Source organism: Schistocerca piceifrons, chromosome 1, assembly GCF_021461385.2.
Source record: "Schistocerca piceifrons isolate TAMUIC-IGC-003096 chromosome 1, iqSchPice1.1, whole genome shotgun sequence".
Lineage (NCBI taxonomy): Eukaryota > Metazoa > Arthropoda > Insecta > Orthoptera > Acrididae > Schistocerca > Schistocerca piceifrons.
In genome coordinates, this window is record NC_060138.1 from 1,077,634,525 (window position 1) to 1,077,778,703 (window position 144,179).

Below are 144,179 nucleotides of genomic sequence, written 5' to 3' on the forward strand. Positions count from 1 at the left end.
CGAGATCTTTATATATCGTCCCACAAAATTACTGTACGCATTGCTGGTACCCCACGGCTATCATGTCAAGTATGTATCGGTTGATTCACAAGGGCCATACTCGAGCTGTACAGTGTATCATCGGATCTATGCGTCTGGCGCCAGAGAGGATAGACAAGTTGTCCGTTCGGCTGTGTAGGAGCGCACAGGCTCGTCGTGTCCCTTGACTCAAGAAATGAGCTTGTTTGTGGCAACAGACAGCGAGACACAGTATAAAGGGCGTCAGTCATCAAGGTGACCGTTACTGCGGCTCCCCTGGATGCGGCAGCAGATAGGGTGGTGCTGATTGTGGTTTATCCAACGTAAAAGTGGACGCAGCAGTGGTACAAAGTCGTGTTTCCAGATGCGTCCCAGTGTCGAGTATAGAAAGATGTTGGATGTCCACGGAAAATTGGTTCAAATGGCTCTGAGCACTATGGGACTCAACTGCTGTGGTCATAAGTCCCCTAGAACTTAGAACTACTTAAACCTAACTAACCTAAGGACATCACACACATCCATGCCCGAGGCAGGATTCGAACCTGCGACCGTAGCGGTCGTGCAGTTCCAGACTGTAGCGCCTTTAACCGCTCGGCCACTCCGGCCGGCTGATGTCCACGGAGAACGAATATTACAACATTGCATTCTTCATTGCCAGAGAGGCTCAAATGGGGTGGGCAACACGATTACTTCGAGTTTCATAGCTGGAAGTCACCATCAACAGGTTGTTGATGTTTGTTTTTCAACAATACAAAAAGATGTTTGTTTCCCGAACTATTCTGGCTTACGTTGATACAGCAACGTGCACGACTGGCTACCTGTCCAGTAGGCTTTCCATTCTCTACCATGGGAAACATCTGGTCATGGGTTTAAGAGAGGCTGGCACGCAACCGCTTACCATCCACGACTACCGAACTCTGGCACAGAGTTGAAGCACCACGAAAATACGTACCCCTGTCTGCCGTCTAAGATCATTTCGACTCTGTCCTTGTATTTGAGTCGTTGTCGCTGGCAGAGATAGCAGCGCTGTGTATAAAATTTCCCACCCCATGTGCACCTTTATAATCCTGAAATTTAATAATGTATTTTCATTCTATATTCTTTGCACAAAATAAAGAAACGCTCGTTATTGCTATCCTTCCGGCTCTGGCAATTTTAGTGGCTAGTAGTGTATCATGAACGAAATTTTCTGGCGTACAATTTTAATCTGCCAGGAAATTATATATCAGCGGACATTCCGCTGTAGAGTGAAAATTTAATTCTGGAAGGTGTATCATTATTCGGCTATAATCTGGTCAAATCATTTAAGCTTTTTTAATTATTTTTTTATTTTTCTTGACAGGCTCTGTTTTACATTTGGTTACGTAGGCTCTGAGCTACTGGTGTTCACACGAGTCTCAGAGAGCTAACTGTCTTTTCTACCAAGTGTGTAACTACATGCTCTCTTCTGTGCCCTTTCTACGATATAATTATGTGAGATGCTCTGTTACTCTATGGATATGCCTGAGGTTTGTGCTAGGAGACAGGAACGAGATGCCTGTAGAAATTGTGGTGCATTGTATTGTCGTTCAGACCACCGTCATCCATGATGGGGATGAATGAGCAGACAAGCGGGATCGCCTTTGGCAGATGCTAAAAAGGAAGATTTGCCCTTGAATCGGAGCTCACCTCTTGAAAACTTCACACAGCACTTGTTTACTTGACAGGGAATTATGGTATTAATAAGGGCAAGAACCTCCCCAGGGTTCACCGTCTTAACAAAGAACTGTGCTTGCAGTTGGGGAAGTCTGCGTGCTTCGACAAAACTGGGGGCTATGTCGTTGGTAGCGTAACTGCTGGTAGGGCCACCCTTGCTACGAAGTGTTTCCTGCAATTACCTGCCCTTTCCTTTGCTTTTCCACAAGATCCGATGGGTAAACAAACTAACTCAGTCGCTCCTGCTGTCTTAGTTACTCCTTTCCTGTCTTCTTCATCAAAGGGTGGGGAGAACTCTGAGGCATGGTGAAGCCAGTCTTGCAGTAGAAGAAAACCCTGATGACAAAGCCTGGTCCTCCACGTTGGTGCTGTGCGATGGACCAGCTCCCCATCCGTAGACGCCCAGCTAAAACATCCACTAACATGCCTCAATTTTCGGATCATTTTAATGGAATTCGACAAAGGAAACGAAAATAGATTTCGAATTTTGATATCTAGAATGTACAGGGCATTCTTAATAGCCGGCCGGAGTGACCGAGCGGTTCTAGGCGCCATAGTCTGGAACCGCGCGACCGCTACGGTCGCAGGTTCGAATCCTGCCTCGGGCATGGGTGTGTGTGATGTCCTTAGGTTAGTTAGGTTTAAGTAGTTCTAAGTTCTAGGCGACTTATGACCTAAGATGTTGAGTCCCATAGTGCTCAGAGCCATTTGAACCACAGCCTCGTTAGCAGATTATACGAGATATCAATTGATGCTGTAGACGTTCAGAAAGAAAAGAATATGTTGAAGGATACAGTTTCAAACTATGATACAATCCATAGAAAGGTAGGTACGAAAGTTCCTAATTAGCTACCTTTCTCAGAGAGGAAGTGGTGATGGGGCTCACTCGAGCATGGAGAATAGAAGTCCCATCTCTGATAAGATCACGCAGGCCTTCTGTAAAACTAAGCTGAATGTTGGGCTTATGAGTAGATACAAACTTTTCACTGTACAGTTCCGTACTACTGAAAATTTTGACTTATTGTCGAAGTCAGGAATACATAAAATAAAATGCAGCGACTGTGATGAAATATATGTTGACCACACAGGAGGAATTTCAGAGAGCGGTTCCGTGGACTCACAGCGCTACAGCAGTAAACATTCCAAGTTTAAAGAACACATAAGGTAAGCCAAACATGGTGAGATCAGTACAGAAGAAAATTTGGAAGTACTACACTTCATAGACAAAGAAGGAACTATGGATACTGTGATTTAGAAATATATATTCACGCAGATAAGCATCACTCGACCATCATTAATGAACGAATTATATCGAAGAACAATTCCTTTTTTGAGACTTTTCGTGATATATTGCAATTAGCCACTGTAAGGTTTTGGGGTTTTTAGTGTTAGATGGGCACGCCACTGTATATCACATTACACGAATTCGACTACGGCATTTAATTATCTGGGTTTGTGTGGGTTTATGGCCTCTAAATGCGATTAGGCTTTGTCCGGTTTGAGTTCCCTGTTTTTCGCTCTATACTTGACCATACAACCAGCATAATTAGAGTTGCTGTTGACGTATCGCTACAGGCTGTTAAGATGCACAGTTTCCTTTGCAACGGCTTGCGCTTGATAATCTTTGGTTTGCTTCTGATCATTGGTGGGCTTGTTACTGGTACGAAATTAGCTCTTGTGTATGAAATTTCATTGCAATATTTACATAACTGTGAGTGGGTTATGTGGCTTTTCGGCAGGTAGTTACCGAAACCGGCTAAGCTTGACTTTTTGGCTGCACTTGCTGGCGTAACAAGCTTAATAAGTTGTACTGTTTCCATTTGAAGACTCCGTTGGCCTTTGCCATTATGGTTCGCACGTTGACGGCAGATTACTCTTGGTGGGCACTTACGCTGTTATTGTTTATTATTTTTAATTAATTATCCTTAGGATTTCAGTGTTTCCCACATGGTTATGTGTCCTCACCAACGTAAATTTTGCATAACTGTAATGTACCAAGACTGATTTAAAGAAAGTTATGTGTTTTATCCATTCAACTTACTCTGTATGATAAGTGTTACACGTCCATCATTATTCGAACTTTATGTACGAGGGTCTCGGATTCCCTACAGTCACTTTAGCATAAGGTTGATCTAGGTTCCTTATACACTATGTGATCAAAAGTATCCGGAAACCCCCAAAAACATGCATTTTTCATATTAGGTGCATTGTGATGCCACTCACTGTCAGGTATTCCATAACAGCGACCTCAGTAGTCACTAGACATCGTGAGAGAGCAGAATGGGGCGCTCCGCTGAATTCACGGACTTCGAACGTGGTCATGTGCTTGGGTGTCACTTGTCTCCTACGTATGTAACCGAGATTTCCACACTCCTAAACATCTCTAGGTCCAGTTTCCGATGTGATAGTGAATAGGATACGTGAAGGGACACGTACAGCACAAAAGCGTATGGGCCGTCCTAATCTGTTGACTGACAGATACCGCCTACAGTTGAAGAGGGTCGTAATGTTTAATAGGCAGGCATCTATACAGACCATCACACAGGAATTCTAAACTGCATCAGGATCCACTGCAAGTACTATGACAGTTACGCGGGAGTTGAGAAAACTTGGATTTCATTGTCGAGCAGCTAATCATAAGCCACACATCACGCCGGTAAATGCCAAACGACGCCACGCTTGGTGTAAGGAGTACAAACATTGGACGATTCAGCAGTAGAAAAACGTTGTGTGGAGTGACGATTAACGGTATACAATGCCCGGTGAACGTCATCTGCCAGCGTATGTACTGCCGACAGTAAAATTCGGAGACGATGTTGTTATCGTGTGGTCGTGTGGAGTTGGCTTGCACCCCTTGTTCTTTTGCGTGACATTATCTGAGCACAGGCCTACGTTGATGTTTTAAGCACCTTCTTGCTTCCTGCTGTTGAAGAGCAATTCGGGGATGGCGACTGCATCTTTTAACACGGTCGAGCACCTGTTCATAATGCACGGCCTGTGGCGGAGTGGTTTGTCATCCCTGTAATGGACTGGCATGCACAGAGTCCTGCCCTGCGTCCTATAGGACTCCTTTGGTATGTTTTGGAACGCCGACTTGGTGCCAGGCCTCACCGACTGACATCTATACCTCTCCTCAGTGCAGCACTCCGTGATGAATGGGCTGCCATTCCCCAAGAAACCTTCCAGCACCTGATTGAGCGTATGCCTGCGAGATTGGAAGCTGTCATCAAGGCTAAGGGTGGGCCAACACCATATTGAATTCCAGCATTAACGATGGATGGCGCTACGAACTTGTAAGTCATTTTCAGTGAGGTGTCCGGACACTTTTGATCAGACAGTATAGATGCCACTGCCTATTTTTGTCTATAAGGGGTACTAGGGCTGCAGTGTTTTCCCACCGACTTGTGTTGATCGTCGGTGATGTCGCTTATACTTCTTAGTAGTGCGAGCAACTTGTTTTCCTGGGTTTCATTACCTATTCGAGAGGTGATCGCATGTATAGTTCCTGTTGTAGAGGCACTTTAATAATTATCACGTAGAATTCTCTGTTTCAGTAGCTTACGACAGCCTGGGTTATGTAACTGTGGTTAGTTTTGGGCATTGGGTTTACAGATAACACTTTTTCTGCCAATTAGCTTTTCGTCTTGGGCTATTACTCCTACAATATTGTGTTGCTTTCCCTGTAGAGATGATTAATGTGTTTCATCTTATGGCATCTGCGTGTTTCCCGAATCGTATAAGTGATGTACGTCGTCACATATAGTCTCCTGGTATCTTGCACTGAATCAAGTCACAGCCGAAAGTGGTGGACTACTATTTTCGAACGTTTCTGGGTAGGTAGTAGTACTGTTTGTCTGTCACGAAGTTTCGTGTAGCGCGTAGTTCCTCGTACAGAAGGTGGCACTTTTCTTTCCGCGTGCACTTTTGTGTTATTAATTTGAAAAGCAAACCACAACGCTTGGACGCAGCTAATACGATAAAAAAGAGAACCATGGGAACTTGACTCCTGCAGTAATGGGTGTTAACAATGTGGTGTCTCCGTTAACGCATTGTCTATAAGAGGCATTGTGCCTTGGGCGGCGAGTTAGCGAAAGGCACATGTAAAGAAAGAAAAAAAGTCTGTTCTTAGGTGCTGAACGCTACGGCGTGGGTGTGCTGAAAAAGAAATGGAGGTCGCAGTCCGCTATTCAACGTTTTTTCGAGAGGAGACGGCGGGTTAGTAGTTTAGGACATGAGGCTTTGACACAGGCCATCTTCCCAGTGATTCTCGGAACGGTGAAAGCTGGAGAATGAACGACTGAAGGACTTTTGAAGCAGTCCGTACGGGAGAATTAAATAATATAAAAAATAAACTATTAACTAGGGCCAAGTGAACTTATTGCTCAATGGTAGGCATGGTTTTTCAAAGGTGACTGAGCAACGAGAGTACACGAGACGTGTGCTATTCATCCCTGTATCAGCTTTCTGGTAGCAGACATCAGTGTGTCAGGGGACCTCATCCCCATGGAACTCTTGTTGCAGACAGTTTTCTGCAGATATCTGTAGTGGCAGACTTACGTTAGATGTTGACAGATGGAGCAGACTGGGCCGACACATTCATCTGGTAAACATGCTCTAGTCGTCCACGCGCACATTTTGATGATAATTTCTAGTGACATCAGCTGGTAAGAGCAGAAAAAGAGTTAAGTACTTGCTACTGTTACATAAAATTCATTCTGGCTTTTCATGACTATGCGGACAGGTACTGTAGCGTGTAATCTCATTTTCTCTTCCTGCATGACTATGCAACTACTGATTTCATTTCCCGGCTATGTCGAGCTGTATTAGCATGTCATTTTCCCTGTAAAATCACTTTTGCCAACCGTACCATCGCGTATTATAACTTAGTGTCATGTCTCACTTTGATGTTTTGTTGTGTGCTTTATTAGACATCTTGTAAAGTCCTTCATCGCTTGTCCACATTATGACATTGTAATAAATGCTGGAATTTTCCTGGGCCAAGCTTTGCATTTGCAATTAGTAAATCTCCTTAGTAAAGTTAACCAACAGTAAGTTACGGGAATAACGGTACCTGGAATTCAAGGCTAGGGCCATCCTTTTCCATTAACTGCGTTAATTAGATCATTTGTGTTTCGGGGAGTGATCTACCGCTCACCAGGCTTGCTGGTGTAGATCAAGTAGAGGACAAAGATCATATTTGTAAAGACAATCGTAATCAGATAGACAGCCGAGAATTATGATGCTACCGTTCCCAAAAATAATTTACTGATTACGTTCTACTCATATACAAGGGAACTTCAAAAAGCAGCTTACACATTGTTACTGCAGGCCAAGAAACACTTATAGAATGTTACAATACACTTCCAGTTGACACACATACATGACACTACCTCTTAAACATAGTCATCGATTCTCTGAAAACAACGACAGAAAAGTTCAATTCCTTAATGATATAAATACGCTCCTTGGTCACGGAGCCGTTCGAGAACCGCTGTATGATAGTACTCGTCAGAAAATCTTTCCCTCCGGATATGCTTCCAGCTTGCCGGAAAGATGGATATCCCATGGTCCAAGATCTGCAATTCCGTATCGGCATTATCCAGGCCTGTGTAGCCTTGTTCAAAGTGTTGTCACCATTTCGCTACGGATGGACACGGTATTGCATCTGGTTCACATACTGCCAAAATTTCTCGTCGAAACAGTGTGCCATTAAGACTTTTTGCCCACAATAATCGCACTGTCACACATACTTCCCACCTGGATACGTGTCCAATTGCTGCACCATGTCACTCCGATACTGTGATGAACTTGATTGCTGTGGGACAAAGTTTCATTACTTCATTAACTACTCTCAAACCCAACCACCACCACAGCTTCCATAAACATACAGCCATTAACAGGGAACACTCGCCATCACCGAATCCTGCCTCGGGCATGGATGTGTGTCATGTCCTTAGGTTAGTTAGGCTTAAGTAGTTCTAAGTTCTAGGGCCCCCCCATGAACCATGGACCTTGCCGTTGGTGGGGAGGCTTGCGTGCCTCAGCGATACAGATAGCCGTGGTGCAACCACAACGGAGGGGTATCTGTTGAGAGGCCAGACAAACGTGAGGTTCCTGAAGAGGGGCAGCAGCCTTTTCAGTAGTTGCAAGGGCAACAGTCTGGATAATTGACTGATCTGGCCTTGTAACAATAACCAAAACGGCCTTGCTGTGCTGGTACTGCGAACGGCTGAAATCAAGGGGAAACTACGGCCGTAATTTTTCCCGAGGGCATGCAGCTTTAATGTATAATTACATGATGATGGCGTCCTCTTGGGTAAAATATTCCGGACGTAAAATAGTCCCCCATTCGGATCTCCGGGCGGGGACTACTCAAGAGGATGTCGTTATCAGGAGAAAGAAAACTGGTGTTCTACGGATCGGAGCGTGGAATGTCAGATCCCTTAATCGGGCAGGTAGGTTAGAAAATTTAAAAAGGGAAATGGATAGGATGAAGTTAGATATAGTGGGAATTAGTGGAGTTCGGTGGCAGGAGGAACAAGACATCTGGTCAGGTGACTACAGGGTTATAAACACAAAATCAAATAGGGGTAATGCAGGAGTAGGTTTAATAATGAATAGGAAAATAGGAATGCGGGTAAGCTACTACAAACAGCATAGGGAACGCATTATTGTGGCCAAGATAGATACAAAGCCCACACCTACTACAGTAGTACAAGTTTATATGCCAACTACCTCTGCAGATGACGAAGAAATTGAAGAAATGTACGATGAAATAAAAGAAATTATTCAGATTGTGATGGGAGACGAAAATTTAAAACTCATGGTGTAGGGAAGCAGCCTACTCACGCTGTAGTAAATTCACATCAGTTTCCATTGTGTGCCAGCCAGTCTGCTGTAACTCTGTAACTAGCTCTGACGTCATAAATGTTGCGCAATACCTTAAAAATCAAGCAAATGACCTAAAACTTTTCTAGCATGTCAGGAATAGTACTAAATTAATGTGTGTTAAATATCAGTTCGATAACTTCAGCCATTTTCGAAATTTGGACGTTTTTCTGGAAAAATCATTGGCGCAACAGAAAAGAGCTAGAGACTTCAAAATTTATATTTAGATTCATCTTTCATAATGATTTAATAAAAACAGTACTTTGGATTTCACATATTAACATTTTAGTGGAAATTCATGATTTAGTGGTTTTCGTCTCAAAACTGAAGGAAGCAAGATAGATTAAGTAGGCTAGTAAATAAGGCTAGGATGTTTAGATTTAAATAGGTTGGAGGTCCGTTATGATTATGAAGATGTGTAAAGTTTCTTTTGAATACCTATAAAATTATAGCGATAGCGGATCTCAAAAGGGCCAGTTCAGAGCTCATCTACTGCGTGCAGTGTAATTTAATTAATTCTCTCGCCCAATATATTTAACTTAGCCACGTCAAAATTTTATTATCAATACTTACCTGCGTGTTGAATACACGTTTAAATTAAGAGCTTCTTCGGCCATCAGCAAAAGAAGCTATAAATTATTATGTAACTTGAAGTGATGCGTTACTAGCCCAGCGGCTAGTCGGGACAGCCGATTTGATCAGGCGTTCCATTAGCCGTCCACACCGCGGCTTTATATATAAGAACGCTGCGCAAGGAAGCAAGGCCCCAGTTCTCTCCAGACGCTGAATGACATGCCATCTGTGTCGGGAGCCGCGTCGCATCAGTGTCACTGCTACAAACAGCCTCGGGTGCCGTATTAAGTTACTAGAGATACGCGGAACCATAAAAACATTTCATGTGAAGTGTTAATTCTGGGATGATTTTCATTATCTAGTTTCAGTTTGCGTATTGTCGTATTTTCACGTGCCGTCGCGGAACAGACATTCTACCAAATATTTAGCGTGGCGTTTGATGAAGTATTTTCATCAAATTATGGCGAGCATTCTTTTTAACATTTAATTCGGACATTTATAGTTGCATCAGCGCATTAGACTCTGAACTGCTCTGTTAGTTAGGTTGTAGGGATACTTGTGTTTTTTATCAGTGAATTTCAGAATATACTCAACTATTTTGGAAAACCGTTTTTGATTAGAAATCCCGGACAATCTCCTAATTCCTCAGAGCTATAAGCTGCAGCTATAATAACATTCTCAGATAAAATGGAGTTACTAAGCCAGTGTTGAGAACGGCGAAAGACAGCATTAACAACACTCTAAAAGCCAGAAACTGATCCAACATGCAAGTGTTTATGCAGCAAATTATTTTTACAAACTCATCCGCCGCCCCACATATGGTTCATCGGCCGGGAAATCAACTTAGTGAAAGTGATTTTTAACTATTCGGATTCGCGAGTGAAATGCGACACGCAGCTAAGTATAGAACAGTGAATGTGTTACGTGTGCATGTGGACGACGCAATTGGATTAACAACACATCTGGATTGACGGAGCTGGCACTGAGTCTAGCGGTGATGCCGGCATCGCGAGAAGCCAGTCTCGCCGCACCGCAGTCGTCCGCTGGAGCAGCCGGCGCAGAGCCTGCAATTGCGGGCCACGCAAACACACAACAGCCGTCGGAGAGCCGTCTGCAATTCAACGTGCCACGTCGCATCAGGAATCCTGGTACGCCGCGCCGGCAACGCCATACGTCGTGCAGAAGGAACTAAGTTAAGTGAAAAGCTGTTAAAAATTTTACTAACCTGCACTAAAAGACTGTCGGCGATGGAACCGCCAAAAGAAACTGAAGTTAAACTTATATCAGAACCCATGTCTGTTGAAGGAACTGTAAATCCAGACAACGGTTCAAGTGTAAATATGCATGAAAGTAGTAATGTTAAAGTGAAAAATGAAGTATTGTCTCCTGACAGTAGTGTGGGAAGGGGCAATGATTCAATAATAGAGACCCCTGTAGTAAAGCGGAAAGTAGAAATTGTAAATTTATGGGATGATAGTTTCTCTGATGAATTAAAAATGAAACAGTCATCAGAGTTGGTAGAGTTTAAGAAGGAGCAGTTGGATATGACTAATCAATCAGAAGTTTCATGTAGTTTTGATGATTCTGGTATTGGAGCTAGTTTTTCGTCACCTGGGTGTGATAAAAAGCCAGCTCGTGAGCAGCCCAAAGATGCTGGGGCTGTTGATTTAAATGTTATATTACAAGCAATAGCTGCCAGCAATGCTGAATTAAAGTCTGAAATTGTGGCCAGCCAAACAAATTTTAATAAACGATTGGAGGTAATGGACGATACCTTCAAGGCTGGTTGCAATAAGTTGAAAGAGGATCTAGACAGTTTGAATTATAAAATTGATTACAATCATGAAGATATTAAGAAAAAGGTTGCTCAACAGTTTTCTGAAATGTATAAAACAGTTAAATCCGAAGTTGCTGAGGTTCACAAAGACTTCCAAATGGAAGATGCGAAGCTGGAGCACAAGTTAACAGAAAAGATCGAGGCGGAATCTGAACTGTGCTCAGATAGATTTAAAGATGTTAATATAAAAGTAAACATATGTCAAGCAGAAGTAGAAGCAATCAAAACTGACACTACTCATATTGTGCAAAGAGTAGATAAGGTTGAAATGAAAGTAGAAAATATAAGTACTAACATTGCTAACATTGAGAGTAAAGTAGCTTCAGTAACTTCTGGTAATGGTAATATACAACAAGTTGTAGCGGCAAACGCCGCTTTTATCGGGTGTCGGCAGTTCTTGCGGTTGGATCCAGATAAAAATATCCACCCGCTAGATTTATGGAACGATTTTGAAGATGTGATTCCACCAACTTGGTCTGAACGAGAGAAAATCTCGTTTATTAGAAGCCATTTAGCAGGTGACGCCATGCGTTGGTCAGCTGATGTTATGTTAAAGTGTAAAACATTAGCGGAATTTAAAACAGCTTTCATTAATGGGTATTGGTCTAGCAATAAGCAAAATGAAGTGTTGAGAGAATTTTGGAGTGGAAAACGCTTCAATGCAGGCAAGGAATCAATTAAAGAGTTTGCTAGGTCATGGATTTCACGGTTGTCACATTTGGCGGAAAAGCTGAAACCTGAAATGATAATACTAGGTCTTGAAGCCAAACTGCCATGGTATCGGCAAACGAGAATTATATCTGCCCCTAGAGACAATCTGGATCGTTTCATTGAGTATTTGGAACGTGTAGAACGTGTTGCTGCCAATGAGGAGCAAGCACGTAATAACCGAAATGCCAATAATAATAATAATAGTAGTAAATTTAGGAACGAGCAAAATGGCAATGTAAACATCAGAACAGTAGGTGTTCGCCATCCTAAGAGAGGTAGGAATTGGGGAAATAATTATCAGAACCAACAATGGCATCCAAGGGATAATAATTTTGTTCCAAACAGAAATATGCATGTAAACAACAGTACGGAAAGTAAGGCTATGCCAGCTAACTATAATGAAACTAAAGGAAACAGTAGTATGCCGAGGCAGGAAAACTAGTTCCCGTCTATGAGGACACTGGCGCTCACCAGGCGGTTACTTTTCCTATGCCAGTAGTTAAAGGAATTGGTAAGACAGATCAGAATACTCAAACTGAACATGTGGATGAAGAGTCGGTAGCACCTAAGAATACAGCAGAAATATTAGATCACTCACAGTATTTGATAGATACCGTGTTAGAGACGCTTTCTAAGTGGGAAGAGAAAGAGAAGGCGCAGCAGTGTAACGATAGGGACGAGCTACAAAATACTGAATTGATAGGTGAAGAAGCAGAAGAAATTCATGCTTATATTTACGATGAGGATGATGTGCTCTTATCTAAAGTGCCTGTGCAGGATGTTGATAATGTACTAATAGATTTAGGACAGGAGATAAGTGGGAATGTAGAGGGTAGGCGGTTAAGGGTCGATGTACCCAGTAGCTGTGACCAGTTGTCACTTGAGAAGGAAACCGACGATAATGGTAAAAGTGGTTTAGCTGTAACTAATGTTATGCCCGGTCTGGAGGCGCAGAATCGCTCAGACTATAGTAATTTGGGTCATGTTCAGCAAACTAAATGTAATGAAGTCGTGCGGTGTTTCAATTTAAAATTAATAGACCGACTGGAAAAGGCAGCTGAAAATGTAATTCAGGAAACCCCTACACACTGTGACCTAAATGTAATGAAGACAGATGTCGATCACTTTAGTTGGAGACAAATCCAAAAGGAACTACTAGATGAATTTGAGGAACCACCTGTACAACCTAGAATAAGCCACCCTATAATAATAGTGAATATGTTGGGTATCAATGTACGTTGTCTCTTAGACAGTGGAAGTGAGGTGAGTGCAATATCTCAGTCCTTCTTTGATGCATTGCCTGGTAAAGACAAGCTTACTGTAATGAGGGTAGCAGGACTAAGAATAATTGGTGCTACTGGCAAGGATTCAAAAACGGTAAACGAAGAAGCTTTACTGCCTTTTAACATTAATGGTAATTTAATTGATCATCCATGTTTAATTGTAAACAATCTCAGTATTGAGGTTTTAATTGGCATAGATTTCTTGTCAAAATATCAGAGTGTTGTTGACTTTGAAAAAAGCCAGTTAAGAATGGTCTTGCCAATAACCGGAGTAATTATAGTACCTTTTAGTGACAAACGTGTAGTAACTGATGATGAAACTTGGGAGCTGCCTATACGAGTTCTGAAAAATAGGAGGTATTGGGACGAAGGTGTTAATCTTAGTACAAGTAAGCTGAACACAGAAGAAGAAGAAGCAATTATTTTGGACAAAATAGATGCTAAATTGCAGGAAATCTATAAGATTTCAGACAATCAAAAGGAAGAACTGAGACAGGTTCTAAAAAGGCATCATAAAGTATTTTAAGATCGACCTGGCAGATTCATAGGTAGCCAATGAATGCTGTAGGGAGGAGGTTGTTCTGTAACCTCTACACAGTGTGGCAGCTGTGCAGTCCCAGCTGTGTGAGATCTTCTTTCCCTTTCAGGTCTCACTCACTCTTCCTCTTTCCTGTCCTCAAAAGTTTCGACCTCTTCTTTCCAGACATGAAAATTTTCTGTCATGGCTATCAAGCCATGAGTTATGTAACCGATTAGTGAAGAAAAATACCTAATGTGACAAACCTAACAGTGACGTAAACAATAGAGACATATGACGTAATTAAAATACAAATGTATTTGAGTAACAATTATGTATTGAACCCTGGTAAAATAGTAAGTACAAAATGTTGTTTTATTGGAAATGGTCCCACAATAATATTTTAAAAGATGTACAAATTCGTGTTCAAGCAGGATCTGAAGTGGTAGTGAAACCTAGTGTATTCATTAGAGTTAACTAATTAATAGTAAGAAAGAGTGCTTAGTGTCATGAAAAATATGCAGATAAGTTGCAAGATTAAACTCACCTGGTGTAGCAAGGAAAGGCAGTGTAATAGAATTGAGCAGTGTTTGTGGTTGAGACGTGAAGGACACGTCCCTGAAGTATTTATAAGGTTGGAGCTGGCCATTATTTTAGTGTAGTGTGTGACAGGATACACCTACACGTATTGAGTTTATGAGTTGGAGGCGTGAATGCGACCATAGGTACCCTTATGTTAGATGAGACAGAGCAGCTCATGGTGTCCTATAGGTCTAAGGAATTTAGCATTACGCTCGTCCATAATTACTTGATGCACTTTAGTGGTAGGTCTGAGAGAGACTACCTGTGGTTTCAGCGTCCAATCGAGTGGAATTGGATTGCCACGTGAGCAAACTAATCAGCTGCAATACACTATGAATATGAAATAAATGTGCTATCCTATGCTTTAAATATTAATAGAGTGAGTGTTAAATAAGTACATACACTAGGAAAATAAATAAATAACATACTGACAGACGTGAAACATTATTTTAGCTCAGCATAAATACACTTCAAAGTAAGTAAGTACCTAAGTGCAGATGTTGAACTGACAACAGCAGAGGACCAATAAGTGGATTTAGTAGTCAACTAAACGTAGTGTGTTTTGAACACTCACAACTGTACTGTTACCAAAAGTTACTCACATGTACAAAGAAGCTGAGAAAACAACCACTAATCATACTCATACTATCTCTAAGAATAAGGTAATCTAAGATGAGTCAGTTAAGTAAATAAAATGCAGATTTGTCAGGAATGACCCGAGCATTGGTTCAGTGTTCTGGCCCAGAAATAATAAATTGATGTTAAATAGGATTCATGATTGTATGCCTTGAGCATAAATTTTCTCCAGTACGTGACTAACGGCGTTTTGAGCCATTTGTTTACCGATTTTATGACAGTTAGGTAACCGTGAGAGTAAAATTAAAAAGGTTCTGTTAACTTTGTTCCAGCAACATATCAAAGGATAAAATGTATATATCCCCATTTCATTGTAACCCACCCATAGATGTTAAGTGAACAGTGTCTGAGGCACTCTTTTTGTTTGTTCTACAGGACAAACCAGATAATGGCAGCCTGGTAGCTGCATGAAAGCGTGGAGTGACTTCGACACAACTCACAGTGACCCCTCCCCTTTCCCCCAGGTAATTTAGAGAGAACGTGAAGGACGCACACCATAGCAACTTCCCCTCCTCTACCCTTGTGAATGGAAGTGTAGGACGCCAGCCAAAGCGGCAACAACCACGTGTGTAAAAATTATTTGTGAACTTTTTTTTCAGGTTTAGAAAAGACTGCTAAGAGATAATCATCTGTTTATGTATCATGTTATTTTCTTTGAATATGTGTATGTAAAAATGTATTTAATGTATTTAATGGATCTAAGATTTTCATAATTTTTCAATTTGTATGTGTTTGTTTGTCTAAGGCAATATGTATGCCAAAATATTTCATGACTTTGTTTTAAAAATTTGAGTAATGACATTGTTTAAAAGGCAGTGAACATGCCTACAATTTAAATAATTAATGTAGGTAATCAGTTTTCTTTAATGTTTCTACATGTTTATATTTCAATTTGAATTTTCATAGGAAATTAAGCAAGTACTCTTGCTTCCCTTTTTGTAATTAAATTTTTTTTCATTCATTAACATTCGTAAACAAAAAATTTAAGTAGAGGGTGATGTAGGGAAGCAGCCTACTCACGCTGTAGTAAATTCACATCAGTTTCCATTGTGTGCCAGCCAGTCTGCTGTAACTCTGTAACTAGCTCTGACGTCATAAATGTTGCGCAATACCTTAAAAATCAAGCAAATGACCTAAAACTTTTCTAGCATGTCAGGAATAATACTAAATTAATGTGTGTTAAATATCAGTTCGATAACTTCAGCCATTTTCGAAATTTGGACGTTTTTCTGGAAAAATCATTGGCGCAACAGAAAAGAGCTAGAGACTTCAAAATTTATATTTAGATTCATCTTTCATAATGATTTAATAAAAACAGTACTTTGGATTTCACATATTAAGATTTTAGTGGAAATTCATGATTTAGTGGTTTTCGTCTCAAAACTGAAGGAAGCAAGATAGACTAAGTAGGCTAGTAAATAAGGCTAGGATGTTTAGATTTAAATAGGTTGGAGGTCCGTTATGATTATGAAGATGTGTAAAGTTTCTTTTGAATACCTATAAAATTATAGCGATAGCGGATCTCAAAAGGGCCAGTTCAGAGCTCATCTACTGCGTGCAGTGTAATTTAATTAATTCTCTCGCCCAATATATTTAACTTAGCCACGTCAAAATTTTATTATCAATACTTACCTGCGTGTTGAATACACGTTTAAATTAAGAGCTTCTTCGGCCATCAGCAAAAGAAGCTATAAATTATTATGTAACTTGAAGTGATGCGTTACTAGCCCAGCGGCTAGTCGGGACAGCCGATTTGATCAGGCGTTCCATTAGCCGTCCACACCGCGGCTTTATATATAAGAACGCTGCGCAAGGAAGCAAGGCCCCAGTTCTCTCCAGACGCTGAATGACATGCCATCTGTGTCGGGAGCCGCGTCGCATCAGTGTCACTGCTACAAACAGCCTCGGGTGCCGTATTAAGTTACTAGAGATACGCGGAACCATAAAAACATTTCATGTGAAGTGTTAATTCTGGGATGATTTTCATTATCTAGTTTCAGTTTGCGTATTGTCGTATTTTCACGTGCCGTCGCGGAACAGACATTCTACCAAATATTTAGCGTGGCGTTTGATGAAGTATTTTCATCAAATTATGGCGAGCATTCTTTTTAACATTTAATTCGGACATTTATAGTTGCATCAGCGCATTAGACTCTGAACTGCTCTGTTAGTTAGGTTGTAGGGATACTTGTGTTTTTTATCAGTGAATTTCAGAATATACTCAACTATTTTGGAAAACCGTTTTTGATTAGAAATCCCGGACAATCTCCTAATTCCTCAGAGCTATAAGCTGCAGCTATAATAACATTCTCAGATAAAATGGAGTTACTAAGCCAGTGTTGAGAACGGCGAAAGACAGCATTAACAACATTCTAAAAGCCAGAAACTGATCCAACATGCAAGTGTTTATGCAGCAAATCATTTTTACAAACTCACTCGCCACCCCGCAATGGGTGACTGGAACTCGAGTGTAGGAAAAGGGAGAGAAGGAAACATAGTAGGTGAATATGGATTGGGGCTAAGGAATGAAAGAGGAAGGCGCCTGGTAGAATTTTGCACAGAGCACAACATAATCATAACTAACACTTGGTTTAAGAATCATGAAAGAAGGTTTTATACGTGGAAGAACCCTGGAGATACTAAAAGGTATCAGATAGATTATATAATGGTAAGACAGAGATTTAGGAAACAGGTTTTAAATTGTAAGACATTTCCAGGGGCAGATGTGGACTCTGACCACAATCTATTGGTTATGACCTGTAGATTAAAACTGAAGAAACTGCAAAAAGGTGGGAATTTAAGGAGATGGGACCTGGATAAACTGAAAGAACCAGAGGTTGTACAGAGATTCAGGGAGAGCATAAGGGAGCAATTGACGGGAATGGGGGAAATAAATACAGTAGAAGAAGAATGGGTAGCTTTGAGGGTTGAAGTAGTGAAGGCAGCAGAGGATCAAGTAGGTAAAAAGACGAGGGCTAGTAGAAATCCTTGGGTAACAGAAGAAATATTGAATTTAATTGATGAAAGGAGAAAATATAAAAATGCAGTAAATGAAGCAAGCAAAAAGGAATACAAACGTCTCAAATATGAGATCGACAGGAAGTGCAAAATGGCTAAGCAGGGATGGCTAGAGGACAAATGTAAGGATGTAGAGGCCTATCTCACTAGGGGTAAGATAGATACCGCCTACAGGAAAATTAAAGAGACCTTTGGAGATAAGAGAACGACTTGTATGAATATCAAGAGCTCAGATGGAAACCCAGTTCTAAACAAAGAAGGGAAAGCGGAAAGGTGGAAGGAGTATATAGTGGGTCTATACAAGGGCGATGTACTTGAGGACAATATTATGGAAATGGAAGAGGATGTAGATGAAGATAAAATTGGAGATATGATACTGCGTGAAGAGTTTGACAGAGCACTGAAAGACCTGAGTCGAACAAGGCCCCCGGAGTAGACAATATTCCATTGGAACTACTGACGGCCTTGGGAGAGCCAGTCCTGACAAAACTCTACCATCTGCTGAGCAAGATGTATGAAACAGGCGAAATACCCTCAGACTTCAAGAAGAATATAACAGTTCCAATTCCAAAGAAAGCAGGTGTTGACAGATGTGAAAATTACCGAACTATCAGTTTAATAAGTCACAGCTGCAAAATACTAACACGAATTCTTTACAGACGAATGGAAAAACTAGTAGAAGCCAACCTCGGGGAAGATCAGTTTGGATTCCGTAGAAACACTGGAACACGTGAGGCAATACTGACCTTACGACTTATCTTAGAAGAAAGATTAAGGAAAGGCAAACCTACGTTTCTAGCATTTGTAGACTTAGAGAAAGCTTTTGACAATGTTGACTGGAATACTCTCTTTCAAGTTCTAAAGGTGGCAGGGGTAAAATACAGGGAGCGAAAGGCTATTTACAATTTGTACAGAAACCAGATGGCAGTTATAAGAGTCGAGGGACATGAAAGGGAAGCAGTGGTTGGGAAGGGAGTAAGACAGGGTTGTAGCCTCTCCACGATGTTGTTCAATCTGTATATTGAGCAAGCAGTAAAGGAAACAAAAGAAAAATTCGGAGTAGGTATTAAAATTCATGGAGAAGAAATAAAAACTTTGAGGTTCGCCGATGACATTGTAATTCTGTCAGAGACAGCAAAGGACTTGGAAGAGCAGTTGAATGGAATGGACAGTGTCTTGAAAGGAGGATATAAGATGAACATCAACAAAAGCAAAACAAGGATAATGGATTGTAGTCTAATTAAGTCGGGTGATTCTGAGGGAATTAGATTAGGAAATGAGGCACTTAAAGTAGTAAAAGAGTTTTGGTATTTGGGGAGCAAAATAACTGATGATGGTCGAAGTAGAGAGGATATAAAAAGTAGACTGGCAACGGCAAGGAAAGCGTTTCTGAAGAAGAGAAATTTGTTAACATCCAGTATTGATTTAAGTGTCAGGAAGTCATTTCTGAAAGTATTCGTATGGAGTGTAGCCATGTATGGAAGTGAAACATGGACGATAAATTGTTTGGACAAGAAGAGAATAGAAGCTTTCGAAATGTGGTGCTACAGAAGAATGCTGAAGATTAGATGGGTAGATCACATAACTAATGAGGAAGTATTGAATAGGATTGGGGAGAAGAGAAGTTTGTGGCACAACTTGACCAGAAGAAGGGATCGGTTGGTAGGACATGTTCTGAGGCATCAAGGGATCACCAATTTAGTATTGGAGGGCAGCGTGGAAGGTAAAAATTGTAGAGGGAGACCAAGAGATGAATACACTAAGCAGGTTCAGAAGGATGTGGGTTGCAGTAGGTACTGGGAGATGAAAAAGCTTGCACAGGATAGAGTAGCATGGAGAGCTGCATCAAACCAGTCTCAGGACTGAAGACCACAACAACAACAACAACAAGTTCTAGGGGACTGATGACCACAGATGTTAAGTCCCATAGTGCACAGAGCCATTTTTGAACTCGCCATCACCATGGATGAAATGGGCACGAGAGAAAATTCCCATTCTTACGTAAACACACGTAAAGCCTCAGGCTTCGCGCCACATGCGACACTGGATGAAAAACATGTAGTGTTTAATGAACGATCACTTTGAGAAACACCAGTCAACGTCCGTAAATACAGGTGGCAAGAAATTTAAAAACCAAAACAATCATCCACAGCACGTCAGGAATTTTGCAGGTGGCACGTGAGTCATCTCTACGGCGATGCTAGTGACAGAAATTCAGAACATTTATTGTAAAATATTTGACTGAAATACTTGCAATTAAGAAAAATTAATTTCTGTTTTCCACATATTCTTAGTTTACTGATTCACTAGTTAGTCCCGAAGTTCACTTAAAAAAATGGCTCTGAGCACTATGGGACTTTACATCTGAGGCCATCAGTCCCCTAGAACTTAGAACTAGTTAAACCTAACTAACCTAAGGACATTACACACGTCCATGCCCGAGGCAGGATTCGAACCTGCGACCGTAGCGGTCGCGCGGTTCCGGACTGAAGCGCCTGGGAAGTTCACTTAAAAACAAAATTAAAGTGACCTTTGTGTTTCATTAGTAAAAACTTCGTACTTTCTAGTACCAATGCTATTGGTATAGAACTTAATAAATTACCTTATTACGGTAATAATAGAGAAGGTGATTCATTGGTCAAGCGTTACCCAATGAACGTTATACAATAATAGCCTCTAACATTACCAGCAGTAAATGTGAAGCTTCACCTGGCTTTAATTGTTCATTTTAAAGAGTTAACTTGAGCTAATTTAACCAGTAACTGCGCTCTTTAGAGTAACTAGTGTTCATTGTACTGAAACAGGTTAAATGCTCACACTTCGGCGCTCTTGGCTGGTGCTACACAGCTATAAATACTTAATGGCCCATTTCTGACCTACGATTACCTGGAAAATTTTGCTCTATTCTGTGTACACTACTTTTGTCTATTCTCGGTACAAAACGTTTAATTAACGTGGATGTGAAGAAGTGCACAGCAAAGGAGAAAGGTACACCAGTAAAACAAGTTCCTTGCTGCCCGTCTCGTAATTACGTCAGATAAAACAATCGCGTGCCTAGCAGTTTCCCCGATGAAACGCTGATAAAAGGAACATTACATTCTTATCAAGCGACTTTTCTCTAAGAGTATAGTTTTTAAATCCGTGGGATAGTAGTAAGGACGAAATGTTTATGATAATCTTCAATGAAACAATTTAGTATCATATATTTCAATAATTTGGCCTTAACTTTGTCAATTTTTACATTTGGCACTTACCTTAAAACTTCATGTTAAGTGAGGTTGAGTATACTGTATAATATACGAAAGGACCTTCTGCTACATGTTTAGTACAGCTCGTATTTGTGCTTAACGGATGGCTGAGAACAGAGTGTTTTTGCTTATGTGAAGCTATGAACGATTGTAGAAATGACAAGGAAATGGTAAATTACAGTGTATGAAGTGAACCGGAGCTTTACCACATTCCACTAAGCGATACCGAACTGGTTCTCAAGTGCCGCCTCAGTTACATGATTCGCCAACATTTAAAAACATTCGTACTCTTTCACGTGGGTTTAAACTATACGCAGACTGTTGGGTACACATATTCACTCGCGGGGTTAACTGTGTGGCGACAAGAAGGGCACCCGACCAGCTCGTCAGCTGACCACGCCATCTCAAATAGCAAAAGCAAAGAGATATGTACAGAAGCGCACTGATGATTCTGTAATGTCATTGAAACATACACGCAACGTCCCATTTATTTTAATGACCCCGAAAGCAGAATAAAAATTATGTCGGGTACTATTTAAAAGGACGCACTACTATCCATATATTTATAAAGAACAAAGTTATAGGAAAGACAATCGCAATGCTGTACGTCACCCTGGTAGCTAAACAACATTCTCTCGATACATCGGTTATTTTTCACTTTATGGGCAAATAGTGAGTAACTTTAGGTCATGTTTGAGTACACCTTTGTCCAAGCAAACAAGGATGCAAATAGAGGATGTTCTGAATAAATTCGGGAGTTATTCAAAAGCTACAGTGTCAGAGACGGTCATGCAGCTAAGTGTGATCTACACTAGGTGCGCATCTCAACAGTTTCGAGCGTGCTGGCACACGACGTTGCCCAATATTAATCCATCTGTCGAACATTTTGGGCGCCCCTCTATAAGCGACTTCTAGGTCACATTTGGAACTGACTAACCCTATTCGCGGACGGTATAGTTGTACACAGGAATCGACTGAACAATGATGAAAGATGGACGATGACCAGTAGAAGATCAGCGCTTTATGTAATGACGGTAAGCTAACAATGAGTATAAGTAAATGTACTAGCTGGCATGAATACACGAAAAATTGTTATTCCATTACGATATTTTTTGTCATTAATTGCTGAATTCAGTTATATATATACAATACTGGCGATTAAACTTGCTACACCACGAAGATGACGTGCTACAGACGCGAAATTTAACCCACAGGAAAAAGATGCTGTGATATGCAAATGATTAGCTTATCAGAACATTCACACAAAGTTGGCGCCGGTGGCGACACCTACAACGTGCTGACATGAGGAAAGTTTCCAACCGATTTCTCATACACAAATAGCAGTCGACCGACGTTGCCTGGTGAAACGTTGTTGTGATGCCTCGTGTAAGGAGGAGAAATGCGTACCATCACGTTTCCGACTTCGATAAATGTCGGATTGTAGCCTATCGCGATTGCGGTTTATCGTATCGCGACGTTGCTGCTCGCGTTGGTCGAGATCCAATGACTGTTAGCACAATATGCAATCGGCGAGTTCAGGAGGTTAATACGGAACGCCGTGCTGGATCCCAACGGCGTCGTGTCACTAGCAGTCGAGATGACAGGCATCTTATCCGCATGGCTGCAACGGATCGTGTAGCCACGTCTCGATCCTTGACTCAACAGATGGGGACGTTTGCAAGACAACAACCATCTGCACGTACAGTTCGACGACGTTTGCAGCAGCATGGGCTACCAGCTCGGAGACCATGGCTTCGGTTACCCTTGACGCTGCATCACAGACAGGAGCGCCTGCGATGGTGTACTCAACGACGAACCTGGGTGCACGAATAGCAAAACGCCATTTTTTCGGATGAATCCAGGTTCTGTTTACAGCATCATCATGGTCGCATCCGTGTTTGGCGACATCACGGTGAACGCACGTTGGAAGCGTGTATTCGTCATCGCCATACTGGCATATCACCCGGCGTGATGGTATGGGGTGCCATTGGTTGCACGTCTTGGTCACCTCTCGTTCGCATTGGCGGCACTTTGAACAGTGGACGTTACATTTCAGATGTGTTACGACTCGTGGCTCTACCTTTCATTAGATACCTGCGAAACCCTACATTTCAGCAGGATAATGCACAACCGCATGTTGCAGGTCCTGTAGGGGCCTTTCTGGATACAGAAAATGTTCGACTGCTGCCCTGGCCAGCACATTCTCCAGATCTCTCACCAACTGAAAATGTCTGTTCAATGGTGGCCGAGCAACTGGCTCGTTACAATACGCCAGTCACTACTCTTGATGAACTGTGGTATCGTGTTGAAGTTGCATGGGCAGCTGTACCTGTACACTCCGTCCAAGCTCTGTTTGACTCAATGCCCATGCGTATCAAGGCCGTTATTACGGCCAGAGGTGGTTGTTCTGGGTACTGATTTCTCAGGATCTCTGCACCCAAATTGCGTGAAAATGTAATCACATGTCAGTTCTAGTATAATATATTTGTCCAATGAATACCCGTTTATAATCCGCATTTCTTGTTGGTGTAGCAATTTTAACGGCCAACATTGTACCAAGGCACTCCCAAAAATTTTGGGAAGTGGATGACGAATAGTAGATTATTATTCATGACGTTGCAGTAATATATTAGTGTATTTTGGAAATAATCATGCTTCATTTGTCGAAATATATTCCGCACACACTAAAACCCATTGGTATGGAAAAGAGGTTATGTACCTACAACGCCAGTCCGAATTCCACCAAAATAATCTCGGATGTTGTTGGTGGGTATTTTCTGAGTATTTTTGGTATGAGGGATCTATGGTCTCCGGTGGCTTGCTCTTGAGTAAATTCTTTTTTTTTTTTTAAATTTCGTATCGATATTTATCTTTGAATCTGTATTACACCTAAAATACTTTCACAATAATGTTTATATCTACTGTAAGCTCTGTGTGTCTTGTTTGGAAACATTTGTCTCATTCACTTGCGGTACTTTCTGTTGAAAATTAACACCTACTTTACCCATCGTCGTCAAACGTGCATTAGTTCTGCTCTCATTTGTTTTTTCGACAGTATGGTACGGATATGTTTACTGGTGAATTGTTGGCCGATATGCTCCTCGTGTACGGCTTCATTGATTGCAGTGAAAGATCAGCACGACACTACTGAGGAGAACACAGCAAGTGCCATCACCCGATTTCCTAGGAACGTCGCTCAGTGGAAGGGGAGTCAAAGTAAGTGAACACATATCTCCGCTTATCCGCAAAACAGACGGTTTCTCTAAAAACGTCGGTCAAAGTTTTCGAGGTATTTTCGAGATATTTATGCATCTTTTATCGTGCGAGATTCTCAGACGAAATGACCGCTCAGTGATTTGCATTGCGGCATCTTAATTCTGGGCCCCGTTTTCGGAGCCCGATTATTGTATTTATTTATTTTATTTTATCTTATTTTTATTGTTTTTATTTATCTCTCCGTGTCGGCAAACATCTGGGATAGATTAGGGGATACAATGGCGATATGTTAGTTTTAAAATAACAAACGGATTTCATAATAAGTCTCACAATTTACTACATATTATATGTGTGTATTGCATGCTGAGGCATTACAATCTTTTTAAATTCTCATAATCTGACATTTCGTTTCCATATCACTTCTTATATTAATTCTTATATTTTATTCATGCGTTTTTTCTTCTGTAAGATTGGTGCACTTTCTTGGATGATACGGATCGTAGAAACATTGAAAACACAGATATTTCGAACACCACGAGCACCGCACGAAGGTGGTTTGCCACAGCGAAATTTCTTCGTATGAAACTCACTCGGGAAAGAAAAATGCTTAATATTGGTGAAGATTTCGTGAGTTGGCAATAATTTCGCGGCAAGCCACCCATGTATATCCGACCGCTTTCCCGACAACTAATGCTTGAAATTGATTCGATTCAAAATATGATACACGAATTTCATCGAAAACAATTTCAAATAATTTTCTCATTTTCGTTTTCAGTTAATTCATCTGACAATTAGTAGACGAATAAGCGTAACGGTATATCAATATGTATCGGAAAACATTAATTTAGAGATCTTCTACAGGTATTGATATATAAATAAAATAGACATACAAAAATAGTATTCGGGTTTCGAACATGAGGCTCAAAATTAAGAGACCCAACCCTAAACGCTGTGCCACAATTCAGCCTGAGAATACTGCGCAGTGAAAGACACATGTAGTACCTGGAAAATACCTCGAAAATTTTAACGAACTTTTTCTCATAAACGATAGAGTATTAGGGTTAATCAAAGACACGTGTTAGCTTATTTTGATCCCTATTCCACTGAAAACAGGCTTGCTCACTAATGTGGCCTAGGATAAAAAGCTACAGTTGTGCTGGAAGAGCAGACTCACGGTATAAAGATGATAGAGTTTAGTATCTGATTCAGCATGCCGGAAACTCAGTGCTGACCCGACAGAACGGTGGACGGGAAGACTAACAACGCCTTCTAGAAAGCTCCCTTATCCGGGGAGACTACTAAGAGTCTTAACTCTTATTATGCTGCCCCCCTCGTTTACATGACGTTCCGAACATCCAGATGGAAGGAGTTTGTCTTAGATCTGTTGTCACTAATATTGGCGCTCCGATTAATAGCGTAGCTAAACACCTTAATACTCTGTTGAGCCCACAAGAAGGTCGGTGTGTATATCATATTAAGAACTTGATAAATTTTGAGTCACAACAGGGAAGAACTACATAAATTCCTCGATTTTCTGAAAGACATCCTCCATAGTTCATATACACCATTGACGTGGAGAATGAGGCCAGACTCCCGTTTTTCGAAGTGTCTACACAAGACCTGACAGACTCTAGGGTCCTGATTTTATAGGAAGCTACCAACAAAAAAAGGTATTAAGACACCGATTTGAACCACCACTCAGTTCAGAAGTTTCTTGCTCTAAACGTTCAGCCTCCGCGTGCATTCTGCATCAGCGACAATAAGAACTTGCGATCAGAGCTAGATTTCCTTAGATAAAAATTGGTGGCCTTCAAATAAAGAGATAATAATGAAACGAAAACATGAAGAACGGGACCTCCTGCACATTATGTAAGGTTACTGATTGTGTCTAGGGTAACTGACCGTATATTTAAGAACTACTTTCTTCAGTTAAAACAAAATAAAACACTTCTTACGACCTACAAAGGACATGCCTAAGCACATGCACGCTGCTGGAGTGTATGAAGCGATGTTCTGTTGTGGAAAAGTACATATTGGTGGTACTGGAAGAACAGTGAAAGAACGCGTTAAAGAGCATGAGCGCCCCACACGTTTTAAAAGAAACGGTAAAATCAACGATATCTGACCAAGAGTTCATGAATTTCAAGCACATACGCGTGCTAACCAGAAAAAGTAATGTTTGTGGACGGTAAGTCAGTGAAGAATGTCGAAATATCGAAGAGTGTTTACAGTAGCAAGAGAGATGACTGCTATAGGCTTCCGTCTTCGTGGCTACCCGCTATCATGGAAATAAACATCCAGCCCCGGCGAAAGAGGAACATAAACAGCTACCAGGAAACAACCCAGGCGCCACGACATCAATAATATTTTTGATTCCTCGTCTCTGTCAGAACTACCCCACCAGAATATCATTGCACTTGACCTCCCGGGGGCGTTATGGCAAGCACGCCCTGACTTTACAGTAAACGAGTACAGTTTTAAATAGTCTTCACGGTTTTATAAGTTAACGCCAAATGGTCTTTCCACAGAATTAAGCCATGCGGGGACACCAGTGGAATTCGAAAGAACATCCCAGAACAGGTATCGATATGTGGAGCATTTTCTTCTTCTTTTCTTTGGTAGAAGACATTACTCCCGAAGCTATACAATGTATAATACTCAGTCCTCATTCTTTTCCTAAGCTCAACATCTAAACCGTAATAGAGGGATGCTGACACAGGTTTCCAAGAAAAAAGAAATAGGATGTTGAGACATATAAAACGGAAACCAAACATTGTCGCCATAGTCGTAGTGTCCGCTGATACCTACGTGTGTGTGTTTTTTACTGGGTGTGTAAGAGGAGATGTTATGTCTTAGCTTATGCGCGCAGAAATCGTCGTTTTGTTGAAGCTGCTTTACATGGATACTGTCGTGAATGATCATGAGTCAGTATACAGGCTGGTTTGTCTGATACTGTTTCTATAGGTTTTCACGAATCCTAGTGTTTATGACGTCATATCTCCTAATCAGTGTCTCATATAATTATATAATTTTGCAACTACATTAAGTGGCATATGTAGATATTGTCTGCGAAGTGTGTTGCAAATAGAGTTAGTAGTAAGGAAGTAGTGAACTATAACGTCAGCCTTCATGTTGAAGTTTTACTGCACGCCATTTTAGGCAGAAGCTGGTTTTTCACTTAACTAAATATTTATGACGTCATATTTCTTCACCTACATGTCGTACAATGACACAATTACGCAAATATATTCAGTGTTGTATGTGGATAATGTCTGCTAAATGTGTTGCGAATAGAATTGGTAATAAAGAAGCTATGAATTGTAAAATCATGTCTGGTGCCGAGGTTTCACCGTGCGAACAGCGAAAGTATATTAAGCGAGAAACATTCTTCTAATCATCATTATATGTCAGACGTCAGCGAGAAAAGTTTCGTAATGATTTAAAATTATGTGTAAAGTTGTCTGGAAGTCTCTAAGGTCTCCCCTTCTCAAATACTGCTACCTGTGCGCTGTGAATCATGCTGCCTTACCATAAACACACAGATTCAAACTGTGATACTTGCTTATTGTGTTACACTTTAGATATGAGGGTATATTTATTAATGAGTAGATCATGACAGTATTTTAAATTTTTAAATTCAGTCAATAAATGTTGTTGTTGTTGTGGTCTTCAGTCCTGAGACTGGTTAGATGCAGCTCTCCATGCTACTCTATCCTGTGAGAGCTTCTTCATCGTGTAGTCCCTACTGCAATCCACATCCTTCTGAATCTGCTTAGCGTATTCATCTCTTGGTGCCCCTCTACAATTTTTACCCTCCACGCTGCCCTCCAATACTAAACTGTTGATCCCTTGATGCCTCAGAACATGCCCTACCAACCGATCCCTCCTTCTACTCAAGTTGTGCCACAAATTTCTCTTCTCCCCAATTCTGTTCAATACCTCCTCATTAGTTACGTGGTCTATCGATCTAATCTTCAGCATTCTTTTGTAGCACCACATTTCAAAAACTTTTATTCTCTTCTTGTCTAAACTATTTATCGTCCATGTTTCACTTCCATACATGGCTACACTCCACACAAATACTTTCAGAAGCGACTTCCTGACATTTAAATCTAAACTCGATCTTAACAAGTTTCTCTTCTTGAGAAACGCTTTCCTTGCCATTGCCAGTCTACTTTTTATATCCTCTCTACTTCGACCATCATCAGTTATTTTGCTCCCCAAATAGCAAAACTCATTTAGTACTTTAAGTGTCCCATTTTCTAATCTAATTCCCTCAGCACCTCCCGATTTAATTCGACTACATTCCAATATCCTCGTTTTGCTTTTGTTGATGTTCATCTTACATCCTCCTTTCAAGACACTGTCCATTCGGTTCAACTGCTCTTCCAGGTCCTTTGCTGTCTCTGACCGAATTACAACCTCATCGGCGAACTTCAAAGTTTTTAGTTTTTCTCCATGAATTTTAATTCCTACTCCGAATTTTCTTTTGTTTCCTTTACTGCTTGATCAATATACAGATTGAATAATTTCTGACTGCCTTCCCAACCACTGCTCCCCATTCATACCCCTCGACTCTTATAACTGCCATCTGGCTTCTATGCAAATGGTAAATAGCATTTCGCTCCGTATATGTTACCCCTGCCACCTTCAGAATTTGAAAGAATTCCAGTCAACATTGTCAAAAGCTTTTTCTAAGTCTACGACTGCTAGAAACGCAGGTTTGTCCTTTCTTAATCTATCTTCTAAGATAAATCGTAGGGTCAGTATTGCCTCACGTGTTCCAACATTTTTACGGAATCGTAACTGATCTTCCCCGAGGTCGGCTTCTACCAGTTTTTCCATTCGTCTGTAAAGAATTCGTGTTAGTATTGTACAGCCGTGACTTATTAAACTGACAGTTCGGTAATTTTCCCATCTGTCAACACCTGCTTACTTTGGGATTGGAATTATTATATTCTTCTTGAAGTCTGAGGGTATTTCAGCTGTCTCATACATCTTGCTCACCAGACGGTAGAGTTTTGTCAGGGCTGGCTCTCCCAAGGTTGTCAGTAGTTCTAATGGAATCTTGTCTACTCCAGGGGCCTTTTTTCGACTTAGATCTTTCACTGCTCAGTCAATAAATATTGAAAATAAAAGTTTTGCTTCCCCTGAAAGCCGTTATATTGGCAACATGCAAGTGGTATTAAGTTCAGTTTCCTGGATAGCCGCTTACGAACAGAACACGGCAATTTACGTAATCTGATTTCCAGAAACTTTGCTCAGTGGAAGAGGGGCCAAAATAAGCGAACACATGTGTCGGGTTATTCAGAGATACTCGACCGTTTCAGAGAACACAGTTTTTATACGTAGATTTGGTGTCTTTTAGTGTGCGATCAGCTTACCCCATCTGGTGGCATAGTGGCTAACACTACAACCTTTCACTTTTGTGATCCGTGTTCGAAATACTATAATTGTTTTTTTTATTTATTTTCTTTTATTTTCTTTCATCTATCTAGTTGCATCCGTAGGAGGTTACTACACGACCGTTTCTTATCGAGTTGGGAGATACAAGAGTGTTAAATTAATTGTGAAGTTACAACTGGGTTTCAAAATAACTGTGACACATTTATTATATATGTGTGTTTGTCGTATTTTAAACTGTCATATTCTTACATCAGTTCTTAACCCTTGCACTTTATACTTATTTTTTGACTTAATCAAATTTTGTTGTACTTTCTTGAATGATACCGATCGTAGAAATATTCTAAATACAGAAATTCCGAACAGAAAGCATCATGCGAAGACGGGTTTGCCACATCGACGTTTCTTCTTATAAATCTGACTCGAGAAAGAAATATCGTTAACATCACTGAAGATTTCACACGTTGGCAATGATTTTGCGGCAAACAGCGCATAGCAGACAATTCTTTCGAAGACTGGTGCTTGTAACTGATTATGAATCAAGATATACTACAGAAATTTCACCGAAAGCAATTTCAAATAATTTTCTCATTAATGTATTCTTTTCTTAAACTCATTTACCAGACATACAGTTAGTAAACGACTAAAGACAACGATATTTTGCTAGACACCGCGAAACACTGATGTAGTCATCTTCTACGGATATGAAGGGATAAATGAAAAATAAAAATAAAAATAATTCTAATAATCGTGTTCCGAACACGGGGCGCAAATACGTGAAGCCGCGAAGTTAGGCATTGCTCCACCGCTTCGGTCCAACTAATTTCTCCCTATTAGGCACATAAGGAACCTCTAAAACTTCGACAATCGTTTTCTCACGAATGCTCAAGTATTTACGGATAAATTGTGACATGTGTGTGTGTGTGTGTGTGTGTGTGTGTGTGTGTGTGTGTTAGAGCTTATGGGCGCTCAGCGTCGAGGTCATCAGCGCCCTGACACACATTAAAAGAAACGAATGTGGAGAGACAGAATAAAACCGAAGCACATACGCAAAGAAAGCAGGAAAAGAAGGAAAATGCTACATAAGAAAGTAAAACGTAAGGAAAGGGAAAACGTAGCAGCAAGAATGCCACAGGAAATTGTCATGGACTGTCCCCTAAATAAAATATTGGCGAGCTTGTCAGACAGTAAGCAAATTAAGATCTTTGTAAAAACATTTGACATGGCACAGAACTTTAAAACTTTAACCACATTCGTCCGAGTGTTGCCTAAAAGAGATGGCAAGTCCGCTGGCAAGTCAGCTGCGGCCCGCTGGTCCGAAAATAAAACGCACTCCAATAAAACGTGGCGCACAGTGATCTGGACGCCACAGGCACCACACATTCGAGGGTCCTCTCGCCGGAGCAGAAAGCCATGCGTCATAGGGCTGTGGCCTATCCGAAGCCGAGTACGGACAACCTCGTCCCGTCGACGGCCTGAAAGGAAGTACACCACACACGCGTTATGGGCTTGACTAAACGGAGCTTATTGTCAGTCACTTCCAGCCACTCATCCTCCCTCCGACGCATGACTCGTGAGCTCAACAGCGTGGTGAGTGAGTGCAGGGGGATGGCACACTGAAATACTTGTTGATCGAGACACGCCTCCTTGGCTGCGAGATCCGCCCTTTCGTTCCCAGCAATGCCGACGTGCCCTGGAACCCAGCAGAAAGCCACCACCTTCCCCAGTCGCTGTAGTTGGAGGAGGGCATCCTGGATGGTCTGGACTATTTTATCTGCTGGATAGAAACGTTGCAATGAGTGAAGGGCACTTAGTGAATCGGAACAGACAAGAAATTTAGGAGAGGAAGAATATCTCATCTGCTCCAGTGCCCGCAAGATGGCCGGCCGAAGTGGCCGTGCGGTTAAAGGCGCTGCAGTCTGGAACCGCAAGACCGCTACGGTCGCAGGTTCGAATCCTGCCTCGGGCATGGATGTTTGTGATGTCCTTAGGTTAGTTAGGTTTAACTAGTTCTAAGTTCTAGGGGACTAATGACCTCAGCAGTTGAGTCCCATTGTGCTCAGAGCCATTTCGAGCCCGCAAGATCGCAAACAATTCTGCATCAAAGACAGTGAAAGTCTGAGGCAGTCGAACCTTGAGGACACGATCCGGAAAAACAGCAGAGCAACCAACGGAATCCCCTTGTTTCGACCCATCCGTAAAAGCAGCTACATAGTCGTGGTGCTCAGATAAAATGACAGAAAAGGCTGCATTAAGAACGGTGGCTGGAGTGCAATCGTGTTCGCTTATTTTGACCCCTCTTCTACTGCGCGTGTTTCTGTGAAATCGGGTTATGGCACTTGCCATGTTCTCTTCATTAACAATACACATAGCTTTACGAACCAATGGGTCAGCAGCGTTGAAATAGCTCTTTGAAATGTTATGCAATCTCGCCAAAATGTATCCATCACAGTATATACATCATGAAATTACTACGGCAGTAATCTGGATTTTACTACAAATTAAGATAACATTTCGTTGTTAATATTTGTTTGGTCATTTACTATGCGATTATTTTCTACAATTTCCTCTTGAATGACAGTGACTACCGAAAAGCTGTCTAACAACAAAAAAGGCAAGGGAGGGGGTTTAGTTACCACCAAATTAGTGCTAATGTAGGCGCAATTGCTGTTACGAGCAAAAAGAAAGTGCGAGAGATTTTAGTACTAGTGTACGGTAATTGTTTCTTAGAAACAGCGGCAACAGAGCGAAACACGCGCTACGAGTCGCTCAGGCGCTTTAATTAGTACAGCGGGGCCGGACCGGGCGCTGGCCCTGCGGAAGCGAAGCGAGGCGGCGCGGGACTTTGCGGCCGGAGACATCGCGCGGCCTTTTGTTATGCTAATAAACAGCGGGCGGGCGGCGGGCCCGCACAGTATTAGAGGTGTCCGGGCCTGGCTGGAGTGTCGCCGCCGCGCCGGACCAGCACAGCACAGTGCAGCACACCACACCAGCGTCGGCCCACATAAAGTCGGCGGGCACGCACCGCGCAGCGCGAAAAAAGACAAGCAGGCGCTGAGTTACGGCGCCGAGCCGGCAGGCCGGCCGTAATAGCGCACCTGGCCGGCCCTTGTAATTGCGACGCCGCGCCGCCCTGAAATACGCGGAGGCCGCGGCAGGACGTGCACCCCTCGCTGCCCACCGCCGCCACCTCGCCCACCGGCGGTGTCTCTGCGTGGCTTTAGCGATCCGAGGTGTTAGCTTTTGTTTGACTCCTAGCTTTCTGTAACAAGTACAGTGTACCACAACAGTCGTTGGCTTTTTACGCATAGCTCGTAATTAACAACTGTGCTTCTTGTCGAAGTCTGTTGACGAACTACTACAAGGCAAATATTTACTGTTGAGTACTGCTTTTAAGCATTGAGCTTTCGTAATAATGTGTGGTCTGCGAAAAAAAATAGTACTTCGATTGTATGCATGATAGTTGGTGGATTTATTTAAGACCGTCATTCTTCCGATTGGTATGATGTATCCCGGCACGAATTGCTGTCCCAATCCTTTGATCTTAGGATAGACATAGCACCAAATGTACTCAACTTGCTCGATACATTGCAATATGTGTCTTCCTCGACAGCTTATATCTTCTACATCTCACTCTAGAACAATTTCATTTCAATTCAATTTATTGCCATAAATTTTAGACCTCTTGTCTGGAAAATCTAAACAGTTTCTAATGACTCTAAGCACTATGGGACTTAACATCTGAGGGCATCAGTCCCGTCGTCTTAGAACTACTTACACCTAACTAACCTAAGGACATTACACACATCCATGCCGGAGGCAGGATTCGAACGTGCGACCGCAGCAGCAGCTCGGTTCCGGACTGAAGCACCTAGAACCGCTCCTCCACAGCGGTTGGCTGTAAATAGGCCCTACATATTCGGTAATCATGGTGACATACAATATTTTTTTTTTTTGTCATCAGTCTACTGACTGGTTTGATGCGGCCCGCCACGAATTCCTTTCCTGTGGTAACCTCTTCATCTCAGAGTAGCACTTGCAACCTACGTCCTCAATTATTTGCTTGACCTATTCCAATCTCTGTTTCCTCTACAGTTTTTGCCCTCTACAGCTCCCTCTAGTACCATGGAAGTCATTCCCTCATTTCTTAGCAGATATCCTATCATCCTGTCCTTTCTCCTTATCAGTGTTTTCCACATATTCCTTTCCTCTCCGATTCTGCGTAGAACCTCCTCATTCCTTACCTTATCAGTCCACCTAATTTTCAACATTCGTCTATAGCATCACATCTCAAATGCTTCGATTCTCTTCTGTTCCGGTTTTCCCACAGTCCACGTTTCACTACCATACAATGCTGTACTCCAGACGTACATCCTCAGAAATTTCTTCCTCAGATTAAGGCCGGTATTTGATATTAGTAGACTTCTCTTGGCCAGAAATGGCTTTTTTGCCATAGCGAGTCTGCTTTTGATGTCCTCCTTGCTCAGTCCGTCATTGGTTATTTTACTGCCTAGGTAGCAGAATTCCTTAGCTTCATTGACTTCGTGACCATCAATCCTGATGACAAGTTTCTCGCTGTTCTCATTTCTACTACTTCTCATTAACTTCGTCTTTCTCCGATTTACTCTCAAACCATACTGTGTACTCATTAGACTGTTCATTCCGTTCAGCAGATCATTTAATTCTTCTTCACTTTCACTCAGGATAGCAATGCCATCAGCGAATCGTATCATTGATATCCTTTCACCTTGTATTTTAGTTCCACTCCTGAACCTTTCTTTTATTTCCATCATTGCTTCCTCGATGTACAGATTGAAGAGTAGGGGCGAAAGACTACAGCCTTGTCTTACACCCTTCTTAATACGAACACTTCGTTCTTGATCGTCCACTCTTATTATTCCCTCTTGATTGTTGTACATATTGTATATGACCCGTCTCTCCCTATAGCTTACCCCTACTTTTTTCAGAATCTCGAACAGCTTGCACCATTTTATATTGTCGAACGCTTTTTACAGGTCGACAGATCCTATGAAAGTGTCTTGATTTTTCTTTAGCCTTGCTTCCATTATTAGCCGTAACGTCAGAATTGCCTCTCTCGTCCCTTTACTTTTCCTAAAGCCAAACTGATCGTCACCTAGCGCATTCTCAATTTTCTTTTCCATTCTTCTGTATATTATTCTTGTAAGCAGCTTCGATGCATGAGCTGTTAAGCTGATTATGCGATATTTCTCGCACTTGTCAGCTTTTGCCGTCTTCGGAATTGTGTGGATGATGCTTTTCCGAAAGTCAGATGGTATATCGCCAGACTCATATATTCTAAACACCAACGTGAATAGTCGTTTTGTTGCCACTTCCCCCAATGATTTTAGAAATTCTGATGGAATGTTATCTATTCCTTCTGCCTTATTTGACCGTAAGTCATCCAAAGCTCTTTTAAACTCCGATTCTAATATTGGATGCCATATCTCTTCTAAATCGACTCCTGTTTCTTCTTCTATCACATCAGATAAATCTTGACCCTCATACAGGCTTTCAATGTATTCTTTCCACCTATCTGCTCTCTCCTCTGCATTTAACAGTGCAATTCCCGTTGCACTCTTAATGTTACCACCGTTGCTTTCAATGTCACCAAAGTTTGTTTTGACTTTCCCGTATGCTGAGTCTGTCCTTCCGACAATCATATATTTTTCGATGTCTTCACATTTTTCCTGCAGTCATTTCGTCTTAGCTTCCCTGCACTTCCTATTTATTTCATTCCTCAGCGACTTGTATTTCTGTATTTCTGATTTTCCCGGAACATGTTTGTACTTCCTCCTTTCATCAATCAACTGAAGTATTTCTTCTGTTACCCATGGTTTCTTCGCAGCTACCTTATTTGTACCTATGTTTTCCTTCCCAACTTCTGTGATGACCCTTTTTAGAGATGTCCATTCTTCTTCAACTGTACTGCCTATTGCGCTATTCCTTATTGCTGTATCTATAGCGCCGGCGGCGGTGGTCTAGCGGTTCTAGGCGCTCAGTCCGGAGCCGCGCGACTGCTACGGTCGCTTGTTCGAATCCAGCCTCGGGCATGGATGTGTGTGATGTCCTTAGGTTAGTTAGGTTTAAGTAGTTCTAAGTTCTAGGGGACTGATGACCATAGATGTTAAGTCCCATAGTGCTCAGAGCCATTTGAACCATATCTATAGCGTTAGGGAACTTCAAACGTATCTCGTCATTCCTTAGTACTTCCGTATCCCGTTTCTTTGCGTATTGATCCTTCCTGACTAATGTCTTGAACTTCAGCTTACTCTTAATCACTACTATATTGTGATCTGAGTCTATATCTGCTCCTGGGTACGCCTTACAATCCAGTATCTGATTTCGGAATCTCTGTCTGACCATGATGTAATCTAATTGATATCTTCCCGTATCTCCCGGCCTTTTCCAAGTATACCTCCTCCTCTTGTGATTCTTGAACAGGGTATTCGCTATTACTAGCTGAAACTTGTTACAGAACTCAATTAGTCTTTCTCCTCTTTCATTCGTTGTCCCAAGCCCATATTCTCCTGTAACCTTTTCTTCTACTCTTCCCCCACAACTGCATTCCAGTCGCCCATGACTATTAGATTTTCGTCCCCCTTTATATACTGCATTACCCTTTCAATATCCTCATACACTTTCTCTATCTGTTCATCTTCAGCTTGCGACGTCGGCATGTATACCTGAACTATCGTTGTCGGTGTTGGTCTGCTGCCGATTCTGATTAGAAAAATCCAGTCACTGAACTGTTCACAGTAACACACCCTCTGCCATACCGTCCTATTCATAACGAATCCTACACCTGTTATACCATTTTCTGCTGCTGTTGATATTACCCGATACTCATCCTACCAGAAATCCTTGTCTTCCTTCCACTTCACTTCACTGACCCCTACTATATCTAGATTGAACCTTTGCATTTCCCTTTTCAGATTTTCTAGTTTCCCTACCACGTTCAAGCTTCTGACATTCCACGCCTCGACTCCTAGAACGTTATCCTTTCGTAGATTATTCAATCTTTTTCTCATGGTAACCTCCCCATTGGCAGTCCCCTCCCGGAGATCCGAATGGGGGACTATTCCGGAATATTTTGCCAATGGAGAGATCATCATGACACTTCTTCAGTTACAGGCCACCTGTCCTGTGGATACACGTTACGTGTCTTTAATGCAGTGGTTTCCATTGCCTTCTGCATCCTCATGTCGTTTATCATTGCTGATTCTTCCGCCTTTAGGGGCAATTTCCCACCCCTAGGACAAGAGAGTGCCCTGAACCTCTGTCCGCTCCTCCGCCCTCTTTGACAAGGCCGTTGGCGGAATGAGGCTGACTACTTATGCCGGAAGTCTTCGGCCGCCAATGCTGATTATTTATCAAAATTTAGGCAGTGGCGTGGATCGAACCCAAGACCGAAGATGTTTTGATTATGAATCAAAGACGCTACCCCTAGACCACGGGTACACAACATTGTGTTGTGGATATAGTAATAAGTCATGTTAACATCAACCATTAGTAATATTAATGTAGAAATAAAACAGAAGATTTAAAAATAAAAATAAATTTAAAAAAAGAATTAAGTCAAGTTCAAAGTTACTAGATATGTTAGTGGCAGCCTCAGTATAATTCGAGGTTTACTAACAAACTATAACTATACCTACTTCTAAACCTATGGTTACTACACTATTTTACATCATCCATAATGGTATATATATATATATATATATATATATATATATATATATATATATATATATATATATATATATGGTGATCAAAAAGTCAGTATAAATTGGAAAACTTAATAAATCACGGAATAATGTAGATATAGATGTAAAAATTGACACACATACTTGGAATGACATGGGGTTTTATTAGAACAAAAAAAAAGTTCACAAAATGTGCGACAGATGCCGCTGGACAGCAAAACTGCTGCCGTGACGGGTGAGAGGTACGCCGATATGTTACAGAATCGCATCATCCCCGGCCTGGCTGATTAACACCTGCTGGAACGTACGATGTTTATGCAGGATGGCGCTCCACCCGCTATTGCCAGACGCGTGAAAGATCTCTTGCGCGCGTCGTTTGGTGATGATCGTGTGCTCAGCAGCCACTTTCGTCATGCTTGGCCTCCCAGGTCCCCAGACCTCAGTCCGTGCGATTATTGACTTTGGGGTTACCTGAAGTTGCAAGTGTATCGTGATCGACCGACATCTCTAAGGATGCTGAAAGACAACATCCGACGCCAATGCCTCACCATGACTCCGGACATGCTTTACAGTGCTGTTCACAACAGTATTCCTCGACTACAGCTATTGTTGAGGAATGATGGTGGACACATTGAGCATTTCCTGTAAAGAACACTTTGCTTTGTCTTACTTTGTTATGCTAATTATTGCTATTCTGATCAGCTGAAGCGCCATCTGTCGCACATTTTTTGAACTTTTGTATTTTTTAGGTTCTAATAAAACCCCATGTCATTCGAAACATGTGTGTCAATTTGTACCTCTCTATCTACATTATTCCGTCGTTTATTCAGTTTTCCAATTTATACTGATTTTTTGATCACCCGGTAGTTTCTCTTAAGTAAATTTATATGTTACTACTATTTTCTATAACTGAGGAAACAATGTAACACCCCTTGTGATCTGATGACATTATTATGATATTTAGAGCATCCATTTGATCTTTGAAATTTAAGCAGTTGCCTTTTTGATATTAAGTGCTATCATATTAGCTGTAGTCGACAATTTTTGGTCATTTATAAATGTTTGCAGATCGCAATTTAATTGTCTGAAATCTTTATTAACCTGAAAAGCGGGGCATCTGAGAACGACATTATGAGCGGAACCTTCCTCCGCACACTCACAGATTGGCGTGTTACTACATCCCACTCGATGAAAATGTTTGGGATGTGGACCGTGACCTGTTTACAGGTGCACCGTATCTCGAGTAGGGGAATGCCGCGCATTTTGAGACTGTACCAGATGCTTGGGAGCATGTTGTAAACATGCCTTACAATGCTCCTAGCGTCACAATCAAACTGCCATTCATCAAAGTTCCAGACTCGTAGACGTCTTTTCTCAGTAATATGATTTCCTGTGATGTTGTACACATGATCATACCATTCACGCCCAACCAATACAGCGTTGCCCTGTAACGTACCACGATCTCCATCTGCCATATCCCGAGAATCGCCCTCTGTAGATCAGTGCGAAAGACACCGGTGGGCACCAGAAGTGCGCTCCACTGAATTCGTCGCAGTATTGTTTTGTAGCTGCCTAGCCTAAGGCGAGGAGCCCAAACACTGGCAGCGAAGCCCACAGTGGCGTTGAAGATAGTTTCTTGATATGACCGCACAGCATGCAACGTTAATTTACAGTGAGCATTGCCAGCATGGGCAGTCTAATGCATAATTTTAGAAGCTGAGTAACAGATTTTACATGTTATAGAACGTTTCTTTTCTCGTCTATAAGAATGCCTAGCTATCTAGAAACAGTGCAGCGTTTTACAAGTATTACATCAAGCTACATGGATGGATTTCTACCAAGAGAAAGTCGCCTCTTCAGAAGTATGTATGTGATTTTATGAGTAGCTATGAGCAGTTTGTTGCTTTGGCATCAATGCTGCATATGAGCAAGGACATAATTAGTCATTTCCTCAAGTGTCGCTTTGGAATCTGAAAACACAATTACTAAGTTATCATCTGTGTGCAACAACACCTTAAATAACATCTGTCCCGTCTGACATATATAATAATGGCTCAGTACTAAGGTCTCAGAACAGAGGACCAAAGAATGGTAAAAAATACCCATGTATCGTCTGGCTACCATCGTTGAGTCCATGTCATCACGCTGTGCCGACGTAATTGAGGCGAAAAATGCTGCTACCAAGTACTAATGGCTATGTGAACTTAATCGAGTTCCACAAGTCGTTTAAGCCATAACATAACTTTTATCAAAATACAGTGGAACACAGTATTCGTCGTTTTGTGATATTAACGAAACTAGCGCTGCTATTAAAGTGAGAAACAGGAATATATATTTTCTTTTGAATAACTAGCTTTTCTGATGAAAACGTGTTTGTCAAAGCATTGTCGCAACTGTATAGGTGCTTAATGTCGAATGATTCATTTCTGATCGTGAACGCCTACCGAAAGAGGTCACATAAGGGTTTAAACTCTTTTGTCAAATTATTTACTCTCAGAAGAATCCTGTCTAATGACCGGGTGTTGCATACTTGACAGATTTTCCTTTAAGATGCCCAACTCTGATAACATGTCTAAGAGGAACCTGCAGTACACTTGGAGCCTCCAAACGACTTGACATTAACTTCTAAATTATTACAAATTTTATCCGTGTACATTTGAAAATCACTTTAATAGGGCTCGAAATGCTAGAAATATTTTTCGTATTTCATAGAAGAACCTGATTTTCACTGCACTTCACTGTTTGCGATTCTTATACTCATCAGTTTCATCATGGTCACAACACTCCACTTCATGTAGAAATAGAGGAGGCTCTGCAGATGATGCTGAAGGCGTCTACTGCTACCGCAGGTGCGGTGTCGATGTTATCGTGATCATCGACACCTTCATCACACCCTTTGGCAGGGGTTCCATGTAGATGCGGCGTCGAATTGGACCGGTGACAAGTTGGAACGCCTGCCGTTGCAGGCGTTACTGCAAGAGGAACATTTCCTCTCTCAGCTGCAACGGCAGCTGGGGTTAACGCAGGTATTCCCCACATGGTCTCTCCTTCTTGTCTTGAGGACAGATCATTAAGAATTATACCGCCTGGGCTTAAGCTTCATGAATGTTAATTTCGCTGCCACAAAATTGCTGTAGCTCAAATTCATTTATCATGCAACACAGCTTAGTATGGAATATTACCCATGTAAGAGACTGTGTTCTAAGTTCCTATGCGACTGACTACTGTTACTGATCTCTTCTGCAGTATCATGTCGTCTATGAAATTCATGAAGTCAAGATGTTGCTTCTTAAGAAACGCTGTAGTGATTGGTGCTGGAATGTCTTCGTAATGTGACACTCCTCTCCTTGGCAATACAATCCCAAGTTGCTGATGCCTCGCTACGGCACGACGCCAATATCTGGCTACTGACGAAGGGGTGTTGTTCTGCGTTTCCTGTGCAACATGCCTTCTGTTTGTTCATTTACATAGGTATGATATGAAGTTGACCACTCTACGTTTACTTGTATTTTAGATGGATCCATAGTCTGTTAGCCGCCAGGATTGGCCGCGCGGTAGCAGCGCCACGTCACCAATCGTGCGGCTCCTCCCGCCGGAGGTTCGAACCCTCCCTCGGGGTCCGCAGCTCGTGGTCGTCCGGTAGCGTTCTCGCTTCCCACGCCCGGGTTCCCGGGTTCGATTCCCGGCGGGATCGGGGATTTTCTCTGCCTCGTGATGACTGGGTGTTGTGTGATGTCCTTAGGTTAGTTAGATTTAAGTAGTTCTAAGTTCTAGGAGACTGATGACCATAGTGCTCAGAGCCATTTGAACCTCCCCCGGGCATGGGTGTGTGTGTTGTCCTTAGGGACCGATGACCTCAGCCGTTTGGTCCCTTAGGAATTCACACACATTTGAACATAGTCTGTTATTGCTATTTTACATTCTAAAAGCATTCATAAGTTGCACAGTCTTTCCCAGGTGAGTCACATTTTCTGTTCCTGTTGCGACAAGGGACGCAGGTATGTTTCTCGTTGATTTTTGAGCGTGCATTTTTCTGGTGACCCTCTACCCCACAGTGGGAGCACAATCGCTCCTTACACTCACATATTCTCTAGGTGTGGGCGAAGTTACAACATTTGTAACCTTTTGGAACGTCCACGTAATCGTTCATTCCTACAGCTCGGGAACCGACATACAGCATTTCTCTTCGCTGCAAAATCTTACGAACGCGACCAGTAACATCCATTTACATGACTGACACAGGTACATTTCGGAAACTGTCGTACCTATTCTTCAAATTCCTTCTTTTGCATGTGCTCCGACAAGTTAAGCTGATAAATATCTTAGAGACGTTCACTATCATCCACTTCCTTGGGCATATTTTACACAATTAGCGGTGGTTCATATTTAATACTATGTATCTGAATAGCTTTCTCCTAAATCTTTTTGCAGTCGTCGTCATTTTTTGTTTATACTGTGACAACGCAATTGGATGTCTGGATCGATATGATTTTAATCTTCTCTATCCTCGCATTTATTGCATCAGTGAGTTTCCTGTTTACATCTTTACATTGGTGTTTTCGGTGAACCTAAGAAAAAGTGTGTTAGTTTTCTTGTTTGCTGATTTCTATAGTTTAGCTGTTCGACTTTGCTGTGCCTTTTGCGAAGCTGCAACAGCGGTGTATGAAGGAGTAGGCACAGTCGCTTTTTCTGTCAGGTTGGAGCTCTCCTACTCTAGAAGCTCAACGCAAGTTTTCAGTGTTCCCGAATCTGGATTGGGGATATCTTGATGTAATCTTTCAGTCTCCTCTCACAGTTCTTGTATCTATCCGAACAACCTGGACTGCAACATGGCCCGTTTGGACACTTTCTATGTCAGTTTGTTTGTTACAGCTACTGGAACTTCCTTCACTTCTTGAAAAAACTGACGATATCGTCGCAGAATTCGTCAGGTGATTCCTCAGTCATATGCAATTGTCGGTAAACGTCTCGTGTTACGTCGTCCTTTGAAGCAACTGTAGAGGTGCTAGCACTCACTTGCTGTGACATGACATTGTCTTCCGGCTCTAGTAGAACGGAATGTATGCCATTATGTTTTAACACGTCTCCCATAATACTGCCCTTTCATTGTCAAAGTTTTCCACATATTTCTCTCCTCCCCGTTTCTTGCTTCGCCCGCCATGCGTTATTTTGCTCCCAAATTAGCAGATTTTCTTCATGTCATCTTCTTTGTGGATTCCAATTTTGAATTTAAGTTTATCACTAATCCCATTTCATTTAATGCTTATTGGTTTCTTCGGTGTTCTCTCAAAACATATTCTGTTCTCAGTCGCCTTCATTCCATTCTGTACGTAATTTTATCTCACTTCCACTGAGGTTAACAATGTCATCAGCGAATCTTATTGTTTATATCCTTTCAACACGAAGTTTAATCCCAATTATGAACCGTCCCCTTATTTTCAACATTCGTCCTTCGACTCTTGCATTGAACAGCAGGAAAAAGACACCATCTATGTCATTCATCCTTTTTAAAAATGAATACTTCGTTCTTAGTCTTTCATTCTTATTGCCCCTTCAGGGTTATTTAGCGTATTGTATGTTTTCTACTCTTCTGCACGTGTCTGTCGCATGCAGTCCTCTTCCAAATGTTCGTTTGGGAACTGGTTGAGATGGCGCTGCTTTCACTGATTGTCATTCAGAAGACATGAGATTTGCTGGTCCATGGCAGTTGATATACTTTAATGACCGTTGTTCTTAAGTCATGTGCAGTGGCTGAGAGTGGTACATTATATTTTTTTGCACATATTGGTCAATACTCCTTCATACACTATCAAACTAGGTGACTTAACTCCCGGTACGTAGTTTCCGCCAATACGGAACGTCTCTACGTCGACTCATCTTACTGAGCTGATTCCATACAGCCTTCAGATAGGAGCCACTTGACGGACATGACTTACGTCAGCTGCGGCAGGTTGCACAACTAACTGGTGGCAATTTTGCACCATTTACAGCGCCCTAAAGCGAACATTCTACTCTTTGAAGGGGTTACCTGTGATGTTTTACGAGAGTTGCCCGGAAAGTAAGTTTCGATCAGTCGCGAAATGGACACCACAGTGAAAACCCGATGAAGCTCTGCACAAATGTGTAGGGTAGTGTCTCTAGTACTACCGTCGATCGCATCAAGACGCCCTTTTCTGTTGTGAGCGCACTGTGAGCGAGTAAAGTTGCCTAGAACAACGATGTCTCCCGCCAAGTAGGAAGGCCCGCTGAGAGGCTTCGCCTTAATGAATGCAGCCCACCTAACACAACTGCCACGCACTTCCTTCTTCATAGCAATTCTCATCCGCACTCTGTAGGGCAAGTGAAGAAACTCCTGCAGCCTTTTCAATGGGAAGTGTTCGATCACACACAAGACACCCCTAATTGCCTCTTCATGAGTATCATCCCTGTTCACATGATATGCTAGATACGAAGACAACACTTTGGGCGCAGGCTATACACTATAGACCAACGTAGAGAATTACTGGAAAGCATAGGCGGCTGCCTTCTATGACGTTGGTGTGGGGAATTTGGTATAACTCTCCGACAAATGTCTAAGTCGTAGCGGCGACTATGTAGGGAAGTATCTGGAAAGTGTAGCTAACTCTTGCAAATAAAATGTTTCTGATTTTCACTGTGGTTTCCATTTAGAAACCAATCGGAACTTACTTTCTAGACAATCCTCATATTCATGATAGTTTCCCTTTTGGATATTAATAAATTCCCTTCCACACCTAGGACCATATTTTGAATTTACTGAAGATCACAATTTAGTAATAATGAAGAGATGAGTGAAGTTTAAGAGAATCGATTGGAAGAATCAATGTGGAAAGAAGTCAGGTACCATAGTACCAGGAATGGAGAGGTGCATCTGGAGACCTCGGCTGTAGATCCGATGATAACTCATACCACAATAGACAATTAAGTTGAAGAAGAATGGGAATTTTAAAAAGGATAATCACACAAACTAGACAAATAGAGGTACACGGAACATAACTGTGCAATTCAAGGGATATATCTACTATTTGATATCGATGTATCAGTGGTTACAAACTACGAATGTCCTTGGAACTCGGCTAAGGCCACACTGGTTTTGAGGAGAGCGAGAGGGTGGAGCTGAGAGATGCCGGGCAGTGCAGCTGTGGCTGCTGGAGTAAACTTGGCTGACGAGTGCTGGCGGCAACAGTAGATGTCTGGACGGCACGGAGTTGAGGCACGCATAGTTAGTATCGACAGAACTTGGGCCAAGATCGGGCTACTCCCTACTGCCCTTGTGGAACTGCGGACATTATTAAAAGCTCGCTTTTGGAAATGCGTAAGTGTCAAGCCAGTGGGATTCGTTCGCCTTCCTTTTCACTACCTGTGTCACAGTACTGAGGACTGGCTAGTCCAAGTGCGTCTGCCCGTGCTGAATTTTGCCCTTGGACGAGTTTCTTGATTACTCTTTAGTGTTAATATCTTGTGGCATGTCTAACGCTGTAAATTTCAAGTGACTTTTGTTTAGACTAATCAGAACGCTTATGGGTTACTGATCTGTACTGTATTTATGAACCTGCGCGAAGTTTGTTAATGGCTAGACGCTCTTGCAATGACCATATTAGCGATGGAATGTCTCTACCTATAACAGTACATCTTGCTAAGGTGCTTGTATTCTATCCTTTGTATTTTACTCAATTACTGTAATTTTCTGTGTCCTCCCATTCACGTGCGAAGGCACAGCTGTAAGTTAATAAACAACAATTTACCCCAGGCGACGGTTAGTCATTTGGTAAGTTCACGTTTGTCTATCGTCCGCGCCATTCTGCCTTGCAGTGCGATGTGATCTCTCGTAGCTGGCTCTGACAACCGTAATTAAGTTGCTTGTGTATAGGCTTGTTGAGGCTAGGGCCCAGATGACACTATGGGTAATTTAGTTGCTTGAATAGCATTGTCTTGAGGACTAGATATCTTTTTAATGGTAATATCACTTCAACAGTAGGAGTTGTACTATCTGAGTTACAACATACACCTTAATCAAAACCTGTTCTGGTAGTTGGTCACGCCACTGAAGTAATTGCCATTAAGCCTTTATTGCTAAGGCTCCCGTGTGGAATGGTGGTTATTAAAAACTTTTTGTAGATGACTAATTTTTTCCCGATATTTGAATTTAGCCTCACATATAGCCTTGGTTGTTAAGGGTTTCTCGTTCTATCCTATTGAGGCGCGGGCGGTGTTATATTATTTTCCACACCTGACACAGATGTAAACTATTTAATAAGAATAAGGAGAGAAAACTTGCTCCCTATAATAGCGCCGCACCTCACGGCCAGTTGTGCATAATTTGAGACCAAATTAACTAACGGCGCTGTGTTTCTTAAGACACTGGTTTGACGAACGTCATGTCTAAGTTACCAGAGTCACTCCAAAACACAATTTTTTAAAAATCCAGCTTTGATTCTCCATGTTTGAAAGTTTTACAGTGTGCGGATACATCCTTTAGGAACAATATTTTCATTTCTCCACATAATTTCCATCCCTCACAACTGCCTTACGCCATCTTGGAACCAGCGCCTGTATACCCACACGGTAAAATTCTGGACCAACCTGTTGGAGCCACTGTTTGTCAACTTGCACAAGGGAGTCATCATCCTCAAACCTTGTTCCACGAAGAGATTCTATCAGTTTCCCAAAGAGATGACAGTCACATGGAGCCAGTTCATGACTGTAAGGCGGGTGTTTCAGTGTCTTCCATCCGAGTTTTGTGAGCGCTTCCATCGTTTTTTGACTGACATGTGGCCGTGCATTCTCGTGCAACAGCAAAACATCCTGCTTTTGCCGATGTGGTGGAAAACGACTCAGAGGAGCTTGAAGTTTCTTCAGTGTCGTCACATATGCATCAGACTTTATGGTGGTTCCACTTGGCATGATGTCCACAAGCAGGAGTCCTTTTCCAGCAGAAGGTATGGTTTTGAATTTTATTTTTTCTTGGGTGAATTTGCATGATGCCACTCCATTGGTTGCCTCTTTGTCTCTGGTGAGAAATGATGGAGCCATGTTTCATCACCTGTCACAATTCTTCCAAGAAATTCATCTCCACCATTCTCGTACTGTTCCAAAAGTTTGTTGCATACCGTTTTTCTCGTTTCTTTGTGAGCCACTGTCAACATCCAAGGAACCCACCTGGCACAAACCTTTTTTAACTCCAACACTTTCAGTATTCTGCAAACACTTCCTTCCCCAATCCCAACGAAGGATGACAATTCGTTCACTGTGATTCGTCTGTCAGCAATTCTTTAACTCTCTGCACGTTGTCTGGAGCGTGTGCAGTACGAGGCCTGCCGCTGCGAGAACAATCCTCAATATTGCCGTGCCCGCTTTCATCACGTAACCCGCTTGCCCACCGACTAACTGTACTGCGATCGACACCAGCGTCTCCATACACCTTTTTAAACCTCTTGTGGATGTTTCCCACTGTCTCGTTTTCACAGGTATTCTATGACAGCACGTTGCTTCTGACGAACGTCAAGTGTAGCAGCCATCTTGAAGACATGCTGTGACGGCGCCACTCACGGGAACAGGTTGAACTAAGTTTGAAAACAAGCAGGAAGGATGTATCTACACACTGTTAGACTTACACACATGCAGAATGAAAACTGTATTTTTACAAAAATAGTGTGCATTTCTTTTGGAGTGACCCTCGTATATTACACCTTTAAATTCTGGATAGGTAAATTTCTGTTTCCTTAAAAGTGACTCGCGTCATGGTTAGCCACGTTGTCTCTCTTGGTTCTGTTGAAGCAATTCTTCTTCCTTAAGATTTGGCTATTTTGTATTTTGATTCAGTTTACGAAAAATCTTGTCTTCCAACAAGATGACATACGTCACGTTATGATAATTTTTACTTCATGCTGTTGTAAACGCACATTTTGTATTAGGACTTTGGTGCTGTTAAATACGCAATTTGTTTAAAGGGCACACGAGACCGTCTCTGCTATGGATTATTTGTGTGTAGTAACGTCTGATGGATTTAGGTCAATGATCTGTGGTAGAATGATTAATGTTTTGGTTAAAGAGGTATTTTAATGGTTTTCTAAAGATTGTTTATATCAAAGACAAAAATTATACAAAATAAAAGTTTTAGAAATTTTTGAAAATTTTTCTGAATAAAATTTTTGTTGTTATCTTGTTAATTGCTTGTAAGCCCGTTAGGAATGAAACAAATAGAAAGTGCAGGGATGGCATGAAAAATGCAAAGCAATCTAAAACCAGATGGTTGTCTGGAGGACTGATTCAGCATCTGTCAAAACAGCCTTCGGTTAAATTAAAGCCAAAGTCACCAAAATCAAGAGTGCAAGAGGTATCCTATTGTGAAACGCAGAGGAGAGGGTAGACTGGTGAAAAAGAGTACGCTGAAGGCTGCTACGATGGAGACTACATCTGTAGTCATCAGTTCCCTAGAACTTAGAACTACTTAAACCTAACTAACCTAAGGACATCACACACATCGATGCCCGAGGCAGGATTCGAACCTGCGACCGTAGCGGTCATACAGTTCCAGACTGAAGCGCCTAGAACCGCACGGCCACATCGGCCGGCGACAAAAAAAGAAACGGGAGTCGATATGAAAGACGTAGGGAATACAATATTTAGGAACCGAGCTTTGAAAGAATTTCAATCAAAAAAGACGGAAGACATAGATAACATTCCTTTAAAATTTTCTAGAAGTAATGGAGAAAGACTCAATCAGATGACTATTCAGTTTTCTTTGTAGAATCCCTCAGTCTGAGACTTTCGGAAAAATAACGCCAGCGGCTTCTCGAAGATAGTATGGGTAGATAAGTGTGAGAATTATCGGATAATCCGCTTAGCGGCTCATGCATCAAGATGTAGACGAGAATAATGCAGATAAGTAGGAAGGATGGAACCAAGCAGGAACGTGAACAGTGAAATACCAATAGCAACGTATTGTCATTAAAAACGGCGTAAGACAAGGACAGACTCTCCCCCCTGCTGTTCTATCTGCACATAGAAAACTCTGTAACGAAAATGAAATGTAGATCCCAAAAGCGAGATGGAATATCAAGTCATATTGTACTAAATGAACAGTCTACTGAGTATGGAGCATGGTCTATGAGCAAACCGAAGAAAGACGTAAGTAAGGAGGAGTATCAGGAATTAGATTAGTGATAAAATTAATGTAAAAACTGAACGAATTGAAGGACTTCTGCTACCTTCAAATCAAAATTATGTATGATGGATGAAGCAAGGAGAACATAAAAAGTAGCCTATATAGGCAAATACCGCATTCCTGGCCAAAAGAAATCTATCAGTATGAAAAACTGACAACAATTTGAGGCAGATATTTCTGAGAATGTACGTCTGGAGCACAGCATCAAATGATAGTGAATCGTGGACGCTGGGGGAAGCTGAGAAGAAGAAACTCAAAGCGTTTGAGATGTACTCTCCTAGAATATTACTGAAAATCTGATGGACGGTTAAGATGAGAAATTTGGATGTTGTCTATAGAACCGGCGAAGAAAGAACATAGGGATAGAACTGACGTGAAGAAGAGACCGGACGATATTGCAACGTGGCTTGGTCTCAAAACAGCAAGGTAAGCCTAGCAGGTGTGAAAATAATGTTAGGGTGGCCTCTAAAATAATGATCGGGGAAACTTATGAGAACATAAAGAGACACAAATCGCAATTATTTTGATTTAATCCAATAAAATTATTGACAAAGCAAATGGCAAACAGGGGCAACATTAATATAATAAGGCCTCGGCATGTCTGATATAGGGATTGTGGAGAAAGATGCAAACAATCGCGAAAGTGAATTAATGGTAATAACTAAGTGTCCACGGATTGTCTTGATGTTAAACGGAAACAGGTAGTAATTTAGAAGGGAAAACGTCACACCTATGGTCAGAGTTGAAAGCGGACTGTCCATTGGCACTAAAAAACAATCTTCATAGTTAAGTTTGTAGTAACCAAATTACTACAAAATGACTTTATTCTCCCTACATATTGCGTCATGGTTGCGGAATCGTATCACCATAGTATCTCAGGTGAGGCTCAAGTGGTTGCATAATCGGTCATTGGCGGAACCAATGATCTTCGCAGATGGCTAAGTTTAGACGAGCTCGTAATTTTTCTGAGTCCCTAATACATCGACTCAGATGGTGGAGCCGGCCAGTGTTGGCGACGTCAGCTCTGAGCGTAGAAGTCTGGCGGTGGAGACTGCGGAAGATCGAATGTTAAGAAAAAGGAGACTTCACATTGGCGCGTTTTAGGTCTCTTACGAAGTTCATATTGACTGGCCTCCACATCTTCCGAGCACCAACCAATAAAAATGCTCCCTAGGATATGTTAGTCCCTTCTGTATAGCTGGTTAACCTATAACGTTCACCTTCCCGTCTTTCACAGAAAAACGTCGCTTCACTCTTTCTGTCTCTGTCTCTGCCTCTCTCCGTGACCTACAAGGCGATCTTCGCGCTTACCGTCCTATTTCTCTCTCTACCTTGTAGTATATTTACGTTAGCCAGTGTTGACAGTTCTTACATTGTGTCAGCATTTGGTTTTTGCAGAGTCAATATGTTCAACAGTGTCTCATGTTTTCAAAGGCCCAAGCCTGCAGGACCCAATACATCTTCGAAATATTTATCTCGGGCATTCCGTGCTTTCTGAGGAAAGAGCCAACATTCTCATTCGAGCGCAGTACTCCCTTCAGCTAAAAAATGGAACTTCCCGCTTCACTCTCAGTCTGTTTTCGCCAGGAGTTTGCTTGAGAGAGATCTTCCTGTCTTCGTTCAGACAAAGCTGGACATCCCGGAGAGGCAATATGTGTACAAAAGCATGGCCAACGGCTAGTGGGTTATGGATTCTTGCCTCTCAGTCAGGAGCTCTTCTGTGAATTGGCTCTATTGATGGTGGCTGACTATTTGCCTGGTGACCCGAACGCTTTTTGCTCCGTTCGCAATGCTTGTAATGTTTCGTCACTTCTTCAAGACACGCAGATTCAAATCCAGAGTGAAAGAAAGGTAAGGTTGCACTAGTCGATTATCAACAATCAGTAGTATTTCTGTACATCAAATTCTTTGGAGTCAATTAAATTTTTCAATCAAATGGATGTTTCAATATGAATTTCTGTAGGTTGTGTGACTGCTTCTGGAAAAATGGTCACCGAAAGTTGAAGACTTGTACGAGGGTCACTCCAAAAGAAATGTACACTATGTTTGTAAAAATACAGTTTTCATTCTGCATATGTGAAAGCCTTACAGTATGTACATACATCCTTCCCGCTTGTTTTCAAACTTAGTTCAACCTGTTCCCGTTAGTGGCGCCGTCACAGCATGTCTTCAAGATGGCTGCTACACTTGACGTTCGTCAGAAGCAACGTTCTGTCATAGAATTCCTGTGCTGTGAAAACGAGACAGTGTGAAACATCCACGAGAGCTTGAAAAAGGTGTATGGAGATGCTGCTGTCGATCGCAGTACAGTTAGTCGGTGGACAAGCAGGTTACGGGATGAAAGCGGGCACGGCAATATTGAGGATTGTTCTCGCAGCGGCAGGCCTCGTACTGCACACACTCCAGACAATGTGCAGATAGTTAACGAATAGGTGACTGCTGACAGACGCATCACAGTGAACGAATTGTCACGCAACCTTGGGATAGGGGGAAGGAAGTTTTTGCAGAATACTGAAAGTGTTGGCGTTAAAAAAGGTTTGTGTCAGGTGGGTTGCCAGGATGTTGACAGTGGCTCACAAAGAAGCAAGAAAAACTTTATACAGCGAACATTTGGAACAGTACGAGAATGGTGGAGATGAATTTCTTGGAAGAATTATGACAAGTAATGAAAGATGGTTTCATCATTTTACACCATAGACGAAGAGGCAATCAATGGAGTGGCATCATGCAAATTCACCCAAGGAAAAAATAATTCACATCCACACCTTTTGCTGGAAAAGTTATAGCTACGGTGTTTTTCGATTCCGAAGGAGTCTTGCTTGTGGACATCATGCCAAGTGGAACCACCATAAATTCTGATGTATATGTGACGACACTGAAGAAGCTTCAAGCTCGACTAAGTCTTGTTCGACCACATCGGCAATAGCAGGATGTTTTGCTGTTGCACGACAATGCACGGCCACATGTCAGTCAAAAAACCATGGAAGCGATCACAAAACTCGGATGGACAACACTGAAACACCCGCCTTACAGTCCTGAACTGACTCCATGTGACTATCATCTCTTTGGGAAACTGAAAGACTCTCTTCGTGGAACAAGGTTTGAGGACGATGACTCCCTTTTGCAAGTTGACAAACAGTGGCTCCAACAGGTTGGTCCAGAATTTTACCGTGTGGGTATACAGGCGCTGGTTCCAAGATGGCGTAAAGCAGTTGTGAGGGATGGAAATTATATGGAGAAATTAAAATATTGTTCCTAAAGGATGTATCTACACACTGTAAAGCTTTCAAACGTGCAGAATAAAAGATGGATTTAAAAAAAAAAATGGTGTGCCTCTCTTTTGGACCTACCCTCGTATTAATATATCAGGGAACATCTTCCATCATACTAGAGGGAACTGCAGAACGTGATTACTGTAGGGATGACCAAGATTGGAATATATAAGTAATTGAGGACCTTGGGTGCACGTACTACACTCAGGTGAAGAGTTTGGCACACTAAAGAAATTCGTGCGAGACCCTATTAAGTCAGTCAGCTGACTGGTGAAAATAAAAGAAAAGACAGAAGAGTGGCTTCACCTGAAAGCTCTTGTCCGTAAAAGGAAAGTAATATAGATGTTTAACGATTTGTCCGTGGAGAGGCCTTTCTTCAACGAACACAGCATATGGAAAACGTAGCACCTCAAATATCCTGTTTAAATGTGCCAGGCTGGCGTTCGTCTGAAAAAAAAATAAAAAGAAAAATGGCATTAATTCAAGTTCAGAGTGCGAGGACGAGGATTTCAATCTTGCTACTCCACTGTGTCACCTCTCCTGGTGGCTTATTCCAGGCTGTGAGGCACTGAGCATTGTAGTTTCATACAATTAGTTGACACTGCAGTGGGTAACAGTTACGTTTCACAGGTTTCTGTATGTCAGCAAAAGGAAATGATTGTCTAAATATAGCTTGGCATTGCATGTTATTAAGCAGCTTGTTCTGAAGGAAAATTTAGTTTTATGTTTCACGACGTCTTGATACGCAAAAGATTTTCATCTACAGATCAACGAGAGGAGAATATTTTTAATATCAAAACTGTAGACAAATGTAAAAAAAAAAAATATTTTCTGGGGCAGCCAAAATTTCAGTCTTGCATTACCAAGCTATTCCTCATAGATGTGTCATTGTCACTCCTTTATACATCAACGTATCTCGCGGAAGATAATGGTCCACCAACAACGTCAAGTAAATTATGCCTTGAGTGACTTATCAGACTTCCTCGGAGGATCTGTTGCAAGCACACCTCCCGCGATTGCCATTGGATAACACTGTGCAAGTCCAACAATACTTCTTCGAGACAACTGTCCGATATCTTCAGATAGTGGTTGTTGCTGTGTTGTCAGCTGAAGTAGCGTCTTGTAGCAGTGAAAACAACAAATTCACCATCTCAAAATGTCTAAAAGTTGTTTCGAAGAAATATTGTGGGACTTGCACATTGTTATTCGATGGCAATCCCGAGAGGTTTATTTGAAATTGTGCCTTACTTCTCACAGCCATTCTCTACAGCAGTGCTAACGACGTACCCCAGTCGTCACTTCGGTAACAATTTCAACGTAGACTTCTATTTTCGTATGCTGTTGTCGTACTTGCACAGTGTTATCCAGTGGCAGACCCGAGAAGCGTATTTGAAAGTATTCATTATCACCCACCGCCAATAGACACAAAAACGATTACAAAGTACAGTATAATTACTTAGCTAAAAGTCACAAGGAAGCCTCTTTTTCTCGTGCTTTTCACTGTTAAATAAGTTTTATTTCAAGATTTCCTCTAGGACTCCAAATAAACCATCTCATACTACGCGACAGAGTGGTTTGAGATAGTGTACAGATAGGGGGAGCGACATTCAAATGCCCATCTGCCCATTCTGATTTTGCTTTCGAAGTATCTCTTCTTCTTCTCATGCTTGGGAAATAACCTGTGTAAAAGAGCAGCTAGCCTGTTGGACTGTTTTCCGTAATATCTGTGGAGCCACTTTGCTATGATCTGATTGCCTAAGTACCCTCGCAGGAACACGTAACTAAACAGTCAGCAAGTGACACCACTACAGCCTAGCAAGATGCAGGCTAGTCGAATGCTCTCCGAGAAGAAATGATGTAAGGCTAGCTCAATTTTATTGTTCAAATCACTGGATACTGAAAAAAAAGGACTGTTTTCTACTGCTGATCCATCCATCATGATTTAGATTGCGAAGTCATCTATGATCATCTTTACTTGAATTCCTGGGTTTACTATGAGATTCTTGCGTATTACAATTTGGGTGTTCATATTTTCGAATGTTATTCTGATCGTCTACATCTACATCTACTACATCTACATCGATACTCCGCAAGCCACCCAACGGTGTGTGGCGGAGGGCACTTTACGTGCCACTGTCATTACCTCCCTTTCCTGTTCCAGTCGCGTATGGTTCGCGGGAAGAACGACTGTCTGAAAGCCTCCGTGCGCGCTCTAATCTCTCTAATTTTACATTCGTGATCTCCTCGGGAGGTATAAGTAGGGGGAAGCAATATATTCGATACCTCATCCAGAAACGCACCCTCTCGAAACCTGGCGAGCAAGCTACACCGCGATGCAGAGCGCCTCTCTTGCAGAGTCTGCCACTTGAGTTTATTAAACATCTCCGTAACGCTATCACGGTTACCAAATAACCCGGTGACGAAACGCGCCGCTCTTCTTTGGATCTTCTCTATCTCCTCCGTCAACCCGACCTGGTACGGATCCCACACTGATGAGCAATACTCAAGTATAGGTCGAACGAGTGTTTTGTAAGCCACCTCCTTTGTTGATGGACTACATTTTCTAAGCACTCTCCCAATGAATCTCAACCTGGTACCCGCCTTACCAACAATTAATTTTATATAATCATTCCACTTCAAATCGTTTCGCACGCATACTCCCAGATATTTTACAGACGTAACTGCTACCAGTGTTTGTTCCGCTATCATATAATCATACAATAAAGGAGCCTTCTTTCTATGTATTCGCAATACATTACATTTGTCTATGTTAAGGGTCAGTTGCCACTCCCTGCACCAAGTGCCTATCCGCTGCAGATCTTCCTGCATTTCGCTACAATTTTCTAATGCTGCAACTTCTCTGTATACTACAGCATCATCCGCGAAAAGCCGCATGGAACTTCCGACACTATCTACTAAGTCATTTATATATATTGTGAAAAGCAATGGTCCCATAACACTCCCCTGTGGCACGCCAGAGGTTACTTTAACGTCTGTAGACGTCTCTCCATTGATAACAACATGCTGTGTTCTGTTTGCTAAAAACTCTTCAATCCAGCCACACAGCTGGTCTGATATTCCGTAGGCTCTTACTTTGTTTATCAGGCGACAGTGCGGAACTGTATCGAACGCCTTCCGGAAGTCAAGAAAAATAGCATCTACCTGGGAGCCTGTATCTAATATTTTCTGGGTCTCATGAACAAATAAAGCGAGTTGGGTCTCACACGATCGCTGTTTCCGGAATCCATGTTGATTCCTACATAGTAGATTCTGGGTTTCCAGAAATGACATGATACGCGAGCAAAAAACATGTTCTAAAATTCTACAAGAGATCGACGTAAAAGATATAGGTCTATAGTTTTGCGCATCTGCTCGACGACCCTTCTTGAAGACTGGGACTATCTGTGCTCTTTTCCAATCATTTGGAACCCTCCGTTCCTCTAGAGACTTGCGGTACACGGCTGTTAGAAGGGGGGCAAGTTCTTTCGCGTACTCTGTGTAGAATCGAATTGGTATCCCGTCAGGTCCAGTGGACTTTCCTCTATTGAGTGATTCCAGTTGCTTTTCTATTCCTTGGACACTTATTTCGATGTCAGCCATTTTTTCGTTTGTGCGAGGATTTAGAGAAGGAACTGCAGTGCGGTCTTCCTCTGTGAAACAGCTTTGGAAAAAGGTGTTTAGCATTTCAGCTTTACGCGTGTCATCCTCTATTTCAATGCCATCATCATCCCGTAATGTCTGGATATGCTGTTTCGAGCCACTTACTGATTTAACGTAAGACCAGAACTTCCTAGGATTTTCTGTCAAGTCGGTACATAGAATTTTACTTTCGAATTCAATGAACGCTTCACGCATAGCCCTCCTTACGCTAACTTTGACATCGTTTAGCTTCTGTTTGTCTGAGAGGTTTTGGCTGCGTTTAAACTTGGAGTGGAGCTCTCTTTGCTTTCGCAGTAGTTTCCTAACTTTGTTGTTGTACCACGGTGGGTTTTTCCCGTCCCTCACAGTTTTACTCGGCACTTACCTGTCTAAAACACATTTTACGATTGCCTTGAACTTTTTCCATAAACACTCAACATTGTCAGTGTCGGAACAGAAATTTTCGTTTTGATCTGTTAGGTAGTCTGAAATCTGCCTTCTATTACTCTTGCTAAACAGATAAACCTTCCTCCCTTTTTTTATATTCCTATTAACTTCCGTATTCAGGGATGCTGCAACGGCCTTATGATCACTGATTCCCTGTTCTGTACATACAGAGTCGAAAAGTTCGGGTCTGTTTGTTATCAGTAGGTCCAAGATGTTATCTCCACGAGTCGGTTCTCTGTTTAATTGCTTGAGGTAATTTTCGGATAGTGCACTCAGTATAATGTCACTCGATGCTCTGTCCCTACCACCCGTCCTAAACATCTGAGTGTCCCAGTCTATATCTGGTAAATTGAAATCTCCACCTAAGACTGTAACATGCTGAGAAAATTTATGTGAAATGTATTCCAAATTTTCTCTCAGTTGTTCTGCCACTAATGCTGCTGAGTCGGGAGGTCGGTAAAAGGAGCCAATTATTAACCTAGTTCGGTTGTTTAGTGTAACCTCCACCCATAATAATTCACAGGAACTATCCACTTCTACTTCACTACAGGATAAACTACTACTAACAGCGACGAACACTCCACCACCGGTTGCATGCAATCAATCCTTTCTTAACACCCTTCTGTACCTTTGTAAAAATTTTGGCAGAATTTATCTCTGGCTTAAGCCAGCTTTCTGTACCTATAACGATTTCAGCTTCGGTGCTTTCTATCAGCGCTTGAAGTTCCGGTACTTTACCAACGCAGCTTCGACAGTTGACAATTACAATACCGATTGCTGCTTGGTTCCCGCATGTCCTGACTTTGCCCCGCACCCGTTGAGGCTGTTGCCCTTTCTGTACTTGCCCAAGGCCATCTAACCTACTCTACGAACAGACCGTTCGCGACTTCACGTTTTGCTGTCGATCGCTTCCTTCATTAATTCGTTATATTTTCATCCGCTGACCATATCGGCCAAGACTGTGAGTCACCAGAATTTCTTACTTATTCCCTCTACATATCATGGGAAGGATGTTTCTATCATCCCTCAACGGTTTCTCAGTATATTCCCAATGCTGTTTCTAATTCTCATTTAATTATGTCGAGTAGTTGTCTTCGTTATCCCACTCTCCTTTACCACTCTCTAATGGATATTTTATTATTTCCATACTCTACCATGACGAACTTTGAAAAGCGTTCAGTTTATACCTGTATTCTCCTTCAGGCCTACGTTTAGGTACTGAAACGTCCACTTAGAAACATTATACATGACTGTGCTTAAACTGACACACAATATTTTTTTAGCGCAACGCAATCTGACTTTCAGTAATCCCTACAAGAGAATGGTCCTGACTAAATTAACCTATACGTTTCACAAATCACTTGCCTCACAAAAATCTTCGTTATTCGAATTACTGCAATACAGCGAGCGCCACTACTGCTAGCTAAATAAAAGATTCAAACTACGGAAGGCACTAACTACTGATAGGCATAGTTAGCAAGTGAAAGATTTTAATAGAGAACAAACAATGTATTTATCTTAATAGTCATAATATATATAGCAGTTCATGACATCCATTCTTACAAATGTACTGTTTCTGATGGACACACCTCCAGATTATCCATTCTCAAAAATCCGCCATCTCACTTCCCCACATCCACCACTGCTGGCGGCTCGCCTCCAACTGCGCAACGCTACGCGCTGTTAACAGCCAACTGCCCAACACTACAATAGCCAACAAGAATGCAAACCAGAAAAAAATATTGTGTGTCAGTTTAAGCACAGTCATGTGTAATTTTTCTAAGGGAACGTTTCAGTACGTACAGTACAGTCAGAGATTTTATCAATTTTCCGCACTCACAGAAAATATCGATTTCGCCATTGCTGTTCTGGATCTAATATCAGTGCTGCATCTCCAGCTACTTTCTGTGTTCTGTTCTACTTGTACTTTCTAAATGCTTTAAACCTTGCGTCACCTGGCGAGAAGTGACAGCTAGTCAGACACGTGCACGGTGCATGTATTTATCAGTGAACGTACTGTCCGTGTATAGAGTGAGGAAGGGGCACGATTTATCCGAGGCTGACCGAGGGCAGATTGTGATGGCAGTTTGGAAACTGCTCGACTTGCCGGTTGTTGGAACAATTCTGTGGTGAGTGTATCGAACACGTGGCAAAACCAAGGTGAAACCACATCCAGACGTCGCGGTGTTGGGCGGCCACACCTCATTACAAATGTCGGACTTGCCGGTTGTTGGAACAATTCTGTGGTGAGTGTATCGAACACGTGGCAAAACCAAGGTGAAACCACATCCAGACGTCGCAGGGTTGGGCGGCCACACCTCAATACAAATGTCGGACCTCGTAGGTAGAGCACACTGGTAAAACAGGATATGCGGTTAATTGTGGTGGAACTAACATCAGACTTTAATTGTGGGAAGAGTACAAATGTGTCTGAACACATAGTTCATGGAACACTCCCAACGATGGGCCTCCGCAGCCCACGACCCATGTATGTGCCAATGTTAACATCACGACATCGACCGCTACGACTGAAATGGGCACGTGACCATCAGCACAGGGCGTTGGCGTAGTGGCAGGGCGTTGCACGGTCTGAGACTCTCGATGCCTTCTTCATCAAGGCGATGGGAGGGGCAGAATCAGTCACCTTCCAAGAAAAACAGCTCCTTGCCACAGGACGGAGGCAAGCTGACGGCGGCTCCATTATGCTCTGGGAAACATGCACGTGGGCATCCATGGGTCCGGTGGAGCTCGTGCAAAGCCAAGGACTATCGTTTAGTGGTTGCAGACAACGTACATCCCTTCATGACGATCAGGTTTCCCGACGGCAGTGGCATTTTTCAACAAGATAATGCGCCATGTCACAAGGTCAGGAGTGTGATGGAGTGGTTTGAGGAACACTGTGGCGGGTTCCAATTGATGTGCTGGTCCTGCAACCAATCAGATCTGAACCCGATCCAACATATCTGGGACGTGATTGAACGTGGTGCCACACACACACAAATCACACACACACACACACACACACACACACACACGGGATTTTACAGAAATCAGGTCACTTATGTTTGCAGATGAGGTGTCAACTCCCACCAGCGATCTACCAAGGCCTCATTGCTTTCGTTCTCCGACTCGTTGCCGCCGTTATCCGTGCCAGAGGTGGACAACCGGCTATTTGGTGGGTGCTCATAATGTTCTGGCTGTTCAGTATATAGTAACAGGCATTATCTATGGATGTACGGACACAACATCGTTGTCTTAATTATGCCCAGTCACTACTGTTTCCTTGTGCTATTATCAAAAACCATATCTGAGAGTTTGTGAGTAGTCTGTATTATATTTGCACTTACAAGAAAAGACAAGAAATAACGGCAGTTCATTGTTAACTACATTACTTTCTGGTAAACGTAGTACTAAACTTGTCTACTGACTTTTCATAAAATTCTTACTGCACCAATGTTCATTTTTAAGACACAACTTAGTCATCAGGGGTTCAGTAGTTATGTAAGCAATTTCACTGAGATGCCATGGTGTCATTAGTCTACGTCATCAGTCAGGTTTTATGGCTGCTAAGTGGAGGATGTGGGTTCCATTCTCGGTTGTATCAGGGATTTTTCCTTAGTGAGAAGACTGGAATCGGCTGCACTCCACCTTGTGATGAAAACTGAAGAGCTGTGAGAGAGTTAGAAATAGCGGTACTAATGTCTAGAAAGCCGGAAACATCTGGGAGAGGGATGTTCTGACACCATGCTCCTCCATACTTCATCCAAATGACGCCATTGTATGAGGATGAAGCGGCGGTCGGTTGGTTACGATTCTCTCGTCTCGACCGGAATGCAATCGTTTAAGTTATTTCATTGTTATAAACAAAAGAAATCAACAAAATTCGCAAGATACATGCTTCTGAAGTGTTGACCTTACGACGAAGATCCTCAGATAACAATTGCACCATTGATATTGAAACTATGACATCAAAAAGTAAAAACGGCATTATTAGGCAGTAGATTGGTTTAGTTATCAAGTTTTCGTTTTATTTCACTGTCATGGTGATTGCCAAGAACAACCATTGTAGCTAAAATGACATACGTTACTTGCTGTTTCGTCATCCATTCTTCTGGAGACATGGGGCGCGTGATGATATTCTTTCTTCCAAAGAGTAACTGTTTATTCTCTTTATTTTGAAATTAATTCCGAACAGCTGTATTTGGTGGTCATTTAATACGATAGATTTAGAAGACCTATTATTGGGTTAAGACGCAAAGCAATTAGAGACATTGGCTGTTAGTGAGCATTGATTTAAATCATTGAGGGAAATTGAAAATTTGTGCAAGACTGGGATTTTAACCTGCGTCTCCTGCTTATGTTTGTCGCTTTAGACAAAGTCCAGACAAGCAACTGATAAAGATCACAACCAGCTGTTCTTGTAGCACACTCTGCTATGCTCTGAAAATATGTTCCACTAATGTCCATATACTCAGCTGATCTGAGCGGCCGAGGCTGGCAGGAGTGTTGCTTATATTCACTTCGGCTTGAGGGCGCTCCTGTCGTAGTGCGGTCCTATTCCGCCCTCCATTGGCCGGCGTCGTTTCACCGCCTTCTCTAGTATTGCGTTCTACATTTTCGTTCCGGCGCTTGTGGTTATGCAAGAAAATTCCTCCCTCCCTCCCCCCCCCCCCACCAAAGCAACGGACCGTCGTCGTGTAGAGAGTGGGACCATGGCGGGGGATGCAGGAGTGTGGGCGCAACGTCTGCTGGAAGCTGTGGCTGCAGCGGACATCAAGCTTCCGGCCGTACCCCGCCATCCGGCATGCGCTGTGTCGTAAACGTCGATCGGAAAACGACCAGAAGGGTACGCGTCCACCTCCTGCTGCCAGGAACCAGATGAAGAAGGCTGCGATTGCTGCGGTGTGAGCGGGTCCACCTCCATCGGTAGGACGAGAGGAGGCGGAAGAGGTGAAGGCTCCGTATCCACGGGGTCGTCCTGTGGTGTCGTGATGACACCCTCTGGCCACTGAGGTGGCAATGCTGTCCTCTGGACCTGTGAATGTGGGGGAAGAGAGACTGAGAAATCATTGTGTAGATGACAGGGGCGAAGTTGATTTTGATGGCGAAGCTGCACCTGAAAGAACATTTATGCAAGCGCCAAGCGATCTCGCCTCGCGCTCACCGTCTGCTTCCGCTAAAAGCTCTGTAAAAGACGATATCATGCGGCGCAAAGCGATACTCTCGGCCTTCCACCGGCGCCGGATGCTGAGGAGGGTGTAGCAGGTGGAGCAGTACGCGAAGGCGGCGGCCGTGAAGCAATTCCGCTGGTGATGGTCCATCTCGTGGGTGCGAACGATACGAGACGAGAAACAGTTTCAATGCTTGATCCTTGGTGTGTGCAGAGCGACGATTGGCCATCTGCTACTTGAATGCTCTGACAAAACGTTCCGCTTCACCGTTTGACTGTGGAACGGTGAACTAGTTAGATGCTGTATACCATTGCGTTCACAGATTGTTGCAAATTCATTTGACGTGAACTGAGGTCCGTTGTCTGACACTATTACTTCAGGTAAACCTTCTAGGAAAACAATCGATGACAACACCTGAATTGTGAAGCTGTCAGCAGTCAAACGGCGAAGCGGAACGTTTTGTCAGAACACACAAAAGGAAACTTGCCACCTAAGTCAACCAACGGGTGGTCCAAATAGATCCCACAATGTCTATGTGCACACGTTGCCATAGCGATTGCGACAAAGGCCAAGCAGCGAAATTTTGTAGCGGAGCAGACTGGTTTTCCACACATGCGTGACACTGACGTCATTTGTTCTATTTGTGCGTCCATCCCTGCCAAGTACACGTTCGACGCTGAAACTGTTTCGTACGAACTATCCCCTAGTGGTGAAGTAACTGCCTTACGTCGTTTGGCAAAGCTTTGGGGATCAGCACACGTGACTGGCCACTGTCATTTTGAACAAGAATCACACCTTTCTGTACAGCGAGGCTATGCCGACGGGCAAAGTATCGGCGCGCTACAGAGTTTTGTATGGTATGCAATGAGTGAGACCAAGACGTGAAAAGATATGTTAGTAAAATGTTCAGATCTGGATCAGACTCCGTGGCCTGTGCAATTTCCTTATAGTTCAGTGGAAAAGACTGAAGAAATTCAAAATCCTGATCGATGTGACAACAAGGTGCAGCAGAAGCATCGAAGTCTGTATCAGGGCCAAGCGGAAGACGTGAAAGTGCGTCCGCATTACCATGTTTAGGTGTCGGACGATACATTATCTCGTACTGGTATTGAGGCAACAAAAACGCCCATATTTGCAATTTGTGGGCGGTTCGTACACTAACCAGTATCGTCGGATGAAACAAGGACTGCAAAGGCTTGTGATCCATTACTAAAGAGATTTTTGTGCCATAGAAATAGAGGTGAAATTTGGTGACGCCATAAGCAATAACAAAACACTTAAATTTGCAATATGTTCTTCAGGTGTACGACCTATTAAAACAATGTCGTCCAAACAGTTTCAACAGTTTGGTACTTGTGCCGTCAGCTATTCCAAATACCGTTGGAAAATGACAAGTGCGGATGCACTGCCAAAAGGCAAACCCAAATATGTAAACAAGTCCAAGTGAGTATTCTCTACACACACTTTTCGAGATTCTTCATAGAGCAGTATTTGAAGATGCGCGTCGCGCAAAACAATTTTTGAAAAGTAGCGTCCAGTGCCTAGTCTGTCCATGAGATCCTCTGGGCATGGCAATGGATAAGTGTCAATGACATTTTGTAGGTTGACTGTGGACTTAAAGTCAACACAGAGGCGAGTGTTACCTGAAGGTATGGGGAGAAAAACCAGTGGACTTTCCCACTGACTAGCAATAACTCCACTGTCTTGCCATTCTTTAAGTTCAGCAGCGACTTTGTCCTGTAATGCAATGGGAACAGTTCTGGCCCGGCAAAATTTCGGCTGAGCGTTTTATTTCAGAGTAATATGTGCATCAAAATTGTTAGCTTTGCCTAAACCTTCAGAAAAGGAATTCTTTTAGCAAGCGAGCTACACTGTCTTTTGCATTGAATGCAGACACTAACAATGCATTGTCCTGAATGTTAAATCCAAACAAGTCAAAAGAATCAAGACCAAATATGTTGTCACACTCGCGTGATTGTAGCACTGTAAAAGTCACTGTTCATGTATGCGAGCGATACATAGTAGGCAAAGTACGCTTTCCGAGAACGGGATGTCTTGTCCATTATCAGCTGTCATTTACATGCTAGTTTTAGTCAGGTGAGGGGAAGCCTAACAGCTCATATGTGTGATGATTTAGCATGTGACAGAGGCACCTGTGTCCAATTGAAATTTCACGTGCTTCTCACAAATAAGTAAACGAACAAAAAGTTTGTTTGACTGACGTATCACTGACGAAACTGCACGATTGCTAGTTGCAGAATTGGAATATACTGCATTAATGACATGGGCCTTGTGACTAGATTTATGAGTGGGCCAAATTCTGATGTTTGTTTCATTGCAAACATACGGATTGAACATGACCTTTACAACTACAAACGCAACAATGAGCTTGTCGGGAGGGGCAATCCTGGTGGTTATGCCATGTATGACAGTGAGGGCAAGACTTAATTCTCTTCGCCTGTTTAGCGAACTGCTTACGCGCATGGAAGGTTGTTTACTCGGCGTAACCAGCACATGCTGACGGTGCGGAATGGGGCGACCGCAGTTAAGGGACTCAATCCAACAAATAGCTGGCTGCTCAAATGTATGAGCCGGCAGGGCACCGGAATCGCACTGATCTAGCAGTCGCACTACCTGCTAATGGTGGATCGGATTGTTTCAAAATTTGTTCTATGAGTTTGACATCTGGTGCACTGTACATGAGCGCAACATAACATCTGAATATAAAGCAATGGAAGCACATTTGAATTTGCACTTCCTTGTCATACCTTACAAATCTGTTACCCACTTGCAATAAGTTTGTTTACACCGTTTTTTGCAAATTGAAGAATTGATACCTAGCTGCTACCACATTCACTTGCTGGTCATAGTAGTTATTCAGCGAAGCAATAACATTGTCACACGCAAGTTCACTCGGAGAGGCGTTAGGAAAGAGTTTTTGAATTAATCTGAACACTGCACTTCCTACCGTTCATAATAGATATGGAAGTTTTTGGGACATTGTGAGCTACCATATGGGCACTGAACCGGTGCAGCCACTCCAGCCATTCCTCGTCTTCTTCACTAAACTGTCGAAAAGGTGGTAGCAGCTGTCGTACGCGGTGCTCGTTCCGTCGGGCGTGTAGCGTTGGCGAGTAGCTAATGCACCGTGTTGAATAGGGCTGATATTTGCTGTGTGTGAAGTTGAAACACCTGCATTAGCTGTGTGGCATCTAACACTTGGGGCGGTGGCGCCTGAGGAGGGGCCGGGACAGGGGGGGGGGGGGGGATGCGTGCCATACGGGAAGGCACAAATGTAACAAATAGATAAAAATGTATACAAAGAAAGTTTATGCAATGCCCACCTGAAAACACTGATTAGCAAAAACGACAAGAAACTGTTAAACCAATTGAGCGCCCCTGCAAAGTAAAGACAAGAGAGAATGAAGGCGCCAGCACAAAAAAACACACAAATTTCCCTGGCCGTCGATACAGAGTTCGGTTGGAAAGCCTTGTCACCAGGTGTTGGGTCTTACTCACTCGTCTAATATAGGGTACCTAAGGGATGCTGCGTTCTCGGAACGCTATACAACAATTCAAGCAAATAACATTAGCAGTTTTATTTCTATAAAGCAGACTGACAACACTTAACTTAGAGAGTTACAAGTAGTAGTTGCAAACGATGGGTGACATGGGCAAAGGCCAGACAAGCAACTGATAAGGATCACTACTAGCTGTTCTTGTAGCAATCTCTGCTAGGATGTACTATGCTCTGTGAATACGTTCCAGTGATGTCCGTATACTAAGCCAATTTGAGTGGACGGGGCTGGTTTTTTTTTCTTTCATTCTTTACTATGACTGCATTCCCCTGCCCCATATGGGGCAGGGGAGGGCTGTCAGGGGCACAATCCGCCCCTCTTCAGCCGAGTGACATCACAACTAATACGAGAATAAAATGTTACATATAAGGCGATAAAAAAGGGGGACATGAAACAGAGTAAGAGGAGATATTGGAGGTAAAACACAAAGAAGACACAAAAGGCACACGCACAGGTTAAAAGTCAGTCACAGTATTAAAAACACTCTAGAACAACACACATTAAACTCACTTGGAGTACACACAATGAAGAATAAAACTGCCAGGTGGGACCTGCCGAGCGAGAGGCTGGAGAGGATGGAAAAGGAGGGGAGAGCAAGGGGCAGTAGGGGAGACTGGCAGGAGTGGCGCTTATATTCACTTTGCCTAGAGGGCGCTCCTGTCGCAGTGTGGTCCTGTTCTTCTCACCGTTGGCCGACGTCATTTCACCGCCTTCTCTGGTCTTGTGTTCTTCGTCTTCATTCTGGCGCTTGTGGTTACGCCTGAACATATATACGTGGTGTCTCTTCTTTCCGACGGTTTGCGTCTACACTGAAGAGAACACTGGCTGGTCTCGCCTTAATTATATACAGGATGATTCAAGAAGATACGCAAAAATTTTAATATGTTATTCTACAAGTAAAACTATAGAAAAAAAGCTGTTTTTTAAATTCCAGACAATTGCACAAAGTTTTCCAAATAAGTTGTAGAGAATTTAATTTAGGAAAAATGATGGTAATAAAGTTAATTGAAACTGCAAGAATGTGTCAGATAATCTGCTTTTATTAATACCATAGGACGCGTGAATTCATGTTAAACCAGAAAAAACAAAGCTCAGTGTTAAGGAAGTTTTACATTGTCCATATGATTTCACAATAAATCTATAATAAATGTTCAAAAATTTCTCCACCGCGTTCAATGCATTTAGCTGTACATGTATGGACAGATTTTGTTTCTTGTTTCAGTTTCACAGGGTTGTAACACATCTGAAATGTAACGTCAACTGTTCAAAGTGCCGCCAATGCCAACAACAGGTGACCGAGACGTGTAACCAATGGCACCCTATACCATCACGCCAGGTGGTACGCCAGTATGGCGATGACGAATACAGGCTTCCAATGTGCTTTCACCGCGATGTCGCCAAACACGGATGCGACCATCATGATGCTGTAAACAGAACCTGGATTCACCCGAAAAAATGACGTTTTGCCGTTCGTGCACCCAGGTTCGTCGTTGAGTACACCATCGCAGGCGCTCCTGTCTGTGATGCAGCATCAAGGGTAACTGCAGCCATGGTCTCCGAGCTGATTGTTTAGGCTGCTGCAAACGTCGTCGAACTGTTCGTGCAGATGATTGTTGTCTTGTGAACGTCGCCATCTGTTGACTCAGGGATCGAGACGTGGCTGCACGATTCGTTACAGTCATGCGGATAAGATGCCTGTCATTTCGACTGCTAGTGATACGAGGCCGTTGGGATCCAGCACGGTGTTTCGTATTGCCCTCCTGAACCCACCGATTCCATATTCTGCTAACAGTCATTGGATCTCGACCAACGCGAGGAGTAATGTCGCGATACGATAAACCGCACTCGCGATAGGCTCCAATCCGACATTTATCAAAGTCAGAAATGTGATGGTACGCATTTCACCTCCTTGCCCGAGGTATCACAACAACGTTTCATTAGGCAAAGCCGGTCAACTGCTGTTTGTGTATGAGAAATCGGTGGAAACTTTCTTCATGTCAGCACGTTGTAGGTGTCGCCACCGGCGTCAACCTTGTGTGAATTCCCTGAAAAGCTAATGATTTGCATATCGCAGCATCTTCATCCTGTCGGTTAAATTTCGCGTCTGTAGTACGTCATCTTCGTGGTGTAGCAATTTTAATGGCCAGTAGTGTAGATTCATCAGACCAATAACAACAAAATAAATGGGAATCGTGATTTAACCTCGTAAAATTTACGATAGCTTCATATTAGCGAAGATGCTAAATTTGAGGCAAAATCTTTTACTAGCCGTATCTCCGCTTCTAAACATTTTCGGACCTATGTTTATATGAACTTTTATCTTTAGTTGGAGAATAACATATTAAAATATTTGCATATCTTCGCGAATCAACCTGCTGTATATGTGGTGTTCACACTAAAATTCAGCGCCACCTAGCCCCACTTCCCGTCCATGTCCACCATGCTCGTTAATTTTGGGTTCTCGCAGGAGGTCGAACGTAAATGTGTATCCACACTGAAGGCTGTGAATACATCGCTCATCGAATGCAATCAATAATATGAATGTATGGTTTCTGTTCCTTCTGATGTGCCGAAAAGAACAGAGAATACTCATTCCTGTACTAGTGATAAATATTCAGCAGGCATGTTGATTGAGTTTGTCAATATGCGTGACAGCCTTCCATGATAATGAAGGTATATAGTTTTAAAGTGCTGAACAATTCGTTTGCCCCATTATCTGCATGCTGAGGAAGGCGTCAGAACATCGAAATCGACCGCAAACAATGGTCATTATCAATCAGAGCTGTTTGGAATTAGTTCCAAATCGAAACGAATATGTAGATATTCCACACAACAGCAGTAGGCCTACGTTTTGTTTTCTCTGTGACAACAATCCCTAACGCTGCAAACACCGTGGTATTTCTGTCGGAAAGTTCCATGTCGAGGTGCTTCATCCGTCGGCCTGTACCCGGAATGCCCGGAATGAAGACGCTGCCTCGTGTGGCCGCGGTGTGACAGCCGCCACTGCCCCGTGACCGCGGACCGCGCCAGCAGGTGTTAGGACGTGGCGGGGAGTCCATTGTCCGGAGCGCCGAGGGCGGAAATTGCCGCGCGGGTGGGGGCGGCGGCCATCGGAAGGGCGGCCGGCGGGCAATCTGTCGTGGCCACATCCCATTTCCTGGCCGCCGCCCCCTGACATGTGCCGCCGCCGGGGGACCCGCCTCGCCCGATGCGACGCATCTTTCCGCCGTGGTCGCCCGTCTCAGCTGCCGGAAGGCACTCGTAACGCGCCGTCTGTCCTGTAACAAGGCGACAGCGGCTGCACTGCCGCTACTGTTAAGACCGCTAACGTCCTCATGGGCTTTCTAGGCAGGCCCATCGGGAAAGCGCTCACATGTACTACTCACGGATTTTGAGTGCACTAGTAACTACTGGGCCAGTGCACACATAACAAACAGGAATGTCGGTACGTTCTGCCCGCCGAGGTGGCCGAGCGGTTCTAGGCGCTACAGTCTGCCACGGGCATGGATGTGTGTGATGTCCTTAGGTTAGTTAGGTTTAAGTAGTTCTAAGTTCTAGGGGGCTGATGACGTCCCATAGTGCTCAGAGCCATTTTAACCATTTTTTGGATACGTTCTCAGCAGAGTGTAAAATACTGAATTACCTGAATATTTAATCCAAGATGACGCCACCGTCATTAAGTCTTACAACGGAGCTGCATCTCATCAGGAAAAAAAACGCTATAGTTTCCCTTCTTCTGTAACAAGTTTCAGCTAGTAATAGCGAATACCCTGTTCAAGAATCACAAGAGGAGGAGGTATACTTGGAAAAGGCCGGGAGATACGGGAAGATTTCAATTAGATTACATCACGGTCAGACAGAAATTCCGAAATCAGATACTGGATTGTAAGGCGTACTCAGGAGCAGATATAGACTCAGATCAAACGGCTCTGAGCACTATGGGACTCAACTGCTGTGGTCATTAGTCCCCTAGAAATTTGAACTACTTAAACCTAACCAACCGAAGGACATCACACACACCCATGCCCGAGGCAGGATTCGAACCTGCGACCGTAGCAGCAGCGCGGTTCCGGACTGGAGCGCCTAGAACCGCATGGCCACCGCGGCCTGGCAGACTCAGATCACAATGTAGTAGTGATGAAGAGTGGGCTGAAGTTCAAGACATTAGTCAGGAAGAATCAATACGCAAAGAAGTGGGATACGGAAGTACTAAGGAATGACGAGATACGTTTGAAGTTCTCTAACGCTATAGATACAGCAATAAGGAATAGCGCAGTAGGCAGCACAGTTGAAGAGAAATGGACATCTCTAAAAAGGGCCATCACAGAAGTTGGGAAGGAAAACATAGGTACAAAGAAGGTAGCTGCGAAGAAACGATGGGTAACAGAAGAAATACTTCAGTTGATTGATGAAAGGAGGAAGTATAAACATGTTCCGGGAAAATCAGGAATACAGAAATACAAGTCGCTGAGGAATGAAATAAATAGGAAGTGCAGGGAAACTAAGACGAAATGGCTGCAGGAAAAATGTGAAGACATCGAAAAAGATATGATAGTCGGAAGGACACACTCAGCATATAGAAAAGTCAAAACAACCTTTGATGACATTAAAAGCAACGGTGGTAACATTAAGAGTGCAACGGCAATTCCACTGTTAAATGCAGAGGAGAGAGCAGATAGGTGGAAAGAATACATTGAAAGCCTCTATGAGGGTGAAAATTTGTCAGATGTGATAGAAGAAGAAACAGGAGTCGATTTAGAAGAGATAGGGGATCCAGTATTAGAATCGGAATTTAAAAGAGCTTTGGATGACTTACGGTCAAATAAGGCAGAAGGGATAGATAACATTCCATCAGAATTTCTAAAATCATTGGGGGAAGTGGCAACAAAACGACTATTCACGTTGGTGTGTAGAATATATGAGTCTGGTGACATACCATCTGACTTTCGGAAAAGCATCATCCACACAATTCCGAAGACGGCAAGAGCTGACAAGTGCGAGAATTATCGCACAATCATCTTAGCAGCTTATGCATCGAAGCTGCTTACAAGAATAATATACAGAAGAATGGAAAAGAAAATTGAGAATGCGCTAAGTGACGATCTGTTTGGCTTTAGGAAAAGTAAAGGGACGAGAGAGGCAATTCTGACGTTACGGCTAATAATGGAAGCAAGGCTAAAGAAAAATCAGGACACTTTCATAGGATTTGTCGACTTGGAAAAAGCGTTCGACAATATAAAATGGTGCAAGCTGTTAGAGAGTCTGAAAAAAGTAGGAGTAAGCTATAGGGAGAGAAGGGTCATATACAATATGTACAACAACCAAGAGGGAATAATAAGAGTGGACGATCAAGAACGAAGTGCCCGTATTAAGAAGGATGTAAGACAAGGCTGTAGCCTTTTACCACTACTCTTCAATCTGTACATCGAGGAAGCAATGATGGAAATAAAAGAAAGGTTCAGGAGTGGATTTAAAATACAAGGTGAAAGGATATCAATGATACGATTCGCTGATGACATTGCTATCCTGAGTGAAAGTGAAGAAGAATTAAATGATCCGCTGAACGCAATGAACAGTCTAATGAGTACACAGTATGGTTTGAGAGTAAACCGGAGAAAGACGAAGGTAATGAGAAGTAGTAGAAATGAGAACAGCGAGAAACTTAACATTAGGATTGATGGTCACGAAGTCAATGAAGTTAAGGAATTCTGCTACCTAGGCAGTAAAATAACCAATGACGGACGGAGCAAGGAGGACATCAAAAGCAGACTCGCTATGGCAAAAAAGGCATTTCTGGCCAAGAGAAGTCTACTAATATCAAATACCGGTCTTAATTTGAGGAAGAAATTTCTGAGGATGTACGTCTGGAGTACAGCATTGTATGGTAGTGAAACATGGACTGTGGGAAAACCGGAACAGAAGGGAATCGAAGCATTTGAGATGTGGTGCTATAGACGAATGTTGAAAATTAGGTAGACTAATAAGGTAAGGAATGAGGAGGTTCTACGCAGAATCGGAGAGGAAAGGAATATGTGGAAAACACTGATAAGGAGAAGGGGCAGGATGATAGCACATCTGCTTAGACATGAGGGAATGACTTCCATGGTACTAGAGGGAGCTGTAGAGGCAAAAACTGTAGAGGAAGACAGAGACTGGAATAGGTCAAGCAAATAATTGAGAACGTAGGTTGCAAGTTCTACTCTGAGATGAAGGGGTTAGCACAGGAAAGACATTCGTGGCGGGCCGCATCAAACCAGTCGGTAGACCGATGACAAAAAAAAAAAAAAAAAACAAATAAAAAGTTTCCCTTGCCTTAAGCTATTTTCAGTACCTACGTAGTGTTATACTCTGGTGGCTCTGCAAGTGTTATGGTTGGTTGGTTGGTTGTTTTTGTGGGGAGGAGACCAGACAGCGAGGTCATCGGTCTCATCGCGTTAGGGAAGGAAGGGGAAGGAAGTCGGCCGTGCCCTTTCAAAGGAACCATCCCGCCATTTGCCTGGGGTGGCAAGTGTTACAACAGTGGTCTTACGGTGGTGAACGGGGTTTGGGTACGGGGAACTGTTTCTTGGCGGTCGTGGAATCAAAAATGCAGCCATGTCAGCCACTTGTTTTTATTTTTTTCCGAATTACTGCTCTTCTGACTGGTTTGACGTGGCCCGCCGCATATTCGTCTCCAGTGCCAATCTTTTCATCTCAGAGTAGCATCCACGAGGTACTGCGGTTCCTTTCGTCCATTACCTGTCGCTACCTGTGAACTCGCTGCAGCAGATCGCCGGTAGGAAAGCCGAGCACAAACCTACCATATGTAACTTCCCCTTTTTAACAATTATACACGAGACTGTGCTTAAACTGACATAATATATATTGTTAGCGCAACGCAATCCGACTTTCAAAATTCCCTAAAAAAGAATGGCCCTGGCTAACATTAAACTATACCTTTCACAAATCACTTACCTCACAAAAATCTTCGCTGCTCAAGCTACTGCAATACAGCGAGCGCCACTACTGCCAGCTAAATAAAAGATTCAAACTATGGAAGGCACTAACTACTGATAGGGATGGTTAGCAAATGAAAGATATTAATAGAGAACAAACAATGTATTTACCTTGATATCATCATATATAAATATAGCAGTTCATGACAAATTACAAAACTCCGCCATCTCTCTCCCCACATCCACCACTGCTGGCGGCTCACCTCCAACTGCGCAACGCTACGCGCTGTTCACAGCCAGCTGCCTAACACTACAATGGCGAGTATTACAACAATGCAAAGCAGCCACAGACTGCACACAGCACAGCCAGTGATTTTCATACAGAGTTGGCGTTACCAATAAAAAAAACCTAAACAGCCTACTTACACATACTGCAACTCGCACCAGGCTGCATACAACGTAACTATTCCAAGGATCGGGAAATGCTCTTAATTTTGAATGAAAGGTGCAAATTCTAGCAAAACTTCTCCCTACTCTTAACCTTGATAATTTACAAGTTCACTGCCAAGCCCGTGCTAAGCTTAACACAGTCATGCACAAAGCACTGCATTCACGTTAGCGAGTTTATGGTAACGTATTTCCCGAAACCTGAACAGCTGCTATGCGCAGATCGTTCTCAAATGAAAACACTCACCATGCTGTTACTTTTATCGGTGTCTAACGCACTCCGGTTTTTAGTCACCGATCTGCTCAATATGCCACGCGGATTTTTGTCATACACTCCACACGGATTTTGAGTGCAGTAGTAGCTACTGGGCTGGTGTACATATAACAAAGTGCAGTGTTGTGGATACGTTCTCAGCAGAGAGCAAAATACTGAATTACCTGAATATTTTATCCAAGATGACGCCACCGTGATTAAATCTTACAACGGAGTTGCATCTCATCAGGAAATATAACACTATAGTTTTCCTTGCCTTAAGCTGTTTGCAGTACCTACGTAGTGCTATATTCTGGTGGCTCTGCAAGTGTTATAAAAGAGGTCTTGCGATGGTGAACGGGGATTGAGTGCGGGGTAAATGTTTCTTGGCCGTCGTGGAATCAAAAATGCAGTCATATCAGCCACATGTTTTTATTTTTTTTCCGACATATTGGTCATCTACATCTACATCCATACTCCGCAAGCAACCTCACGCTGTGTGGCGGAGGGTACTTTGAGTACCTCTATCGGTTCTCCCTTCTGTTCCAGTCTCGTATTGTTCGTGAAAAGAAAGATTGTCGGTATGGCTCTGTGTGGGCTCTAATCTCTTTGATTTTATCCTCATGGTCTCTTCGCTAGATATGCGTACGACGGAGCAATATACTGCTTGACTCCTCGGTGAAGGTATGTTCTCTAAACTTCAACAAAAGCCCGTAGCGAGCTACTGAGCGTCTCTCTTGCAGAGTATTCCACTGGAGTTTATCTATCATCTCCGTACCGCTTTCGCGATTACTAAATGATCCTGTAACGGTGCACGCTGCTCTCCGATGGATCTTTTCTATCTCTTCAATCAGCCCTATCTGGTGCTGATCCCAAACCGGTGAGCAGTATTTAAGCAATGAACAAAAAGTGTACTGTAACCTACTTCCTTTGTTTTCGGACTGCATTTCTTTAGGATTCTTCCAATGAATCTCAGTCTGACATGTGCTTTATCGACGATTAATTTTATATGGTCATTCCATTTTAAATCACTCCTAATGCCTACTCCCAGATAATTTATGGGATTAACTGCTTCCAGTTGCTGAACTGCTATATTGTAGCTAAATGATAAGGGATCTTTCCTTCTATGTATTCGCAGCACATTACACTTTTCTACATTTAGATGCAATTGCCATCCCTACACCATGCGTCAATTCACTGCAGATCCTCGTGCATTTCAGTCCAATTTTCCATTGTTACAACCTCTGGATATACTACAGCATCATCAGCATAAAGCCTCAGTGAACTTCCGATGTAATCCACAAGGTCATTTATGTATATCGTGAATAGCAACGCTCCTACGACACTCCCCTGCGGCACACCTGAAATCACTCTTACTTCGGAAGACTTCTCTCCATTGAGAATTACATGCTGCGTTCTGTTATCTAGGAACTCTTCAATCCAGTCACATAATGGGTCTGATGGCCCATATGCTCATACTTTGTTTATTAAACGACTGTGGGGAACTGTATCAAACGCCTTGCGGAAGTCGAGAAACACGGCATCTACCTGGGAAGCTGTGTCTATGGCCCTCTGAGTTTCGTGCCAGCTGGGTTTCACACGATCGTCTTTTTCGAAACCGTTGCCGACTGGTCTGACGTGGACCGCCGAAAATTCGTCTCCTGTACCAATATTTTCATCTCAGAGTAGCATCCACAACGTACTGCAGCGGTTCCTTTCGTCCATTTACCTGCAACTACCTGTGAACTCGCTGCAGCCGATCGCCGGTAGGAAAGCCTAGCAGAAACCTACCATATTGCAACTCTCAACAGGCTGCATACAACGTAACTATTCCAAGGATCGGGAAATCGTCTTAATTTTGAATGAAAGGTGGAAATTATAGCAAAACTTAATATCTGCACGTTCACACCCGAGCCCGTGCTAAACTTAACACAGTCATGCACAATCGCCCAGCCGGCCGGAGTGGCCGTGCGGTTCTAGGCGCTACAGTATGGAACCGAGTGACCGCTACGGTCGCAGGTTCGAATCCTGCCTCGGGCATGGATATGTGTGATGTCCTTAGGTTAGTTAGGTTTAATTAGTTCTAAGTTCTAGGCGACTGATGACCTCAGAAGTTAAGTCGCATAGTGCTCAGAGCCATTGGAACCACAATCCCCTTTCATTCACGTTAGCAAGTTTATTATAATGTATTTCTCGAAATCTGAACAGCTGCTATGCTCGGATTGTTGCTAAGTGAAAATGCTCGGCATCCTATTAAGTTTGTCGGTGTCTAATGCACTCCAGTTTTTAGTCACCGATTTGCTCAATAAGCCACGCGGTATTACTGTCTTTTCTCACACAAAATTACTTAAAAATCCGTACTTTCCAAAAAAAAGCCACATCGGAATAAATATGACTTGACTTTATAGCACTTTTGAAGCATGTAGCATAACTAAGTCCAGCAAACTATGACTTTCTTCGGAGCTCATACTACACACGACCGTACCATTGAAAGGAAGGGCTCCAACTCTTTGGACGGCTGTAAGCATTCTCCAAAAGAAAAGACGCGCGAATTATACTCAGTTCTGTTTTGTTTAAGACCAATAGAAAAAAAATTATTCTCCCGCGTTAGTCAGTGCGTTTCATGACCAACCAATCAACAAAAAGACACTTTAAAACTGTACTTTTTCCCGAAATAAATGTTTGGCATTCTGATATTTTGTTTGTTCTTTACGTTATTAATTATTTTCATTTGCACCCGAATAAACTTTCCTTTTACCATAAACTTACTTAACATATTATGATACAAAAATACCCGTCGTCTGCATTCATACTGTCTTAAAGACTGCCGGCCGGAGTAGCCGAGCGGTTCTAGGCCCTACAGTCTGGAACCGCGCGACCGCTACGGTCGCAAGTTCGAATCGTGCCTCGGGCATGGATGTGTGTGATGTCCTTAGATTAGTTAGGTTTAAGTAGTTCTAAGTTCTAGGAGACTGATGACCTCAGCAGTTAAGTCGCAAAGTGCTAAGAACCATTTGAACCATTTTGTCTTAAAGATTTATCACACTAGTTGGTACAGCACTCATCAGTAGAACAGTGATCTACATATTTACTTTAGACTACATTACGCATCATTCACACTGCTAAAAGGGTACACAAAACTGTAGAAACATAAATAAACAAAAAAGCCTTAAAGAAATAAACAGAACATTTCACAAAAACATTCTCTTGACCTGTTTCTTGAATGTCTCTGTCCGCTACTGTACTCTGCCAGATGAAAATTAGAGCTACGTACTCGATTGAACCTGCTTCAGACCATCTGTCACTGTGCCTGCATGAGTCATTCTCTCGACACACAGGCTCTAGACAGGAGCGATATAAGGCGCCACGCCTCACTATGACCTCAATTGCTTACTCAATGTGTTATAATTTCCTTTTTCCCCTACAGTTTTTACCCTCTAGAGATCCCTCTAGTACCATGGAAGTTATTCCCTGATGTCTTGACAGGTGTTCTATCATCCTTTCCCTTCTTCTTGTCAGTGTTTTCCACATATTTTCCCTCGTGCTTCCTTTAGGGAACCTCCTCATTCCTTACCTTACGTGTCCATCAAATTTCCAACATTCTTTTTAGCAACACAACTTAGACGCTTCTGTTCTCTTCTATTCTGGTTCTCCCACAGTCCAAGTTCCACTACCATACAAAGCTGTGTTCCAAATATACATTCTCAGAAATTTCTTCCTAAAATTGAAGCCTATGCATGATACTAGCAGACTTATCTTGGCCAGAAAAGCCCTTTTCGACAGTGTTAGCCTGTTTACATTCAGCAATAGCCCGTAAAACATCTGTGGGCTACGTCTCGCAGGTGTATAAAATACCAAGGCAGCAGTGCATTTGTAACCAAAACTGTCTGAGTGCTAGCAATACATTCTACGAGGATCAGAAAACAAATAACCCGCACTTGTCATCTGGGACTCCAATGTCACGCGTTGACTATGTCATACAAAGTAGATTATCCACCAGGAAAGATTTCAATTAAGTCCAACACAACGAAGGAACTGAAAAAACTCCAACATTGTCTTCCTTAAGAACATCTCCCATTTTACGATTAAATTTTGATGTAACATGTTAAGAATGACAGACGAGGTGTCACGTAAATCGTTTGCCCAACACTGACTGTTGTTGAGAAGACGTATTCTGAAAAGCAGAACTGTACTCCTTATATAGTACGCATTCATCATAATGACAATTTGAATGCTAAGGTGTATGCAATTTCAACACATTTTACATGGAGCTTTTTGAAAAGGCGTTGGTTTTCAGCTTTAATGATAACATATATTGGCAAAATATAACACTGAAATGGTGAAGTCTTGTCCTTTCGTGTTGTGCGATGTGTGAGTCTGCCAGGATTCAGCAGTATTTCGTGCAAGCTGCCCTGCCACGCTCACGAACTCAACAAACAAATGACCAAACAAGCTAATCTGTTCTTTGATAGAACACAACACAGTCGTACAGCTGTTACAGTGATAATTATTCATCCTGATAAGTGCTAGTGAATCTGAAGTTTCATTGTCAACACAATAACATTCAGTTCAATTATTATAAAAGTAAAGGAAGCAGCTAATTTTCCAGATTCAAAGAAAACAATATGTGTCTTGTAATAGCAACTGTATATTTAGGAAACACCGTCACTTTGAGAGTGAAGCATAGAGCTGACGAAGTCATCCGTTTTTTTAAGTATACGACCATTCGGACTTGGGATTTAATAATTCCCTGGAAACGTTTTGATCGCTAAATACTTTATTAATGACGCATTTAGAGTAAACACCATCATGTAATTACAGCCATAATTAACACAAAGAGAAAATTAGAAAAGCATAAACATAAATACTACAGGACCAATGTAACATCAGAAATGAAAGTACACATAGTACAAACACTTACAATATGCTTAGCAAAGATCATACCGTCAGCATCACAAGAAAGATGCCCGCTATCGTGTGCAGTTGTCGTCAACTGATTTCCAAAAGAGGCTATTCTGAGATTTCGCATGGCAGACTAGAGGCAACAGACTCGAAAGCCATTCTACTTGAACTTCATTCCAGATGGCATTCATCTCGAAGATCGAATCCTAACCTGGTATGGACATAGCGTATAAAATATACAAAATATCATAAATATTCCTCACCACACTACACTTATTTCTTACAGGTCTTATACTATCATTAAAAAATGTAATAACATAGCATAAGTCATGAATGAAACCTATCATGGGACATATACAAAGAACGTACAGCACAATAGTCTCCATGTCCAAATATTCCATATAGAGACAGTAATGTAAAGGCCATCATTATAAAGTAACACAATATAACTTTTTAAATTTTTATTCAAACAAAGTAAGCAACTGTCAACCCATTAAGGCCACAGATGGACCATGTCACAACAAGCAAAACATCATCATAACAAAATTCTAATCATATTAGGATGGACTGGCGATACACAGACGTAGGGGAAGGTGGCGAGGGCACACTAGGGCCGGAATGGGCTAGATGAGGCGGCAGTTCAATATGGTCGGGAGACGGGGGTGAGAGACAGGTGAGTAGGAAATTAAGCAAGGGATGGTGGGTAGTTGGGAGCTGACCTAACCGTAATTGGAACGTGAGGACAGGAAGAGGATGGGGGAAAGGGTGATGTTACAAGTTATACAAAAAATTTAAAATGTAGTAACAACCATAAACCGCAGTTGTAATTAATATCGTTGAGTAATTCATAAAATAAGGGGCTAGTATTGCAAATTACACCATCAGGCTTAGGATACATTAAAAATCATAGATAACAGAATAAATTCATTTTTTTATCTATATGACATTCAAGGACTAATACGTAAAAATATCATAAGCATATTTTGGTACATAGCCCATTTCCAAGTACATAACCACTTTTTATCAATATGACATGAAAATTGTGCATTGGTTATTTGACATAACACGTCTTCTGATTAGGAATAATATTTAAAAATTTACCAATAACCTGAAAACTCGTGAACATTTTTACAAGTATGGGATTATCTTCAGAGCATGTTACTGGGATGGGGAGGAGGGGTTGAGGAGGAGGTGAGAGGAGTGGAAAGTTGGATAAAATATATGCAAATACATAAAATTATTCAAATATATACAATCTGAAGAGAAAACATTGTTTACGTCAGCCACTTGTAGTAGGAAGGAATATACCATGTCTTTTGATTACGAATAAAATTAAAAATGAATTAACGATTTGAAAGGGAAGGGGGACCAGTATGTAGCTGACCTTTCTTATAACAGGAAAAAGAGGCTGGAAGGGGGCGGTGGAAATATGGATGTAGCAAATTACACAGATTTAAAATATTTTAATAACCATATACCACAGGTGTAATTAATATAACTAAATAATTATAAACTGTTGATATTCCAGTACTTGTAAATATGTTCATGGGGTTTCAGATTATTGGTCGGTTTTTAAGTATTACTCCTAATCAAAGGAAGTGTTATATGCCACTTAACCAACAGACAGCGACAGCATGCATTCCGGAATCATAAAAAAGGTTTTATTTGTTTGTCTGTGTGTGTGTGTGTTTTGTGGTACTGTTTATTTCGAAGAATGGTTTGATGCAGCTCTGCATGCTACTCCATCCTGTGCCCGCCTCTTCATCTCTGAGTAACTAATGCAACCTACATCCTTTTGAATCTGTTTAGTGTATTCATCTCGTGGTCTCCCTCTACGATTTTTACCTTCCATGCTGCCCTCCAATATTAAATTGGTAATCCCTTGATGCCTCAGAATGTGTCCTACCAATCGATTCTCTCTACTAGTTAGGCTGCGCCACAGATTTCCTCGCTCCCCAGTTCTGTTCAGTACCTTTGAATTAGCTAAATGATCTACCCATCTAATTTTCAGTTGTCTTCTGTAGTACTTGATTTAAAAAGCTTATATACTCTTTTTATCTAAACTGTCTATCGTCCAGGTGTCACTGGCTACACTCCATACAAATACTTTCAGATAGACTTCTGACACTTAAATCTAAACTAGATGTTAACTAATTTCTCATTTACGTCTACATCTAAATGGATACTCTGCAAATCACACTTAAGGGCCTGGCAGAGGGCTCATCGAACCACCTTTACAATAACTGTCTATTATACCACTCTTCAACAGAGCGCGGAAAAATCGAAAACCTGTATCTTTCCGTGCGAACTCTGCTTTCCCATATTTTATTATGATGATTGTTTCGCCCTATGTAGGTCAGCGTCAGCAAAATATTTTCGCATTCGAAGGAGAAAGTTAGTGATTGAAATTTCGTTAAAAGATTTCGACACAGCGAGAACCGGCTTTGTTGTTATAATGTCCGTTCCAAATCCTGTATTATGTCCGTGACACTGCCTCTCCTATTTCTCGGTAATACAAAACATGCAACCCTTCTTTGAACTATCTCTGGTAAAGATCCCACACCGCGCAGCAGTACTGCACAAAGGGACGAACAAGCGTAGTGTAGGCAGTCTCTTTAGTGGATGTGCTGCATCTCCTAAAAGTTCTACCAGTAAAACGCAGTCTTTGGTTGATCTTCCCCACAATATTTTCCATGTGGTCTTTCCAGTTTACGTTAGTCGAACTGTAGTTACTAGTTGTTTGCTTAAATTTACGGCATTTAGATTTGATTCAGTTCTCATGAAACCGAAGTTTAACGGATTCCTTTTAGCAATCATGCAGTCAACCTCACACTTTTCTTTATTTAGGCTTTTCCTGTTATTGTCAGTCTACGTTTTACATCCTCTCTACTTCGGCCATCATCATCTATTTTAATGCCCAAATAGTAAAATACATCTACTAATTTAAGTGTCTCGTTTCCTAGTTTAAATCCCTCAGCATCATCTGACTTAATTCGACTACATTACATTATCATCTTTTTGCTTTTCTCTATGTTCATCTTGTATCCACCTTTCTAGACACTATCCATCATATCAACTACTCTTCTAAGTCTCTTGCTGTCTCACACACAATTTTAATTCTTACTCGAAATTTTTATTTTGTTTCCTCTACTGCTTTCACATTGTAAAGTTTGAATAATATCAGGGATTTGCTACAACCCTGTCTTACGCCCTTCTTAACTTCTGCTTCCCTTGCACACACCCCTCGATTCTTGTAACTGCCGTATGGTTTCTGTACAGGTTTCAAAAAGCCTTTCGCATCCTTTATTTTACCCCTGCTACCCTCAGGATCGCAAAGAGAGTATTCCAGTGAACACTGGTCAAATGTTCTCTCCAAGTGTACAAGTGCTATAAGGGTATGTTTATCTTCTAATGTAAGTAGCAGGGTAAGTACTGCCTCGCGTGTTCCTATATTTCTCCGGAATCTAATCTTCCCAGAGGTCAGTATCTACCAGTTCTTCCATTCTTTTATATGGAATTCGTGTCAATGTGTTGTGTTGGAAAGTATACTGACTATGTTCGAAAATTGTATTTAGTTTGCCACATTGTAGTTAACAGTAGACACTTCTCTGCTGATACAGTGAGTTAACAAATTAAAAAAAAATGTATCAAAAAAATTCTATGTTGTCCTCAGTTTCTTTGTCTGCCTGCCACATTTATTTAATATTTACAGAATCACTGATGTTTTTGGGAGATTGTTTGTCAATACTTTACAGGATCTGAAGTTAATATTTTGCAGTAGGTCCTTCAAAGTTCTTTGAAATTTGCAAACATCACCTAAGTCAGCATCAGTAAGATCACAGCTCTTCAGCTCTAAGCAACATATTTTGTGGAAGACACAAAGTTGACGTGAATCACCAATGAAACTACCTGAAAACAAATCAAATATTGTTTCCCGCATGAACCAACTACAGCTAGTCAGTGTAACAGTAGTTTCGGTGCGAATTGTCACCTTTTCACGGTTTTATTTTGTTATGAAGTAATTTGGGGTGGATATTTCAACTTCCTTGTCAGATAGCACCCAGGTACAAATCTCACAACTTGTTTAAAGAGTAAGTCCTTTTCTTACAACATAACGAGAAATGTACATCAGCAGTGGCAGGAAATTTTCTGCTATCTGTGAGACTTCAAAACTCTCCTGTAACATTGCAAAACATTTGCCGTCATTCATAAATTTGTTGAATATTCCAGAGCAAGGGAGCAAGGTACGCAGAGGTATATTTTTGTTCAAAGAATATTAATTTCTTTTCACTCTCAAGTGTCTGAATGTAACTTACATAATATGTTCCCCAGTCATTTGACGGTAACTACTAAATCTACCTTCCTAATCGTCGTTCTGAAACTTGCTCAGTAATATATAATCTGACTAATAATGTTCAAATATATATGGCATCAGTTGTAAAAACTCATCAAGAATATTGATTAAGGCCTGAAAAGTTTGAGAGTTCAGAGTATAGGAGTTATGAACACTCTGACTTCAATTTTTTTTTAACCATAAAGATATTTTTCTTAAGAATAACTTAACTGCATTTTTTCTTTGAAGCTGCATTACGACCGCTTGGGCCTACCATCTTATTACCTTTTGCAGACCATAGTGCTCCATACAGACCTCTTAGACAGTACCCATGGCCACCACTGAGCAGCAAAATTGCTGCTTTGCAGTTGAGACCACAGGCACTGTTGCCCATGGAGCACCACGTAGAGGTGGGGCTGCATGGAGTTCTTTTGTCTGCACTATGGTGTTATATTTTATTTACTTACAGGAAATACACTTATTTTTTAAACGAAAAAAATGGTTCAAATGGCTCTGAGCACTATGGGACTTAACATCCGAGGTCATCAGTCCCCTAGAACTTACAACTACTTAAACCTAACTAACCTAAGGACATCACACACATCCATGCCCGAGGCAGGATTCGAAACTGCGACCGTAGCAGTCGCGGAGTTCCGGACTGCAGCGCCTAGAACCGCGTGGTCACCGTGGTCGGCTTTTTTAAAAGAAAAATACAGGAATTTGGAATTAGAAAATTATAAATTTATGTTATAATGTAATAAGAGAATAAGAGGACACAGGAAAGAGTAGATATACATATCCTTTCATCTACACTACCTGGGGAAGGGGACTTGGTAAAATGGAAATCATCGTATGGAATTGTTGGCCGACTTCAAGTCCAGCGTCCACATATAAAAAAAGGTAACTTGGAAAAGTTTGCAAATTACTAGTCTAGAGAACTTTACAGAGCGAACCACGAAATTATTCAAATGCCCATTGGCTTGTAAGATGGGCTATTAGGGCATAGAAAGTTACAACTTTGTACAATCATACATGTGTAGCAACAGAAGTAAGGCCCAAGCTTGTAAGGGCGAAGTTTAACCACGAACGGTGGAACCGACTGAGGGAAGTAATACTTAACCTCGAACCAAGGCTTGGCTCCGTTTGCAACCCCACGTCAAGTAGGCCACCGAAATGTGAACCCAGCAAACGCTACCGAAGAGGAACACACGAGCTCCGGCGAAGTCCACCGCCCGTAAGCTAAACTTGTAATCTAAAGGGAAGCTCTGCATTTCGGTCGCCCGCTGCCTCAGCTCACTGAAACACAGACCAAACTCGACAACAGGACGCAAAACAATTTTTCTTAACTTTAACATTAGAGACGGACCAGGAAATGAAACCTATAAAATGAAGGCTCAGCAACAACTAATCTCACTCGCAAGTCCTTTCTTTAAGTGAAACAGCACCCGATAAACAAACGCTAAGAGTGGGAAATGAACTGGCTCACGAGAACCGACACTCACTAGATTTTAATGACACACATACTGGCGACGTTAAGTGGGCCTGCAAAGCTATACACTGTAACCTTTAGAAATAAAAACTCAGATTGCCCGCAGAGGACATATTGACAATGATTAACCGATATCGTAAGCAAATTAAACACTTGCTAATAATAGCTATTGAACTAACATTCTGCAAATACATCAATATTATGAGGAAACAGAGCACACGCTTAGTAAGAGGCATCAAATGAATTCGAACACACACAACATCACGCGTTCGGCAACCTCTTACTGTACCAAGAGCGATCACAATCACAGTTACTAAGCGCTCTTAGTAATTTGATACGTAACTGGGTGTCTTGGTGCTGGGGCGATTTTGCGAAGATGTCAGACCATCACTTCTCAAGACCTTAACAGCGTGTCCCTCCAAGGAAGCGGGCACATCCACAGCTCACAAGGTTGCCGGAGAATCCACAGCACCGGCCAACTCCCGCCGCCTCCAGTATAACCACGTGATAACCGCCGCCCGGCCTCAGGCACGCCGTCTTCGCTTCTGCCCGCCAGCCAATCGCCGATTCGCGCACCGCCGCCTTCCGTTCTCCAAACGTTGTATCCTCTCTCTTAGTCGCGGTCGGCACTCGCTTGTATCCTGAGTCGGCCCAAGCCCCAAAACAAATCTCTGTACTAGGAAATCAATCGTACTCATGTCAGAGATACTACTGGCGCCCGCCACGGCTCATTGTGTGTGTAGCATACCACTGGCCTTGTTTTCGAACATTGCTCTTGGCTGATATCACAATTAACAGGTCGTCAGCACAGGTAACGATCCCTCCATTAAATACAAGAGCGGTTCAATTGTTAGATCTCAGAATATGGGTCCACAGACAGAGCCTTGTGGAAGTCCTTTAGTAATCAGTTTTACAGACTTGTGGTTACGCACTTGCCACTCAGCCAGTCTGTTCCTGCAGTAGTATCGAAGACTATTGTAGAAGAATCCTGATAACTATAGTTCTCGAAATCTTGCAAAAATTGTTGGCCACCAAAGGTTATCAAAGGCGACAGCAATGTCAATAAGAATCGCAACTTCCTACTTCTGTAATGTCTGTTCTACAATTTGGGAAACCCGATTAATGGCGTCGTCAATAGATTACCCCGGTCTGAAGCCAAACTGGTGCTGACTAATGTCGTAGAGTTTCCTGTGAGATTGGACCTTAGCCAAATCGGTCGGCACGATAGAGGCACTTGTCCCAGCCACAGGGCGTCATTTATTAGATTTCTTAAATACGGGGTAATCTGCGCTGAGACCTAGCACCTATCCCAGTGGATATGGTCTGGTCCTAGCGCTTCCTTGCTTTTCAAGCTAGCAATTGCTAGTGCGACCTCATCTCGTGATAACGGGAAGGTGACGGTATTTTTAGTGTGATCCCTATACGTTGTCTCTCTAGGGTGTGTTTGTGCTTATGTATCTGTTCGTGGATTGTCATCAGTGCCATAGTTCCGTCATCCTTTCTTAGCGTAGCCAAGACAAGAGTGGACTTAATTTTCTCATTTATAAGTTTGTATGGTATTCCCCACGTTTCTGTTGTAGATGTGTTGTGACGCAGTGTTCCCAATGTTCTTGTCTAGTCGTGATTAGTACGGTTCAGAATGTAGTTTTTGCGTCACAGAATTCTTGTAGTCGAATCTGTCTGTCCCGAGTGGTAATTGCCTTCTGGTAGCGTATTCTCCTGCGTCTCATGTCCTGTTTTACATTGTCTAGTGAAAGTCGGTATGTAGTTTCGTTGGGCAGTTTATAATATTTTCTGATGTCTATATACCCTTAGGCCTACACTTTCATCCACGCTTCTCAGTAGTTTACCACTTATATAGTTTTGAATCCCCTCCGAATTTGCCCTGCTTACATACGTCTGTTTGATGATGGTGTATACGATGTGCACTACTATTTGTGTCAATTATGAATGCGTTATGAACACTTGTCTTACATTCAGATTCACACGCCACTCTATTTCTGTATTTACACCTACAAGATTAACAATAATTATGTCTATATTGCTGCTGCCACCAGCATGTCCTATATATCTAGGTGGTTGTCCTCCTTTGTTGCTAATGCACAGGTTGTGTATATGTAGGTGGTTGTCCTTCTTTATTGCTAATGTACAGGTTGTTCGCACTTCCTGTGAGCCATGACTATGTCTTTATACATTGTCTTACTGTTTCGATCCTAACTGCAAAAATCTGTTTACCCTAATAGACTGCCTATATTGATCATTAAATCTTTCACCTTCGTATGCACTTTCACATTAAAAGTGTGCCATCAACTACAAATTATTTGTATGAAAGATGAAGTATAAAAACGTAGAATTCCGCCGCCGGCGTCATAGTGATTAAAATTCTTCTGGGTATTATGCCGCGTCATTGCTAAGAACTAACAACAATGATAAACTAAAACCGACGCTATCGATAGTCTGTAATAAATAGAAGCACCTATGCCCATGCAAAACCAGTCGTGCCTTGAGGAAGGCCGTTGCAGTTCGCCCGAAACGTCGGTTTTAGTTTATTATTATCAAAATGAAATATGTTCAGAGCCTGCGAAATGTGTCTCTCGTGAAACTAAGGCTTTTAAAGCAGCAATATTTCTATCATCAAAAATCTTGAGTGCAAGGTTAACATTTTGCTTCCGAATACTCGAAGAAAGTAAGGCCTTACCTGACAATAGATGACTGTATTTCGTCAACGAAACTTTTTTCCTTCTTGTAAATCAATTCTAAATACTGAAAGTCTGCAGTAACTACAACTTCACAATTTTCAAAAACCGAAATCTTTAAGATTCTGTTAGGTTTAGTAATCCAGTTATTAGGGATACAATTCAATGTATGTACTGTGTCAAAAAATGGGATCAACTCTCTACTACTGTTATCAGGATGTTGAATACAATGCTGCAAAATGGCACTAGAGGTAAGTAACTCATAAGCTTCTCGATTTACTGCATTATAATCTGAAACTGAAGCTAACACGGTAAACCAAAATTTTCTACGTCAGTAATTATTTATAATAACATATTTCTTAGCTGTTACGCAGTTAAATTATTAACTGATGTGAAAGTCACAACATCTTTAATTTTTGAAAATCGTCATTAGTGTTAGTCTACTGGCACCATAAATTTTACCTGATTTAAAGATCAAACGAGACTCGATGTAAATTTCTTCGAGGAGCATATTTGCCACAAGTGCATGATCTTCAAAAAATGTTTTCTTAATTTTCAAGCACTCTACACTGCCGTCTACATAAATACTATTTACACTGAACTTACCTGTTGGCTTTGTGACTGATTGGATGTGGCAAATATAAGTAACCACTGTTGTGCTCAGCTGTGTTTGCTGACAGTGAACGAACATAAAGAGAAGTTGCCAGTAATGATGTATTCCCACAATTTCTACAACTTTTGTAATTTTTTGTTAGGAACTGAATTTGCTCAATTATGAACTGCAGCTGTGAACATTTATCGCCCGAAAATTTATTTTCTAGCACTTTCACTGTATTGTCAACTGCCAAAAACTTGTTTGAATTGTCTCCTTCAGACACAGTTACTCAACGTATATCAATATTCTATCAAATACATGCTTGGTTTTTACTGAATTATATTCAGTTGGCACGATATTCTGTGGAATTTTGTATCTCTTGACAGAAAGTAGGAAACTAAAACCAGTAGTGACAGTTAGAGAACCTAAAATAGTCGGTCATGCATTACTGACGTCAATAAAACACCGCACTATTTTCTCTTCACACTCGATACATCACCAGTGTTTCTTGCTCATATGGGTTGCATTTTGAAAGCAAGTGTATATGTCTCGCAAATTTTTAATAGTGATTTGTTCTTCATATTCCCTGTAATATTCCAAACTTCTTGCCACAGATTTCTCAAGATTGACACGTTCTGTGTCACATAATCACCTACATGAGTCTCATGAGTGCCCCGCTGTTGTCAAGTATTCTGGTAAATTTGGAAAAAATGAAGGCACTGCGTTTGGTTTCTGTTCGGGATAATTTCTTTAAAGTGTCTATATCTCACAATAAACTACAAACTTTTCTGTCTTGATTATGCACGCTTCAGTAAAATGTTTTGTGCGTATTACTGATTTCTTTAGCTTTGAGAAGTCGGTGGGAACTTTCCTTAGCCACTTTTTCTTTAGTTCCTCATCGCTTGGTAAACAAAATGTGCTATCAGCTTCGTTTCGAGGATCTATAATTACTTTTACAGCCAGCCACAGTAAAGCACCTTGATATTTCTAGTACCGGTACCTGAAAACAGAAATCCAGCGTACCTCTACAATGTAGACATACATTTTTCAAAATGTATTTGTACTCATTTAGTTAATTTAGAGTGCAGCTATCTGCTTAATCACTCAATCAATCACAAGTGTTCACTGCTTACAAAGTAGTCCAAAGAGTATTTATACACAGATCAAAATAGTTTTGCATCACCTCGGTTCCGAGAGTTCCGGAACCTGTACAGAAAATTGGAATAGAGATCAACATAAACATCATTTTAGCCCTTTTTTAATGGTGATAAAAACCATACATTGCATGTTGTACCTCCATACAGCGAGTCCTCAGAGGTGGTGGTCCAGATTGCTGTACACACCGGTACCTATAATAAAATGTACCACGTCATCTTGCATTGATGCATGCCTGTATTCGTCGTGGCATACTATCCACAAGTTTATCAAGACACTATTGCACCAGATTATCCCACTCCTCAACGGCGATTCGGTGTAGATCCCTCTGAGTGGTTAGTGGGTCTCGTCGTCCATAAACAGCCCTTTTCAATCCATCCCAAGCATGTCCGATAGGGTTCATGTCTGGAGAACATGCTGGCCACTCTAGTCGAACGATGTCGTTATACTGAAGGAAGTCATGATGTGGACGATGGGGGCACGAATTGTCGTCCCTGAAGACGAATGCCTCGCCAATATGCTGCCGCCTTGTTTGTACTGTCGGTCGGAGGATGGCATTCACGTATCGTACAGCCGTTACGGCGCCTTCCATGACCACCAGAGGCGTAAGTCGGCCCCACATAATGCCACCCCAAAACAGCAGGGAACGGTCACCTTGCTGCACTCGCTGGACAGTGTGTCTAAGGCGTTCAGCCTGACCGGGTTGCCTCCAAACACGACTCCGGCGATTGTCTGGTTGAATGCATATGCGGCTGTCATCGATGAAGAGACCTTGTTGCCAATCCCGAATGGTCCATTCGGCATGTTGTTGGGCCCACCTGTACCGCGCTGCATCGTGTCTTGGTTGCTAAGATGGATCTCGCCATGGACGTCGTGAGTGATTACGCATCATGTAGCCAACTGCGCACAGTTTGAGTCTTAAAACGACGTCTTGTGGCTGCACGAAAAGCATTATTCAACATGATGGCATTGCTGTCAGGGTTCCTCCGAGCCATAATCTGTAGATATCGGTCATCCACTGCATTAGTATCCCTTGTGGTAAGCGAGGCATGTCATCGACAGTGCTTGTCTCTCTGTATCTGCTCGATGTCCGAACAACATGACACCTCGATACTTTCCTTGTTGAGAGCCCTTCCTTGCACAAAGTAACAATGCGGACGCGATCGAACCGCGGTATTGGCCGTCTATTCGTTACTGAACTACAGACAACATGAGCCGTGTACCTCTTTCCTGGTTAAATGACTGGAACTGATCGGCTGTCGGACCCCCTCTGTCCAATAGGCTCTGCTCATGCATCATTCGCGGATTTAGTGACATCTTTGAACAGTCAAAGGGACTGTCTCTGTGACGCAATAGCCACAGTGAACGTCTCTCTACAGGAGTTCTGGGTACCGGGGTGATGCAAAAATTTTTTTTGATGTGTTTATTAGCATTTATCAAGTACTTACTGTTCAAAGATCTGCAAATTCACAAACTTTTCTTTATTAACAGAAGATTGCAGCTGCTAGTACTTAATCCATACGTCAGTACGAAGTTCAGCATGCTGAGCAAAACTTCACGAGGTACAAGGCTCACGAAGAACAGATCTATTCTGCCTGCGTCACAAGAAAGGGCTTCCAGTGCCCCAGCCGGTATCTCTAGTCGGCCGTGCGCTCGTTCTCATACTTCAAGCCATGTGTTTCCGTGTATGGGTTCCTTCTCGATCAGTTTGACTTCCCGCACAATATTCTAACCGATGTTGGTGCCTTTTTGGGATACCCTATGTATATAAGTAGCCATAGCTGAGGTCATGGTTTCCCTGTTAAGAATGTAAAGAGTAGCTTCTGGAGTGTTCGAATTAATTTGCCCAATGCATGTAGTTTACTGTGTTTATTGTAATTAAAAGAAACTTCTTCAACTTACCGACAGCGTGGCCTTTCTGCCGCAGGCCAGAAGAGCGAGAGGTCTGGTCGTCCGGCTACTGCGGTCTCTGCAACAGCTACCGGCTGCTGCTGCAGATGTTAATTTTAAGGCCGCCCCGGCAAAGGGCGTCTGCCATTTCGTCTTTTATACCCAACTAAAAATAGACCTGGCTGGTATAAAAATCCACCGCCAGGAGCGGATCTGCCGTGAAACGACCCTTTTCCTTTGTAATGGCTCGGCAGAGGCTTGTGCAGTGGCGGACAATGAATCGCGGCGTCGCCGCAGGCGTCATTGGTACGAGTTTCGTAATGAAACAAGTGCCTTCCTTCCTGCGCTACACGGCGGTCATTTAGAAATTACACTGGAAGCAGAATTCTACTACACGGTATCAGTCAATAAGAGTAATTAAGTGAGAAGTTTTCGTTTGTTTCAGTGGCCATCTTGCGCAGCAGTTTCACTAATAATATTGTCCATGAATTTCCTCTTAAAACTAAAGTGTTTTTGTGGTGTATTTTTAGGTGTTGATTTCCAATAAATTGCTTGAAATCAACATACGCTACTCTAACAAACTCTGAGCATCTCGTTGAGCTATATATAATGTAGTTATTTAATGTCAATAATAATATAATTGTTTTGTGAATGTTTAAGATGCAACATGCTAGATAAAGATGTCTGTTATACTATGACAGAGTAAGGTTGAGGGCTATATTGAGGTGGCAAAAGTCATGGAACTCCTCCTATAATCTTGTCGAATCTCCTTTCACTTGGCATAATTCAGCAACTCGACGTGGCAGGGCCTCAACGTGTCGTTGGAAGTCTCCTGCAGGTATATTGAGTCATGCTGCCTCTATAGCCGTCCATAATTGCGAAAGGGTTGCCATTACAGGATTTTGTGCACGAACTGACCTCTACATTGTGTCCCATAAATGATCGATGAAACTCAGTAAGCGACATGGAATTTGTATTGAGCGATCTGGGTGGTCAGATCATTCGCTTGAATTGTCCAGAATGTTCTTCAAACCAATCGCAATCAGTTGTGGTCCGGTGGCAAGGCGCACTGTCATCCATAATAATTCCATCGTTGTGTGGCAACGTGAGGTCGATGAACTGCTGCAGATAGTCTCCAAGTACCCGAACATAACCATTTCCAGTCGCTGTTCGGTTCAGTTGGATTAGAGGGCCAGTCCATTCCATGTACACACAGTCCACACCATTATGGAGTCACAACCAGCTTGCACTGTGCCTTGTTGACATCTTGCTTTCATGGCTTCGTGAGCTCTGCGCCACATTCGAACACTACCATCAGCTCTTAACAACTGACTCATCTGACCAGGCCACTGTTTTCCAGGCGTCTATGGCCCAACCGAGAAGGACAGGAGCCAAGGAGAGGCATTGCAGGCGATGTTGTGCTGTCAGCAAAGGTACTCGCGTAGGTCGTCTGCTGCCATAACCCATTAACGCTAAATTTCGCCGCACTGTCCTAACGGATACGTTCATCGTGTATCGCACATTGATTTCTGCGGTGTCTTCACACAGTACTGCTAGTCTGTTAGTTCTGAAAACTCTACGTAAACGGTGCTTCTCTCGGTCGTTAAGTGAAGGCCGTCGACCACTGCCTTGCACGCGGTGAGAGGTAATTACTAACTTTAGCTGTTCTCGGCGCACTCTTGACAATATGGATCTCAGAATATCGAATTCCCTAATGATTTTCGAAATGGAATGTCCCTGAGTCTAGCTCCTACTACCATTAAGCGTTCAAAGTCTGTTAATTCCAGTCGTGGTGCTCACATCTAAAACTTTTCATACGAATTACCTGAATACAAGTGACAGCTCAGCCAATGCACTGTCCTTCAGTAGCTTGTGTACGCTATACTAGCGCCATCTACATACGCGGATATCGCTATCCCGTGAATGTTTTCACTTCAGAGTGTACCTTTGGTTTACATATCGTTTTTCAGGTACACTCCGATTTAAACGGAACAGGTGGTAGCTTCATTTCTGGTATTCCAGCAAAGTAGCAAGTTATATATTTAGCTTTTTGAGTGTGCATTTCTAGCTTAATTTCCAATTCTTTACGTGATCGTATATTTAACAGGTGTAGTCTCGCGTTTTAGTAGATTTACGTAGTACGTGACGCAATTATTTGTTTTGAGAAATCACCAGTCAGGCGCTAGTCCCCTGTTGTGACTCACGAGGAGAGCACTAAGCTACATATTTAAGCTTTCTCTGAATGTTTTTACAGGTCAAGTCTTAAGTTATTAGTGGCAGGATGTATACAGTGAACGCATGCTGAGTGCCGTCGCAGGAGCTGGCTGCAAATCTCGAGCAGGTGAAGATGTTTTTGGCCGCTGTCAGCCGTCTACAGGCTGCTGCATCGTGGCGCAGCGGCTGCAGAAAATCTGGCGAGCCGCATGAGACACCGCAAGTGTCACTTGTTTGTACCACGGACTCTGCTACCTGGGCACCTATTAGCACACCCGACGCTGAGGATCCACGCAAGGTTAGTGATGGGTTCCTACGCGGTTGCGTCGCTCGAGGCAGTCATTGTGGGAGCTACCCTCCTGGTCTCATCTATTCATCCTGTGAATGGTCTGCAGGGTCCTACCGGGCACTAGGGAACACAAATGTTAGTAGCGTTATGGAGTTCCTTAGGGAAATAGTGTCCAGAGCTGGAAAGATGTCAGGTTTCCGCTCGGTATGTCTGGCGCAGGAGGGGAGGGGAGGGGGGTGAATCTCATCGGAGGTGTGGAGGAGGCCTCACCTGCGGCTATCGAAGGTTTAGGACGCCCTCGTCCTCAACTTGTGGCTCATGTCGGCACCAATGAGGATTCCATCCTAAGTTCGAATGTGCTGCTAGTAGAATTGCGGAAGGCTCCTGGTGTCATTGAGGGATGGAAGGTGAGCTCACAGTATTAATCGGTTAGGAACCAAGTGGAGTGTCTTAACCAGAGTCTCCGTCGATTCTGTGATGGTCTCGACTGCAGGTTTCTGGACCTGCTATTCGTGTAGAACAGCGCTTGTGGAGCGTATATGTTTTTTCTTCTTTTTTTTAGGCTAGGCTATAGTTTGAGATCTTCTGATGAACGCTCCCCAGTCGATATTCTCAGGGTGAAATGAGATGGCGTACAATGTAAATACACTTCGACTGTCAGAATTTTGCTGAATTTATTGCCGTCCAGCAAAGTTTTCGAGCTAACCGAAAGCTAGATGAAACCTGAAGTAAATACCTCTAAAACACAATGACAATAAAGAAAGCTCAACGCCATAAAGTAATTAATCTTGAGTAATGAAATTTCAGGAATATATTTGTCTAGGTAACATATTTTCATGTCATTAACATTGCAAGATCACAGGTTAATATAAACGCGAGATAAGCCACCGAAAATGTGAAACACTGGTACACTAATAAACGGTGTAAAGGCCAAAATGCTGAATGCAAGCATGCAAACGTGCATGAATTGTGTTGCATTTGTTATGAAACATGTTCCTCGATTTCATTTGAGGCAGAAAACGGCGGCGATGGACAGCGCACTGAACATGTCTTGTGCCAGTCTCATGAGATTTAAAAACCTATTTCATTGTTAATAACGTTAAAATATTCTGGTCTGTTAGACCCTGTTCATATTTTCTTCTGAAATAATCGACGTTCTAGCAATAGTGGACAACGTAACACTCCTGAAGAAGATCGCAGCAGAGGGGTCGAAACGTCGATTATTTTAGACCCGGCCTAACAACCCAGAAGATTTTAACTTTAGTGACAACGGCCACGGAAGCCTGCAGATTTACATAAAACGTTTTAATTGTTGCTTTTAATGTGGTGTTTGACCCCTTGGGAGGTAAAAGTCGATTACATTATTGCTTTTTTTTCATTCTTGGCCTCCGACACTTAAAAACAATTTTTCCCATCCAATGTGCTACGACCTTGCCCTGTAGATGGGTTCATTTAACTAACAGTGCCAAAACAGTTGCTGCCAAACTTATGGGACCATGCACATTGCACAGTACAGCTAGTTTAATATGCAACTTCCATCATAGTCGTATTGTTGCGATTCATCTGTCATTTGTAGCCGAACCCGTTCACGTCATGATATTTACAGCGCTATCCATAACATTTTCCCCTTCTTTTATTATATTCCGTTCAAATTAGACGTCATTGTTAGCAGCAGTTCTTTTTAACAGCGTTTTGAAACTAGATCTTTATTAAAATCGATCTATACACATTTTCAAAGTTGTCTTGTCAGTCCTTCTGAAATAATATTCTTGCAATCTACTGAAAACGGTTTTCTAAACGTTGTAAGTGGACGCGCTGCCAATGTCAGGGACTTCGAAGAGGTGATATGAAGGATACCAGCATATATAGTACGCGAGAGGGTGAGGTAGGAGTCGAAAGTTAAAGGTGAAAAATGTCGGACGCGTAGTGAGTGCGAGAACGTTCACATATAAGCGTGCCGACAAAATGTATGACAAGGCACTGCGGATGTGAGGGACAGGCAGCTGTAAGGGCTACAGTGCATTGTTTATTCAAAGAGAAGATTCAAGAGAATAATTGGAAGATACACAGTGCGTGGCCAGTGAAACTGAAATTTGCCCATAGTTGAAGAAAATCATTTACCCAAATAATAGTTACCGCCAAAACATTGTATATCGCCAGTACCGCTCCAGATCAGAGTAGACTACACCATTGCTTACGGTAGAGTACTTAACATTGACGTAGGATCAGTTTACTCAATAATATAGTGCTTGTGTAGAACTTAACCCTTACCCTGTATTAAAGAGTTTCGTGACTCATTATTATCAATAGTAGAATCCTCTTGCAGTTACTCTAACAACCGAGTGTCGCACAGAAAAGAAACTTTAATTTTAAAATGTTGAATGGACCAGAAAGTTAAATTTTACCTTTCCAATGAAATGATCAGTCTTACCGTCTAATTGACAATATTACGTCAATATTGTAATTTAGCTGCTTTCATTGTCTATGTGAGAAGTATCAATTGTCTTTTATTTAGTGACTCAATCTTTTATTCTGGCAAACAACAGTAGAAGTTCCGACTACGATTCGTAAGTCTCATTCGGTTATATGTATCTATTAATTTTCTGTGTTGATCGTGGCTTTCGACTTTATTTTATTTAATTTTATGCTAATTGTGATGTCATTAGAAGTCTTGAGTTATGTTTTCTGGAAATGAGTGTTAATCGTTTGGATGAAATGGTTAGTAAAAATATAGCGACAGAAAATATTACTGTGAGGGCACATTCCTCAATCATTTGCGTGTCACATGCTTCATAGTATTGTTTTAAATCATTCTAAAACTCTCAGTGTAATGGTAATTAACTATTGAAATCTTATAATAATTTGCAAATTCAACTGAGCCCTCATGCATGTAAACACTGGTGTCGCCTACATACGTTTCAGTAATTGTTACGTAAATTCATTTCAGTCCAACGGAATCACTTCGATAACTATCGTTCTTAAACTGACTGGGGACCATAATACTTCGTTTAGTAATACAGTTACAGTAAATTTCAGTTTCAGAATTAAAAGCAAACTCAGCCAGCTAATCAAAATTAACGTAATTACATAGGTATTTTTCTGGTCGGAATTTATACCTTACCTAAAACTGAGGTACATTTGAATCACGGTCGATCGCTTGTACACCGAAGGGTATAGACATGTTACAAACGTAATCAAAAAGACATATTTGGGCGCCGCAGGAGAGGTTTTTTCACTGCTGCCAACACAAATATTATGTCTGTAGCGGTCTAAGTTGAGTCCCAATGCTAGTAACCGGTCTACGTGAATTCAAGTTAGTCATTTACCGGCCATTCGATTTCTCAGTAACACTTGTAGAAATATTCAAAGAAGCTCTGTGCTCAATAGAGCGGAAGCATCCGATCACGCGTCATTAGCTGGAGGCGACTTTAACCTCCGCGCACAGGCTGGGACATCTATGGATTCATTGCAAGTGGTGCGGAGAGACAATTTTGTCAAGTAGATCTGAACACATATTCCGAAAACTGTCTCCAGCGGCTATTTGCACAGTCTTAATGCAATGGAAATATTTTAGATTCTGTAGTTGCAAACGTTCATGACCTAACAACATCCGTCTAGAATGGGATTATTGATCATGATAACACTGCAGTCACCGTTTGTTACTAAAATTAATAAATCCATTAAGAGTCTTGGAGTGTATTTTTGCTGGTATGAGCATATAAGTAGCTGTTCGCATCCTATTTAGACAATGAATGTACATCCCTTAGCTCTGTTATGATGGATTTAGATGAACTATGGGAAAACTTCAAGCTGACTGTAAATAGCAGTCTGGAAAATGTATGAAGGACAGAAAAGACACTCCGTGGTTTAACAACAAGAATCGGAAAATGCTGAGAAAGCAGAGATTGGTCCACTCTCGGTACAAAACAGAGCACAGAAATGTCGACAGACAAAAGTTAGTAGAAATTCTTGCACATAAAAAGATCGATGAGCGCGACGTAAAATTTCCATTGACATACCTTTGCGATAGATCTTGCTTGCAATCCGATAAAATTCTGGTCCGACGTCAAATCACTATGCGGGTCCTGTCACTCATTGGCTTACCTGGTGTGGCAATAGAGGAAAGCAAAAGGAAAGATGAATCTTAAAAGTACGCGTTTAAGAAATCATTCAAGCAGCAGGATGATACAGACATACCGTTGTCTGACTGCCTCACATATCCAGTTTGGTGGACATAGTAACAGCGTCCGCGGCATAGAGAAGCAACTTGAAGAGTGGAAAACAAATAAGTCGCCATGTTGGAGCCCCAGTTCTGTTTTGCATTAACTACTATAGGGTATAGGCCCCTTACTAAGCTTACATTTATCGGGAACCTCTTGCCCAGAGCTAAGTCCCAAGCGACTCTGAAAGAGCAAAGGAGTCTCCTGTACGTAACAAGGTTAAAAGACTGGAGTCGCAAAATTACAGACCAATGTCTTTAACATCGATTTGCTGCACAATTCTTCAATTTATACTAAATTAGAAAACGGTGAATTCCCTGAGACCGAAAGCGCCTACCCAAGAAATAGCACGGATGTAGATTACATCTTGCGAAATTCAGCTAGCCCTTTTTATAACATGATATCCTGCGACCATTGGGTGAACAGCAAAAGACAGAGTCGATATTCCTAGATTTCCAGGAAGCGTTTGACACGGTGTCCCAGCAGACTGTAAACGAAAGTTCAAGCATACGAAATAGGTTCCCAGATATGTGAGTGGCTCGAAGACTTCTAAGGTAATACAAACCAATATGTTGTCCTCGACGGCGATTGTTGGTCAGAGACAAAGGTATCGTCAGGAGTGCACCAGGGTAGTGTGATAAGGCTGCCCTTGCTGTCTTTATCCATAAATTATGTGTCGGATATGATGAGCAAGAATCTGTGACTGTTTCTGATGATTCTCTAGTATATGGAAAGTATAATCGTTGAGAGACCGTAGAAGGATGGAGGACGACTTACACAGAATTTCTATTTGGTGTGTGATGAATGGCAGCTTTCTCCATATGTACACACATCAAAAAGTTTTGCATCACCTCGCTTCCGAGAGTTACGGAACCTGTACAGAAAATTGCAATAGAGATTAACATAAACATCTTTTCCGCCCGTTCTGTTGCTCACGAAAACCACACATTGCATGTTGTACCACCAAACAGCGAGACCTTCAGAGGTGGCGGTCCAGATTGCTGTACATACCAGTACCTCTTATACCCAGTAGCACGTCCTCTCGGCATGCCTGTATTCGTCGTGGCATACTATCCACAAGTTCATCAAGGCACGTTGGCCCAGATTGTCCCACTCCTCAAAGGCGATTTGGCGTAGATCCCTCAGAGTGGTTGGTGGGTCACGTCGTCCATAAACAGCCCTTTTCAATCTATCCCAGGCATTTTCGGTAGGGTTAATGTCTGGAGAACATGCTGGCCATCAAGTCGAACGATGTCGTTATCCTGAAGGAAGTCATTCACGAGACGTGCACGATGGGGACGCGAATTGTCGTTCATGAAGAGGAATGCCTTACCAATATGCTGCCGATACTGTTACAGTATCAGTCGGCGGGTGGCATTCACGTATCGTACAGCCGTTACGGCACCTTCAATGACCACCGGCGGTTTACGTCGGCCTCACGTAATGCCACCCCATAACAGCAGGGAGCCTCCACCATGCTGCACTCGCTGGACAGTGTGTCTAAGGCGTTGAGCCTGACTGGGTTGCCCCAAACACGATTGTCTGGTTGATGGCATGTGCAACACTCATCGGTGAAGAGTACGTGATGCCAATCCTGAGCGGTCCATGCGGCATGTTGTTGTGCCCATGTGTACCGCGCTGCATGGTGTCGTGGTTGCAAAGATGGACCTCGTCATGGTCGTCGGGAGTGAAGTTGTCCATCACGCAGCCTATTGCGCACAGTTTGAGTCGTAACACGATGTCCTGTGGCTGAACGAAAAGCATTATTTAACATGGTGTCGTTGCTGTGAGGGTTCCTCCGAGCCATAATCCGTAGGAAGCGGTCATCCACTGCAGTACTAGTCCATGGGCGGCCTGAGCGAGGCATGTCATCGAAGGTTCCTGTCTCTCTGTATCTCCTCCATGTCCGAACAACATGACGCCTGGATACTTCCCTTGTTGAGAGCCCTTCCTGGCACAAAGTAACAATGTGCACACGACCGTCTAGGCGCAGTTGAACTACAGACAACACGAGCCGTATACCTCCGTCCTGGTGGAATGAATGGAACCGATCGGCTGCCGGACACCCTCCTTCCACTAGGCGCTGCTCATGCACGGTTGTCTACATCTTTGGGCGGGTTTAGTGACATCTCTCAACAGTCAAAGGGACTGTGTCTGTGATACAATATCCACAGTCAACGTCTATCTTCAGGAGTTCTGGGAACCGGAGTGATGCAAAACTCTTTTTGATGTGTGTAGGATAATGCAAGTTAGTACAGATGAGTGGGAAAACGATCCTGCAATTTTCGCGCGAAGTATTAGTGGTGTGCTGCTTGACACAGCCACGTCGATTAAATGGCCACGCATATCGTTAGCAACCGATGTGAGATGGAACAAAAACTTAAGGATGGTAGCAGCGAAGGCCAATGGTCGACATGAGTTCATTGGGAGAATTTTAGGAATGCGTAGCTCCTCTTTAAACCAGAAAGGGTGTAGAGCACTAGTGAGTCCAATTCTTGAGTAATGCTCGAGTGTTTGAGATTCCCACTAGGTCGAACTGAAGAGACATTGAAATAATTCAGATGTGAGCTGCAAGATTTGTTACCGGTAAGTTCGACAAGAAGAGATAGGGGATCCACTATAAGAATCAGAATTTAAAAGAGCTTTGGGGGACTTAAGATCAAGTGAGGCAGACGGGATGGATGCATTCCGCCGCAATTTCTGAAATCATTGGGGAAACTGGCAAGAAAACGACTTGTCACGTTGGTGTGTTGGTATGTATAATGTATGAAACTGGCGATATACCATGACACTTGGAGAAAAATATCATCCTCACAGTTCCGAAGATAGCAAGAGACGACAAGTGCGAGTAATACCATACAATCAGCTCAACAGCTCATACATCCAAACTGCTAACGAAAATAATCTACGGGAGAATGGAAAAGAAATTATAGGATCTGTTAGATGACAATCAGTTTGGCTTTAGGGAACGTAAAGTCACCAGAGAGGCAGTTCTGATGTTGCAGTTGATAATGGAAGTAAGAATAAAGAAAAATCAAGACACGTTCATAGGATTTGTCGATGTGGAAGAAGCGTTCGACAATGTCAAATAGTACATGAAGTTCGAAATTCTGAGGAAAACGGGTATATACAATATGCACAAGAAACAAGAAAGGGCAATAGGAGATGAAGACCAGGAGCTTAGTACTCGGATAAGAAATGGTGTAACACAGGAATTTAGACTTTCGTTCCTACTATTCAATCTGTACATCGAAGAAGAAAACAAAAGGAAAGTTCGAGAGTGAGAGTAAAATTCAGGCTGAAGAGATATTAATGATAAGATTCGCTGATAACATTGCTGTCCTGAGTGAATGTGAGGAAGAACTACATGGTATGTTGAATGGAATGAACTGTCTAATGAGTACAGAATATAGACTGAGAATAAATGGAAGGAAGACAAAAGTAATGAGAAGTAGCAGAAATGGGAACTGAGAGAAACTTAACTACAGAATTGGAAATTCGACGTAGACGAAGTTAAGGAATTCTGCTACTTAGATGTGATGGACGGAGCAAGGAGGACATGAAAAGCAGACTAGCACTGGCAAAAAGCGCATTTCTGGCGAAGAGAAGTCTATTAGTATCGAACAAACGGCTTAATTTGAGGAAGAAATTCCTGAGAACGTACGTTTGGAGCACAGGATTGTATGGTAGTGAAACATGGACTGTAGAAAAATCGGAACAGAAGAGAATCGGAGCATTTGAGATGTTGTGCTACAGACCAGTGTTGAAAATTAGATGGACTGATAAGGTAAGGAATGAAGAGGTTCTGGGCATAATGGGAGAGGAAAGGAATATGTGGGAAACACTGACAAGGAGAGAGGACAGGATTATAGGACATCTGTTAAGACATCGGGGAATGACTTCCATGGTACCAGAGAGAGCTTTAGAGGCCAAAAGTTGTAGAGGAAGACAATGACTGGAATACATCCAGCAAATAATTGAGGACTTAGGCTGCAACTGGTACTCTAATTTGAAGAGATTGTCACAGGAGAGGAATTCGTGGTGGGTTGCATCAGACCAGTCAGAAGACTATAACGCAAAAGAAAAATAATGTTCGATGAAAACTAGTGTTGTAGAGCTGCTTCGTGAACTCAAATAGAGATCCCTGGAGGGGTGACGCAAGACACTGTATTCTAATACAATGTATTCGCAAAACATTACTGAGCAAATTTCGAGAACCGACATTTGCAGCGTTCAATTCGACTGCCGCCAACACCGGATTCAGCGAATTTTGACTCGCTCCATCTGTGTGTGGTACCCTTCCCCATCTGATACATCTACTGGTGCCTGATTTTGCAATTTTTGTGACTTCAGGAGATATTATTAATTCTCCTGGGTACTTCTGTTACGTCCCTCACGAACTTTTAATGAAAAACCGGGAGCAGAAAATCACAGACCTAAAGACGTGTTTTTGCGTACTTTGGCGTAAATATTGACAATCAGGATAAATCAAGACCACACATCGACTGTGTTCAGCTTGTAAGGAAGGACTCTGCATTTGGTCTAAGTATAACGTGAAATCTTTGCGTTTTGGGGCGAAAATGATATGGAGGTAGCGTAGAAATCATAGTGATCACTTTCCCTTTTGTTCGTGCAGTGTACGAGATCGCCACTTTAAAACCAAAATGGAAATATGCTATGCTAACAATGAATCTGAATTGGGCCCTGTTCCTCGTGGACCTGATATTCCCTTTTCTTTGCAGGCTGATAGTCTCCATGATGTGCTTCCACTTCTTAGGGAGTGAGACCCACGACAATTCTGATGATTATGAAGTCATGAATGGTTGTGAACCACAATTCTTTTCACAATCGAAACTGAATTATTTGACGAGCTAATCTCAAAAGATGCGGCATAGCTGACAGCCGTTAGACAGCAGGAAAAGGTCTTAGTGGCCACAGGAACTCTTTCGTCTTGGTTCAGAAATAAAAATAAAGAATTCGTTCGTTAATTTTACTACCACGACGAGCTTGAGTGCTGCTTCGAAGATTCTTGATTTGATGCAAATACAGCACGGAACAAAAGCTTGGAGCGCCTTTGTAATTATTCATTAAGGAAACCCAAAAGATGTCCTTCTACACTACGGAAATAAATGTGCTTCCCAACCTGTTGGATATTTAATACATTTAAAAGTGAAGTACGATTCTGTAGCCATAATTCCGAATTAACTTAATTACAAAAGAATACGAGCGGACCCTTGACGGGGTTTTTGGAATCACCTTCCCCGAGCCGTTGTCAGTACGGTGACTATATCAAGTACCTTTGCTTGGAAAGTCGTGCAAAAGACTAGCAGTGGTCTCAGAAATCAGGGCAAGCAGAACGCAAGACGTTGGAGGGAAATATGCACTATTATTGTTCGAATCTTTGGGGGATTAAAAAAGAAAAAAGAAATTCTGCAGCCGCTAAACATCAGGCTTAGTAGTATGAAATAATTTATTAAGTCTCTAGCAGCAGATGATGACACTTCCACGTACCTGGCAGCTACTTTACCGCAGCGATCAGATGTTAAGGTGAAGGAAGGGATTTTCGAAGGCCCTGACGTGAGGACACTGATTAAGGACAATACATTAGATGAAAAAATGAATGAAATATAAAGATCATCTGGCGTATCCTTTAAACTATTTAATCAACAGATTTCTCGGTAACTTCCAAGCCACTAATTAGAAGAATGTGATAAGGTACATGCTAAATAATGTCAAACATTTGATGCCTCAATGAGCTAGAAATTGCTTTTCTTGGCTCCCACGTCAGCTGTTTTCCCGAAAAATCTAGGATAGAACAGAATTACCATGGACTACGAGTTGTCAGTATTGTGGCACATGAAACATTGGGGATGGTAACTGCTTGGTGGTTGTTGGGGTGTAAATGCCTATCAAGCTTGAAAACATTTATTAATAACACAATACAGGAAATCCGAGCACTCAAGTCCAACAAGTCTTCATAAATTATGCAAAATGATAACCCGATAAAACTCTTGAACATTGAAATTAGTGTAACTTAATAAGAACAGTAGAACAAAAGGTAAATTAAAACGCTTACATCTATTTAAATGTACGAGCTCGCATGACAGCAATGGAATACGATAGCAGAGCAGAAGTTCGGGTTCAACTCATCAATATAATATAAATGAGCCGACACAAAAACACCAAAAGCTAATATTAATTAATACACTGCAGGAAAAACATTCATACACCTGGAAAGACAACGTCGAATTTGATCCGATGGTGGCATATGACACCTTGGCATCACCCGCCAACAGATAGCGGAGCGGCATAGCTACAAGAGCGACACCTTTAATAGGGAATGCTCACAGCCAGAAGGATCGGTGTGGTGCCACGGAGACGCACTCGTTCTCTCTACAGTCAAATGAGCGAATTTCAAAGTGTTCTTCTGAGTGGCGAGGTGATTCTTCCGGAGAACAGCTACACAAGCTGCTAGGTCAACTGTGAATTATGCTGATATCAGTGGCCAAGTGAACATTCTCTTTTCTGCAAAAGAGGATCTGTACGTCCACGCAGCCCAGACGTCATCCAGGATCGTCGCAACAATGGCAGATCAGACTGTTCCCACGACACAGATAAGAGGCTTGTGAGCCCATACGTGACAACACAAACTGCCGCGAACAGGTTATTAGAAGGGTGCTATGTACACCTGAGAGTAAATCTAAGAAAGACGAAAGCAATGAGAACAGCGAGAAACGCAAGATCAGGATGGTCACGAAGTAGATGAAGTTAAGGAATTCTGCTTCCTAGGCAACAAACTAACCAATGACGGACGGGGCAAGGAGGACATCAAATGCAAACTAGCACTCCCAAAAAGGACATTCCTGGCCAAGAGAAGTCTACTGGTGTCAAACATAGGCCTTAGTTTGAGGAAGAGATTTTGACAATATAAGTTCGGGGGACAGCATTGTATCTACATCTACGTCTGCACCCATACTCCGAAAGCCACCTGACGGTGTGTGGCGGAGGGTACCTTGAGTACCTCTATCGGTTTTCCCTTTTATTTCAGTCTCATTTTGTTCGTGGAAACAAAGATTGTCGGTATGCCTCTGTGTGGCCTTTAATCTCTCTGATTTTATCCTCGTGGTCTCTTCGCGAGATATACATAGGAGGGAGCAATATAATGCTTGACTCCTCGGTGAAGGTGTGTTCTCGAAATTTCAACAAAAGGCTCTACCGAGCTATTGAGCGTCTCTCTTGCAGAGTCTTCCACTTGAGTTTTTCTATCATCTCCGTAACGCTTTCGTGATAACTAAATGATCCTGCAACTAAGCGCGCTGCTCTCCGTTGTATCTTCTCTCTCTCTTCTATCAACCCTATCTGGTACAGATCCCACACCGGTGCGCAGTATTCAAGCAGTGGGCGAACAAGTGTACTGCACTTCCTTAGGATTCTGCATTTCTGGATTTAACTGCTTCCATTTGCTGACCTGCTATATTGTAGCTAAATGATCAGTGATCTTTCTTTCTGTGCATTCGCAGCTCATCACACTTGTTTACATCGAGATTCAATTGCCATTCCCTGCACCATGTGTCAATTCGTTGCAGATCCTCCTGCATTTCAGTACAATTTTCCAGTGTTACAACGTCTCGATATACTACAGGATCATCCGCAAAAAGCCTCAGTGAACTTCCGATGTTATCCACAAGGTCATATATATATATATATATATATATATATATATATATATATATATATATATTGTGAATACCAACGATCCTACGACAGTCCCCTGAGGCACACCTGAAATCACTCTTACTTCGGAAGACTTCTCTCCATTGAGAATTACATGCTGAGTTCTGTTATCTAGGAACTCTGCAATCCAATCAGACAGTTGGTCTGATAGTCCATACGCTCTTACTTTGTTCATTAAACGACTGTGGGGAACTGTATCAATCGCCTTGCTAAAGTCAAGAAACACGGCATCCACCTGGGAACCCAGAGCTGGGTTTTACACGATCGTCTTTTTCGAAATCCATGCTGATTCCGACAGAGTAGATTTCTAGTCTCCAGAAAAGTCATTATACTCGAACGTAATACGTGTTCCAAAATTCTACAACTGATCGACGTTAGAGATATAGGTCTATACTTCTGCACATCTATTCGACATCCCTTCTTGAAAACGGGGATGACCTGTGCCCTTTTCCAATGTTTTGGAATGCTATGATCTTCTAGAGACCTACGGTACACCACTGCAAGAAAGGGGTCGAGTTCCCTCGGATACTCTGTGTAAAATCGAACTGGTATCCCATCAGGTCCAGCGGCCTTTTTCTCTTTTGAGCGATTTTAATTGTTTTTCTATTCCTCTGTCATCTATTTCGATATCTACCATTTTGTCATCTGTCCGACAATCTAGAGAAGGAACTACAGTGTAGTCTTCCTCTGTGAAACAGCTTTGAAAGAAGAAATTTAGTATTCCGGCCTTTAGTGTGTCATCATCTGTTTCAGTACCATTTTGGTCACAGTGTGTCTGGACATTCTGTATTGATCCCCTTACCGCTTTGTCATAAGACCAAAATATCTTAGGATTTTCTGCCAAGTCAGTACATAGAACTTTACTTTCGAATTCGTTGAACGCCTCTCGCATAGCCCTTCTCACAGTACATTTCGCTTCGTATAATTTTTGTTTGTCTGCAAGGCTTTGGCTATGTTTATGTTTGCTGTGAAGTTCCCTTTGCTTCTGTAGCAGTTTTCTAACTCGGTTGTGGTACCGCGGTGGCACGGTATGGTAGTGAATGTACGACTGTGGGAAAACCGGAACAGAAGGGAATCGAAGCAATTGAGATGTGGTGCAACAGACGAATGTTAAAAATTTGGTGGACTGATACGATAAGGAATGTGGAGGTCCTTTGCAGAATCGGAGAGGAAAGGAATATGTGGAAAACACTGACAAGGAGAAGGGGCACGATGACAGGACATCTGTTGAAGACATCAGGGAATGACTTCCACGGTAATAGAGGGAGCTGGAGAGGGTAAAAACTGTAGAGGATGACAGAGATCGGAATAAATACAGTAGATAATAGAGGACGTAGGTTGCAAATGCTACCCTGAGATGAAGAGGTTGGCACATGAGAAAAATCTGTGGCGGGCAGCATCAGACCAGTCAGAAAATTGATCACACACACACACACACACACTCACACATCTAGCTTGTCTTGCACTCACACCTTAGCATTGACGCGGCTCGACTAGTGCGTCAGAGGACAACTTGGAAGATGGCATGGCGCGTCGTATTCATCGTTGCAAGCAGATGCTGCCTGCAAGCATGTGATGGTCGTTTGCGCTTAGAGCGTAGACCTCGTGAGCACTTCTCTGTAGAGTGCATTCGCCCAAGACACACTGGTTTCAACCCAGGCCTTATGGTATAGGGGTGCGTTAAGGTAGAACTGTCGTTCACCTTTGGTGTTTCTGGATGGAGCGATATCCAGCGCTCGGTATGTACAGAATGTTGTTAGACCCGTCCTTCCGCCATTCTTGCGAAAGGAGGGTGATGTGATAATGCTCGACCACACATAGCCCACACAGTCTGCCAATCAACTTAAAGGAGCACGAAACGGACAACTGAAAGAAAACGAAAGAGCCTTACACTATGATGAGATATAAAGATAGAGAAGTCCAGAAAAGTCAAAGACTAAGCCAACAGATTAGATATAAGATCACCCATTCAAACACTACTTAACAGTAATATCAGAGCACTCCTCCAAGATCTAATTCACATAAATCTTCAGCATCTGAAACATAATTCAGCAAAAGACAATTAGGCCTTGCAGTGGCCCCGTCTTTAGGGAAAGCCAACACTGAACCCACCAACTGCTAGCATAGCCTGAAGCTGAATCACTGCCGGAATGTAAGCGATTGCATCCTGATATTTTCGTCAACCAGCACGAGCTGTTCTTCAGTACTGGTGCTGAAGAGCACGCATCACGGTAGTATTCCCACATGTGTGTCATCAGCAGCCCCCTACCTCCCCCTCCCCCCCCCCCCCCCCCCCGGCATCCGGAGCACAGAAACGCCAATGAAAACTAGCTGCATGTTTACTATCATGGGACCCGTAACTGATATGCAAGTGAGGGGGAGAATCACGATGTTATGAAAACCACACTCGAGAGGTTTTATATTGAACCTGCACAAGGTATACAACGCAGCCTTATAATGGCGCTAGTATAAATCAATAAATCATACGTGGGGTGGCTAACCTCTCACATAATTTATTCATCAAGTTAATTGATCAAAGTTCCCCTTCAAAAATGCTGATGGGATATGATTCTGGTGAGCGTGACTGACAGATAAATGCCGATCTAAAAAATTACATTTATTTTCTTTAAATGATAAATAAATTTGTACAACGAGCAGTATGAATAATGACGTAAATCAAAGATGAAAATAGTCACCATCTGGTTGCGATGTTGGCAAGAACTTGGTAGAAACGTCTCTGCTTCTCTGCTATGAGAAGGGGGAACAAAGAAAATGGGTGAAATGTATAACATCGATAAACAAGTGGGTAAGCGGATGCAGTACTTCTGTATCACCTAAGGAGCCAAAGTGTTTCTATGGATGTCACCGCTGAGAAACGTCAGTTCGAATTTTGGGTGGCTGAAACGCTACAGGCCGGAGCTGCGTATATTAGCGATAGTAAGGCGCAGGACGGCGTGCTGATGACGGCGAGCGTGAAAAAACTCTGAGTCTTTGGAATTGAAATTACTCAGTAGCAAAGGACGCAAAATACACGACCGACTTCTGCGGCGGCCAGAAACCAGTTCACCAAGTGCTCTTCCTCCCGGCGCCCATAGTGCGGCCTCTCTGCTTGTGCTAGAACTCGGGCAGTCGACGCAGATAAATAGAACTTTCGTCAGTTCTGGCCTTGCAAAAAATTCACCTAGACTCCCACCACTTCACTCCGTCAGCCTAGGCGCGAATTCCCGCCGATGACTGCAAACGTGTGCTTACATTACAGGGGAGCCTAACATAGCCTCTACGAAGAATTTGCGCGGGAAGCTTTCTAGCAATAGGTGCCCAAGGAATATGATAACTGGATTGCTACATGTGGCGCCATTCTGTCTGTTATCCCGTGGAGCTCGATGACTATTTCTCCGGAAAGTCCGAAATACGTAGTAGCACAGCTGGGCGTGGAGCTGGCGCGTTCCTGCCCAAAACATGAGGCTAATGTGTGAAAACTAGTCCCTGTGACCCGATATCAAAAGAGAAATGCCGGCCGGTATGGCCGAGCGGTTCTAGGCGCTACAGTCTGGAACCGTGCGACCGCTACTGTTCATTCAGTTTCTGTATTACTTGTTATATATGATGAAGGTTATATGCGCTACGGTCGCAGGTTCGAATCCTGCCTCGGGCATGGATGTGTGTGATGTCCTTAGGTTAGTTAGGTTTAAGTAGTTCTAAGTTCTAGGGAACTGATGACCTCAGCAGTTAAGTCTCATAGTGCTCGGAGCCATTTGAACCAGCCAGACATGGGTCGAGAATCTTTCTACAATACCCAGTCTTTCTACAATACCCAGTAACTGAATATCTCCTCAGTCCTCTTGCACCCCCCCTCCCCCCCCTACCAACATTATTAGCTTTCGCTGCTATTGTGAGCAGTTGGTCTCTGCTCATCCCAACAATTTCTGCTCATCTCCAACGTGAAATGAACAGATTGTGATATCTATTCCCGTTAATGTACATGCCATCCTATTACATACTCTGCATTACAGTGTAATACGATAGGGAAATGACATTAGTTTACATTTACGCAAATTCAAATTTTACAAATGTGTGATAGGGTGGTTTGATGGCCGTTAATAAGTGTATGAAGAGGCCAGGGGCCTGCCGTCTTGCATCAGTCACCGTCTAACCTGCCAGAACAGGAACCAATGCTCACGAGATAGTTGCAAATAGAATTTACGGGATTTGGGTGAGCTCTGTAGAATCTGTTGCCAAACTGTTCAGCGAAAGCAAGGAGGTAAGAGATGTTGCCAGATTTCGCACCTAGCGCAGGTAATCTCAAGGGGTCACCGAAGTTCGCAGACGACGTGTGATCCGTCTCAGGGCACGGGTCAGATAATTAACTGCCCTTCTGCCTCCGCTGCCAAGTCCGACTTTGCCTCGCGGACCTGCGGAGGCCGGTAGGAAGCCTTTTATCTGCGCCGTGGCGCACGGCCCGATCGCAACTCCATTAGCCGTATCGGTATATAGAGCAGCCAGCTGGGCAGGGGGGCAGACTTCGATTAGGGACCTAATCAGGCCGTCCTCCTGCCCCTCCCCGGCAGCGGTGGATCCGGCGATCTGTTTCCGCCGGTGGCTCGTTCCGGCCGCTGGTCGCCATTTGTAACGCGATTGCGGATCGCTTTTAGTGCTGCGCGCTTGACGTATAGGGGCGGAAACTCGGCGTGACGTCAGCGCAGGCTCGGCAGCGTCCTCGACTTCCTGTGCAGAAGACCCTCCTCGAGAAACGAACTTAATGAGAGGCCCGTCTAGGTCTGCCTGTGTGCTGCCGCTCGCATCCGTTCACTTTGATACTCTTTATCATCATCATTCATGTTAGACTCTAGCAATGTTGACCATAATGCGAAATGTAAATAAATAATTGAGGATGTACGCTGTAAGCGGTACTCTGAGAAGAAAAGTTTAGCATAGGAGAGGAATTCGTGGTAGGTATTATCAAACAACTCAGAAGATGGACGACTCAAATAAAAAAAGAGCTGCGGATAAACTGTGTCAACATTTAAACTTGGTGTCGTGAATGGCAGCTTTTTTCAAATATGGATACATATGAGATAACTCGTGTGAAGAGCAGAAAGAATCAGTTAGTATCTGATGACAAGATTGGAGTTGAACCTCTTCAGCACATCACATTGTGTAAGAATTTATTGGTTGCACTAAGGAGCGATGCGAAGTGCGACGATCACGTAAAATCAGTACCAGTGTCGGGAAAATGTGTAAAAGACATCTGTAGAAGATGATATTGTGAGCGATTCTAGAGCAGCTTTGATTGTTTCAAGTTCTTGTCAAGTAGACATGGCAACAAATATCAACAAAATAAAGAGATGTGTTTCTGGTCAATACAACCCACAGGAGGGTGAGAAATATTCGGGGAACTTCAGTGGTAATGCTTGGAAGGAAGACTACGTGTTTCTCGGAAAACCCTGTTGGGTAAATTTACAAAAACGTTCAAGTGTGTGAAATCTTATGGGACTTAACTGCTAAGGTCATCAGTCCCTAAGATTACATACTACTTAGCCTAAATTTATCCTAATGACAAACACACACACCCATGCCCGAGGGAGGACTCGAACCTCCGCTGGGACCAGCGGCTAAATTTACATGGCAAGTATTTGAAGAACAGTGTGCGACAATTATGCAGCCACTACTGTGTATCGCATCGTAATAATACACTACTGGCCATTAAAATTGCTACGCCAAGAAGAAATGCAGATGATAAACGGGTATTCATGGGACAAATATATTACACCAGAACTGACATGTGATTACATTTTCACGTAATTTGGGTGCATAGATCCTGAGAAATCAGTACCCAGAACAAACACCTCTGGCCGTAATAACGGCCTTAATACGCCTGGGCATTGAGTCAAACAGAGCTTGGATGGCGTGCACAGGTACAGCTGCCCATGCAGTTTCAACACTATACCACAGTTCATCAAGAGTAGTCACTGGCCTATTGTGACGAGCCAGTTGCTCGGCCACCATTGAACAGACGTTTTCGAATGGTGAGAGATCTGGAGAATGTGCTGGCCTGGGCAGCAGTCGAATAGTTTCTGTATCCAGAAAGGCCCGTACAGATCTGCAACATGCGGTCGTGCATTATCCTGCTGAGATGTAGGGTTTCGCAGGGATCAATGAAGAGTAGAGCCACGGGTCGTAACACATCTGAAACGTAACGTCCACTGTTCAAAGTGCCGTCAATGCGAACAAGAGGTGACCGAGACGTGTAACCAATGGCACCCCATACCATAACGCTGGGTGATACGCCAGTGTGGCGATGACGAATACACGCTTCCTATGTGCGTTCACCGCGATGTCGCCAGACACGGATGCGACCATAATGGAGCTGTAAACAGAACCTGAATTCATCCGAAAAAATGACGTTTTTCCATTCTTGCACCCAGGTGCACGCAGGCGCTGCTGTCTGTGATGCAGCGTCAAGGGTAACCGCAGCCATGGTCTCCGAGCTGGTAGTCCACGCTGCTGCAAACGTCGCCGAACTGTTCGTGCAGATGGTTTTTGTCTTGCAAACGTCCCCATCTGTTGACTCAGGGATCGAGACGTGGCTGCACGATCCGCTGCAGCCATGCGGATAAGATGCCTGTCATCTCGACTGCCAGTGATACGAGGCCGTTGGGATCCAGCACGGCGTTCCGTATTACCCTCCTGAACCCACCGATTCCATATTCTGCTAACAGTCATTGGATCTCGACCAACGCGAGCAGCAATGTCGCGGTACGATAAACCGCAATCACGATAGGCTACAATCCGACCTTTATCAAAGTCGGAAACGTGAGGGTACGCATTTCTCCTCCTTACACGAGGCATCACAACAACGTTTCACCAGGCAAGGACGGTCAACTGCTGTCTGTGTATGAGAAATCGGTGAAAACTTTCCTCATGTCAGCACGTTGTAGGTGTCGCCACCGGCGCCAACCTTGTGTGAATGCTCTGAAAATCATTTGCACATCACAGCATCTTCTTCCTGTCGGTTAAATATCGCGTCGATACGGCGCGTGCAGAGGCAGATAACTATCTTCGCTCACTCACTACTTGGATGAAAGAGGGAAGAAACTCTAGAATCCTATGTGTAAATGTACACTCACCAGGAGAATGCTGTCGATGAAAAGCTCTCGGGCAGTGTTATAGTACTGCGACGTTTCGAAGAGAGTCGATCGTCTGGTGAATTGTGAAGATCTGCGGAGGCCGCAATATTTATACTAGCGGTATCCCCCTGCACCTGGCTACAGAGGATGGACGTTATCAGGCAGTTGGGCGGGGAGAGTGTGAGGGGGCGGATGCGGGCAGCAGGTGTGCGTTCGCATTTCAGTCTAGGCATTCCGGCAGTGTATTGCAAGATGGATGTGTTGTTTGCGCTATCGTCGTATTGCTGCCGATACTGGTAACCGTGCTGCACTCACTCCATATCCTTCGCCTCCGCTGACGAGATTTTTGTGACTCTATTTTCAGTGGAATCTTTTATGATGCTGTTCCAACAGGCGGTTGCTGGGTATTGCACCCTGGTGTTTTGAATATATGGCCTTCCTTCATGTTGTGCACTGATGTCGTCGCGGTACTTAAATACTGCCACCAGGTTGGAAACCCGAGAGGTTTTCATCATCGAGAATGTTAATAAGACGTACCATTCACCATGAATTGCACAAAAGCTTGTGGATTATGTATGCGAAGAAGATGAAGACTATCGAAATGGAACTGATTATTTTGCTTTCGTTGACAGAGCATGACACTACGCGAATCTGAAATTAGTTACATGGCTACATGTTCCATTGATCATTTGAACGATACTTGTCACGAAGTTATGTGTAACGAGTGAGTTTTGATGTATGCATTATTAGTCTTAACTTTAATGTACACATCATTATTTTTTTAAAAGAAAACAAAATACTGGCTACAAGCTTTTAAGCAGAAATTTGTCAGTGGAATAGAAGGTATTGTCCAGGATATTGATTTTAAATTGGATTTCAACATTGGTTCGCTACCTGTCAGATATTTTATGTCATTGGGCAAATGACCAAAAACTCTTATTGCTCCGCATGAAACTCCTCTCTGTGACACTGACTGCGTTGACTAAGGGTTAACAAAGGTCATTTTATCCTATAGTGTCATTGGGCACCGTTCTTTCTTTCCAAATTGTGATTGCTTATTTATGACGAATTTCTCTAGCGAAAGTGTATATTGTGATGCGCAGTTAAAATGTCTAGCTCCTTGAAGAGGTGTGTACATGACGTCTGAGGATGAACACCACATATTATTCGTACTTCTCGCTTTAGTGCAATTATTATTATTTTTCTAAATGATCAGTTACTGCAAAAAATATGCCATATGACATTATTGAGTGGAAATATGTAAAACATGTTAGGAGATTGATATGTTTCTTTCCAGGATTAGCAAAAGTAGCTGAACTAAACTGTTTGAATAGCTCATTAATTTGCTTCTTCGAATTCAAGCTTTCATCAATATGTACACACAAAAGCACTGTATCCTACTTACTAACACCTACTGACATGCTAAACCACTTACCACTATGACTATTTTTTGTACAGAAGGGAGTATAGTGGGATTTTTTCAACATTTTAGGGAGAGTCAACTTTCAGAGAACCACTTAATAAATCTTTTGAAATTATCATTTGCTAACTCTTCTATTGCTTTCTCTCTAATGGGATTTATTATACCTCTAGTAAAGTCTATAAAAAGTATTATGGTCTTGTACTCCTCTAATTTCTTTTAATACTCTCTGTCTCTAATCTGAATATAACCTAAAAAATGTCCCCTTTCGCTTCCAGAAATCACAGGAATTTTATCTTACGTGCTTTTGGATCCCCTTATGCGTTCTGAAAGGTGCTCAACAACCTTTTCGTGAATCGCTGCTGAGGAAATTTAGAGAACCAGCATTTGAGGCTGACTGCAGTACAGTTTTTCTGCCGCTACCTTACATTTCGCGTAAAGTCCACAAAGATAAGATAAGAGAGATTAGGGCTCGTACAGAGGCATAAGGCAGTCATTTTTCCCTCGTTCTGTTTGCGAGTGGAACAGGTAGAGAAGATGCTAATTGTGGTACGAGGTACTCTCCACCACGCACCGTATGGTGGATTGTGGGGTATGTATGTAGATGTAGATGTAGTGTGTCCCCACCTCCCAATAGCCTCAACAGGCGCAGCACAGATATGAGACTTCGTTTTAGCTAAACGCAACTCGCTCACCTCAGTTTTGATACACTCGCATGCCATTATGACGACCATTAATTTCTATTGTAGGGCATTTACTATCACTACTGCGAGACAGGAGTCACTACGTTCGCTTTATACGTCCATAAAACTCGAAAGAACTCTGGTGCATGTGTTCATCCCAGAAAACAAGTGTGGGGCGTTTGCTCTATTGCGAGACAGTAAAACTTTCCGTTCTTTTTATCGTCTGCATATAATATTGTATAACATAAAGGGAAGTAACCCCTTTCAACACGTGTTGGAATATCAGTAGGATTTTAGAGAGATTTTCAGACGTTCCGCACTAACATACATGTTTCTTCCGTGCCTACTTAACATGTTATCGCGCCATCTATAACGTGCTTTGTGTACGTTCTGTGCACTTCCTTACAAAACGGTGTATTTGATGCAGTTTAGTTTTCCCTTTTGTTGGCGCTGATAAACCTCTGCGTCCTCGTTAAAATATAAAATACAGTCCGTTTAACCCACTACATGATATTTACGACTGTTCTTCCCCCGGGGCAGCGAGTCGTACTAATGTCTTTAGTATTTATATGAGTGAAGGGTATTTTGTGTCATCAAAATGTTACCTATGTTGTGGATGGTGTTGACCTGTTAATCCACCTAGTATACCTGCTGTAAACGTTCAAAGGCAATGACGAAATGGGAGCAGGATTTTCACCACACCAACACATCTCATCAGTTCTTATTTCCTCAAGATCTCAACCACAGACATTTCATCTGACAAAAAGAGTTTGAGCATACATTCAGGGTAAATCTTTGAGCATCTACCTGACAACAGTGTCATGAAGTTGCTATCATGTTTGTGTCTTTTTATGTGACCGAAATCCTTCTCGTCGACGGATCGTTAGGCAGTAATCTACTTTCATTCTTTCTTCCAACGCAGTTACATCATTATGTGAGCTGAACGGCAGTACATTACATTATTCTGTTTCAATTGCTCGTTTTGTGGTCAAGATACACCTAAACCGTTTCAGTTTTTTTCTTCGGGATGTTATCGTAGCCACAGAACAACTGTGGATACCTGAACTACAGGCAAGTACAGAAATGTTCTAAGTAAGTAGCCTTTACTTGTATGTGTGTGTGTGTGTGTGTGTGTGCGTGTGTGTGTTATCGCAAGTACGAAGCTGAGAATGTGAACTGACAACTTAAATGTGCTACTGAGCTCAAAGTCACATTGCTTACCTGAAATTGAAGAAAATCCTGTGTGTGAAAACCGAAAAACCGATCTCATTCAAAAAAAAAAAAAAAAAAAAAAAAAAAAAAGAAAAAAAAAAAAAAAAACACAAGCCAATAATTTCACGCTCAGTAGACTTGGTTAGTGCGAACAATTGAAAAAAAAGTAACTGCATGAAAAAAAATTAATATCGACCTGTCTAAGAATATAACCTGAAACACACGAAAATTTCTGCATTGACATATGGTTCTGGTAAAATGAAAGCAAATGGAACATATGACTTAACTCTTAAGTTCTGAAATTTGAGTCAGGAAGGAACTTCACAAAAAAAAGCAATTATAGACTCTAATATGAAAATTTATTCAATCTAATAAGTTACGTGGTACAGTAGATTAAATTACCTCAGAAGATCAATCAAGAGAATATTTATCAAAAACTCGACAGTGTCGAGGATGAAGTGGACCAACAACACAAGAATAAAGAAATATATCAAAGTTTTACTTCCTCAAATAATACCTTGTTCTTCATTTCAAATCCTTTCTTATATCCGTATGCTATCCAAACATTTTTCTGAGTCATCTTTCTTCCTCGTAATAAATCTGCAACTCACATAGTTTCAAAAGTGTCTTCATGCATTACGCAGACACAGATACTGTTGCGCAGCAACTGTTTCTCTGACCACCATTCTTCAAATATATTATTTTCCTTTCCAAATATTAACACGTCCAATAACATAATCAAAAAACAGCTATCTTAGAGTGTTAATCTCATTGAGTTCCGGCACTCTCGAAGGTGCACCCGTTTGCGCCCCCGATTTTCAAAACGAATTAGAGAATACTCTCTCGACAGAGATGTTTTCGGAGACTCATGGAAATGAAAGTACCTTTGTTAATGTTTCTGACAACCGAAATAAAGTCGCTAAATTATCAAGAAAGAATGAACATATTTCTGTTTTACTGCTGAATTCAGTCATCTTAATGCCATCAGTTGTCGATAAATGTGGAAGTTCTTAAACGTTTATCGACCACGATGGGCGAACGAGCTTGTCTCAGAGTCACTGTAGACCAATTCTTGGACCATCTTTTTACAATGCCGTCGCCGATTTCCTTCTGCAACTTGGACACATAGCGCTGATGCTCCATTACGAGGACTACGGACGGAGGGACAAACGTCGATATTCCTTCTTCTGTCAACCTAATAAATAATATTCGTTCACAATTCTTCGCACATGTCAAATAAAAGTGTGTCCCTGTATTATCCCCATACGGAATACCAAATAACAAACTTGTTACAATACTGGCGGTGGTAACGTAAGTGAAACATTTACTTCCAGAACTGCGTAGGAGCCAGCAGAAATTCATTCAGATTTGAAATGTAAGAAGATTCTAAGAATACCTCTAATTTACTCGACTTCCACCTTTAGTATTAGAGAAAATTGTTGCAATAAGTTTTCCCCACGTGCCTTCTTTCTTAACTTATTTGGTCACAACTAACTTTTGGGCTAAAACGTTTTGGCAAGAATGGCACATAAGAAAATTAATACACACATAAAGAGTTAACCTTAGTTTGTATCCATACATTACACAGCGATTTGGTCTCTAGGGAATGTTTTATCACAGAGTGTTTTACTGTGGTTTATTTCAGTTCCTCATTAAAAAACTTTTAATTTTTTTTCCTCTTTTAAATGAGCTGATGTTGTCAAGATATCGATCAGATACTCGACCGGTATCGTTTTGTATTTGTAGAGTGAAACATTAGCTTCACAGACAATGAAACGATAGAGAAAGTCTCACCTTTATCTACAATAAGGATAGAAGCTGAAAAAGTGAGTTAAAATTTGCGCCACGGCTCGACCTTGAACGTGGGTGGTAACTATTACACATCTGCCTAATAAGTAGGAGACGCAGCTTCAAGTACTGGCCGTGCCAAAAATTTTAATTAGTTCCTTCAGCTTCTACCATTATCACAGGTAAAGTTGAGACTCATATATCTAAAAGAAAATTTAATGACATCACATCGGTAGAGAAAATCTGTGTTTGTTTGATTAAAATTTTAATTTGACAGTTAGAGTAGTATTCAGTACATTTTCTAAAAATATCACGTCAGAGCAATCTGGAGCTTGAAATTATTACAACACTTATTAAAAAAAAAGTACAATATCAATCTTCTTGGTGTTTGCCCTTTGTGTACTAGTATTCTATGTCTGGTTTCCCTTGTCTTCTTTAATCTTATTCCAGCGCATTCATGTGTTCTTCCGTTGCTTGAAAAAGTGTTGTTTTATAATCTGAGAGAAAACGATTTCATAATTTTCTATGATCTATGAGGTGTCACACATAATTGTGGAGGGTCGAAAAGTATTTAGCTTCCTAAAGTTAACGGTTTATTGTAGGGACACACTGCGGCCCAGAGAACTTTGGTGCCTCAGAAACAGTTGCAGTCTTTAGTGTGCAGTTGCTGGAATGAGCGTGCTGTCGGGGTAGCGTCGAGCTACCGTGTCCCTCGTGTAGAAGGCTTGTTCAAAAACAACGGTCGTGAATGATCCGCGTGTGCTTATGAGCACGTAGCCATTGGGACGCTGTTGAGAAAAAAAATGGAAATAGATTACGATGCATTAAAATACTTTTCTCCACAGAATAAAATGGTAGCACCCTAATCTTCATATCGTAATTTATTTATGAAATACAACGGTTGGTAACGTGCTTGCCTCCCATGCAACGGGCCCGGGTTCGATTCCCGACCGGGTTGGAGATTTTTTTCCTCTCCTGGACTGGGTGTAGCGTTTTCCTCACCATCATTTCATCCTCATCACCGGCACGCAAGTCGCCCAATTTGGCGTCGACTGAAATAAGACTTGCACTCGGCGGCCGATTTTCTACGGGCGAGGCCTCCCGGCAAGCAATAGCGTACTACTATTTCATCTTTTATGAAACAGAGATATGGAACCTGCTGGTAGGGGAACGTTACCCGCTACCTGGCCAACTGTAAACGTCATTCTGCAGTCAGGGGAGCGACGTTGGTGGACTAACGCGGTCAGCCACTTGCTCCCGTTTGTTTAAATTTACTCATTCTGTTCCCAACGTTTATTAACTCTTGACCTAGCTTTCGATATTTATAAAAAAAATATCTTCTTCAGAAGTAGTGGGCCCTTATGCTAGAGGCTAAGGCCAACTGCCTTTGGCATTCGGAGGAAAAAGATGGTGATTGAAATTTCGTGCGAAGATTCCGCCGCAACGAAAAACGCCTTTGTTTTGATGATGTCCACCCAAAATCCTGTATCATTTCGGTGACGCTCACTCCCCTGTTTCACGATAATACGAAACAAAACTGTGAGCTCACTACAATAAGAAATGAAGCCACCTACAGGCTATAACAAGAGATAGATTTGACAAGTGGCACCTACGCAGCACTTCTAAGATATTATTTGATACAATATTAAGAAAACGTCATCACTGTATGGGTAGGTATTTAAGTGTAGGATAAACTGCTTGCCGCGAAACTGTGTAAATGTCCGACGAACGGCAAAATTAGTTAATGAAGATTCACATAATACGATGTTTTAGAAATAACTAAAAAAATCCGATAAAAAAACCTTCATTTCAGAGAGACTGAAGCGAATTTAGCGTTCAGTGCTTGAATATTCATTGTTTAACTTAGTAAGATTAAGCTTCGAAGTTCTTCTCCCCATTTCCACACAATGAATGATCGATGTATTATTGTGGTTAATAACTTTCTTAATCAAAATATCCACGGGTGTACTGCCGGTCTACAGTGTCCAACGGGCACAATATTTCGCCGATCATACGTGTCGCCATCATCAGGTGAACTGACGGAATGAGCTCCTGTGAACGTGCCGGCACGGAGATCTGTACGCTATGGCTGCTCAGAGGGAACTGGGTTCGGTAACGGCGGCGGCCGATTTAAATACCCTCCGCCCGCGGCGCGCTCCTTCCACCGTCTGCGCCTCGCGCCACGTTCGCGCGGTGGAACAGATTGCGACGGTGTCTGAGATGACGTCGGTGTGATGGCTCTATCCGCCGAGGTCGTCACAACTATACGTTTGCTCGATTTACTCTTGATTAACCCAATCGCTGGTTCCCAAGCCTTGCTAAGATTATAGCCACAGTCACGGTTTATGAGGTCGTCATTGGTGCGAATTTTGATGGCCTCTCTAACAACGCTGTCCAAGTATCTCGACGTCTGTACCAGAATCCTCGTGCGTCCATACTCCATAGCGTGATTATCCGACAAACAATGTTCAGCGACCGCCGACTTGCTCGGATACATCAGTCGAGTGTGCTTCTGGTGTTCACGGCATCGATGCTCGACGGTACGCATCGTCTGACCAATATAGGACTTGCCACGTTGACACAGAATCTGGTACACCCCGGCCTTCCTCAAACCGAGGTCATTTTTGGCGCTCCCCACCAGTGCACGAGTTTTATTCGGAGGACAAAACACAGTTCCGACCCGGTGTTTCTTCAAAATGCGGGCGATTTTCCCCGAGAGTGCGCCTGTATATGGAATAAACGCAGTGCCTACCTCTTCCCTCGTGATTTCATCCTTCTCCACAGGTTGTGCTGTAGTGGTTGGGCGGAGAGCACGTTGAATCTGCCACTCTGAGTACCCATTTTTTCGAAATACAGTACTCAGATGTTCCAATTCCTGGGGTAGACTCTCTGCATCAGAGATAGTGCGCGCCCTATGTACTAGAGTTTTATGTACCCCATTCCTCTGTGAAGGGTGATGGCAGCTGTCTGCGTGCAAATACAGATCAGTGTGCGTTGTCTTCCGATACACCCCATGACCTAGGTAGCCGTCAGCCCTTCTCTTGACCAAGACGTCAAGGAAAGGTCCGTTTTAGTCCCCATAGTGAATTTGATGTTGGGGTGTATGGAGCTTAGATGTGTAAGGAAGTCACGGAGTTTATCCATACCATGTGGCCAGATGACGAACGTGTCGTCCACGTAACGGAAAAAGCAAGTAGGTTTCCATTCGGATGACGACAGGGCTTCCTCTTCGAAGTTCTCCATGTACAAATTCGCTACCACCGGTGAGAGTGGGCTACTCATGGCGACTCCCTCCGTTTGTTCGTAGTATTCTACATTAAAAAAAAAAGAGAGAGAGAGAGAGAGAGAGAAAGAAACTTGGAAGTCAAGATAAGCCTAAAAAGTTCAGTGGTCTTCTCGTCAAACTTCTGATTAATCAATTCTAGTGACTCTCGCAGGGGTACCCTCGTAAACAAGGAAACGACGTCAAAACTCACCATGATATCTGACTCATCCAACCTGAAGCTATCAAGGCGTTTAACAAAATCCACGGAATTACGGATGTGATGAGGGCATTTACCCACATAAGGACTAAATATTCCCGTCAGGTATTTGGCATACAAATATGTAGGTGCCCAGATGTTGCTGACAATTGGGCGTAATGGAACCCCCTCTTTGTGAACCATCGGGAGTCCATATAGTCTAGGCGTTACCGGACCTTGGGGTAGAGTCACTGGAATTGATTAGTCAGAAGTTTGTGTTTTGTCCTACGAATAAAACTCATGTACTGGTGGGGAGCGCCAAAGATGACCTCGGTTTGAGGAAGGCTGGTGTGTACCAGATTCCGTGTCAATGTGGCAAGTCGTATATTGGTCAGACGATGCGTACCGTCGAGGATCGATGCCGTGAACACCAGAAGCACACTCGACTGATGTATCCGAGCAAGTCGGCGGTCGCTGAACATTGTTTGTCGGAAAACCACGCTATGGAGTATGAACGCACGAGGATTCTAGTACAGACGTAGAGATACTGGGACAGCGTTGTTAGAGGGGCCTTCGAAATTCGCACCAATGACGACCTCATAAACAGTGATTATGGCTACAATCTTAGCAAGGCTTGGGAACCAGCGATTGGGTTAATCAAGAGTAAATGGAGCAAACGTATAGTTGTGACGACCTCGGCGGATAGAGCCATCACACCGACGTCATCTCAGACGCCATCGCAATCTGTTCCACCGCGCGACCGTGACGCGGGGCGCGGACGGCGGAAGGAGCGCACCGCGGGCGGAGCGCACCGCGGGCGGAGGGTATTTAAATCGGCCGCCGCCGCTACCGAACCCAGTTCCCTCTGAGCAGCCATAGCGTACGGATCTCCGTGCCGGCACGTTCACAGGAGATCAGTCCGTCAGTTCACCTGATGATGGCGACATGTATGATCGGCGAAATATTGTGCCCGTTGGACCCTGTTGATCGGCAGTACACCCGTGGATATTTTGATTATCAAATACGCCTGTAGAAACTCAAGAATCACAATAACTTTCTTGCTGTAATGGAGGCCCCAAGGTTTCCGTCTTCCCTATTCATTATCTTTTCCAACTGTTTCTAATTTTATTTGCTGAAAATACTGGAATTAGGAAGCCATTTTCACTCCAGCTTTTACATCTAAGAGTGAAAGGACAGCACATGACTTTAAATCGTTTGCAATTATATAGGACATACCGGCTATAATTGGTAAATCACCTTCAGTTCCAGTCTAGTCAACAAAAACTGCTGTGGAAATGTGATTAGCAAACTCTCGGCACAGGTGCGACTGGCAGCACTCGTGTTTATCGATGTTAGATTACTCAGCGTGGAATTACAGAAGACATGATTTAGTGAGGGGAGACATATCATTTTTCCATATAAGAATAATAAATCACATAATGTGTATTTGGAGCTTTAAAACAGTCTGTAAGTTTAATAGCCTAAAGAAACACAGCACAGATAAAAACATTGTGAACTGTACCCTAAGCCAATCAGGGACGATATAACATTGACTATATGCTCTTTAGCCAGGGCATTTTTCGTGCTCCTTGGATGACTTTCGGCACTTGACGCAAATAACTATACTTCCTGCATTTCTTGTAAATTAAAACACAGTTAAAAGTTCTAAGAAAGACTGTTTCTGGTAATGTAGGTAATTTTTAAGACTTTAGAACATTTACAGTATCTTAGTTAAATATCACAAAATGTTTCGCATATTATGATTACTTCGAATAGTTTGCCAGTTTCATTAATTTTTTTTCACACGATTGGAATATGACAGGCTGTTCTCTTCATTATTTCGTCACGAAAAACTGGAGGCTCACGTTTAAAGTCTCGTCGCCATCGAGATTATTAGCAACAAGCCAAAAGTTACATGTAAGCGGCCTTTTCCTCCATAAGCAAAGGTCGTAGTAATATTGAAATGATTTAGAGCAACTATAGAAAGTTTAAATCGGGATGGCTGACGCCGATTTGTACCTCGGTGCTCCACAATACATGTCCACAGTCGACCAGTGTGCCTCCTCGTAGGCGCGTCTAAAACAGCTGTCTGTTATGTTTACGTACGGAACCCGCACAACACACATGGCAGCCGTACAGGGAAGCAGTCACACAGGTAGAGGAGCTTACGCAGAGTTTATCTTGTTTACAAAAAAGTGCTGACTGTTTAACACTTTGGACTTAACCGTTTACATCCACGCCAAAAGACGTGTCAAAAGTCTTCTGAAAATCTATAAATACGGAATCAATTTGAAATCCCTTGTCAATAGCACTCAACGCTTTGTGTGAGCAAACGGCTAGTTGTGTTTCACAAGAATAATGTTACCTAAATCCGCGTTGACTGTGTGTCCTTAGACCGTTTTGTTCGAGGTAATTTACAATGCTCGAACACAATACAAGTTCCAAAATCCTGCTGCACATTGACGTTAATGATAAGGGCCTATAATTTGGTGCATTACTCCTACTACCTTTCTTGAATATTGGTTTGCGACTTTCCAGTCTTTAGGTTCGGATCTTTCGTCGAGCGAACATTCTTAAAAATACAGCTATTATATCAGGATACTTTGAAAGGAACCTAACTGATATACAGTTTGCACCGGAAGACGCTTTTGTTACGTGGTTTAAGTTGCTTCATTATTACGAGGATAGCTACTTCTATGTTACTCACGTTGGCAGCTGTTCTTGGCTCGAATTCTGGACTATTTACGTCGTCTTCTTTGGTGAAGGAATTTCGGAAGGTTGTGTTTAGTAATTCTGCTTTGGTACCACTGTCGTCGATAGTATTTCCATTTCTGCCTCACAGAGAAGGCATTGATTGTGTCTTGCCGATAACATAGTTCACATATGACCAGAAGTTCTTTGAATTTTTTGCCAGGTCTCGAGACAAAGTTTTCTTGTGGAAAAATTATAAGCATCTCGCATTGAAGTTCGCGCTAAATTTCGAGCTTCTGTAAAATATCGCCAGTCTCGGAAATTTTGCATCCGTTTAAATTTATTATGTTTTGTTTCTGCAGCAGGGTTCTCACCCATTTTGTGCACCAGGGAAGATCATCTCCGTCACTTGTTAATTTATGTGGTATAAATCCCTCAATTGCTGCCAACACTGTTTCTTTGAATTCAAGTCACGTCTAGTCTACATTTATTTGTTGTTATGAGGTCAAGTTTGTTTTCACAGCCGTTAACTATTCGTGTAGGCTCATGAACTAATTGCTCGAAATAATTATCAGAGAATGCGTTTAGTACAATTTCGGATGATGTTTTATGCGTACCGCCGGATCTAAACATATATTTTGCCAACATATCGAGGATACATTTAAGTCACCACCAACTGGAATTGGATGAGTCCGCCCCCTTAACTGGGTGGTAACGTGCTCGCCTCCCATGCAAGTTGGCCCAGGTTGGATTCCCGGCCGGGCTTAAGATTTTCTCCGCTCGTGGACTGGGTGTTGTCCTGTCCTCATTTCATCCTCGTCACCGGCGAGCAAGTCACCCAATGTGGCGTCGACTGAAATAAAATTGCACTTGACGACCGAACTTCCCCGGATGGGGCCTCCCGGCAAACGATGCCATACGATCATTTCATTTCATAATTGTATGAGTCGGGAACGCGTTTGAAATCAAACTCAAGTTTTCTTTGAACCTTTCAGCAATTGTATCATCTGAATTGGGAGGTCGGTAAAAGGATCCAATTATTATTCGATTTCGGTTGCCAAGAATGACCTCTGCCCATACTGGCTCATAGGAACTATCTATTTCAGTTTCGCGACAAGGTAAACTACTTCTAACAGCAACAAACACGCCACCGCCAACTGTGTTTAGCCTATCCTTTCAGAACACCGTTAGGTTCTTCGCGAAAATTTCGGTTGAACTTATCTCCGGATTTAGTATAAAGATTTGAGTATCAGTGCTTTCTGTTTGCGCTTGAAGCTCTGCACCTCTGTACCCTCTGAGACTAAAGCCCATTTTGTGTTTTCCACGAGACCCTCTAACCCAAAAACCGCCCAGTGTAATATGCGTTCTTCCTTTTTATGAGATTCATTTAAAGAGTTCATCTCCATTGGTTGAAAGTCTTTTGTTTTAGTCCCACACAAGGAGTACTTCAAATAATGAACAATATTGTCGTCAGCTTTATGGGACAAAGGATATCACAAAATATCAAAATCTTTTATCAGTCTACTGTAGCTTGGATTCTGGGTAGACAAAGAATTTTCTCGATTAAGGAAGTACAGAAGAAAGCAGAGAGGACATGAAATATATATTTAAATTACCATTCACACACGTTGAAAGTATGCACTCTTTTACAACTTTTTGATATATGTTATAGATAATTTCTCTCTATTCTTCTGATGCTAATTACACTGTACGAAGTAGCTGATATCAATCAATGGCGCCGTGAGGTGTAGCCGTGCGGTCTCAGGCGCCTTGTCACGGCACGCTCGGCTGTCCCCGTCGGACGTTCGAGTTCTCCCTCGAGCATGGGTGTATGTGTTGTCCCTAGCGTAAGTTAGTTTCAGTTAGATTAAATAGTGCGTAAGCTTAGGGACACAAGACCTTAGCAGTTTGGTCCCATAAGACCTTAGCACAAATTTCCAATTTCAGTGGCGGAGCCAGTTACCAAACAGAGTCTGTCTGGTCGTAATGATAAACTGGAACTGAACTTCTCTATTGTATGCTAAAAGAGGGAGACAAAAGAACACACAAAAAGTAAATCTTTACTCAGAATATCGTAGGTGACAGCACCAACATGTATAACACAACGTATCGATATGAATCTTCCTCTGTTGGAGGAGGTACTCCGTTAGCCCCAAGGTAGGTTAAACTTATTAAGTTATGAAACAGTTCTGCCTATTTTTACTGCATAGTTTTGTTGCTTAACAATATTTTCATTAGTATGGCAGAGATATTAAATACGTAAGTAGAACCCATAAAGATTGTAAAACTCTAAACATTCGTTACACAGAAGTGACGTTAGCTATATTTTTCCATCTTAAAGCGTGGAGTCAGAGGAGATGAGGTTTTTAGAGCGCTATTTAACAAACATGAAATGAGAACATACAATGCCTACGAGGAAAGGCAGGCATTACGAGGGGAATGTTTACATTAAAATTGTAGCACCGCTAATTCGTTGTCGATTTACACAAAACGAAAATATCAGTTCTTCACAGTTTGCTAAAAGATTGTTCAGATATGAATGAAAATATTTCTCTCTTAACACATCACTATAGAGAATATTTTTGTGCCGCACGCATTTTGTTTAAAACCGGTTTGTTCAAAAGCAATTAATAAATTACTCCTAGAAGCATTAGGGGTAAGAGAGGTGGCTAAAGATTGGTTCCGATCATACCTAGAAGATAGGTTACAAAGTGTAGAGATAACACATACTTCAAATAGATCCAAACATTTAGTAAAACACTTAACAGAACCAAAATACATTAATATAGGGGTTCCGCAAGGGGGCATACTAAGGCCAATACTATTCCTTATATACTCGTACACCAATGACTTTCCCAATAGGTTACTCATGGCGAAAAAATTCTCTTCGCTGATGACACACATATTATAGTCACTGAGGAAACAAGAGAACTCCTTGTTGAGAAAGCAAATGACCTCTCTCAGGATGTTTACGATTGGTCGAAAAGCAATAAAGTTACACTGAACATAAAGAAAACTGATACCATGAATTTCAGTTTGAAGAGGGAAAATGACAATGTTAAATTAAATGTAGATGGCACTTCTATAAACTGTGTAACAAATGAAAACTTTCTAGGAACAAATATTGATTCTTATTTGAAGTCGTGTGAACACACAAAGGCACTTGCAAACAGAATGTCATCAGCATGTTACGCCTTTAGAATCCTATCATCGGTGTGTAACATGCAGTGTCTTTTAGTTACATACTATTCATATGTACACTCAATTCTTAGCAATGGAATTCATTTTTGGGGAAGAAATACACAAAATATGAACAGAATTTTCAAACTCCAAAAAAGAGCCATAAGCATAATAACCAAAAATAGTAGTCGAGATCATTGTAAAGATCTGTTCAAACCACTGAGGATTTAACTGCTCCATTGAATACATTAATCAGTCAGTTGAACACATCAAAAATAACATTGGTAATTGCTGCACAAACAGCTCTGTCTATGACCATGGAACAAGAGCTAGACTCAATGTACATTTACCAAGAAAAAATAAACATAAAACTCAAAACAGCATTTTCTACCAAGGGATGACACTGTACAATAAATTACCAAAACACATTAAAGAAATTGCAAAAATACACTTATATAAAAAGGAAGCTAAAAAGCACCTGATATGCAATATATTTTATACATTGAAGGATTACTTAGATAAACAGAGTCGGGGTTTGGTAAAAAAGTTATAGAAATAAATAATAATAATGATTATAAAACACCCAACATTTCACATAATACCAATACACTATGTTCTTTTCCTTATTTTTTCCTTTTCTAGAAAAACTTACCGCCAAGCTGTACATAGCACAATACCAACACCTCTACCTCTTTCTGAGTCAACGTCTCACTCATTACAGGGGGATGCTGACTCAGTTCTTAATCACACAAATGGGATGTTGCGGTACAGAAAATGACCCAGAGATCAGCAGTGTGTGTGTGTGTGTGTATGTGTGTGTGTGTGTGTGTGTGTGTGTGTGTGTGTTCATGTGAGTAGTGAGCGAAGTGTTATGAAACAATGTGTGTATAGTGTGTGCAGTGACGGATTGTGAGATATGAGTGAACAGTGTGGCATTACATTATTTAATAAGTTATTTGTAAAAAAAAGTATTGTAAACAAGGAATAAATCTAATGATTGTCGCTAACGAGAAGTCTGTAAGTGTGTGTGTATACGAATTAGCATATTTTAAATTGGTCTAAACTTGTAAATACTTTGACATGTCCTATACGCTTGTAGAAAGAGATCTACGGATGAATAAAGCTACTACTACTACTACTACTACAACAATTACTACGCATAAAACCGTGAACGAAGTGTGTAAACACATAGGAAAGGTGCGATTTATGCGTTTCATCATAAAGAGCATACTCAGTTTATCATATTATATTCAGATACATTTATTTCAAGTATAGTGTTGTAAGTTAAATAAATGTTCCGTTTGAGATACACTGAAAAGTGTTTAAGCCATTACTAATTTCGTACAAATATTTTACAATATACGATTTTGTTTGGTTGATGTCACGAATTAATACGGTTGTTTTGATTGTGGATGCGTTTCTTCTTCTTAGTCCTGGCATTCTCCTTGTAGCTGTTGAGAAACCATTCTAAAAGCCAACACCAGAGCGACACCTGGCACCGTCGTTTTATCGTGATACATTGTTTGTGGTTCAGCTACGACACAGGCAAGTAGGATGTCTTAATAGCAACAATGGGGGATTGTAGCAAGCACTGTCAACAGGAAAGTTGGTCTCCGTTTTCGTGATGTCCTTCAATAAGGTGTACATGTAACGAATCGTGCAACAAATATTAGTTTAATTCAATAATGAAAATGTGCTGGTTTGAGTTACCTCCATAGGACAAGACCTTGACTGCATACCGTAGTTTACGCAAAACAAGTACAAGAGACGGCAAAACAAGAAAAACAACGAATTCAATCAATACGACCAACCTATAAGTGTAACTTACATTTCTAAACGTTGGAAAGTGATACAAACCTCTAGTTTGTTAAACAGATTATTCTGTGTATTACTTTGTAGCCGTTAATATTATTTAGGAAACTGTCTCCTGCGAGAAATGCGGACAGTTTAGTTCATTTCGACTTCAGTTCATCGTTCAAAATCGAGATTTGAAGACTGTGTTCTTTATTCCTCTTAACGTTTGACCGTGCTTGGATAAACACAGCGCGACCAGTCCGTCGAAACTGCCACCACATACAGTATTTTATCAGACTCGTTTAAAGATTTAATTTTCTCGGGTTGAATGTCTTTGGTCTTAACGCCACATAAAGAATACTTTCAGTAACAACAGTTTCGCGTGCTATATGTGACAAGGGTATCACAAAAGTTGTAAGTTTTATGTACCCTGTGTAACTGCGTTTCTGGTTTCATAAAGAATCTTCTAGATTAATAAAATACATGTTTCAATTATCTTGTTTTTTGTTGTTGTATTTCTAATTTACCATTCGTAAACGTTCCGAGTATGCATTCTTTTAGTACTTATTCGTATTTACTGTACGTAATAACGCCACATTCTTTTGATTCTAATTACGCACAATATAATGACCGTTTTCAGTAAATGCCTGAGGTGGTTACGAAAGAACGTCTGTCACCTCGTAATGATAAACTGTAAATGAACTTGTCTGGTATTGTCTCCGTCTTCGAAAAGAAGGAGACAAAAGAACCATAGAGAGAGTAAAATAAGACTTTGCTATACGTATCATAGGTGACGACATCTGTACAGGGTGTATTTCCTCCGCGTCCAACTGTCTTCCCGCAAACACGTCACATAATTTACTACCTGATTTTTCTCCACGATCGTAACGGCAGCATTAAGTGAATTGCCACTGTCAGTATAGACTACCTGTTTTGCGTTCATACGTCCGCACTTCAACACCTTAACTGCTGCCCGTGGGAAATTAATAATTAATGGCTTACTTTTGACTCATGTACTTGGAAGTACTACCCAGTCAAAAAAATATGACTTTTAACAGCCATAATTGTTAGTTTTTGCACAGTCAGTACACCGTCCTCACTCAACAGTAGCATTTACACCCATTACACCCTGCATAATATTATGCATCGATGTGGCGTTGCTACGTTGTTGGCGCAAAATAAGACTGGGATACTACAATAGCTACACGCTAATTAGTATTTAGCCTATTGACACTGTCTGCTTCGCCCATTGCCACATTTTCCGCCCTGTATACAAAACTTCTGAACGTGAAGTCTTCATAGGTTCATGGATGACATGATTCGTTTGGAATCACAATATCTTTTGTGGTACGGTTCCTGAGACTGTCTGTCCCATTTTTAAGTGTGTATCTGCGTTTAAGGTTGTAAGAGCACGGTACCCTTGCACGTCATGAATTTAACACAGTCGCTGACGCTTAAAGTGCTGGTGAGAAGTTGGCTCGGCGAGTGACTTCTGTGAGACAGGGATGAGTTAAGACGATGGACAGTATTAGCAACTAAAGTGTACTTTGAAATGTTTATGCGATTGAGAGCTGACTCATATTAATAGACCCTGTTTCAATCGAGTTCAAATGCCGGCCACTGTGGCCGAGCAGTTCTAGGCTCTTCAGTCCGCAACCGCATTGCTGCTACCGTCGCAGGTTCGAATCCTGCCTGGGGCATGGATGTGTGTGATGTCCTTAGGTTAGTTAGGTTTAAGTAGTTCTAAGTCTAGGTGACTGATGACCGTAGGTGTTAGGTCCCATAGAGCTTACAGCCATTTGGACCATTTTTGAATTCAAATGTGAGTTACGTAATTTATCAGTGGAAGAGGCGATATTCACAACAGCCATAAATTTAAGCAACGATAGAATTAAATAGACGTTTAGGAGTCAAGGAAGCTCACCAAATATCACTGAAGGGTAAAGTGTTCACAATGTGTGGTGACGAAGCGTTGACTCTCGGTCGTGTCGAGGATCTGAACCCACGTATGTGGTGCTCCGGACTTAGAATTTCGGCTTGGGTGTCAGTTAAGCTTGGTGCAGGTTCGACGTTAAAAATAAGAATAATTCATAAACTTCCCAGCGGTGAGAAATCTGATCTTCTTCCGTGTAATAAAACAGCCACATTCAGGCTTCTCCCAAAAGAATCATGTCGACGAGTTTCAGTCGGCATTGTAAATTAGGAAGAATATACAGCCACCCTCGGTGGCTTGATGACAGATCGCTCTAAACAAATTCAAACATAGCACTACATTGCCATGACGACTATATTCCACGCAACTTTTTATTACGCACGGGATGTCTTTTTAGTAGAGGTTTGACAAAGAATAACTCAAATATTTTTCGTCTGACAAAATAAAAGTTCCCTTAACAATGGAATTTTCCATCCATAACCATTTAAGTAAGTTCTGTATAAAACGCCGAAGCGGCCTGGGGTCGTAATGGCCTTCGACGCGCCGATGTCGTTGGGCAGGTGCAGCAGGCCCTGCTCGCTCCGCTGATGCGCCGCACCTTGCCCCTATTATCCAGCGATATGAAACACGAATAAAACCTACTAATTCAAAATTGTACACAAATGCCAAATACAAACACAATGTACGAAAGCCGTCTGAAAAGTAAAATGAAACACTTAAGGCTTATTATTATTGTTATTATAGTTATTATCATCGTTAATTCCCACTTAAGGAGAGCTCTAAAACAAAACCTTTTTTTTTTTGGTATTTCTTCTGTCTCTTCCTTTTTTCTTCCCATAAACCTCCCATACATTGATCACCCAGAACATTATGACTATCCACCTATTATCTGGTGTGTCCACTTTCGGCACGGATAACTGCGGCAATGCCTCGTGGCATGGAAGCAATGAGGCTTTGGCAGGTCACTAGAGGGACTTGTCACCACACCTGCACCCACAAAAACCACGTAATTCCCGTAAATTTCGGGGAGGGGGGTGATGAGCTGTGTGTTGGTTTGTGGGGTTGAAGGGACCAGAGTGCAAAGGTCATCGGTCCCAAGATGAGCTCTGACGCCTCCTTCAAACATATCCAAGATGTGTTCGATCGGGCTCATATGTGGCGAGTTGCAGGGGCCACTACGTCAATTAGAGCTCGCCAATGTTTTCCTCGAACTACTCTATTGCACTTCTGGCATTGTGACATGGCGCACTTTCTTGCTGAAAAGTGCTGTACAGTATATGGGCATTGATGCCTGCCGTATCTATCATGTCATAAGAAACAGCAAGTGGTCTTCTGCTCGTAGAGTGATTAGTTGAATACTGCCTTACCATCATACCAACAGTACCTACACCATACTTTGTGCTGCTGCAGAACAAAATAATCTCTGGCTTCTCAACTGGATTGCTGTAGAATGTTCCATGTAGCATGGACAGTAGAATAACTACTTTATTTTTACTTAGAAAATATGATATCAACAGGTGGTTCCGAAGACACTGGAAAACTTGCCTAGCCATCAATAGTGGCATTTCTTTTGATATTTTCGCTCGTTAAAATGGAGCGTTCCAAAAAGGGTGAGGTTGTCTTTCTCTAGCTCTTGATCAAGTACATAGCTAGTAAAGCAATTATCAATAGTGATATTCTTTCCACTGCGTCGAATGTGATCTATCAAGACGTGATCAGCGCTCTTGGCCTGTTGGGTCTCCCTGCTGTTGCCTACACGATCTTCATACCTGCTTTTTTTTCTTTACTAGGCGCCGTACCTCAAGTTTATGGCAATCTTTGTTTTGACGCCGGCCGGTGTGGCCGAGCGGTTCTAGGCGCTACAGTCTGGAACCGCGCTACCGCTACGGTCGCAGGTTCGAATCCTGCTTCGGGCATGGATGTGTGTGATGTCCTTAGGTTACTTAGGTTTAAGTAGTTCTAAGTTCTAGGGGACTGATGACCTCAGACATTAAGTCCCATAATGCTCAGAGCCATTTGAACCATATCTAACAGGTAATACAGAAACTGAACGTAAACAATAATGGACTGTTCTGTCTGTTTAGGAATTTGAATGTAACATTATTGTTAAATGAAAGAGGTTACATGAAAGACGTTGTAAATTAGAAAATCTTACTGAAAGTCATTCATCTTGCCACAAGCAAAGTGTGACCCCGCCAGGGGCAGAAGCAGAACGAGGAAATTTATTTATTTATTTATTTATTTACACGTCAAGTTCCGTAGGACCAAATTGAGGAGCAAATCTCCAAGGTCATGGAACGTGTCAGTACATGAACTTACAACATAAAAGTAATAACAGATAAAAATAAATGTTCATGAACCTGCAAGAAAATCAGTCCATAAGTTTAAGCAAACGCTATCAGCTATACATTGAGAATCAGCTTAATTTTTCAAGGAACTCCTTCAGAATAGAAGGAGTGATCCATGAGGAAACTCTTCAGTTTCGATTTGAAAGCGCGTGGATTACTGCTTAGATTTTTGAATTCGTGTGGCAGCTTATTGAAAATGGATGTAGCGGTATACTGCACACCTTTTTGCACAAGAGTTAAGGAAGTTCGATCCAAATGGAGGTTTGATTTCTGCCGAGTATTAACCGAGTGAAAGCTGCTTATTGTTGGAAATAAACTAATATTGGTAACAAGAAACGACAATAAGGAATATACATATTGAGAGGCCAATGTCAAAATACCAAGACTCGTGAACAGAGGTCGACAAGAGGTTCGTGAACTCACACCACTTATTGTCCGAACCGCCCGTTTCTGAGCCAAAAATGACCTTCTAGAATGGGAAAAGTTACCCCAAAACATAATACCATACGACATAAGTGAATGAAAATAAGCAAAGTAGACTAATTTACGTGTTGAAGTATCACTCATCACCGTTCGAATAGTGAAAATGGCAGTATTAAGTCTTTGAACTAGATCCTGAACGTGGGCTTTCCATGACAGCTTACTATCTATCTGAACACCTAGGAATTTGAACTGTTCAGTTTCACTAATCATATGCCCATTCTGTGAGATTAAAACGTCAGGTTTTGTTGAATTGTGTGTTAGAAATTGTAAAAACTGAGTCTTACTGTGATTTAACGTTAGTTTATTTTCTACAAGCCATGAACTGAGGTCATGTACTGCACTACTTAAAACCGAGTCAATGTTGCACACAACATCCTTTACTACCAAGCTAGTGTCATCAGCAAACATAAATATTTTAGAGTTACCCATAATACTAGAGGGCATATCATTTATATAAATAAGGAACGAGAGTAGCCCCAACACTGATCCCTGGGGCACCCCCCACTTGACAGTACCCCACTTAGATCCCACATCACAGCCGTTATCAACATTGTGAATAATGAGCTTTTGCTGCCTGTTGCTAAAGTAAGAGGTGAACCAATTGTGAGCTACTCCCCTTATTCCGTAATGGTCCAACTTCTGGGCAATATTGTGAGATCAACACAGTCAAATGCCTTTGTTAAATCAAAAAATACGCCAAGCGTTCGAAACTTTTTATTTAGCCCATCCAGTATCTCACAGAGAAAAGAGAATATATCATTTTCAGTTGTCAAAAGACTTCTAAAGCCGAATTGTACATTTGATAGCAAATCGTGTGATATAAAATGATCAATTAAACTTACATACACAGCCTTTTCGATAAATTTTGCAAACACTGATGGCATAAAAATAGGTCTAAAATTATCTACATTATCCCTTGCTCCCTTTTTATAAAGCGGCTTTACTACTGAGTACTTTAATCGCTCAGGAAACTAACCATTCCTAAAGGAAAAATTGCAAATATGGCTAAATACGCGGCTAACATGTGCAGCACAGTACTTTAATATTCTACTAGACACTCCATCATAACCACGAGAGTCCTAAGGCTTCAGTGATTTAATTATTGACTCAATCTGCCTGTTGTCTGTATCACAGAGGAGTATTTCAGACGTCAAGCCCGGAAAGGTATTTGCTAAGATATTTATATGATTTCCTGTAGAAACTAAATTTTTATTTAATTCACCAGCAATGCTCAGAAAATGATTGTTAAATACTGTACATATATGTGATTTATCAGTAACAGAAATATTATTACTGCGAACTGACTTTATATCATCAAACTTGTGCTGCTGACCAGACACTTCCTTCACAACTGACCATATGGCTTTAATTTTATCCTGTGAATTAGCTATTCTATTTGCATATCACATACTTTTTGCCTTGTGAATAACATTTTAAGCACCTTACAATACTGTTTGTAATGGGCTACTGTAGCTTGATTGTGACTACTTCTAACATTTTGATATAATTCCCACTTTGTTCTACATGATATCCTTATCCCACTAGTCAGCCAACCGGGCTGTCCGTTACTGCTAGTACCCCGTTTAGAATGTTCTAATGGAAAGCAACTCTCAAAGAGCATGAGAAATGTGTTATGGATAGCATTGTATTTATCATCTATATTATCGGCACTATAAACATCTTGCCACTCTTGTTCCTTGACAAGTTTTGAAAAACTCTCTATTGCTGTTGGATTAACTTTCCTACGTAGTTTGTAATTAAATACGACATTGGTTTGAGTACAAAAACCTTTTAGTCTTAAAATTTCTGGAAGGCCATTCACCCTTTTACTAACAGAATGCCCATCTAGTAATGAAGAATGAATAAAAATATTGTCTATGACTGTGCTACTGTTCCCCTGCACCCTAGTTGGAAAAAACACAGTTTGCATCAGATCATATGAATTTAGGAGATCTACCAACATCCTTTTTCTTACACAATCATGTACAAAATTAATACTGAAGTCACCACATATAACTACTTTCTAGTACTTCCTACAAAGTGAATCAAGAACCCTCTCTAGCTTAAGCAAAAATGCTCTGAAGTCGGAGTTAGGGGACCTATAAACAACAGCAATTAGAAGTTTAGTTTCACTAAATTCAACTAATGCTGCACAACTTCCAAATATCTGTTCAGTGCAGTGTCGTGATACGTCTATAGACTCAAATGAAATACTGTTTTTTACGTACAGAGCGGTATGTCACAAGTGAATGTGGCGTCAACCCTTTATGTGTGTGTGGAAATGTGTAGTAAGTTCCTATTGGACCAAACTGCTAAGGTCATCGGTCCTTAGGCTTACATACTACTTAATCTAAATTAAACTAACTTACACTAAAGACAACACCCACACACATCCATGCGCGAGGGAGGACTCGAACCTCCGACGGGGGCAGTCGCGCGAACAGTGATAAGACACCCTAGACCACGCTGCTACCCCACGTGGTACGGCACTTTATAACACCGCGCCGCGGCAGAGAGGGCGGGCTCAGCAGAACACAGCACGGGATAGGAAACCAATGGAAACGTGACACGCACATTCGTTCGTAAGAGATGTCGAAAGAAACTATACCTACTTCATGAGAAGCAGTATCAGAGAACCTACACAGCAGTTAAGAGCCTGCTAAGCGAATATAGCACTTCAAGGACACATGCGGTCATTTCGAACCGAGCATCGCGTCATAACCTCATGTTAGTTCTCCCCATGAACCATGGACCTTGCCGTTGGTGGTTGAGGCTTGCGTGCTTCACCGATACAGATAGCCGTACCGTAGGTGCAACCACAACGGAGGGGTATCTGTTGAAAGGTCAGACAAACGCGTCGTTCCTGAAGAGGGGAAGCAGCCTTTTCAGTAGTTGCAGGGGCAACAGTCTGGATAATTGACTGATCTGGCCTTGTAACACTAACCAAAACGGCCATGCCGTGCTGGTACTGCGAACGGTTGAAAGCAAGGGGAAACTACAGCCGTAATTTTTCCCGAGGGCATGCAGCTTTACTGTATGGTTAATGATGATGGCGTCCTCTTGGGTAAAATATTCCGGAGGTAAAATAGTCCCCCATTCAGATCTCCGGGCGGAGACTAATCAGGAGGACGTCGTTATCAGGAGAAAGAAAACTGGCGTTCTACGGATCGGAGCGTGGAATGTCAGATCCCTTAATTGGACAGGTAGGTTAGAAAATTTAAAAAGGGAAATGGATAGGTTAAAGTTAGATATAGTGGGAATTAGTGAAGTTCGGTGGCAGGAGGAGCAAGACTTTTGGTCTGGCGAATACAGGGTTATAAATACAAAGTCAAATAAGGGTAATGCAGGAGTAGGTTTAATAATGAAAAAAAAATAGGAATGCGGGTAAGCTACTACAAACAGCATAGTGAACGCATTATTGTGGCCAAGATAGACACGAAGCCCACGCCTACTACAGTAGTACAAGTTTATATGCCAACTAGCTCTGCAGATGATGAAGAAATTGAAGAAACGTATGATGAAATAAAAGAAATTATTCAGATAATGAAGGGAGACGAAAATTTAACAGTCATGGGTGACTGGAATTCGGTAGTAGGAAAAGGGAGAGAAGGAAACGTAGTAGGTGAACATGGATTGGGGGTAAGAAATGAAAGAGGAAACCACCTGGTAAAATTTTGCACAGAGCACAACTGAATCATTGCTAACACTTGGTTCGAGAATTATAAAATAAGGTTGTATACATGGAAGAAGCCTGGAGATACTGGCAGATTTGAGATAGATTATGTAATGGTAAGACAGAGATTTCAGAACCAGGTTTTAAATTGTAAGACATTTCCAGGGGCAGATGTGGACTCTGATCACAATCTATTGGTTATGAACTGCAGATTGAAACTGAAGAAATTGCAAAAAGGTGGGAATTTATGGAGATGGGACCTGGATAAACTGAAAGAACCAGAGGTTGTAGAGAGTTTCAGGGAGAGCGTAAGGGAACAAACGGCAGGAATGGAGGAAAGAAATACAGTAGAAGAAGAATGGGTAGCTTTGAGGGATGAAGTAGTGAAGGCAGCCGAGGATCAAGTAGGTAAAAAGACGAAGGCTAGTAGAAATCCTTGGGTAACAGAAGAGATATTGAATTTAATTGATGAAAGGAGAAAATATAAAAATGCAGTAAATGAAGCAGGTAAAAATGAATACAAACGTCTCAAAAATGAGATCGACAGGAAGTGCCAAATGGCTAAGCAGGGATGGCTAGAGGATAAATGTCAGGATGTAGAGGCTTATCTCACTAGGGGTCACCGAGCGAGGTGGCGCAGTGGTTAGCACACTGGACTCGCATTCGGGAGGACGACGATTCAATCCCGTCTCCGGCCATCCTGAATTAGGTTCTCCGTAATTTCCCTAAATCGTTTCAGGCAAATGCCAGGATGGTTCCTTTGAAAGGGCACGGCCGATTTCTTCCCAATCCTTCCCTAACCCGAGCTTGCGCACCGTCTCTAATGACCTCGTTGTCGATGGGACGTTAAACACTAACCACCACCACCACCACTAGGGGTCAGATAGATACTGCCTACAGGAAAATTAAAGAGACTTTTGGAGAAAAGAGAGAAACTTGTATGAAAGTCAAGAACTCAGATGGAAACCCAGTTCTAAGCAAAGAAGGGAAAGCAGAAAGATGGAAGGAGTAATAGAGGGTCTATACAAGGGCGATGTACTTGAGGACAATATTATGGAAATGGAAGAGAATGTAGATGAAGATGAAATGGGAGATATGATACTGCGAGAGGAGTTTGACAGAGCACTGAAGGATCGAACTCGAAACAAGGCCCCGGGAGTAGACAACATTCCATTAGATCTACTGACGGCCTTGGGAGAGCCAGTCCTGACAAAACTCTACCATATGGTGAGCAAGATGTATGAGACAGGCGAAATACCCTCAGACTTCAAGAAGAATATAATAATTCCAATCCCAAAGAAAGCAGGTGTTGACAGATGTGGAAATTACCGAACTATCAGTTTAATAAGTCACGGCTGCAAAATACTAACACGAATGGAAAAACTAGTGGAAGCCGATCTTGGGGAAGACCAGTTTGGATTCCGTAGAAATACTGGAACACGTGAGGCAATACTGACCCTACGGTTTATCTTAGAAGCTAGATTAAGGAAAGGTAAACCTACGTTTCTAGCATGCGTAGACTTAGAGAAAGCTTTTGACAATGTTGACTGGAATACTCTCTTTCAAATTCTGAAGGTGGCAGGGTAAAATATATGGAGCGAAAGGCTATTTACAATTTGTATAGAAACCAAATGACAGTTATAAGAGTCGAGGGACATCAAAGGGAAGCAGTGGTTGGGAAGGGAGTGAGACAGGGTTGTAGCCTCTCCCCGATGTTATTCAATCTGTATATTGAGCAAGCAGTGAAGGAAACAAAAGAAAAATTCGGAGTAGGTATTAAAATCCATGGAGAAGAAATAAAAACTATGAGGTTCGCCGATGACATTGTAATTCTGTCAGAGACAGCAAAGGACTTGGAAGAGCAGTTGAACGGAATGGATGGTGTCTTGAAGGGAGGATATAAGATGAACATCAACAAAAGCAAAACGAGGGTAATGGAATGTAGTCGAATTAATTCGGGTGATGTTGAGGGTATTAGATTAGGAAATGAGACACTTAGAGTAGTAAAGGAGTTTTGCTATTTGGGGAGCAAAAAAAACCGATGATGGTCGAAGTAGAGAGGATATAAAATGTAGACTGGCAATGGGAAGGAAAGCGTTTCTGAAGAAGAGAAATTTGTTAACATCGAGTATAGATTTAAGTGTCAGGAAGTCGTTTGTGAAAGTATTTGTATAGAGTGTAGCCATGTATGGAAGTGAAACATGGACGATAAATAGTTTGGACAAGAAGAGAATAGAAGCTTTCGAAATGTGGTGCTACAGAAGAATGCTTAAGGTAAGATGGGTAGGACACATAACTAATGAGGAGGTGTTGAATCGGATTGGGGAGGAGAGAAGCTTGTGGCACAACTTGACTAGAAGAAGGGATCGGTTGGTAGGACATGTTCTGAGGCATCAAGGGATTACCAATTTGGTATTGGAGGGCAGCGCGGAGGGTAAAAATTGTTGTGGACTGGCAAGACAGCCAATCCACTATGACAGGTAGCCGAAAGGCAGGCGTTTAAGCTCACGCAGGATGGCGTGAGTTCTGGAACAGGACAAGGTCTTTATAGTAGCAAAAATAGTACGTAGCTTCTGGAATACTTAACTTAAATCCATAATTGGTGAACATCGGTCTGACGGTACATGCATCACAAGATAAATAGCAATTGATAATGGCGCCTTGCTAGGTCGTAGCAAATGACGTAGCTGAAGGCTGTACTAACTATCGTCTCGGCAAATGAGAACGTAATTTGTCAGTAAACCATCGCTAGCAAAGTCGGCTGTACAACTGGGGAGAGTGCTAGGAAGCGTCTCTAGACCTGCCGTGTGGCGGCGCTCGGTCTGCAATCACTGATAGTGGCGACACGCGGGTCCGACGTATACTAACGGACCGCGGCCGATTTAAAGGCTACCACCTAGCAAGTGTGGTGTCTGGCGGTGATACCACAAAAATCGTAGAGGGAGACCAAGAGATGAATACACCAAGCAGATTCATATGGATGTAGGTTGCAGTAGGTACTGGGAGATGAAGAAGCTTGCACAGGATAGAGTAGCATGGAGAGTTGCATCAAACCAGTCTCAGGACTGAAGACCACAACAACAACAACAACAACAAGAGTTCTCTTTAAAACTCGAGCTCTCCAGTTCTGAATGCTTTTATCATTGTGGTCGATGGCGTTCACAGCAACAGCACTCTGTTCCATATTTACGATACTGTGGCTAATCTGTGTCCTAGATACAAACTATGAACCAGCCTAAGATGTAACTGAGATGAAGGTCTGCGCCTATTGAACTTCGTACTGTTCGCCGCTTACCATTGCTAACGGACAAGCCGACTGTATTCCGACAACACCACATGGTGGACTGCTGACAGCACTGAACTTCAGCGCGGAAACTGGCAGCAGATTCTCATGAGGTCGACGCCCCTGTCCAACATTTAGGCCCCTCCGGATGCTGAAAGCGACCTTCCTGGTAGGAAGGAGATCGACCGACTACACGACTTCCGACAACACTACATCGCGGATGGGTCGTCAAGGGTCAACATAGAATTCGGAGTGAGATAGAGCACTCTCCAGCAGGTAGTACGAGACCATTCGTGCTGGATCATAGCCGTGCCGGCTGCGCGCCACAGCGCAAGCTCACTCACGCTTCACCTGGGTCTGCTGACGAGTAGCTGACTCGACAGCCGTCTGCTGTAATCCAACATGCAGCTGAATGAGGCATCGGCTACGAGGTCAGTGTGGAACAAGACAACTGTAAACATGGTTGATAATGCTTCACTAGCGTCAGAGACTCTTCGCGGGTACCCAACAGACTTCATGCAGAGAAGTCTCTGCTCGGTACCTTTGTAAACTTGGTGTCTGAAGTGTGCACTCCGACGCCGTCATCAGAGGATTTGGCATGGGAGGTGTTCGACACCAGCTCCTGGAATTCGGACGCAGTGGCCTGCCTCTACAGCGTCCATAGTCTGCAGCAGTAACTGCAACTTCAGCAGAATCGGTAATATGAAGTACATGAAGAAATAAAATATCGCAACATAAAGTACACTAAGAAATAAAAGTCTCGTAATTCCTCCGAAGGTTATTTTATGACCCAATTTCAGTATATCCTAGGCGTAAAGGCAGTTTCTAACACGAAGGTTTTGTACACGGAACTGCATACGTAAGTTAACTTTTTTTATTAACACTGGACCAGAAATGACTCCAAACAGGTTCAAATGGCTCTGAGCACTATGGGACTTTACTGCTGAGGTTATCAGTCCCCTAGAACTTAGAACTACTTAAACCTAATTAACCCTAGGACACCACGCACATCCATGTTCGAGGTAGGATTCGAACCTGCGACCGTAGCAGTAGCGCGGTTCCGGACTGTAGCGCCTAGAACCGCTCGGCCACTCCGGCCGGCTGACTCCAAATAGGATACAGGGATTAATGAGTAGACCGTGATAGCGTTTTTAAATATTTTAATCCGGTCAATGATAATATGGAATACTGAAAATCAATTTTTTATCTCGTTACTGGGTGCTTGCTTTAGCCGTTTCGTAATAAAGATGTTTTGCGCACTCTAGGCAGTACTGAGATCTTTGTAGATTTGCATTTCATATGTTAGTGGTTTACGTATGATGTTAAAGAAGAATTCCCCTTCTGAATCGCAGAGCGCCATGTTATTTTGGTTATAGTGCATTGGCGACCTATTCTACTGCAGATTCACTCACATTACAGAGTAACAAGTTTTCCCTCTTGCGTGGTTGTCACTGGCAAATGGCCTGATGTAACACGCGTATTTATCGTGAATGGATAAAGTAATTTATGTTAAGTAACAGTTATGGTTTGCAACTCCGGAACCAGCTGTTGCATGAGCAGCTCGTGAATGTAGTATTTCTAAATTGTCCCGCAGTAAACTAATTAATGTGGCGACTGTGTGGAGACAACATTCAGATAGTAGAATTTTTTTACTTACCACTCAGGCATTGCATTTTAATTGCAGTGTACACACTACATTCTGAGTTACTCACATAATCACACTGAAAAGCCCTTACTTCGCGAAAGTCCTTCTGGATTTGCAACCTCATAAATGGTGCGTGATTAATGTCCTCTTTTGTTCCGTTCCGTTCTGGAGTGTAATTTTGTATATCAGTACGCGTGTGAGAGCAGTGTTTAATTCAGTTCTTTTCTTTGTACGAATGAAAATGAAACTTAACTAGATTTCCTATTTAGCAGTTAAAATAAAAAATTGTCATGTTGGGCCGCTTTTTCCTCTTCTCAACCAATTTTTGGCTTACAGGACCATCGTCACACAAAAATAGGCTATCCATGTGAAAGATTGCAATGTTAATAGAAACTAGTACTCTTTTCCAGAGTTGTTAGTTTGTACGTTCGTAAACCAGCCCTTATTACAATTCAACTGCCACTCAGATACCGTAATTTTTCATATTGATCCGAGTGAGAGGGTTCCACTGTGAACTAAAAGATGTTTTGTAATGTCTGTCCTAAAGTTATTGAGAGTGGTGTTTCAGTATTCAGAGATTGACTGGCTAGTCCAAGTACTTTGTAGATGACCAAACGTTCATAATTTATTGGTTTAGGATTTTAGCTTTCTTTTCCTTAATTTTTCAATACATTGTCACAGTAATTTTTACAATAACTATTTTAATTTTATGTTATGTACAATTCCATTTGTGGAAAACGTAGGCAACGAGAAAATAATATCTTTTCTAATTAACTATCTTGACAGTATTTGGTTTCATGTTAAATTAAAGTCGGCTCCGCCGCCATCAGTAATGGCGCTGAAAATACAGCTGTTGAGCGAGTACCCTCATAAAGATACATAACCATTTGAGTCATTTACATTCGCTACAGTTGAAAGCATGCAGTTCGGTACTGCTACTGCAATGACTACGAGTCAAAGTTCATAATGAATAATAAATATACATAAGAAAGTACGAAGACTGTTTCTTTCTTCTGTTACGGGGTGATCAAGATCTCACAGACTACAAATATTGATTATCCAATACCAGCTCCATTTTTAATGGAATATTAAAATTCTTTCTCGGCGTAGAAAGTTGTTCCAGCGTTCTATGAATAAATCATACGACGCAAGGCGTTCGAAGGAGTGCCTTAGAAATACATTAAGAGCAATTGCCGTCAGAAGTTTTTCAGGCAGCCAAAAGGCCCCATATTTCGCCAGATAAGAGCGTTTAATATTACGTCACCACATGGACCTAGCAGCGTACTGCATTTCAAAAAATGAATACAACTTTTGCTGTGTTTGCTCGTTGCTCTGTTGTGAAGGAATGAGTTCGTAGTCCACACCCGGCCTCCATATACACTATGTGATCAAAAGTACCCGGACACCCCCAAAACATACGCTTTTCGTGTTAGGTGACTTGTGTCGCCGCCTGCTGCTAGGTACTCCATATCAGCGATCTCAGCAGTCATTAGACATCGTGAGAGAGCAGAATGGGGAGCTCCGCGGAACTCACAGACTTCGAACGTGGTCAGGTGACTGGGTGTCACTTGTGTCATACGTCTGTACGCGAGATTTCCACACTCCTAAACATCCCTAGGTCCACTGTTTCTGATGTGATAGGGAAGTGGAAACGTGATGGGACACGTACAGCAGAAAAGCGTACAGGCCGACCTCGTCTGTTGACAGACCATCACACAGGAACTTCAAACTGTATCAGGATCCAATCCAAGTACTATGACAGTTAAGTGGAAGGTGAGAAAACTTCGATTTCATGGTCGAGGGACTGCTCATAAGCCACACATCACGCACGTAAATGCTTGGTGTAAGCAGTGTAAGCCCGCATCTTGTGGTCGTGCGGTAGCGTTCTCGCTTCCCACGCCCGGGTTCCCGGGTTCGATTCCCGGCGAGGTCAGGGATTTTCTCTGCGTCGTGATGGCTGGGTGTTGTGTGCTGTCCTTAGGTTAGTTAGGTTTAAGTAGTTCTAAGTACTAGGGGACTGATGACCATAGATGTTAAGTCCCATAGTGCTCAGAGCCATTTTTTTAAGCAGCGTAAACACTGGACGATTGGACAGTGGAAAAGCGTTGTGTGGAGTGACGAATGACGGTACACAATGTGGCGATCCAATGGGAGGGTGCGCGTATGGCGAAAGCCCGGTGAACGTCATCTGCCAGCATGTGTAGTGCCAACAGTAAATTTCGGAGGCGGTGGTGTTATGGTGTGGTCGTGTCTTTCATGGAGGGGGCTTGCACCCCTTGTTGTTCTCCGTCGCAGTATCACAGCACAGGCCTACATTGATGTTCTAAGCACCTGTTGCTTCTCACTGTTGAATAGCAATTAGGAGATGGTGATTGCATCTTTCAATACGATTGATCACCTGTTCATAATGCACGGTCTGTGGCGGAGTGGTTAATCGACAAAAACGTCCCTGTAATGGACTATCCTGCACCGAGTCCTGACTTGAATCCTATAGAACACCTTTGGGATGTTTAGGAATGCCGACTTCGTGCCAGGGTTCACTAACCGACATCGATATCTCTCCTCACTGCAGCACTCCACGAAGAATGGGCTGCCACTCCCCAAAAAACCTTCCAGCACCTAATTGTACTTATGCCTGCGAGAGTGGAAGCTGTGCTCAAAGCTAAGGGTTGGCCAAGGCCATACTCAGTTCCAGCATTACCGAAGGTGGGTGCCACGAACTTGTAAGTCATTTGCACTCAGGTGTAACGATACTTTTGATCACATAGTGTATGTTCCGTTCTACTAGAAGAAGCTTCGCCTTTAATTACCCTGTACTGATGCTTAGCATCGTATTGACGCTAAGTGAGTTAACAGTTCCTTAATCACAGTTCAAAATAGTCTAACGAGAGCCATTGGTGCCCATTAATTGTCTATATGGCAGAGAATAATTTAGAATGAGGCATTTAGCTTCAAAGATTCAGGGTTACTGAAAAGTCAACGAAACACGTAACTATTGACAATCGTATTATGTTAAAGTTACCAGCTTACTATTCGTTCTTTGTAGCACCAAATGTATGAATAAAGGTCCAAACATGAGTCCTCGACCAAGAGTAGCACCTTCATTTCTACTTAACGCACCGATGAACCGACACAGGTCACCTATAAACTGACTAATATGACCAGTAAAGACCAGACGGTTAAACGTTGTTGCATTTGTAAACGTATCTTTAAGCAGTGATTGCAAAGATATGCACCGTTCGGCAGTTTTGGTTTTCAGTTCAATTCCAGAGCACTTGAATGTCGATTCTGAGACAGTAAAATTTAAATAGGCAGGTTTATGCTGAATGTAAGAGTTTAAATTTTCTTCCTTATGACTGGTTTCGAAATATTCGATCATCATCAGATACGCTGGTTTAAAATGGCACACGTATTAGATGGTGATCTGAGGGCAGACAGAACCGATGTACAAAACTTATAGAATATAATGTTGTCTTAGCTTTCATTTTTTTGTGAGCGGTCTCGACGTAATCTATCACATGTGAAGTTTGTTGTATGCGAAATAGTCTTTGATCGCAAAACTTTTCCTGCGTTTTATGACTCGTTTCAGGCAATTAGATCAACATCACACACACTTTTTTAGAATGACAGACACATTTGATAATGATCTAATAGACTGAAATCAG